The sequence below is a fragment of the Procambarus clarkii genome, chromosome 38 (genome assembly GCF_040958095.1).
Source record: "Procambarus clarkii isolate CNS0578487 chromosome 38, FALCON_Pclarkii_2.0, whole genome shotgun sequence".
Lineage (NCBI taxonomy): Eukaryota > Metazoa > Arthropoda > Malacostraca > Decapoda > Cambaridae > Procambarus > Procambarus clarkii.
Window position 1 is genome coordinate 38774206 of NC_091187.1, and position 142385 is coordinate 38916590.

Consider the following 142385-nt stretch of genomic DNA (forward strand, 5'->3'; position numbering starts at 1 on the left):
TCTTGGGGAGGGAGGGAGGCAGTGAATGTGGGCGGGACAGAGGAAGTGAGCAGCAGTGAGGGGTGACTCCCTCCCTTCCTGGTGGTGGTGTACAACAAGTATTAGGCCACTAATCCGGCCAAACACCCGTTGGTCCGACTCCCATGGACATTTGGGCCGGATGGTGAGATAACTTTATCCAACTTTAACTTTAACTTTATCCATTTATTCTAAATGTAGTTATTGTCCTTGTATATAAGTCACCGGAGGCAAACCCTCAGCAGTTTAAAGACCAACTAATGAAAATAGAACACTGCTTGGAAAACCTCACAAATCCAGCTCCGAACATCATCCTGCTTGGGGACTTCAACCTACGGCACCTGAAATGGAAGCACCTGGCTAATACAGTAATATCAGAAAGAATACCAGGAAGTAGCCTAAATGAACAGGCACATGTAAATGACCTGCTACGGATATGCGACAGGTTTGCCTTAAACCAGCAAATAGTAGAACCAACTAGGAAGGAGAACACGCTGGACCTCATTTTCACTAATAATGATGAATTGAACAGGAACATAATGATTACAAATACCTGTTACTCAGATCACAACTTAATTGAAGTTATGACAACCATGGGGAGTAGACCTTCAAAACCAGTCCAGATTCCCGGTGGAGGAGATTTCAGCAAATTCAACTTCAATAATAAACAGATAAACTGGGAGCGAATAAACCAGGACTTCACAGAAATAAACTGGGAAGAACAGCTAGGAAATGCAAACCTGAACCAGTGCCTGGAAAAAATAAGCTCAGTAGCACTAGAAATATGTTCAAACCGCATACCTCTAAGAAAAAAGAGGAAGAGATGCAGATTGGAACGGGAACGTCGTTCCCTATATAGGCGAAGAAAACGAATCGTGGAACAACTTGAGAGTCGCACCCTATCTCAAGAACGGCGAAGAAGGTTAGGTAGAGAAATAGAAACAATTGAACGGAAGCTACAAGAATCATACAGAACCCAGGAGAGGCAAAGAGAGCAAAAGGCCATCAGTGAAATAGAAAGAAATCCGAAATATTTTTTCTCCTATGCAAAATCAAGATCAAAAACCACATCTAGTATCGGGCCCCTGCGAAAGGGAGTTGGAACTTTCACCGATGACAACAAAGAAATGAGCGAGCTACTGAGGACGCAGTACGACTCTGTTTTCAGCGAGCCATTAAACACACTAAAGATTGATAACCCAAATGAATTTTTCATGGATACGATACCAACATCAAATCATATATCAGACGTCACCCTATCCCCACTGGATTTTGAAGAAGCCATAAACAGTATGCCTATGCACTCTGCACCAGGCCCGGATTCTTGGAACTCCATATTCATAAAGAACTGTAAAAAAACACTATCGCAGGCCCTCCACATTCTGTGGAGACAAAGCCTAGATACTGGCGTTATTCCTGATATACTAAAAACAGCAGAGATAGCACCACTTCATAAAGGAGGAAATAAGGCAGAGGCAAAAAATTACAGACCGATAGCACTAACATCGCACATCATAAAAATTTTTGAGAGAGTGCTAAGAAGTAAAATCACAAAATACATGGAATCACAGCCTCTCCATAACCCCGGACAACATGGTTTCAGAACAGGGCGCTCTTGCCTGTCGCAGTTGCTGGACCACTATGATATGGCATTAGATGCTATGGAAGACAAAAATAACGCGGATGTAATTTACACAGATTTCGCAAAAGCTTTTGATAAATGTGACCATGGTGTTATTGCACATAAAATGCGTTCAAAAGGAATTACCGGAAAAATAGGCAGATGGATCTACAATTTCCTGACCAACAGAACCCAATGTGTAATAGTCAACAAAATAAAATCCAGCCCATCAACCGTGAAGAGCTCAGTCCCCCAGGGTACTGTGCTTGCTCCAGTACTTTTTCTCATCCTCATTTCGGACATAGACAAGAACACAACCTATAGCACTCTATCATCCTTTGCAGATGACACTAGGATCTTCATGAGAGTAGGCAACATAGAGGACACGGCAAACCTCCAGTCAGATGTAGATCAGGTCTTTCTATGGGCTACAGAAAATAATATGGTGTTTAACGAAGATAAGTTCCAGCTCATGCGCTATGGAAAAAATGAAAATATAAAAACGGAAACCACGTACAAAACTCAGGCAAATCATAACATAGAACGAAAAGGCAATATAAAGGATCTGGGTGTACTCATGTCGGAAGACCTTACCTTTAAAGAACACAATAAAGTAGCCGTCACAACTGCAAGAAAAATGACAGGTTGGATAACAAGAACTTTTCACACTAGAGATGCTATACCGATGATGATACTTTTCAAAACGCTTGTGCTCTCTAGAGTGGAGTACTGCTGCACAATGACAGCACCTTTCAAAGCTGGAGAAATTACTGACCTGGAGAGCGTGCAGAGATCCTTTACTGCTAGAATCCACTCAGTAAAACATCTAAACTATTGGGACCGACTAAAGAGCCTAAAACTGTACTCTCTTGAGCGCAGGCGGGAGAGGTACATAATAATTTACACGTGGAAAATATTAGAGGGGCTGGTCCCAAACCTGCACACAGAAATAACATCACATGAGACCAGAAGACATGGCAGGATGTGCAGAATACCCCCGTTGAAAAACAGAGGTGCAATTGGTACTCTGAGAGAGAACTCTATCAACATCAGAGGTCCGAGACTGTTCAACACGCTTCCACTACACATAAGTGGTATAACTGGCCGACCCCTCACAGTGTTCAAGAGAGAACTGGATAAGCACCTCCAAAGGATACCTGATCAACCAGGCTGTGACTCATACGTCAGGCTGCTCGCAGCCGCGTCCAACAGCCTGGTTGATCATGCTGTTGGACGCCCTCCCTCCCTCCCTCCCTCCCTCTCTCCATCTCTCCCTCGCTCTCTCCATCCCTCCCTTCCTCCCTCCCTCTCTCTCCCTCCCTCCCTTTCTCTCTCCCTCCCTCTCTCTCTCTCCCTCCCTCCCTCCTTCTCTCCCTCCCTCCCTCCCTATCCCTCCTTCTCTCCCTCCCTCCCTCCCTCCCTCCCTCCCTCCCTCCCTCCCTCCCTCCCTCCCTCCCTCCCTCTCTCCCTCCCTCCCTCCCTCCCTCCCCTCTCTCTCTCTCTCTCTCTCTCTCTCTCTCTCTCTCGTCTCTCTCTCTCTCTCTCTCTCTCTCTCTCTCTCTCTCTCTCTCTCTCTCTCTCTCTCTCTCCTTCTCTCTCTCTCTCTCTCTCTCTCTCTCTCTCTCTCTCTCTCTCTCTCTCTCTCTCTCTCTCTCTCTCTCTCTCTCTCTCTCTCTCTCTCTCTCTCTCTCCTTCTCTCTCTCTCTCTCTCTCTCTCTCTCTCTCTCTCTCTCTCTCTATCTCTCTCTCTCTCTCTCTCTCTCTCTCTCTCTCTCTCTCTCTCTCTCTCTCTCTCTCTCCCCTTCTCTCTCTCTCTCTCTCTCCTTCTCTCTCTCTCTCTCTCTCTCTCTCTCTCTCTCTCTCTCTCTCTCTCTCTCTCTCTCTCTCTCTCTCTCTCTCTCTCTCTCTCTCTCCTTCTCTCTCTCTCTCTCTCTCTCTCTCTCTCTCTCTCTCTCTCTCTCTCTCTCTCTCTCTCTCTCTCTCTCTCTCTCTCTCTCTCTCTCTCTCTCTCTCTCTCTCCTTCTCTCCCTCCCTCCCTCCCTCCATCCCTCCTTCTCTCCCTCCCTCCCTCCCTCGCTCTCTCCATCCCTCCCTTCCTCCCTTCCTCCCTCTCTCCATCCCTCCCTCTCTCCATCCATCCCTCCCTCTCTTCATCCATCCCTCCCTCTCTCCATCCATCCCTCTCTCTCTCCATCCATCCCTCCCTCCCTCTCTCCATCCCTCCCTCCCTCTCTCCATCCCTCCCTCCCTCTCTCCATCCCTCCCTCCCGCCCTCCCACTCTCCATCCCTCCCTCCCTCTCTCCAGCCCTCCCTCGCTCTCTCCATCCCTCCCTCTCTCCAGCCCTCCCTCCCTCTCTCCATCCCTCCCTCCCTCCCTCCATCCCTCCCTCTCCATCCCCCCTCCCTCCCTCTCTCCATCCTTCCCTCCCTCTTTCCAGCCCTCCCTCCCTCCCTCTCTCCAGCCCTCCCTCCCTCCAGCCCTCCCTCCCTCCCTCTCTCCATCCTTCCCTCCCTTCCTCCCTCTCTCTCCATCCCCCCCTCCCTCGCTCTCTCTCCATCCCTCCCTCTCCATTCCCCCCTGCCTCCCTCTCTCCATCCCCCCCCCTCTCTCTCCATCCCTCCCTCTCTCCATCCCTTCCTCCCTCCCTCCCTCTCTCCATCCCTCCCTCTCTCCATCCATCCCTCCCTCTCTCCACCCATCCCTCCCTCTCTCCATCCATCCCTCCCTCCCTCTCTCCATCCCTCCCTCCCTCTCTCCATCCCTCCCTCCCGCCCTCCCACTCTCCATCCCTCCCTCCTTTCCTCCCTTTCTCCAGCCCTCCCTCGCTCTCTCCATCCCTCCCTCTCTCCAGCCCTCCCTCCCTCTCTCCATCCCTCCCTCCCTCCCTCCATCCCTCCCTCTCCATCCCCCCTCCCTCCCTCTCTCCATCCTTCCCTCCCTCTTTCCAGCCCTCCCTCCCTCCCTCTCTCCAGCCCTCCCTCCCTCCAGCCCTCCCTCCCTTCCTCTCTCCATCCTTCCCTCCCTTCCTCCCTCTCTCTCCATCCCTCCCTCCCTCCCTCCATCCCTCCCTCTCCATCCCCCTCCCTCCCTTTCTCCATCCTTCCCTCCCTCTTTCCAGCCCTCCCTCCCTCCCTCTCTCCAGCCCTCCCTCCCTCCAGCCCTCCCTCCCTTCCTCTCTCCATCCCTCCCTCCCTCCCTCCCTCTCTCCATCCATCCCCTTTCTCCCTACATCCATCCAGAATTGAAGAAACAAATCAAGTTAAAAAAAAAAGTTAACTGGGTCAGAGTTAGGGTTATTACCGAGTCGGTCCCATCACCACCACCGACACACCTCCCCACCACCCACCCCCACCCCCCACCCCTACAGCCCATACACACCCTCAAATCATCCATCCTTCCATCCCTCCCTCCATCCTTCCATCAATCCATCTCCTTCCCTGTCTCCCTCCATGCCTGCTTCCCTACCTGCCTCCCTCCCTCCCTGCCTGCCTGCCTGCCTGCCTGCCTGCCTGCCTGCCTGTCTCCCTGCCTGCCTGCCTGCCTGCCTCCCTCCCTGCCTGCCTGCCTCCCTCCCTGCCTGCCTGCTTCCCTCCCTCCCTGCCTGCCTGCCTGCCTGTCTCCCTGCATGCCTGCCTGCCTCCCTGCCTGCCTGCCTCCCTGCCTGCCTGCCTGCCTGCCTGCCTCCCTGCCTGTCTGTCTCCCTCCCTCCCTGCCTGCCTGCCTCCCTCCCTCCCTCCCTGCCTGCCTCCCTCCCTCCCTGCCTGCCTCCCTCCCTGCCTGCCTGCCTGCCTCCCCTCCCTGCCTGCCTGTCTCCCTCCCTGCCTGCCTGCCTCCCTCCCTCCCTGCCTTCCTCCCTCCCTGCCTGCCTACCTGCCTGCCTGCCTGCCTGCCTACCTGCCTGCCTCCCCTCCCTGCCTGCCTGTCTCCCTCCCTGCCTGCCTGCCTGCCTGCTTGCCTCCCTGCCTGCCTGCCCATCCACCCACCAGTCAGCCATCAATGACACAATGAGTGCATTTGGAGCTGACATGGTGCACGGATGTTCCTTGATTGTGCCGATATGTCCAACAAAGTCACGGAATGAACACTCCAGCCTCTTGACAAATCAAAATATAGTGTTAAAATTAAAGTTGCAGTAATTTTAGTGTACAATAGTTTTCATAAACTTTATTGTAGTACTCAACATATAACAGAACTACTCAACACAGTGTTAATGGCATAATACACTACAGTATGTATTTACTGTACAGCATTCACAACTCCATGAGACTTCAAGATGGACTTAACTCCAACAATAAGGTAAATAACAAATGTAACAATATTTGTTAGTAGAGTAATAATATATAGGTACAGTATATAATATGATAATGCATTTTTATTGTCTACAAGAAAAATAAAGACACTGATGCAAACGCCTCCTGAAGGTCACCTCTTGCAACGAATCCAACGCTCCAACGAACTGGGGTCGGTCCCATATAGTACGTTGAATCGAGGTTGTACTGTATATATATATATATATATATATATATATATATATATATATATATATATATATATATATATATATATATATATGTCGTACCTAGTAGCCAGAACGCACTTCTCAGCCTACTATGCAAGGCCCAATTTGCCTAATAAGCAAAGTTTTCATGAAATAATGTTTTTTCGACTACCTAACCTACCTAACCTAACCTAACCTAACTTTTTCGGCTACCTAACCCAACCTAACCTATAAAGATAGGTTAGGTTAGGTTAGGTAGGGTTGGTTAGGTTCGGTCATATATCTACGTCAATTTTAACTCCAATAAAAAAAATTGACCTCATACATAATGAAATGGGTAGCTTTATCATTTCATAAGAAAAAAATTACAGAAAATATATTAATTCATGAAAACTTGGCTTATTAGGCAAATCAAGCCTTGCATAGTAGGCTGAGAAGTGCGTTCTGGCTACTAGGTACTAGGTACGACATATATATATATATATATATATATATATATATATATATATATATATGTCGTACCTAGTAGCCAGAACTCACTTCTCAGCCTACTATTCAAGGCCCGATTTGCCTAATAAGCCAAGTTTTCCTGAATTAATATATTTACTATAATTTTTTTCTTATGAAATGATAAAGCAACCCTTTTCTCTATGTATGAGGTCAATTTTTTTTTATTGGAGTTAAAATTAACGTAGATATATGACCGAACCTAACCAACCCTACCTAACCTAACCTAACCTATATTTATAGGTAAGGTTAGGTTAGGTAGCCAAAAAAAGCTAGGTTAGGTTAGGTTAGGTAGGTTAGGTAGACGAAAAAACATTAATTCATGAAAACTTGGCTTATTAGGCAAATCGGGCCTTGAATAGTAGGCTGAGAAGTGCGTTCTGGCTATTAGGTACGACATATATATATATATATATATATATATATATATATATATATATATATATATATATATATATATATATATATATATATATATATATATATATATATGTCGTACCTAGTAGCCAGAACGCACTTCTCAGCCTACTATGCAAGGCCCGATTTGCCTAATAAGCCAAGTTTTCATGAATTAATTGTTTTTCGACTACCTAACCTACCTAACCTAACCTAACTTTTTCGGCTACCTAACCAAACCTAACCTATAAAGATAGGTTAGGTTAGGTTAGGTAGGGTTGGTTAGGTTCGGTCATATATCTACGTTAATTTTAACTCCAATAAAAAAAAATTGACCTCATACATAATGAAATGGGTAGCTTTATCATTTCATAAGAAAACAAAATAGAAAAAATATATTAATTCAGGAAAACTTGGCTTATTAGGCAAATCGGGCCTTGAATAGTAGGCCAAAAAGTGAGTTCTGGCTACTAGGTACGACATATATATATATATAATATATATATATATATATATATATATATATATATATATATTATTAAATATGACCGAAAAAGTAAGATTAATAATTCTAACACGAATTTTCTCAATCTTTCGTACATTACGCTTCACTGTTGGAGGTAAATCAAAAATCACTTCTCCAAAATTCATTTTTATTTCTAGTCTGACGCAACACGGGCGCGTTTCGTAAAACTTATTACATTTTCAAAGACTTCACAAATACACAACTGATTAGAACTTGCGTTTCCCTGATTTTATATCTACATTTGAGTGAGGTGGGAAGGGTGATGTGGCATTACATTTGAGTGAGGTGGGAAGGGTGATGTGGCATTAACACAAGACAGAACACTAGGGGATATTAATAGGGTATTAAAAGTATCAACACAAGACAGAACAGAAACAATGGGTATTGAATAGAAGTGTTTGTAGAAAGCCTATTGGTCCATATTTCTTGATGCTTCTATATTGGAGCGGAGTCTTGAGGTGGGTAGAATATAGTTGTGCAATAATTGGCTGTTGATTGCTGGTGTTGACTTCTTGATGTGTAGTGCCTCGCAAACGTCAAGCCGCCTGCTATCGCTGTATCTATCGATAGATACAGCGATAGCAGGCGGCTTGACGTTTGCGAGGCACTACACATCAAGAAGTCAACACCAGCAATCAACAGCCAATTATTGCACAACTATATTCTACCCACCTCAAGACTCCGCTCCAATATAGAAGCATCAAGAAATATGGACCAATAGGCTTTCTACAAACACTTCTATTCAATACCCATTGTTTCTGTTCTGTCTTGTGTTGATACTTTTAATACCCTATTAATATCCCCTAGTGTTCTGTCTTGTGTTAATGCCACATCACCCTTCCCACCTCACTCAAATGTAATGCCACATCACCCTTCCCACCTCACTCAAATGTAGATATAAAATCAGGGAAACGCAAGTTCTAATCAGTTGTGTATTTGTGAAGTCTTTGAAAATGTAATAAGTTTTACGAAACGCGCCCGTGTCGCGTCAGACTAGAAATAAAAATGAATTTTGGAGAAGTGATTTTTGATTTACCTCCAACAGTGAAGCGTAATGTACGAAAGATTGAGAAAATTCGTGTTAGAATTATTAATCTTACTTTTTCGGTCATATTTAATAATATATGTCTACAGGAAAGACTGCTACCAAAATATACTAATATATATATATATATATATATATATATATATATATATATATATATATATATATATATATATATATATATATATATATATATATATATATATATGTCGTACCTAGTAGCCAGAACGCACTTATCAGCCTACAATGCAAGGCCCGATTTGCCTAATAAGCCAAGTTTTCATGAATTAATATGTTTTCTCTAGTTTTTTTCTTACGAAATGATAAAGCTACCCATTTCATTATGTATGAGGTCAATTTTATTTTAATGGAGTTAAAATTAACGTAGATATATGACCGAACCTAACCAACCCTACCTAACCTAACCTAACCTATCTTCATAGGTTTGGTTCGGTTAGGTAGCAGAAAAAGTTAGGTTAGGTTAGGTTAGGTAGGTTAGGTAGTCGAAAAAACATTAATTCATGAAAACTTGGCTTATTAGGCAAATCGGGCCTTGAATAGTAGGCTGATAAGTACGTTCTGGCTATTAGGTACGACATATATATATATATATATATATATATATATATATATACATATATATATATATGTCGTACCTAGTAGCCAGAACGCACTTCTCAGCCTACTATGCAAAGCCCGATTTGCCTAATAAGCCAAGTTTTCCTTAATTAATATATTTTCTATAATTGTTTTCTTATCAAAGGATAAAGCTACCCATTTCATTACGTATGAGGTCAATTTTTTTTATTGGAGTTAAAATTAATGTAGATATAGGACCGAACCTAACCAACCCTACCTAACTTAACCTAACCTATCTTTATAGGTTAGGTTAGGTTAGGTAGCCAAAAAAGTTAGGTTAGGTTAGGTTAGGTAGTCGAAAAACAATTAATTCATGAAAACTTGGCTTATTAGGCAAATCGGGCCTTGCATAGTAGGCTGAGAAGTGAGTTCTGGCTACTAGGTACGACATATATATATATATATATATATATATATATATATATATATATATATATATATATATATGTCGTACCTAATAGCCAGAACGCACTTCTCAGCCTACTATTCAAGGCCCGATTTGCCTAATAAGCCAAGTTTTCATGAATTAATATTTTTTCGTCTACCTAACCTACCTAACCTAATCTAACCTAGCTTTTTTTGGCTACCTAACCTAACCTTACCTATAAATATAGGTTAGGTTAGGTTAGGTAGGGTTGGTTAGGTTCGGTCATATATCTACGTTAATTTTAACTCCAATAAAAAAAAATTGACCTCATACATAGAGAAAAGGGTTGCTTTATCATTTCATAAGAAAAAAATTATAGTAAATATATTAATTCAGGAAAACTAGGCTTATTAGGCAAATCGGGCCTTGAATAGTAGGCTGAGAAGTGAGTTCTGGCTACTAGGTACGACATATATATATATATATATATATATATATATATATATATATATATATATATATATATATATATATATATATATATATATATATATATATATATATATATATATGTCGTACCTAGTAGCCAGAACGCACTTCTATGCCTACTATTCAAGGCCCGATTTGCCTAATAAGCCAAGTTTTCATGAATTAGTATATTTTCTCTAATTTTTTTCTTATGAAATTATAAAGCTACCCATTTCATTACGTATGAGGTAAATTTTTTTTTATTGGAGTTAAAATTAATTTAGATATATGACCGAACCTAACCAACCCTACCTAACCTAACCTAACCTATCTTTATAGGTTAGGTTAGGTTAGGTAGCCGAAAACGTTAGGTTAGGTTAGGTTAGGTTAGGTTAGGTTAGGTTAGGTTAGGTAGGTTAGGTAGTCGAAAAATAAATAATTCATGAAAACTTGGCTTATTAGGCAAATCGGGCCTTGAATAGTAGGCTGAGAAGTGCGTTCTGGCTACTAGGTACGACATATATATATATATATATATATATATATATATATATATATATATATATATATATATATATATATATACATATATATATATATATATATATATATATATATATATATATATATATATATATATATATATATATATATATATATATATATATATATATATATATATATACAAAGAGCATAGTGGTCACCCATACACAGCATGACTAGTCAGGAAGATGATGCCACCTCCCTTACTAAAATGACTTCTCCCAACACTCCTTTTGCTGTTATTACAATATATGTACACGTTATATATAAGTATCTACATTTGTGATCACCGTAACGAACCACTAATCTTGTGTGGTGACGGCAGACAGTAACAGGTGGCCACACACAACTAATATTCCCTCCCACCCTTCCTCACTGGTTCAAGGCATATTATAGAACAAGAACCCGGCAATGTGATGTTATAGTGGCCAGAATATGCCTGGGATATAGACGTATCTGGCAGCTTTCTCAAAACCCAAATGTCGAGTACACAATGTGTCAACTTTGTGAAAGAGAAAACAGGCACTCTCTTGAACATTATATTGTAGAATGTCCCATACTGACTGACTTTCGCCCTCCTGGACTAAGGTATGCTGAACTCTGTAATTACTATATGAGTACTGGAACACTTGATGATATATTGGACTTGTATCCAAGATTGACCATGCAATATATCAATTATACAATGTATATATATTATGTAACTATATAACCTGAGCTTGTAAAAGCACCTTCATCACCTTCAGTGATTAAGTGCTTAATTACACACTAGTTTCTTTATCAGCTATCTCACCCTGTCAGAGTAAATGAGACAAATGTATGTGAATGCATGTGTGTGTATATATGTATGTATATGTGTGTGTGTGTATGTATATGTATGGGTATAAAGTATATATGGAAGCTGATCAGAATTACATTTCACCTTTGTGAATGTACATTAATGACACTATGTAAAAGACACACCAAACACTTTATGTAGGGCATACGTAAATCTGTGTATCTATGTATTTACGTATGTAGGTTAGCTTAGCATTTTAAAAGCACCGAACCACCTTCTGTGGTTGAGTGTTCAATAAACCCTTGAACTATATGTTTAACACTTCTCTAACCCTGTCCATGGAGGACAGAAGAAAATGTATTTATGCTGATTAGCATTGTAAATGTGTGGCCACGTCTGTGGTAAAAAAAAAAAAAACTGGTTCAAGGCCAGACACACTAACATTCCTCCTTCAAGTATACTGTTTGTCGTGTTATTACCCTATATATACACATTATATATAAGTACATGTTCTATTCACCATAACTGTTCAACTAAGCCGGTATAGTGCTCAAAGAGCATAGTGGCCACCCTTACCCAGCATGACAAGTCATGCAGATGTCGCCACCTCCTTCACCAAAATGGCTTCTCCCAACACTTCTTTTGCTGTTATTACACTATATATACATGTTATATAAAGGTATCTACATTTGTGTTCACCATAACAAACCATTAAGTTGGTATGCTGAGTGGCAGTGGTAGCCAGCGGCAGCCCGTCACTGGCTGCCACTCCGTCCCTCACCTCACCTGACTCGCCAACATTCTCCTCCTACAGTACTGTTTTCGCTTTTATTCACTATATATACAGACGTTATATATAAGTATCTGCATATTTTGTTCACCATAATGAACTACTAAGCTGGTATAGTGAGTCCAGACAGTAAAAGGTGATCACACAGAGTCAGCAGACAATGCTACCTTCCTCCCTACCAAGATTATTCCCCCCACTACAGCGCTAATTATCACAACAATCCTGCTATTATCAGAATCCTGGTCGTTTTTATCACAGTTAGTGGTCTTCTGTAATACTATCATTGCTAAATAATAGCATGCACATATATATTTGGACATTTTTAGGCGATGTTGTGGTCACAAGCTGAACAGCAGTGCTGTGAGCTCATGCTGCGTGTGCCAGCCTTGGTGGCTCACTCAGTAATGAGGCCCCTCACACCCAGGAATGTTGCCCAAGATTTTTTTTTTAAATGATGTCTGTTTACAAGAGCCCTGATGAAGGTGAGTTGAATCCCGTGTATCTGCAGGCCGTTTAAATCTTGCATAGTACTCCAACACATCATACGACATGGTGCACACTTGGGTAAGTTACCCAACACATCATATGAAGTGTTGCTCAGTTTAAGGGTTAACCCCATTTATGCTAACTCTTTGTTTCCTTTGGTATAGCCATGCCCTACCATCCCTATAGCCCTACCATCCCTATAGCCCTACCATGCCCTATAGCCATGTATAGTCATCATGAGCCAGTATGTTGCATTATACAGATTCTGAGGATTCAGTGGTGTTCAATTCCTCATTGGTGGTTACATCCAGGTCCTCTTTCACAAACAGCATTACCCATCTGCTCTTGTTCTGTCCTTTTTGAATGGTGGATGGTATCTTGGGAGAAGAAATTCCCATTCTATTATGTCCTCTCATCCCCATGTTTCACTGATTTATTTATTTATTAATATATACAAGAAGGTACATTTGCGAACAAGCCTGAATGGTCTCCAGGACTATATGCGACTGAAAACTCACATTGTGGACATGAAAAGGTACATTGTGTTTATGAGAGTACATAGCATTGATGTTTTTGTATTCTTGTAAAGCCACTAACACGCATAGCATTTCGAGCAGGTCCTTAATCTAACAAATAATTTTAAGTAATAATTTCTAGCAAAATTGAAAAAAAAAAATGTTAACAGGGACATTGTAAGAAACTTTGACAAAGATTAGTAGGTATATTAAAGTAAGATTTGAGGGTTATCAATAAGTACATTGTAGCATAACTTGAGGATTAGTTCAAGGTATTATACAGTAAAATATGCATTCAATATAACAAGCATGATACAAGATGATATACTGTATTGGTGAATGATTACAATGGTGAAGTTGTATGGCTTAGGTACAGTTATTGGGGGATTGGGTATCACTAGATCCAGTGTGAGTTTAAAGCACTAAGTAGGAAACTATGGAGATGAAATTAGGTACTTTTATTTTTATTTTTGAATAATGCAAAAGTTTGACAAATTTTCAATTTGTTGGGGAGTGAGTTTCATAGACTGGGTCCCTTTATTTGCATAGTGTTAACACATATTAAGTTTGACTCTGGGATATCAAAATAGATATTAATTTCTGGTGTGGTGATTATGGGTTCTATTTCATCTGCCCAGGAAAAGTTTCAAAACAGGGGTTTGTACATGGCACAAGAGAATGTGTGGAATTAGTCTATGTTTAGAGATTTAAACAAGGGGCTGATTGTTGTCTGAAAGCAGAGTTTGTTATTGTTCTGATAGCAGATTTTTGCTTGGTGATGATGGGCTTAAGGTAGTTTGCAGTGGTTGAACCCCATGCACAAATACCATATGTATGATAGGGATAGATATCGCATAGTATAGTGAGAGAGAGTAGCATTTGGAACATGTCTGATTTTAGTGAATATATCAAGCGTTTTTTAGACTTTCTTGGTTATGTGTTGTATGTGGGTGCTGAAGATGAGTCTCGTGTCTAAGTATAGGCCAAGGAACTTTCCGTCATTTTTATTGCTGATGTTAACATTGTCAATCGGAAGCTGTATTGCATTTGATGATTTGCTTCCAAATAAGATGAAGTAGGTCTTTCTATTCTTAGTGTGAGTTTTGTTGGTTGACATCCATAAGTGGTCTTTTTTTTAATTCATTATTTACAATATTAATGTGTGTGGGTTGGGGTCTGAGTAGATGAAGGTAGTATCGTCCGCAAATAATATAGGTTTAAGAATGTTAGACACATTAGGCAGATCATTGATGTATATAAGAAATAGAAGAGGTCCTAGGATGCTGCCTTGTGGCACTCCAACTGTTATTGGTAGAGTGGGAGAGGTTATATCATTGATGGCTACATATTGGTGTCTGTCACTAAGATAGGATCGGATATAATACAGTGCAAGGCCTCAGATTCCAAAATAATGGAAATTAGGTAAGAAGTAGTTTTGATTAACAGTATCAAAGGCCTTTCTCAGGTCAATGAGTCCAATTGGAAACTCATTTTTGTCGAGGGCTGAATAGATTATATCAAGCAGACTAATAATTGCATCATTGGTACTCTTTTTTTTTTGGGGTGGGGGGGTGGAAATCTATAGATAGCTCCAACAGTCAGGGGAGGATTTAAGGGATTTAATTGAGAACTGAGCATCTGAATTCATCTATCCTTATCTCAACTATGGTATTTGTGCTTGGGGTTCTACTACCCAAAATCATTTACATCCTCTAATTACTCAACACAATGCTGCTATTAGGACAATATCCAACTGTGGCCCCAGACATCACTCGGTACCCCTACTCAAATCTCTGAATATGTTAGATATTAAGTCACTACACATCCTTTCATGTGTATTATATATACTGTAACCCCGCAATTATCCAAGATTCGAACATCCGGAAAACGCCCTTATATAGCCAAAATCGTGATCGGATAAAATTATCACAATATCTAGCCAAAATGGCCACTGGAACTGGATAAAAGCTGGTTTGGCTGGATGAAAATTCGGCCATACTGTATTAATCCCTTCTGTGGCTCTAGACGCATGGTGGAGGAGGGGGTGGGGTGGGTGGGTGGTGTAGGGAGGGTGGGAGGGGAGCGTCGGGAGGGACCACCTGGGTACAGGAATTACCATTAATTTTAGAACAATTAATCATAGCCAAAAACAAATGAAATAAGAACTAGTAATTATGTAATAACAAATAAATAAGTTTCCTAAAAGCAATGTGCACAGGCTGAAGTTTCCTTAAAAAATATTGTGAGTTTTTTCCCTCCTGGCAGCCTACGTAAACGTGCTATAGCTGCTCCAAGTGGACCCGTCCAACACTGGTCAAGCCATGTGCTCCCGACCCTCGTGTTATACCACAGTGCTGCGCCATTAGTGAAATATTTTTCAGTTTAAGAGTTTAATTGGTTCCTGGAGACGCCTCGTATTCCGAAGCTAATTTCCCCATAAGAAATAAAGGGAAATGAATTAATCCGTTCCTGACTACCCCCAAAACCCCACATCAAACTAAATTTTTATACCTAATTCATCTAAATAAACCTACAAAACTATGTTCAAGTTATTATTTACCTTGCTGTTGAATGCTGTAGGCGTATGGAAGATGGTGAGGAGGGGGGGGAGGAGGAGAGGAGTTACTGTTTGGAAGGGGAGTCCCCTTCCATTATAACATCAGGCAGTGAAGACCTTTCTGGTGTGCTCTCCCTGGGACGTTTTATCTGAGTGCCACTAGGTCCTGGTTGAGGCTCACTGCTCGATTTCCTCACCACAAATCTGTCCAAATCCTGGCATTCTCACAAATAATGGCCTCCGAAACACTGTCACCCCTTAACTCCTTGTCGTGTATCCAAATTAATAACAACTTTTCCACTTCTTCAAGTATTTGTGGTCTTTGTTTCGTTATTGTTCTGACTCCTTTTGCCACTTTAGCACTCATAATCTCACTTTTCTTCTTAAGTATAGTGCATATTGTTGATGTGGCTTTGTTGTACTGCCTACAAAGTTCAACAGCACGTGTACCGTTCTCATGCTTCCGAATGATCTCTTGTTTCTCCTCTATTGTCATCCTCATATGGGCTTTCTGGCCTTTATCCTTACCGCTGGCTTTCTTGGGACCCATGGTGAGATATATAATAACAAATTGTATAGTCAAATCACCAAAAATCCAACAAAACACTGAAAATCCGCGAGAAGAATGTATGTGGGGTAGTCACTGGGCGCGAGACAATGGTAAACTGAGGGGCGGAGGGGTGGAGGGGCGACGATCGCCGAACCACCATGCGCTGGGTCTGCCTGTATGCGTATCAACAAACTCGTGTCCCGAGGTATCCCTCGCGTTCCGAGACATATTTTTCGAGGAAATCCTGCTCGTATTCCGAAAAACTCGCATACAGGGACACTCGCATTCCGAGGTACCACTGTACTTTATAATTAATCTCAATTAGTATTAAGTTTTAGTCTTTAGTGTTTTTCCTGCCCGAAACGCTTTGCGTAATAGTGGCTTTAGGCATTGTATGTACTAGCTTTATCTATAAATTCATCAATATTTGTATCACCCCTTGTATGTATGTACTTTACCTGAATAAACATTTGAATTTTGAATTTTTTTTATATATGTTACATATATGAGCTCTATAATTTTAAACACATATGTACATGGGTATATACAATGTGTGCATATATTGTAATAACAGCAACAGGGAATGTTGGGAGGAGCCAATTTGGTGAGGGAGGTGGCGTTGTACTCGAAGCATTGTCGTCTGCTGTGTAACTTGTCATGCAGTGTATGGTGGCCACTGTGCTGTTTGGACACAATACCAGCTTAGTTGTATAGTTATGGTGAATAAAACATGTAGATATTTATACATAAAGTGTGTAAATAGTGCAATAAAAACAATAACAGTATGGTGGGAGGAGGAATGTTGGCGAGTAGTAGTAGTTGGAGGAGTGAGTGAGGGAGGGCTGGCTTGGTGTGGCAGCTCACACTCTCGGAGGTCTGAGTGTGTGGATGGTGAATGTATATAGTGTGTGATAAGTGTATACAGAGCACCACTTGGTTCCCGAACTTTAGTTATCTGAAACTTCCTGTTTCCCGATTGGTGTTGGGGAGTCACGTTACATGAACTAAGTTCGGGTAGGAAGTAGTCCGCCAAGCTTCACGCCGGCCGGGGTTGGGGTTACCCTACACGAACCAAGTTCGGGTGAGAAGGCGGTCAGCCAAGCGTCGTGCCGGCCCGTGGTGGTGGGTGGGTGGGTGATGGTTTAGTTTGCTCACTGACCGTGTCGGGCGCCGCCTGCTACCCTGTGACGTCACAGACTCACGGCCTATTGTTCCCATTGTTTGAATTTGTCACGAGACTGGAGTGTTCATTCCGTGACTTTGTTTTACATATCAGCACAATCAAGGAACATCCGTGCACCATGTCGGCTCCAAATGCACGCATTGTGTCAGTGAAAGCATCTACAAGCGAGTTACGTAAAAGAAAGAGGTCAGTAATGACATTTGAAAAGAAAGTTGAAATAATTAAGAAGGTGGAGAGCGGTGTCCCGAGAAGTGTCGTGTGCGCTGAATATGGCATTAGTAAAAGTACTGTTTTTGATCTTCTTAAGGCTAAACCTATCATTTTTTACTATTTCTCTAGAAGTGAAAGTGATAAAGCAATACGAAATAGAAAGGTAGTAAGTAAAGCAAAAGTGGAGAGTGTTGATAACGCAGTGTGGGAGTAGTATAAACAGAGACGTGAAGTGACGAAGAAGCCAGTGGCAGGGTGGCTGCTCGTGGAAAAGGCGCGTGAATTTCACCAAGCAATGAAAATTACTCAAAAGTGTGTATACAGTGATGGTTGGCTCAGAAGTTTTAAAACCCGTCATGGCATTAGGTTCATTAAAGTACATGGTGAAAGACAATCTGCTGATATTGTTGGTGCTGATGAGTATGTGAGTAAATTTGCGGAGATGGTGCAGGAACAAAATTTATCTCCAGAGCAAATTTATAATGCTGATGAGACAGGTTTGTACTGCCGTATGCTTCCCACAGACACGATGGCTCATAGTGGTGAGGACGATCCTTCAGGTGGTTATAAACAGAACAAACAGAGAATTTTTTTGTTGTGCTGTGCAAATGCAGCTGGCACGCACAAATTAAAGTTACTTGTGATTGGAATTAGTAAAAACCCCAGGGCTTTAAAGTCAGCCAGGTGCCTCCCTGTGATTTATAAGGACCAGCCAAGTGCGTGGATGTCTCGAGTAATATTTGTCGAGTGGTTTAATAAGAACTTTGTACCCGAGGTGAAGGAGCACCTGAAAAGTGTTGGTCTCCCGCTAAACAGCAAAGTTGTGCTGCTGCTAGATAACAGTTCAACGCATCCACGAGGTGATGAGCTTATAAATGGCAATATTATTGGAACGTTCTTGCCACCCAATACAACCTCAGTGATCCATCCCATGGATCAAGGAATAATTAAGAACCTTAAACACCACTACAAGAGGATGTTTGCCAGACGTCTTAACAATCAGCTTGGAACACTTAAGGACTTTTATAAAGTCTTCACAATAAAGTCAGCTATCTGGACTATTGCTAGTGCGTGGGATGAGGTAAAGCAGGCAACACTAAGAAATGGTTGGAAAAAACATTGGCCCGCGTCAAGTCTGTTTCCTGAGGAAGATGACGAGGCAGATTTTGAAGGATTTGCGGTGAAGAAAGTTAGCGAGAAGAAAAAATTAAGAGAGGAACTCCTAGCCTATGTCAAGGGGATTAAGTCCCCTGAGATTAGAGCAGAACTGGTGACTGAAACAATAGAAGATGACATAGATAGATGGATAGATTTTGATGAAGAAGCCCCAAACAATCGAAACATGACTAATGATGAAATTATAGAATTAGTATGTACAGCAAAAAAGCCAGACGAGTGCAATGAAGAAGATGGAGAGGAAGAGGATGAAGAAACGTTAAAGGAAAAATGTTATATGGAAAAAGTTCAGCAAAATTTTGAATACATTCTGGCATTTATGGACACGAGTTACAGCGAGTTTGAAACTAAGGACATGATGACTCTGTACAATATGTATATGAAGTTTTTAAAAACAAGAGCCAAGGGAATGAAACAAATGTCAATTACAGAGTCTTTTGCAATGGCTTCCAAGAAAGCTCGCATTGCATCACCTGCACCTGACTCATCGCATGTTGACCCAGTCAACCCAACAACTTCAGTCAACCCAACAACTTCAGTCAATCCAACACCATCAACATCCACCACTACCTCTTCCATGTAAATAACTATGCTTCATCAACATCGATCATCAACATAAGCGGATCAGGACTTCAATTATTGGTGAGAACAAACAAAATACGGTCACGCATTTACGCTATGAACCGGTCGATTTTTTCACCATTTTTTTTTTTCATTTCTCGTATACGAACTTACATGTTAACCGACGGGTCTCGTCCCCAAGGGGTTCGGAAACCAAGTGGTGCTCTGTACATGCACATCCGGTACATCGTCCACCTTCTTCTACAGAGCCGTCGGTATAGCACTGATAAACATCGTTACCCATACTCTGAGTACTTTCAGTGATGCTTTTCAGTGTTAACTGTTTTAATAATGTAGTGTGCACACTATCTTTCTTGGGCGCATTTACAACATCAACTGATAGATCCCAGTTATCCCATGGAGTAATTGGCTGATTAATCATTAGTTGAGTTGGGTACATATTTAATATTTTGATGGAGTTGGCTACCTTGTAGAACCAATATACATAATCAGATTTCGTTCTTCTTCTATAGACCTCGGGTGAGTGCTGCATATTAGAAAGTTTAGCTTGAAACTTCATGTGTTGTCTAGATCTACTCAATGCCTTCACGCCGAAAACTGTGCTAATAGACAAAATTCTCTCACTTATGGTAGGTAATTTTAACTCTGCTCTCATGTTAACTATTCTCGTGGACTTTGGAGCCCCAAGGATGAGACGCATAGCTTCATTTTGCAAGGTTTCAAGAGATTTCAGCTCTTTGTCAGTATACAGTGTGAGATGTAGAGCATTGTAGTCAATCACAGAGCGTATAAATGATACATAAAACATTCTAGCAAGTCTCACGTTAAGTCCATGATTGACACCAACAAGGACCCGCAAGGGCTTTAATCTCTCCCAAAGTCTCCTCTTGAGAGAAGAAAGGTACCCAGGGTCGTTAATGGGGACACCAAGGTATCTGTAAGACTCGCAGTTCTCAAGTGCTCGCCCATCTATATGATAATTGGCTGGTGGAATACCACATGGAATGAGGGCACGAGTTTTCTGTACAGAGATAAGGAGGCTACATTCCTTAGCTCTAGTAGCAAAAGCGTCGAGCAGAACTTGCATTCTAGGCTCGGTGGCAGCCTGTAAACATCAGCATAACAAATGACAGTGTCTTCATTATTAGTTAGAAGATCTTTAATAAGTTTATGCATCAGAACGTTGAACAACAAGGGACTGAGGACTCTTCCTTGTGGAGTTCCCAGTTCAAAGTGTTTGCTCTCTGTGCTTTTAACACCATTAAACAAAACATATGCTGTTCGATTAGACAAACAGCCCTTTATCCATTTCAGTAATTTTCCTTGAATTCCCAGCTCGGCAAGCTGTTCCAGTATGATTTCTCTGTTTGCTGTATCAAAAGCTGCTGCTAGGTCGATGAAGACTGTTTGAGGGGAAGCTTCAATATGTGCGAAGTACTCAGCAAAACGGTGTTGTGTACTGAGCCCCGGCATAAATCCAAACAGTTGAGGTGACAGGTGCCCCTGTATACGATACATGAGTTGGTTAAGAACAATACGTTCAAGCACTTTACAAGCACACGATGTTAGAGATATGGGTCTATAATTATCTGAGTGTGGTTTGGGGATGGGAACAATGACACTTTGTCCAAGCATCAGGTAATACTCCTTCACGTAAACTCATTCTGTACAACACTAATAGTGGATTACCTGGTACGTGTGAGACTAATCTCAGTAGACTGTAAGTAATACCATCCTCTCCAGGAGCAGTTGATTTTCCCATCTTTAGTGCATGATTTAATTCCCATTCAGTTACATCATTAAGGTCCGACACGTCGATAGCTGTACAGGCAAGATTGATGGTTCGTTGTCTGTTGGGGCGTGTTTCATCAAGTTTGTGCTGTATGTTAATTGGGAGTGAGTCGTAGCTCGATGTTAGTGCCCATTGATCAAGGAGGATGTTTGCTTGTTCTAGTGGGCTGTGGTGCAGCGGTTTGGTTGGGCTGCTTCTAGAGATTTTTCATATCTTTTCCCAAACTTCAACAAGTGTTGTTTGTTCATTTATACTTTGTAGGAACTCTTCCCAATGTTTATTACGTATAACGTTGCTCATGTCTCTCACCTCTCTATTTGCAACTAGAAATGCATGCAAGTCACCTTGTGCTTTGGTTCGTTTGTACGTATCTCCAAGTTGCTTTACTCGTTCATGTTCTTTAACAAATACGGGGTCAAGGACCCACTTGGGTGGTGGTAGGTGTTGCCCACTTCTGCTAGGCTTACGACCTGTTTCCCAACACACCCATGTGTCATAGTAGGTAGTAATCGTATCAACGAGATCTCTGGAGAAGGCTTGTACATTCGTTATTGTGTAATCTTGATACCATTTTGATATACAATTAATAAAGTGGTCATGCAAGCCATATGGAATATTCATTTTCCGTCTCTGATGTCTATTAGGTACATCACACTGTACCTCATAGAAAGCAGAAACTGCATAGTGATCACTAACTAAGTGATTTACCAACGAACATTCCATCCTATCTTGCACAAGGTTTCTACCCATTACATAATCAAGTCTGCCTCCCAATAAATGAGTTTGGGTATCTGTAGTATACACGGTTAATCTGTTGTCATAAACATATTTGATAAATTTGCATCCATTATCGTTGTTAGTACTGTCTCCCAGCGTAACATGTCTAGCATTAAAATCTCCCATGTATATTGTCCCATGATTGTCTAGATCTGGGAACAATGTTACATTGAGTTTAAGGCTTCTGGCATATACGTTGAGGAATGAAAAGTGGCCTGCTGTAGTTTGTACATGAAAGTGATGGTACTGTGTGTGTACATTGTGTGACGTGCTCACAAGAATGTGCGGTAAATTACTTCTGACGTATGTTAATAGGCCTGTGGCGTTACTGTTACTATAGGATGCATACCCTCTGATCTTTGGTGGGGTTTTGTTTATCATATTGGACGTGTAGGGCTCCTGTAAAGCAATTATATCTATGTTGTTACTGGTAACATATGCAATTAGGTCATTCAGTCTTTTGTTGATGCTACAAATGTTCCAACTGAGAAACCTAATGGTTCTTGTGTCAACAGCAGCCATCGTCTTGGTGTTGTTCCTCCCTGGGACTGATGGTCCCTTTGTTGTCCTTGTCCCACTTACACATGTGTCAATAAGTGACTCTACGACGTAAAAAGCCACACCAACCTGGCGTTTGGTATCGTCAGGAACATCTGGTGACATCATCAGTTTCTCGATCACTGTGCAACTCGGGATGGTCCGCGAGTGAATGCTCTCTGTAAGTCGTAGGGCATAATTACTGTCACTCAGAGTATTATCTTTTTCATTCTCGTACTTGGCTTGAACGCGTTCCTTAAGGTCATGAATCATTTTAAAATATGTTGATGCAGGTCGACTTCCTTTTCCAGTTAATGTTTCTGTGTCATTAACACTGCTGTCATCAATGAGTTGTCTGACGACGTTGCTGCCACCGCCTCCGTTGTCGCAGCTGCTGTCGCCGCTGCCGCCGCCGCTGCCGTCGCCGCTGCTGTCGCCGCTGCCGCCGCCGCTGCCGCCGCCGCTGCTGCTGCTGCTGCTGCTGCTGCCGCCGTCGCTGCTGCTGCTGCTGCCGCCGCCGCCACTGCTGCTGCTGCTGTTACCGCCGCCGTCACCACCACCACAGGAACCTTTACCAGCGTGGGCCACGGCTGTGACACAGCTGCATGGAGGCTGCTGTATCTCTTGTAAAGGAGCCTGACGTAGCGCCTGTATAATTTCAGTCAGTTCTGCTACCTGTGCTTGCAAGGTTGCCAACTGTCCATTAACTGTTTTATCAGGCTGTTGTGTGTTGTCAGGGGCGTTGCTGGTACTGTCACCACTATGGGATGGGTCAACAGTACTAGAGCCGGCATCAGTAGACACTTGTTGTGTCTCGGGCACTTGCCTCCTTGTGCCAAGGGAGGCTGGCCGGTTGGTACAGTCTGAGTGCCAGATGGTGACTCCCTCCATACCACATCTGAAACACCTCAGCGGCGGTTTAGACGGAGCCACAGATTCAGGATGATGCCTTGCTTCTGTTGTAGTGTTCTGTTGCTCCTGTTCCTGCTTTCCTTTGGTCTCTGGTGTTCTTATACTGACAGTCCTTCAGTGCATGAGGACCGGAACAGAGAGCACACTTGGATGTGGGGCACCAGCAGTACTTAGCTATGTGGCCACTGCCACAGCACTCGTAACACTCCACAGGGCTCGGCTCCCACACCCTGAACGTGCCGGGGCGCGCATACGACCCACCAAACCAATGCTGGGCAGGTGGCGGATCAGGCTTTTTCCAGACTATGAATATTTGATCAGGAGGCTTACCATTCATGGTCAATCTTCGTGCTCTGTGTACCCCGTCTAATTCATAGGCCCACTCTAGTGGATACCTGTGACTGTACCTGTAGACTAGGTATTCATCCATCTTCTTGTTCCGTGTTGGATTATCTAGAGGGGAGAGCTTTACATCACCTATTTTCCCTTGTAGAAGAGCCTCCACAACCTGCTGCTTCTCTCTTGAAACATACACATATAGAGAGTTGACATGTGGACGTAGCACGCCTGCAGAGCCAGGTGGGTACACCTCGCTCAGTTTCTTACCCCACACAATCCTGTCAGCCACACTCGTGCCTTTAGGGAAGGTCAGACGTGTGTACTCGCTCCTTGGTGCTATCGGACGTCTTCCACCCTGTTGTTCACCAGGCTTGTTTCCCTTGTTTCCTTCTCTGACTCTTACTTACCACCGCCACAAACCCATCATTGGGTGGTGGGGTGACAGTGTCACTGGTCACGGTATGGGAGAGCCCTGAGGGTCCAGCAGCTACCTCCTCCATACCTGCTTCTTCAGGCAGCATTAATCGTTGCTCTAACCTCTTCCGATACCTGGTTAGCATTAATAATCATATGATGATGATTAACACGACAGATGACAGAGCAGGCAGCATGTCCTACCAATCATCAGCGCCAACAGTCATAAACCTGCTCTGAGGGGAAGAGCACTCTCAGTGGGTTTGAGTGTGCTCAGACCACTTGGAAAACACTTGGATATTCCACTTGGTTGGTTGGGACTCGCAGAGGGTAGCCCTCAGTGACTTATTCTCCTATGTGTGGACAGAAGGTCCCCCTAAGACAGCCTAACCCTGCTACAAGGGTGAACAGATGCCCAAGTCAAGTGGCCCCCCAGATTTTACAGGTAACCGCATGGGCCACTGGACCGTTCCACTTGACCTGTTGAAATGGCGAAATGAGAAGAATAAGAGAAAGTGGGAAAGATAAGTCTTATAACTAGGAATGTACAGTTGCTCTGTACAAAGCTGGCATCATTGTAGTGTTGGCGGCTGTCAACCTCCCGCCAGGGAAGGGATAGGGGGGACCGTTGGGTCAGCGCTCTAACCGCAAGGGTCAGAGGTCCGTGGGGGACAGATTACGATCCCACAACTCTCCTTGCTGTTTGTTGCCTGAAGCTGTAGATGCCCTGTGGTTCTTGCTAGAGTCTTACAGTGAGTCCCAGGTACACTGTACAGGTGATGCTGTGTTATTAGCACCAACAATGCTGCATCAAACTAATGTTTGGAAGGCTTCCCCTAAGGAAGCGGAGGGGGCAGGCTGGCCTGCCTTCGACCTCAGGCGCCACTCCCTAGTTCACTCTAGGGTTCCTTTGATACTAGTGACTTATGCAACAGTGTTGGAACACTCAGCAGCACAGTAGTATTGTGACGATACAACCCCGGCGATCACAGCACAAGGTTGGGGACGAGGGACTGAACTCAAAGAGGGAGACGAGGCGCACACATCCTCTCAGCTCAAGGCCTGGCCAGCGAGTGTCCCCTCTACTGGACGTAGGTTGGTGCTGGACCTGTAGCTCCAGCCCCCCCCTACTGGCAGGGTGTTGGTGCTGGACCTGTAGCTCCAGCCCCACCCCCCTACTGGCAGGGTGTTGGTGCTAGACCTGTAGCTCCAGCCCCCCTCTACTGGCAGGGGGGTTGGTGCTGGACCTGTAGCTCCACCCCCCCTACTGGCAGGGTGTTGGTGCTAGACCTGTAGCTCCAGCCCCCCCTCTACTGGCAAGGGGGTTGGTGCTGGACCTGTAGCTCCAGCCCCCCCCCCTACTGGCAGGGTGTTGGTGCTAGACCTGTAGCTCCAGCCCCCCCTCTACTGGCAGGGGGGTTGGTGCTGGACCTGTGGCTCCAGCCCCCCCTCTACTGGCAGGGGATTGGTGCTGGACCTGTAGCTCCACCCCCCCCCTACTGGCAGGGGGTTGGTGCTAGACCAGTAGCTCCAGCCCCCTTCTACTGGCAGGGAAGGTTGGTGCTGGACCAGTAGCTCCAGCCCCCCCCCTCTACTGGCAGCGGGTTGGTACTGGACCTGTAGCTCCAGCCCCCCCCCCCCTCTACTGGCAGGGGGTTGGTGCTGGACCTGTAGCTCCAGCCCCCTCTACTGGCAGGGAGGTTGGTGCTGGACCTGTAGTTCCAGCCCCCCTCTACTGGCAGGGGGTTGGTACTGGACCTGTAGCTCCAGCCCCCCTCTACTGGCAGGGTAGTTGATGGTGGACCTGTAGCTGCAGCCCCCCCTCTACTGGCAAGGGGTTGGCTCTGGCATTGTTTGGGAGTTTGTTGGCAGTTTCAAGGCTTCAGTCTCTTCGAACCCAGCAGTGGTCTTTTTTTGGTTCACTGTCTTCCTGGATGCTTTCTGGGTAAGATGGAGAGTGGTGACAATCCACCACTCTACTTGGTGGAGTGTCACCCGCTCTCTGTGCCTCTGTGAGGGGGCAAGGATCCCGGGTTCAATAGTGGATCACGGGTTCAATCACCATGCAGGCCAGAAATGGATCCCATGTTTCCTTTCACCTGATGTCTCTGTTCACCTACCAGAATATATTTATCCAGGAGTTAGACAACTATTTTAGATTGTATGTTAAGGAAAGTCAGTAGTTAACCTTGGGGAACCCCGATAAACCTAAGAACAGGCTTCCTCTCCTCAAAACGCAACTCAATATCTTGTGATATGATCTATGAGAAAAAATAACAAAACTTACTGTTACGTGCTTCTGGGGGATCTGTCCAGTGATTTCCTGAACTTTATCCATGATGTTGGAGGCTGAGTCTCCCAGGTGTACGGGGTCAGCTGTGGCACCTGTCTCTGTGGTCGTCATCTCCAGGGCCTCCCTGATGGTCTCCTGCACCTGTCATTACCAACACAAACATTAATGGTGGAGGCTGAGTCTCCCAGGTGTACGGGGTCAGCTGTGGCACCTGTCTCTGTGGTCATCATCTCCAGGGCCTCCCTGATGGTCTCCTGCACCTGTCATTACCAACACAAACATTAATGTGGAACCTGGACTATAATGAAGCATCAGGCGCTGAGTAAAGTAACTGGACTATAATAAAGCATCAGAATGAGTAAGTAATTTGACAACATAAGTAATTTTGTTTCTCTACACTGACCACAGTGTAGAGAAACACCAAGATGACAGTTGACTTTATTAATAAAAATGTTTCAGGTGTTAGAACAAAATGTTTCCTATATATAAAGTCAACTCTCATCATGATGTGTGTCCATGTCAAAAGTGTTTATATAGAGGCAATACTACACTCAGTTGGGTGAGAACAATGTTACCTTCAGCAGCGTACCTTCACTGAGGTGTGGACAGTCATGATATCTGGGAAGAGTTCCTGGCACTTCTGGAGCCAATCTTCTATCTTCATGCTGCACTCATCAGCTGTGCCTATGGTTGTGTAAACTTCCTGTGGAATGTTAACTGTGTCGAGGCTCCCCAACATGGCCTGCAGCTGAGTCTTCCTTTCCTCTCCTTGTGTTGTCATATCCACCACACTGGTATCCTCCAGTTCCAAGAGCTTCATTGCTGACTTGTTCTGCTCTACCAGAGCATAGAGTCTGTCCTGGAGCTGGAGGTGGCAAGTCTTCCAGTCCCCCAACTGCCCCCGGTACTCCCCCAGCTGGGACAGTACTTCTTCACAGCTAGTAATGAGGCTGCTGATGCTGCTCTTCTGCTCCTGCACCAGGGAATGTAACTTCTTTTTTACTGGTACAGTTTTCTTTTGTGTTAGCTGGATATCTTTCAGTTTCCTAACAAATGCCTCCACAGCATAGCTAATTGGGAACTGAGTAGCAGCTGTGGCAGCGTGCTGGGCACGGCAGTTGGGGCAGGTCAGTTGACCATTCTCGATAGCATTGTCAATACACTGGGAGCAGAATGTGTGGCCGCACAGCAGTGTGCGAGGCCGTAGCTGATTGTCATCATAATTGTTATAACACACTGAACATTCCTCTGGCTTGTTCACCTGTGGAAAGAATATTTGGTTAAGCTATACGTATTATTACAGTACAGTGTCACATCGAAAAAAAGTAATATTACAGTACAGGTACTTTATTTACTAATAGTAATTATATAATATTTACATACATTTTTTGTATTAGCTATTCTAGAGCAGAGTTAATATTACTGACAGATTAACATATCCACAGAAGGGCCAATATTCTTTATAAATATATCCCGGAGTATAGGATAATATTTTTAGGTAACATATTGCAGCAGTACGGCTGCTTGTAAGCCGTACCAGAGATTACAGACTAACAAAACCCGTCCTTACTTTCTTACGAATAATGGAAGGAAATGTATGTATCGTATGTGATAATGGAGGAAAGATTAAGTATTCTTAGTTTAAGTTGGTCTTAGTCCTTCGAAAGGGAAGGCAACGAAGGGAGCGCAAGTCCCTCAAGATGCTCACAAAGTAATGGGAGTACTTAAGCGATTTTTTTTTTGTGGGAGATTCCCAGGTGAGGTATTTGGCTAGAACGTTTTGTGCCAGGGATAGGGGGAACAAGTTAAGGGTTTGCTATTCGGGAGCAGGAGTTGGTGATTCATTCATTCATTGTTAACAACATGAATGATATTATGGCTGGAAATGGGAACAATCAGTGTATCAGTGCCGGTGAAAATGTGGTAGGACGAGTTAGGAGAGAGACACTAATATAGAGGTCTAAGACAGCCATAGAATTAGTTAGGAGCAAGGGAGGAATCCCGGTCATATGTGGCATTCTTCCAAGAAAGGGAGTTGGAGATGATTAGTTGATGAGAGCACTTGGTGTCAATTGCTGACTGGACAAATATCACAAATTAAATGCAATATCATTCATAGATAACTGGGAACACTTCAATGGAAGAAGTGACATGTATGCTCAGGACGGAGTGCATCTATCTAGGGCTGGGGTGGTTGCTGTTGCCAACTCATTGGAACCTGTGGTTGGAGGGGTTTGTTTGGGTTTAAACTGTAACTGGATAGTGATATAGAAATTGATATGGAGAAAGGAGGAAGTAAAAGAATGTGTTAGTAGAGAAAGCAAATTGGCTAAATAAACAGGGAAAGAGAAACGCCTCAAAATAACAATACACTTAAGGTATATTACACGAATTGTAGGAGTCTAAGAAACAAAATAAACAATTCAAAAGCTCGTCTGCACAGAAAAAAATTCTATTATTGCACTTACCGAAACATTGATGAAAGTAGAAAATAGAGAACTATTAGCTGAATATCAAATAAACAGATTTAAACTATTTCACACAGATAGATATATTAGACGAGGAAGGGGGAGTAGCCATATATGTTGGGGAAAATTTGAAACGTAGTCTCAAAGAGGGAATCAAGACTGAGCTACACACAGAAACTATTTGGTTAGAATTAAATGAAAAAGCTAAAATCTTACAATAGGAGTTATATAAAGGCCACCAAATTTAGACAGGATGGAAGCAAAGCATCTATGGGATGAAATATCTAGAGCATCTAGGTCAAGCAGTATTTGTGTCATGGGTGACTTTAATTTTAGTTCAATAAACTGGATTAACAGAACTGGGGAATAATGAAGCAGAAGATTTTCTAAAATTAATTGATGATTGCTTTCTTAATCATCACATTAACCCTTGTGTGGCACCAGGCTATTTAGAATTTGTCACCCACAGGCGCATACTAAAAAAATAAAAAAAATAAAATTTCTTCTAAACCTGTTAATTTGTGTTCACTGATCATAGGAAAAATAATAAAAAAAAATCGTAAGTGGCATATATTAATGCCACTATAGCATATATACCTTCCATATATACCTTCATAATATATAGCATATATACCATATATATAATATATACCATATATATAATATATACCATATATATAATATATACCATATATAATATATAGCATATATACCTTCCCCGCTATAGGGCGGGGAAGTCTGGCAAAAACAGGCGCTGACTCAGCGTGCATCCCAGACGGTCTGCTGCTCGCCAGCTGTCAGGCCGGAGTTGCCACAAAGAGATAATTACCTAATTATTTCGATGTCTCTGATTGATTTTTCGTAGTTTTTTCGCTGTAATATTATTCAATAGTGTGTAGTGCGATATATTTACATAATAAAATGAGTGAACCATCGCTGTACTCAAAAATATGGTGTGCATATTGTTGATTCAATTATTATGTTCATCAAACAGTGAACAAATACTTTGTCGGTTATTACACTATATATACAGGTTATATATAAGTATTTACATGTTTTGTTCACCATAACGAACCACCAAGTTGCTATTATGAGTCAAAAAGTAACGAGGAGTGACCGCCACACCAGGCTTCCACTCCCTCCCTCCCTCACCTCACCTGACTCGCCACCATTCTCCACCCACCATACTGTTTTTGCTTTTATATACAGACATTACATAAGTGTTTACATGTTTTGTTCACCATAACTGTACATCTAAGCTTGTATGGTGAGTAAAAACATGAAGACGTAGCTACTCACACAGTCAGCTGGTGGCGGCCGCCCTCAAGGCCAGACGCACTAATATTTCTCCTCCAACAATACTGTTTGTGGTGTTATTACGCTATATACACACATTATATACAAGTATCTACCTGTTTTATTCACCATACTTATACAAGTAAGCTGGTATGGTGCCCAAAGACTATAGTGGTCACCAGTAAACAACATGATAAGTCGTGCAGACGACGCACCTCCCTCACCAAAATGGCGGCTCCCAACCTACTCCTCTTGCTGTTATTACACTCTATACACACGTTATATATAAGTATCTACATTTGTGTTCACCATAGCGAACCACTAAGCTGGTATGGTGAGTACAGTCAATAAAAGGTGGCCACACACAGTCAGAAGACAACGCCACCACCCTCCTTCCTCACAGCATTACTCCTCCCTCCATGGAGCACAGCGCTAAATATCACCACAATCCTACTATTATCAGAATCCTGGTCAGTTTTATCATAGTCAGGGGTTTTCTGTAATAATATCATCGCTAAATAGCAGCAAGAATATGTATATTATGGCATTTTTAGGCGATGCTGTGGTCATAAGCTGAACAGCAGTGCTGTGAGCTCATGCTGCGTGCGTCAGGCTTGGTTGCTTACTCAATACTGAGGCCCCTCACACCCGGGAATTTGCCCTATGATTTTTTTTAAATGGCGTCTGTTTACAAGAGCCCTGATGAAGGTGTGGTGAACCCCGTGTATCCGTTGGCCGTTTAAATCTTGCGTAGTACTCCAATACATCATATATTGTGGAGCGCAAGTTACTGCAAGTCACTGAACACATCATATGATGTGTTGCGCAGTTAAAGGGTTAAGGAACCAACGTGGGAAAATAATATTTTAAACTTAGTGCTAACAGGGAAACACAAATTAATGAAATTGAAATAGGGAGTGAGCTAGGGAACAGAGATCATAAAAAAAATCAGATTTAGCGTAGAATGGAATAGATTTATATGAAAACATTCTGTTAAGGTGCCAGATTTTCAAAAAGCTGATTTTAATGGACAAAGAATTTTTTTGGGGGTGGAATAGATTGGAAAGTCCTGGGAATGGGGGGTGGGCTGGTCTTGGTGCGAGACGTGAACCCAGCAATTGGTGATGTAATGAGGGATTTCAATGTGTATTCAAAATTTAACTTATCTAAAAATATTTTAAGCAAAGCACAGGAACGTAGTATGCCATACAAATTGAATAAATCGAATTCTAATGACCCAAAATGGATAACAAAGGGTCTGAAGAACCTTATTGGGGCTGTCCAAGGCACAGCGCCGCAAAAGACCGGAGCCAGAGCACACAACCAAGCCAATAGCATCAGCCTCAAGAACTGGGGTGTGGATCACTGATGCGGGGGGGGGGAGGGGGTCTGGGGATTCCCCTCCCCCTCCTGGGGAGGGGGGACTGCGCAGACAGCGGCACGACGGCGAATGACGTCATACTAGTTTGCTTGTTTTTGTTTGGGGAGTTCTATTTACTCGTTCGGCTTTTGGTAGCAATTTTTACCAGAATAGGGGTTTGTTTTGGGACGCCTACCTTTCTGGGTGCCAAACCCGGTCGATGGCAGACATAGAATGCTTCCAACCACACGGGGGTTTCTATAGGCCATTGCTCCCCTTGCCTCTCTGAGGGGGCCAGGTTCTGGCTCGTGGTCCCCGGTAGGCCCATAAGAACTCCGTACACATGACTGATGCCAAAGTCTGACATTAGCATATCAGCCTGGTAAGCTCCTGGGAGCCGTAGGGGCTCCCCCCAAAAAACCAGCATTGAATATAATAAAACACCATTTTCTGGGTGAGTCCCTTCGGCTCCCCGGAGCTATCCAGGCTGATAAAGACATCCCTAACCTTTGGCATCAGTCAGTGTGGATGGAGTTCTACCGGGGACCACAAGCCAGAACCTGGCCCTCTCAGAGATGCACGAGGAGTAATAGCCTATAAAAATACACATGTGATATGGAGCATTCTATATCTGCCATCGACAGGGACAGGCACCCTGAAAGGCAAGCGTCTCAAAACAAACCCCTATTCTGGTTAAAACAACAAAAATAGCCAAACAAGTGGACAGAACTCCCCAAATGAAAACGAGCAATCAAGCATGATGTCACACGAGCTGTGCAGCATGTCTGCGCAGCTCCACCCTCCCCGGGAGATGGAGCCCCAAGCCCACCATGTCGGTGATCCAACCACTAGTTCTTAGGCTGGCTGTCAAAACATGCGAAAAAACGCCAACCAAGGGGAGGGGGGTTTGACGGGGAGCCCCTGGGAGCTAACCCAGAAAATGGCGTTTCATTTCATTCAATGCTGGTTTTCTGGGGGGAGCCCCTTCGGCTCCCCAGAACTACTTAACCAAAGACAAAAACTAGAGGGACTTACCCGGGAGCTGATCAGTGCTCAAATCTCAACATGAAATCGAGACAGTAGGCTGCAACCACTGACCCAAAGCGACACAGCCCCAACTAGGCCCAGGAACATTCATGAGGTAGCGTGCAGCCAGGACCCCTGTTTGACTGCCAAAAACCCCGTGCCCGATTGTCAGCCCAAAAAATGTTACCGAAGATGGCAGCAAGAGCAGCAAAGTTACGAACGTCATGGGCACGGGGATAGACCACACGCTGGGTAGAGCGAATAACCCTGCGGACAACCTGGGAGACCCAAACCCGGGAACAGGGAAGAATGGAAACCGGAGCAATTCAAAGCACGTCCCTGGCCACCGAGGCTGTAGCACGCAAATAACGGCAGAGCGCTGCAAACGGACACAACACATGATGTACCCCAGCCTGACCAAAATTAATTGATAATCTCTGTCAGAAAAGAAGGAGACTGCTGCAAGCAAACAACCTAACACGAAGGACCAAAGGAGTAGAAACCCCTGCGCCGGAGGAGAGCATTAAGCTCCCCCGTCCTGACCCCCAGAGGCCAATGCTAACAAGAAAAGAGCCTCGGAAAAACAATCCAGAACCAAAGGGGTCACAAGAAACCGAGGAGAAGACAGGAGAAAGCCCCAAATTGAAGGTCCAGGACGGCTCAAGTTGGCACATGAGCAGGCCGGAGGTAAACCACACCAGAGACAGCTCGCGAATTGGTGCAGAGGGAACACCAAAATCAAAGCTAACCGGAGCAGCTCCGCCAGTGCTGCACAAGACAAGGTGACAGTATGTGGTAAGATGACAGTCCTGAACCTCCACAAAAGGAGGATAAGAATATACCAACAAAATCGCAACCTACCTACGAAGGGACAAAGAGAAAAGGGAAAGACCGCCAAAAAAAACATACCGCCAAAAAAAAACATACCGCCTCCGAGACGAAGCACGCAGGTGGGACACCATCAACAAAGCCACCTGAACACCAACAGATGGTGAGAGACTCGAGACAGAAATACCAGACTGGAAGACTCGAGGCGGAAATCGAACCAGTCCCATCACAGATTGGACCGAGCATGGGAAGAGGCGGAGCTGCAGGAAAACCCCGGATGCAAACACTAAGCAAGCAGCACCGGAAATCAAGGCAAGCAAGCAGCTAGATGGAACGTCTGCCATACAGAAAACTCCCCAATGCTAGCAAGCTCCTCAGGAGATCGGAGACGCCGTGGTCCCATCGTGAAACTCGTGAGAAGTGTCATCATGAGATGAGGAAAGTGTCAATTGGTGGGTAAAACCAGGAAACCAGGAACCCAAACCCGGCGAACCGGAAAAGAACCAATCCGGGCGAGCAGACATGCCCCATCCAGGAGGAACCCCCCAGGACTCCTGAAGGACCAACAAGTTCGACAATGGATAACAACATGAAGTCACTAGCAGAAAAACGCCGAACCACAGATGCCGCAAACAGCAAGGACAAAATTGCGACGAAAACCTAAGAGTCAGGGCCCAGGCCGAGGTTAACGCGGAAGTAAGCACCACGAGCCGAAATGCAAGAAGCGATGGGAAAAACAGGGACACCGAATCCCGCAGGAGCGTCGCAACCAGCCCCGGCAAGGCAGAACGACGCATGCGAAGCCATGTATGAGGAGAACTAACCAGGATATGAACAGCACAAAAACAAAAACATGCCGTCCAGATAAAACACAAAGGAAAGGCAGGAGCCAGGGCTGTAAACCTAGCACCTCCTGACCCAACGAAAAGACACTGTAGGGGCAGAAGAGGTCGAACGGAATCTACATCCACCTGCATACAGGGCAACCCAGAAGCTGGTAATGATATACAAGGAGAAGATGAAAGAACGCAGGACCATAGCTGAGCAAACGAGCTGTGCAAAATCAGGGAACTGAACATGGACATAGTCCAACCTAGCACGTACATTTAGTATAGCCAATATGCACATACTAAAAAACACAATGTGTAGTATAGAGATAGGAAATGACCTTAAAGACAGTCCAAGCACCTACAGCTAGGGACAAGAGAGTAGAAGCAATATGAGGAACAAAGAAGACTGAGGCAGCAAATGGGAATGTCAAGAACTGGACCTACTACTACTACACACACACAAAGAATCCAATGGATATGGAGGGCTCACCCCAGGAACTGCACGACGGTCAATGAACGAGTGTCCAGAGAGCATGGAAGGAGTCAAAGAAGGAGCGCCCAGAGGCAAGAAAAGACCCAGGCACTGAAAGACTAAAGAAATAACTCGAAAGACGGAGCTGTGCCCCACCGTGTAATGAATAACAATACAGATTGACAAAGAAAGGACACGGTAAGAAGCACGCAATGGCCCATTCAAAATGCCACAAACAATACCCAACACTCATCCAAAAACCACGAACCAGCGCCTGGTCAAAAGTGTTGCCAGATCGTATAAGCTCACCTGTAGAGCAAATGCACTATCATGTCACGACACAGCATAGCCGTATAATATTCCAGGAGCATCGCTAGTGGAATACACCCAGAGTTGCATGTGCAGGAGGAGAAGACGAGGAGTAGAGGTGAATGCGGCGTCATACACCCATATGCAGAGAAAAGAACTAAATGTCCTCCCCATGTACATAATCTAGAACACCCCCCAATATCTATTGGGCTCTGACTGGAGAGATAAGAGGAGTGAGAGCGGCGAAGTACCCGAGAGAAAATGATGCGGAACACCAACACTTGTGTACACTGTCCATAAACAAAACAAACACCTGCGGCACATGCGCAGGACACATGAGGTCTGAACCACACAGTTTCCTGGCTACCCACCTGGTAGGGGAGGGTGCCAACTAGGTACATTTAACGATTATTATCAATGCCGAGACAGAGCACGGAGAGAAGATGTAAGTATAAATAATTAGAGTATCAAAAACCAAGAAGGAGCACTGAAGAGGACCAACGAGTCCTATAAAGAACTGGAGATAAGCCTCACCGGAAGCTGCCAGACGTTCCAATAATATGGGAAGTATCGAAGACCTTCCTGAACCTTCGAAATCCTAGAGAAGCAAAGAAAATCATGAAGGCTCATATGGGCCTAGCAATATCCGAGACCAATGGTCATGCAGGATCCCGATACGAGGAGAACAAGACTGTGACATGATGGAGAATACATGTCCAAGATAAGAAGGGTGAGAAAGTGGCGAAAAGTACCCACCGGCAGGACGGAACCGACTGACACGAAGGGACATGGAACCGAACTCGGGGAGGGGCTGACACCCAAAAAACTCGTACGCAGAGGGGGAAAAGGAAAACCCTACTCTCCGTAATGGCAAGCCCCTGCTCAGAAGGTTGGAAAACCCCAGCAGGGTCCATTGAGGCCCAAAACTCCCAAGGCAACTCCTCCCCAACCCTAGGAACCTTCACATCAGGCCCCGGGAGCGAGTCATTCCCCAAAGCCCCGTCCTCACAAGAAAATGCCGGAAAAGCAGGATGAGAGGGGGCCCATTGGTCAGACCCCGGTGCTATAGCTGGAGGAACTGACTCGAATACCTCCATCGACTCCCTGGAAGGGGCAACCCCCGACACTGCCCGAGTATCAGAAACCTCTAAACCCTGCCCCAACTACGAAGCCCTCAGACGCTTCGGAGCAGGAAGCAATTGCAGGATGAACCACGGCAGGGGCTGAACAAGGGGGTGCGGACTGAATCAAGGTCGAAGCGACCAACAACCCCCAAATCCGGGTCACTATAAGCAAAACGGGGCAACATTGGGGGCATCCGGGGAAGCAACTAAGGAAGCATGCAACACCTGACCCCCCTGTGCCCGAAGAAAATCATCAGAGTGGGTGAATTGAGTCACAAACAAGCAACAGTGCTCGCAGGACTCAGGGTCGAAGGTGTCACTAACCCAGCAGACAGCATGACAGAGACAAACACAATGAGCGTTGCCCTGAGACAAAGGGACAGAACAACCCTCAAATGCACACAAAGTGAGAGGAGACCCAGGGTCGCATCCATCGGACCCGTGCACCTCCTCGGGGATTCCCGGGGCCTTTAAACTGGTATCGCTAAGGGTAAGCCCAGGCGGAGTACTGCTAACCGGCCCCTAACAAGTCTACCAAACAAACTGCAAAAGCTGAATAACCGGGACGTATCCACGCACGGGGGCGAAGCAGGGGGTACCACCAGACACAAGAGGTCAACACCCTAACTAACATCAAGGGACACAAAAGGCAGACCCCCCTACCAGGCTAAAACAAAAAAAGAAAAACCCCACAAAAGGATAACATACCCTAAAGGAACAGAGCCGGCTGCTGTAATAGGTGAAAATTAGCTGCGCAGTACCCCACCCACCAGTTCAAAAAAATTACCCTTATCCCAAGGTAAACAAGGGAGGAAAACCCTCAACACTCGGGGGTGGTCAATTACTAAGCAGCAAAAAATCATAGAGGTAGACCCTAACCCTTTAGTTGCGCATTGATTCATATGATGCTTTGACCAACTTGCAGTAAATTGCGCATCGCATCATATGATGCTTTGGAGTACCGCGCAAGATTTGAAAGGCCTGCGGGGTATAGGGGGTCCCCATACGCTACCCAGGGGCTATAGTAAACAATCGCCATTTTGAAAAAAATCCAGCTCACGCTACTATCGCGTGGGAGGCCTCAGTTACCCAGCAGCCACCATGTTGAGCGCACAGCCCAACGCTTCCCGGGCACGCCCCACGCAATCACTCACCCAAGAGCAAATAACCAGTGAATTATTTTCCGATGGTGAGGAAAGTGACTTTGATAACTCTGATATTGATAAAGACTACACACAATTGACCGATGATGATAGCATGGACATTGAAAATGAGATACAGCCGCCTCCCATGGCGAGGCCAATACGCTAACCAATGCCACCTCGCCCAGTGTCTACTCCAATTCACCCTCGACCACACAGTTCCTGTGCTTATTTAGAGTCTGAGGATATTTTTGGTGACGAGTCAGAGGAAGGTGACTCTTTTTCTGGTTTAAGTGAAGTGGAATCAGAACATAGTGTTACAGAACCTGGTGCCAGTACCAGTGTTACTGGGCGAGATTTTGTCGCGTCAGCAGCGTCTCGCCCAGCCAAGCGCCACCGCATGGAACAACATGAGGCACCAAGAGCCTCATGTTTACATGCTTCTACCTCACGTGCTTGTAGCGGCCGTACTGTGCATAGACGGGCTTCAGCTCCTGGTCCACGGGGTGCATCGCTTCCTCGCCGTAGTGCCCCTGTTGCGTCCCCTGCGTCTCCCAGGACACCAGGTATACTAGTGTGGAGTGATGGTGCTGGATTTATTCCCCGAATTCCTGCCTTTGACAATAAAGACGTTGGGATTACAGAGCTTTTCCCTGATAATGGAGAGGATATGAGTGAATGTGATTATTTTACAGCATTCTATGATGAGCCGCTCATGGAATATATTGTACACCAAACGAACCTTCATGCGGCTCATCTCATTAGAAGAGAGATAGCAGAATTTTCACGATTGCAACGTTGGAAAACCACCAATGTAGGTGAAATGTATGTGTTTTTAGCGATATGTATGTTGATGAAACACTGTGTCAAACACGCTATCAAAGATTACTTTAGCAAAGATCTACTATTCCAACACCTTTCTTCGGGAAATATATGTCCAGAGACAGATTTCAGATACTCCTCAGGTGTCTGCATTTTGCAAGTAATGAGGACCGGACAGAGGATGATAGACTTTGGCGAGTGATGCACTATATGAACGAAGTGATTGATAAGTTCAGAGATTTTTACGTACCAGCACAGAAGCTGGTGATTGACGAATCCCTTGTACTTTTCGAAGGACGTGTTTCATTCAAGCAGTATATTCCCTCCAAACGAAACAGATTTGGATTGAAATTCTTTGTACTGTGTGACTGTGAATTAGGATACGTGTTACACATGATTCTGTATTCAGCTAGCGATGTAGACATTCCCGGTAACGACGAACATGGTTTCTCTGGTAGTGCAGTGAAGTCACTGATGGCACCATGGATGAACAAGGGCCACATCCTATACACAGATAACTACTATACAAGTCCATTGCTAGCTAGGTTCTTGATTGAAAAATGGAACCGGATTGGTTGGCACAGTAAAGGCACGAAGGAGGGAAATGCCAGTGTTTGACGGTAGACTTGCAGTTGGTGAGTGCCAGCTACAGAAATGTGATCAAATACTCTCGGTACGGTGGAAAGACAAGAGAGAAGTGAACCTGCTGACAACCATTCACGAGGGTACAATGGTAAACAGTGGCAAGGTGAACTGTGTAACGAGAGAACCAGTATATAAGCCAGATTGTGTTCTTGACTATAATATCAACATGCGTTTGATTGATAAGGCTGACATGATGATTGGTACTATTGAGTGTGTGCGGAAAAAACTGAAATGGACGAAAAAATTGTTTTTCCATCTTGCTGACATGAGCATGTTGAACTGCTATAATTTGTACCTGGTGAAAACTGGACGTAAACCTATTTTCCGTGCATTTGCTTTTACACTTGCAACACAGTTATTAGCAAAGTTTGGTCAAGAAGTCCCTGGCATACGAAGACCAATCATGAACCCAGTGTTGCAGCATGATGCAACACCCAGGCTTGCTCACATGGAGGCCTTTCAGCAACACAGACTAAAACATTTGCCACCAGCTGGAAAGCGTGCAATAGGCCAACGTAAATGCCAAGTATGTAAAACAACAAAAAGGAGAGTACAGAAACGTAAAGTGGTGCAAACATGGTGTGAAGTGTGTGCAGTTCTATTGTGTGCTGTCGACTGCTTCAACGACTACCACTCTCTCCAAGAATTCTAAATGTGCAATAATAGTGCGAAAACCTGTACATAGTGCGTGCTTGTGTGTACATATAATAATGAACATTGTGATTACATAATATAATGGCGTAATGGAAAACATTTGTGTGCACATGTGTATACTCGATGTATGTAACATTTATTGACAATGACTGTGATGTAACATTATGTGAAACACAATTAGTGACTAATATTGCTAATAAAATAGGCCTAGACACTGTAAATAATGACTCGAAAATAAATTCGTGGCAACTCTGGCTGCTTGAAGACCGTGTGCGACGCCTCTGGGACACACCGTGCATGAGCGATCATGCAGGGTGTGATGTCATCGCTCATCTTGTCGCTCAATTACGTCGTCGGTAAGTTCAATTGAATTTTTTCCTCGTGGTCAGGGAACACGACTTAACAGGTTAGGAAAAAAAAAATATATATGTATATATATTTTTTTTTTTTGGTATGCGCCTGTGGGTGACAAATGCTAAATAGCCCGAAGCCACACAAGGGTTAATCTTGGTGTTTTCATTACCCAGTGATGGTGAGTGTATTCATCATATTGGCATTACCCAGTGATGTGGATTGTATTAGTCATAGTATTATTAACCAGTTTTGTTGAGTGTATTAACCCTCTGAAATGCATTAGCGCCTAATTTCGATCAATCAAGGGGTGCGCATAACACCTTTACCACTGCACTGTGCCAAACGACAAATGCTTTTCGCCAATAACTGTCCCCCACCGACAATAGTTTTTTTTCGTACACGGTCAAAACACACTCGCGGTAGGTTGGATACAAAATGAACTCTTGGGAGGGGAGGACCAGTGAGAGGCAGCTTTCTTTGAAAAAAATTCCCAGAATGTCCTAGGGCTGCTGGCTGGGTTAGTATTGAGTAACCATGGGGTGGTGCACACGCCTCTGGCTCCCAAACACCTGTCCGACGCAGTGTTGAAAGATCGCTCTCTGTCGGTGAAATTCAGACCTTATAGCTTGAAGAACATAAGGGTCATGATATTGATGAAGCTAGGCGCAATACGGACCTAACACAAAGGTCAGAAGCAAGTGATACCGCACCTATTAGGACGATACAGCGAGCGTATCCAGTTGTAGCTGTGAACGCCACCCATGCCCACCTATGCCATTGCCAATTTATATAGGTGATACATAGATGAATCGTTTTCTGGGTTCAGTGATGATGCATCTGATACAAGTAGCATAGATGAACAGTGTTAGCGGTTTCCATGGTGGTGTTTTCCATAGATATTTTCAAGATTAGCTGAATCTCTTCCAGAATGGCTGAATCTCTTCCAGATTGACTGACTATTTCCGAGGGTGACTGAATCTTTTCCAGAATGGCTGAATCTCTTCTAGATTGACTGACACTTGCCATAAATGACTGAATCTTCCAGTCAGGAACCTTACAAAGCGATATTTTCAAGACTACCTTACGCATTACAAGCTTGGCTACATACCACTTACAAGTACTAAAGCCAAGGGTGTACGTGAGTGCGTTATTTGCAAGCACACAGAACAAAGAAACAGCGAAAATGTATCTGTACCTGGTGCACCGAGAGCGAAGTCGTGCTATGTACCATGGACTACTTCATTGATTATTACTCACTTCCGAAGTACTGATTGTGTAATACAGTGTGTTAGTGTGTAAATAGTGTGTGAAACTATACATATTGTATTCTTAGTGAATTTTTAGCAAGTAATATTGCAACAATAAACATTGTGGATACATTACTGACACACAGTATCACAGTTCCATGGAACATTATGAACGTTCTGTTGTATACATATTGTAAATAACAAAAATATGCATCATATACAATAAAAAAACTAATAAAACTGCATTGGAAATACATAGAACAAATAATTGAAAATATATTTGTGGCAACTCGCAATGCTTGAATGGCCTGCACGCTTGTTTCTGGGAGTTTCTGGTACGGGCGACCAGCCGTGATGACGTCACAGCGCACCTTGTCCACGTCCCCACAGCCAAAGTAAGTGGAATTTTGTATTTATTTTTACATAGAAATGTTCAGGGAAGGGAATTTATAATTTTACAAACAAAAAGATTTTTTGGGAACACTTGATTTCATGCGCACGGGGAATGTCACAATAAACATGGCGCATCACAGTGTTTAAGGCTCTCGTATGTATATTGTAGGGTTCAAAACTTGGGTACAAGATGGATTCCTGAGGTGTTTGCCAGCTTGAAAAAAATTCCCAGCATTCCCCACGGTTGTGGGCAGGCTCATATTCAAGGTAGCAACCATTTTGTATGTATCCATATTGAGCTCCCAGTCTCTAGTTGGCCATGTTTTTGAGAAAACACTCTTTGATGTTGAAATACAGGGCATATTCCTTGAAGATGAGCATGCCAGGGATTTTGATAACTCAAATCTGGAAAAAGACCTAAGACAAGTGTCTGATACTACTGATACGGATATTGAAGTGAACGATGTGGAGAGTGTGTACAGTACACAGCTCTCACAGCCCTGCCATGCCGGCCTAGGTCATCACCATCAGTGGAACAACACAAATGATTTTTTGTATGTTCCACTGAACATTTAGCGCCAAATGCAATTTGTTCGGACTATCCGGGAATTCTTTAGAGTAGGGTTCGTTAGAGTGAGGATGCACTGTAATTGAATCACTAATATGCTCACAATACTTTTTGAGTATAGCGATGGGTCACACATTTTATTATATAAATATATCACACTATTGAATAATATTACTTGAAAAAAAAAAAAAACAGAAAAAAAATCAAAGACATTGAAATAATTAAGTACTGTAATAATATTTTTGTGGCAACTCCCGCCTGACAGCTCGGGTGGAGCTGACCGCCTCCGATGATTACTCTGTCAACGCCTCACTTTTGCCAGACTTCCTCGCCCTATTGTGGTCAAAATATGTCACAAATTATTTTCTATTTTTCCCATGATCAGGGAACACAAATGAACACTTTTATAAGACGTGTTGCAGGCTATAATCGCAAGAGAGCAGCCCAAGGGTTAACAAAAACCAACTAATAATATCAGGGGTTTCGCGGCCTGATGAGGGTATCTACATCATAAAACCAAAACACGCAGAGTCCCTGATGAAGGTAATGCCATCATCAAATAATGCATTTTTAAAAATCCCATTTATTGTCTGAATATTATGGGACTGGTTTTAAATGTGCCCCTTTATATTGTGAACAGTTTGATAGCAAAATGAATGACGTAGCATGAAAATTGAGGTTAGAAAGCTGAAAAGAGTACAGTTCATCCTCACTAACGAACCCCATTCTAGCGAATTCCCAGAAGATCCGAACAAAATGAATTAGGTACTAAATGTTCAGTGGAACATACAAATGTTTGATTAAGCGAGGATTGTTCATCCAAGCAGTCACCGAGACCGAGCGTCGGAGGTGGCTGTCATCATCTATGATTCGCCAAAGTGTAAACAGTTATACAGTGTTTTATTATGCTTACCCATTGTTTCTAGGGATAAATGGTTGAAGGATGATAAAATGGTATCAAGGGTCATTGGTGAGAGTTGTTGTCAGGGGGGTCAAGTGGTGTCAGTAGTTAGGGTTTATTGTTAGGGGGGGTAGGTGGTGTAAGTTATTCTCATGGAAGGCAGGTTGTCAGTGGTGTAAGTTGTCAGGGAAGCTGGAGTAATAGTGGTGTCAGGGGAGGCTGGTTGTGTCAGTTTTTTTTTTTTTTTTTTTTTTTTTATTTTTAAAACAGAGCAAGTACAGCGTATAGTAACCATATAAACAGGAAAGCACAGAATAACGAAGAACATAGAATAACAACAACACAGATAACAAGTAACACAGACCAACACAAAAGTGTAAACAAAGAATAACATAAAACACATAAGAACACACACACACAAAAACAAAAGCAGCACTACCCAGACGGGGCGTGCCAAAAGCGTCAGTAATTACAAAAGCGCTCTAGGAGCACAATAAAACCAAGGGTAAATTATAAACAAGAATACACATACAAGAAACACACACAAAAATAACACAAACGCAAAACACACGCACCATGCGCCACACCACACAACAGCCGACAACACACCATAACAAACATGTCAATAAACACAATAACAAACATGTCAATATAACACTGTAAATACAACACAGTAAGGAAATGCAGGAAAATAACAATGGAATACAACAAAGCAAACACAGCACAGTACATAAAATAAAGGAAACAGAACACAGTAGCATTACATAGTAAAATAACATAGTAAAAAAGAAAGTAATCGGTATAGTACAAACCGACATTGGAACATATAACACGGTAAAATGACACAGATAACAGAAAAAAGTGTAAAAAAAAACATAAACACACAAACAAACAACACATGCCACCCATACGGGGTGTGCCAACAGGAACCATAATGAAAAGCACATAACACATGGCAACAAGACAAAATGACAAACACAAGCATACAAAAACACACAACAATGGAACACACACGAAACAAACACAGCCACCCAGCACACAACCCCGACCCCCACAGACAGAGGACGGCCAGCCACCAAGCAGAAAGAAAAAACACCCACACACCGGACACATCAGGAGAGAGACAGACATGCCACACAACACCACAACACACCCATACCCACCCACACACAAACAAAATCCTGCCACACAAGGTAACCAAGCAAACCCCAGTACACACAAACCCCAAAGACAAACAAACACAGACCCCCCAAACCCCCACCCACCAGAGGGAACCGAACCAAAGGAACACGCACACACACACACACAACCACACCCACAGGAACCCACCACCTACACCAACGCAGCACCCCGGACATACTCGACCGTGAACCAAGCATCAAAAACCCTAGGAAAGGAGCGACGCAACCACCACATAGTATAAGACAGACGGCCTTTCAAAAAGCCCAAAATCCTCCCCACCCCATACCCCTCCATCCTACCAACCCATAAACAAAAAATATAGTCCGCTAACAACACCCCGAGCGTGTTACGCACCCGCCTGGAGCCCCGAGGAAACGAAAAAAACAAAAACCGCAATAGGTCGACCTGCACCCCTGGACCACAAAAGGCTGCAATGACATCCCGCAACCACCCAACCAAACCCTGAACCCGCGCACAAAAATAAAAGACGTGCAACTGAGTCTCACGTCTCCCACAATGAACACAACCATCAGAGGCGACCAAACCCAACATAAAGAGCCTTGCATTCGTAGCCAAAGACTCATGCAAATATCGAAAAACCAACTCACGCGTCCGTGGCGCAATACACGGCCCACTCAACGCCTCCCACACATTCCCCCAGTCGAAACAAGGGTACAAACTTTCAACCCTGGGAGGCACCCGAGAGGCAAGCGCCCCATACACCTCCCGACAACCAAAAGAGACAAACCCATGAAAGCGACAAAGCGCCCGAAGGATCAAAACCGCCCACGAATACACTGGAGGCGTATACATGGCCACCTCCTGGCAACGATCCAGATCAAGCAAAAAACTAAACCTCATAGAGCAGTAAAACAACCCCAAGGAGTTTAACCCACCCCCTAACACCAAACTCCTCCGCACCGACCCCCAAAACAAAGCCAACGCCTTCACATAGACATCAGGAATACCAATTCCACCTTCTGACACCTTAAGACATAACGTAGATCGACGAACCGGATGATACCGGCCACACCACACATAACGATACACCAAACCCTCCAGAGCGCGAGCCTTCCGCCGATCCAACGGAAAACACTGCGCAACAAACCAGACCCGCGACAAAACCTTACAAGACACGACAATCGCCCGCTGGTAAATAGTCAGGGCCCGTTGCGACAACATCCCCACAGCTACGCCCACCCCCCGCGAAACTGCCTCCCAATTAAACTCCAAAGACTGCACATACGACCTAAACCACGTAATCCCCAGAACCCGAATGGACTGAACCACCGGAAACCACGAACCAGACCACACCAAACGAGAGGCCCAACCCCCCAACCCCAGAAGACAAGACTTTCCACGATTGACCAAAGCCCCTGTAGCCGATTCAAATTGAAAAACCAAATCCTGAACAGCAGGCACAGAACCCTCAGAGGCAACAAACAAGACTGTGTCGTCCGCATAACCACAAATCTTGAGGGACAAGCCATTCGGCAAACACGGCGAGACAACTGAACGACAAGCACGCACTGCGCGAACAAAGGGCTCCTGAAACAGAATATATAGAAGCATCGACAGAGGACACCCCTGTCGAACCGAACGCCGAAGAGCGAAGGGAGCACTAAGGAACCCATTGACACACACCCTACTACTACAACCAGCATACAACATCCGTATCCAGCCCACAAACTGGGGCGGGAAACCAAACCTCTCCAGGACCCGCAAAACAAACCCAATCGGCACGCGATCAAAAGCCTTGGACCAATCCAGGCTGATCATGGCCGCGGGAACACTAGACTCCTCCACATAGAGGAGCAAATCCCGAAAAAGGGAATTACATTGCACCAACGACCTACCCGGAACGCCACAAAACTGACCCCAAGAGATCACCGACCCCACAACCGAGCGCAAACGTCCAGCCAACAACTTAGAAATAATCTTGTAATCCACATTTAGCAATGTAATAGGCCGCCAATTTGCAAAAAAACGTAAATCCCCCGGCTTCGGAAGAAGCCGCACAAGACCATCATTTTGCGAAACAGACAGAGACAAACTCCGAAGACAAAACCGAACCACCTCCAAAAAATCGGCACCAAGTACATCCCAAAACTCAACATAGAACTCCATCGGAAACCCATCCGACCCTGGAACCTTACCACGACGAAAGGACCGCACAACCCCCCAGAGCTCCGAAGGGCTTACCTCCCGCACAAGACCCACACAATCCAAACCCGACAACCCCGGTGCACAGTGTTGGAGGAAGGACTCCATCAACCCCTCATCCCCCGCAACCACCCCATACAAAGACTCTAATTCACCACGCACATAATGCAAAATCGCCCCCGTGTCCGACACAACCGAACCGTCCGGCCGATGAAGACCTGCCAACAAAACAGAGGCACGCCCCACCCGTTCCCTCCGCAGTAAAAACTGCGAGAGCTTCTCACCACACAACCGTTCCTCCACCCCAGCCCGCACACGTACCCCCTCAGCCATCTCCTCCCTCAGCCCACAAATGAGATCCTTACACACCGAGATCTCCCGAAACCTATCTAAGCCTTGATTCAGCAACCCATACAGGCGAAATAACCGTGCCTGCAAGACCCTCAACAGACCAAACCTTCCCGACGCCTCCCGCTTCGCCACCACCCGAAAAAACGACCGACATTCCACCTTAGCCCACTCCCACCACTCCAGGACCGAGGGAAAAGTCCCCTTCCGAGCGGCCAAAACAGCCCACCGGGCTCGGAACTGGGCACACACAACAGGGCATTTCAGCAACCCACAATTCAGTTTCCACCAGCCACGGCCAACCCGCACCTGGCTGCGAATCCCCACCTGCAACACCACCATGCAATGGTCCGAGAACCCCACGGGAACCGTCTGCAACGAAAAAACCGAACCACCCCCAGTAGGCACGTAAAAACGATCGAGGCGAGAGCAAGCCCCACGCGAGAGAAAAGTATACTCCAAAGGACCCCCTTGCAACACTGCCGCATCCCGAAACCCGCAACTCTTCAAGGTAGCAGTCAAAGCCGGCGAGATATTCGCTGGACGAAGACTATTGCTATCCCGCGGCGATGTAATACAATTAAAATCCCCCCCCAAAATCATCCCCCTCGTATCGTGCCGCAAAAAATGCAGCACATCACGGGAAAAGAAAACCTCCCGGTTCTGCCTCTGCGCCGCCCCAGATGGCGCGTACACATTCAAGAGAGAGACCTCAGACCCCAAAAAGGAGACCCGAACTAACAGCACCCGACCACTTTCGTCCATCTCCGTGTGAAGCACGGAAATCGGGGCCCGCTTAGAAAGCAGGATCAACGTACCTCCACGCAAGCCACGCGAAGGGTTTAACACCACCGTAAACCCCTCAGCCAACACATGTAACAACCCCACGTCCTGCACATTGTGCTCCTGCACAAAAGCCACATCCACCCTCCACTCACGCAGCATCGACACCAGGCCCAATTGCACAGCCATAGAACGCAACCCATTCACATTCAGCGAAGCACACGTTAATGTAGGATCCATCGGGAAAAGAGATAAACCCTATCTAACCACAAAACCGTCATACCGGTCTGGCCGACACCCCGCGTACGGAAGCAGTAGCAGCCGCCACCGGGTTCCCAGGCGACGGAGACGCACTCCCCACAGGGGGGGGGAGGCCAGAGTCCTTCCGGAGCTTCACCACAAGGCCGCGATCAGCACTGCCACAGTCCCCCGGATCCACTACCGCCCACTCCGGGCCCCGTACCCCAGGGGACCCACATACGAGATCACCAGGAGGGTCCACAACACACCCTCCACCACCCGGCACCGACGGGTCTACTACAGACACCGTCACACCCTCACCATCACCGACACTCGCATCAGGCTCTAACCTCCGCACCGAAGGCCCTCGGTCCCCGGAGCGACCACTCCTGTTCGTCTTCCGGCGCTTCGTCAGAGAGCCAGGTTGACCCTGGACAGCAGTGGTGGAAGGACGACGAGAGGGGCGACCCCCTTCCAAGAACTCATCTGCTTCCAAGGGTTCCACACCAAGTGCACCAGAATCTGGCGCGACATCCTCCACCGGTGACAAAACAGGGCCACGCCCCACCGAAGCGCCAACATCGACGGCTATGGCAACTGGAGGCGGATGCACCTCCACATGCGTGACCACCGCACTACCACCCACACCAGGGGGGTCCACAGACATCGGACCCGACACGTCAGCACCAGTGGGGCACACCGCACCCACAACGCCATCACCGGTAGGTGCAGGAGGAGGGTTCAACCCGGCAGGAGCATCCCCCAGGTCCACAAGGCCATGTAGAGGTGGAAAATCCTCCTCTCGGAAGACATTGACCAACCGGACGGTGCCACTACGGCAACCAGCAGCCAGGTGTCCAGCCATACCGCACCGAAAACATGTGCGCTCTTGTCCCGCATAAAAGCACTGCACCTTGAACCCCAGCAGCACCATCGACGACGGGATCGCCTTCCTCAGCTTCATGGTAACCGTGCGGATACCCATCAGGACGCCACGAAGACGGCCAGACTTCAGCACATTTGCCCGACAGGCGAGAACACTCCCATATCCTCCTAAGAACCGGCGGAGCAGGCTCTCTGGGAACTCAAACGGCAGCCCCCGCACCACCACAAAAGTCACTGGAACACACAAGTCCGTTACAGTAACCGTACCCGCCGCGCCAGGCAAGGGTACAGTACGCCCATCATACTTGTCGACCACATCCCGGTACACCACAGCGTCAGTCAGCTTAACCAAGGCCCGATGTTCCCCAGCCAGCTGCACACCACACACATCTGCAGGGTTGACACCCAGCACATCCAGGAGAGCAACCTCCAACAACGAGTAGTTCACCTGACCAGAGAAGGCCAGCTCAACCGTATCCACACGCCTTATAGGCGGCATGGGCAACGCCATCCCGCCGGCCCACCAGGCCAGAGGCCCACAAAAAACGCCACCAGCTGTGTGCACGCCAAACGTCCAGGCAAGACTGAGGAGCGAATGTAAACAGAACCGCTCCGCACGGCTGCCAAACAGCCCCCATACAAATGTTTGATTAAGCGAGGATTGTTCATCCAAGCAGTCACCGAGACCGAGCGTCGGAGGTGGCTGTCATCATCTATGATTCGCCAAAGTGTAAACAGTTATACAGTGTTTTATTATGCTTACCCATTGTTTCTAGGGATAAATGGTTGAAGGATGATAAAATGGTATCAAGGGTCATTGGTGAGAGTTGTTGTCAGGGGGGTCAAGTGGTGTCAGTAGTTAGGGTTTATTGTTAGGGGGGGTAGGTGGTGTAAGTTATTCTCATGGAAGGCAGGTTGTCAGTGGTGTAAGTTGTCAGGGAAGCTGGAGTAATAGTGGTGTCAGGGGAGGCTGGTTGTGTCAGTGGTGGAAGTTGTCAGGGAAGCTGGAGTAACAGTGGTGTCAGGGGAGGCAGGTTGTGTCAGTGGTGGAAGTTGTCAGGGAAGCTGGAGTAATAGTGGTGTCAGTGGAGGCTGGTTGTGTCAGTGGTGGAAGTTGTCAGGGAAGCTGGAGTAATAGTGGTGTCAGTGGAGGCAGGTTGTGTCAGTGGTGGAAGTTGTCAGGGAAGCTGGAGTAATAGTGGTGTCAGGGGAGGCTGGTTGTGTCAGTGGTGGAAGTTGTCAGGGAAGCTGGAGTAATAGTGGTGTCAGGGGAGGCAGGTTGTGTCAGTGGTGGAAGTTGTCAGGGAAGATGGAGTAATAGTGGTGTCAGGGGAGGCAGGTTGTGTCAGTGGAGAGCTCTGGCCAGAGTTATCATGTAAATGGCAACACGTGGCTGGCGCCTCCATGCTCCACCTCGATAGTTCACTCACTGTCTGCTTTTCACCAAATTAGCTGAGAAAATGTTACCATTTCAGTTGTTTGCAACACAAAGCTCTATCATATTCCATAGTCAAAATGAACAATTTATAATAAATTGTGGTGTCAGTGGTGAGAGGATGTATTAGGGGGTGGAAAGGCGTCAGAGAAGGAGGGCGAGTAGAGACGCCAGCTGACTGCTACAGCACTTGCCTGCCTCGATACTAAGCTCACTTGCTGCTTTTGACAAAATTAGGAGAGAAAATTTTACCATTTCAGTGGCTTGTAATGCATCACTCTACCATATTCCGTAGTCAAAATGAAGAATTCATAATAAAGTGTGGGGTCAGTGGTGAGAGGATGTATTGGGGAGGGAGGGAGGGGTAAGGAGGCGGCTAGCCTCTATGCAGTCAACATTGGGTCGAGTTTCGTCGAGGTCTGGGTTCAAGGCCTGGTTTGAGGTCTGGCCTGAGGCCTGGTTTGAGGCCTGGCCTGGCCCAAGGCCTGTCAGTCTGGCTGCCACCCTCCCCCCCTCACTCCTATACTGCCAACATGCTACAACCCCCCCCCCCCCCCTCCCGCACCTGACTACCAGCGGCCGGCCCTGACCCTCCTTCCCCTACCACCGGCGGCCCGCCAACCACCCCTCCTCTTCAGTTTGTTGAGAAAATTATGTGATTTTGCTTTTTTGGAATCAATAATGCTCATATATGTAGAATTTTTAATCCAAATTGTTTGTAAGTGATTGTTCTATCAAATGCCATAGTGAAAATGAAGACTTCATAATAAATGAATTGTTTATGAATATTTATGTAGACTGATACAGTTGGCTTATGGAAATCCTGGCCATTACATCATATTTGCAGCCACCAATAACAGTCACATAGTTTTGATTTTAATATGGAATTGTTTACAATTGATTGTTCTATCATGTGCCATGTTCAAAATGATAAATACATAATAAATAGATTTTCTGTGATTTTTTCTTTTGTTGATAGTGGATGTAGGACCTTTGTTATTTTCACATGAAGGGGAGGGACAGCCTGGGGTTGACGGGTAGAACAAATTCCGCAGTGAAACGAATCGGCCTCGCCTCATATAACACCTACGCCTCGTTCGAGTGAGGTCACACTGTATAAACATTTGAGTGTGGTTTGTGCGCTCACGGCCAATGCTCAGCCTTCGTTGCAGTGTGTGCCAGGTCGCATGCCAGGCCAGCAAAAGAGTTAATCTTCCTTGAAGATTTCAATTTACCGAGTCTAAGATGGATAATGGCAAACACAAATGTCATGGCAGGGAATGACCCGGGAAATAACCAACCACAGGTCAGAGAACTTTTGAGATTCTGTGACAAATTCTCGCTCAATCAACAGATTACAGAACCAACTAGGAACGAAAACACACTAGACTTGTTTTCTAGTGTGTTTTTGTTGTTTTCTAGTTTTCTAGACTTGTTTTCTAGTTCATCATTAGTTCACAAACAATGATGAACTAATCAGAGACATCACAATCTCAGATACTTCATACTCAGACCATAAGCTCATTGAAGTGCGAACTAGCATAAATAATGGTAGTAGGTCTAAGAGACCCAACAAGCGAGAAGGAATATTCAATCAATTCAATTTTAACAATAAGAGGATCGACTGGGAAAAAATAAATGTAGACCTTGCAACCATTCAATGGGAGACGGTCTTAAGCGACAAAACTCCCACACAGGGAATAGCTCAACTGACAGCTGAAGCTTACAAGGTCTGCTTGAAGCACGTGCCTGTGAGGAGGGGCAGAAAGAGGACCACTCTAGAAAGAGAACGCAGACGACTGTACAGGAGAAGGAAAAAAATAACGGAAATGCTTCGGCAGACACAACTATCACAAGCAAAAAAAATAAGCCTAAGCAGGGAGATCGAAGAAATAGAACAAACGTTGAAGCGATCATATGAGTCTGAGGAAATGGAATTGGAACAGAAAGCTATACAAGAGATAAAGAAAAATCCGAAATATTTTTTCACATACGCAAAATCAAAATCAAAAACCTCTACCAGTATTGGACCGTTAATTACAAATGAAGGTACGTACACAGAGGACAACAAAGAGATTAGTGAAATTCTAAGACGCCAGTATGAGGCTATGTTTAGCACACCAATAAACAACATGAAAGTTGATGACCCAGACAGCTTCTTTATGAATGACATTCAAGCTGCAGATAATATAACGGATATTACCACAAACTCGGAAAACTTTGAAAGAGAAATTGACAATATGCCTATGCACTCAGCTCCTGGGCCTGACTCATGGAATTCAATATTCATAAAGAAATGTAAAGTACCAGTAGCGAGAGCACTCAGCGTAATTTGGAGAAAGAGCCTGGATACAGGGGAGATACCAGCAGCACTTAAATCTGCAGATATAGCTCCGTTGCACAAGGGGGGGAGTAAAGCCTTGGCAAAAAATTATAGGCCAGTTGCACTAACATCACACATAATAAAAGTGTTTAAAACGCCTGTATATAGGGTAATAACACCACAAACAGTATTGTTGGGGTTGAAACTTTAGTGCGTCTGACCTTGAATGTGTGAAGGAAGCAGCCACCACCTGACTGTGTGTAGTGACGTCTCTTAGTGCCTGAACTAACTATGTCAACTTAGTTGTACAGTTGTGGTGAACAAAACATGTAGATACTTACATATAACATCTGTATATAGTGAATAAAAGCAAAAACAGTATTGTGGGAGGAGAATGTGGGTGAGGGAGGGAGGAAGTAGCAGCCAGAGGCGGGCTGCCACTGGTTGCCACTGCCACTCAGCATGCCAACTTAGTGGTTCGTTATGGTGAACACGAATGTAGATACTTATATGTAACGTCTGCATATAGTGAATAAAAGCAAAAACAGTATGGTGGGAGGAGAATGTGGGCGAGTGAGTGGCTGGCTGGTGTGTGGCGGTCACTCCTCGTTGCTTTTTGACTCATATTAGCGACTTAATGGTACGTTATGGTGAACAAAACATGCAGATATTTATATATAACCTGTGTATATAGTGTAATAATCGACAAAGTATTTGTTCACTGTTTGATGAACATAATAATTGAATCAACAATATGCACACTATATTTTTGAGTACAGCGATGATTCACTCATTTTGATTCACTCATTTTATTATATAAATATATCACACTACACACTATTGAATAATATTACAGCAAAAATACTACAAAAAATCAATCAGAGACATTGAAATAATTAGGTAATTATCTCTTTGTGGCCACTCCTGCCTGACAGCTGGCGAGCAACAGACCGCTTAGGACGCACGCTGAGTCAGCGCCTGTTTTTTGCCAGAGTTCCCCGCCCTATAGCGGGCAATATATGCCACTTACGATATTTTTTATTATTTTTCCCGTGATCAGAGAACACAAATTAACAGGTTTAAAAGAAAAAATAATTTTTTTTTGTATGCGCCTGTGGGTGACAAATGCTAAATAGCCTGGAGCCACACAAGGGGTTAAACATAATACAGGGTACATAACACAATCAAATTTGCCCACAGTAGGTAAGCACCATGTAAAGAATTTGGGAATAATGATGTCTAAGGACCTAATGTTTAAGGAGCATAACCAAGCAAATATTGCGTCAGCCAGAAAAATGATGGATTACGAGAACTTTCAAATCCAGGGATCCCATCACAATGGTTGTGCTCTTCAAATCACTTGTGTTGTCGCATCATGAGTACTGCTCAGTATTCACTTTACCCTTCAGAGCAGGAGAGATTGCAGAAATAGAGGGAATACAGAGAACATATACGGCATACATAGACCCGATAAAGCACCTAAATTATTGGGATCGTCTCAAAGCCCTCCAAATGTACTCACTAGAAAGACAACGAGAGAGATATCAAATAATATACATATGGAAAATACTAGAGGGCCAGGTTCCAAATCTACACTGTAAAATAACAACATACTGGAGTGAATGATACGAAAGAAAATGCACAATAAAACCAGTGAAGAGCAGGGGTGCCGTAGGCACAGAGAACACTGTATAAACATCAGTGGTCCGCGGTTGTTCAACATTCTCCCGGCAAGCATAAGAAATATTGCTGGGACAACCATGGACATCTTCAAGAGAAAACTAGATAGGTTTCTCCAAGGAGTGCTGGACCAACCTGGCTGTGGTGGGTATGTGGGCCGCTCCAAGCAACAGCCTGGTGGACCAAACTCTCACAAGTCAAGAGTTTGAGGAGTAGAGAGTACTCCTCAAGTACTTCCAGTAGAGTAGAAGTAGGAGTAGAACAACTCCCAGAACCCCATCAAGCAGGTAAACCGCCTCTAGATACAATGAAGATAAGCCTTAGCCTACACAATGAAACTTGTAAAAGCAACTGTATTGCTGCTGCCTCTAATATCAACTGGGAGTTTGAAATAGGTGACATAGTGAATATCAACCTTGCAGTGCAAACATTTCTTCACAAAACTTTTAGCCTTGCCTTAAGGCTACCTTGAGGTGTTTTCTGGGCTTAGTGTCCCCGCTGCCCGGTCGTCGACCAGGCCTCCTCGTTGCTGGATTGGTCAACCAGGCTGTTGAATACGGCTACTCGCAGCCTGACGTATAAATCACAGCCTGGTTAATCAGGTATCATTTGGAGGTGCTTATTGAGTTCTCTCTTGAACATTGTGAGGGGTCAGCCAGTTATGCCTCTTATATTTAGTGGAAGCGTGTTGAACAGTATCAGGCCTCTGATGTTGACAGAGTTCTCTCAGAGTACCTATTGCACCTCTACTCTTCAACGGGGGTATTCTGCACATGCTGCCATACCTTCCGGTCTCAAATTATATTATTTCTGTGTGAAGATTTGGGACCAGCCCCTCTACTATTTTCCACGAGTAAATTACAGTAGTTGCATGTCTCTGCACCTTTTCCAGTTTGTTGATGTGCTGCTTAAGATATGGGCACCATACAACCACTGCATATTCCAGTTTTGGTCTGACAATAGTTGTGAATAATTTCTTTAATATTTTGCCATCCATGTATTTAAAAGCAATTCTGAAGTTAGAAAGTGTAGCATTGGCTCTTCACACAATGTTCTTTATGTGGTCCTCAGGTGATAGCTTTTTATCTAGAACCACTTCTAGATCTCTTTCTTTATCCGAATTCTTTAAAGATTTCTCACATTTCATAGAGGTGTCTGAATATAAAGTGAAAAAAATGCCAAAGGAGCTAAGTAAGAACAAAGCATTTGGTCCAGATGGAGTTTCACCATGGGTTTTGAGAGAATGTGCACTTGAGCTCAGCATTCCACTTAACAGATTTTTTCAGGTATCCCCGTGAACAGGAGTCCTAGCAGATGTGTGGAAAAAGGCTAACACAGAACAAATGTTTGCACTACAAGGTTGATATTCACTGTACTACCTATTTCAGATTCCCTGTTGATATTAGAGGCAGCAGCAATCTACAACAGTGGCAGCAGGGAAGATCCCATCAAATATAGATCTGTATCATTGACAAGTGTTATAGTCAAAATATTGGAAAAAACCAGCGTTGAATGTAATGAAACGCCATTTTCTGGGTGAGACCCGGAGGCTCCCCGGAGCTTTACCAGGCTGATATGCTAATGTCAGACTTTGGCATCAGTCATGTGTATGGAGTTCTAGGGCCTACCGGGGACCACGGCCAGAACCTGGCCCCCTCAGAGAGGCAAGGGGAGCGATGGCCTATAGAATGGCTTATCCATCGTTAACGATGCATAAGCAACAGGGCTCCATTAAGGAACATATAATCTCTTCCCACAACCAGACCATCACCAGAGAATCTTATCAAAAAACACGGAAATCATCGATAGATACAGCGATAGCAGGCGGCCTGATATCTGCGAGGCACTACACACTAAGAAGTCGATACCAGCAATCAACAGCCAATTAATGCACAACTATATTCTACCCACTTCAAGACTCCGCACCAATATAGAAGCATCAAGAAATATGGGCCAATAGGCCCATTGCAGTTACTTACATTCTTCCTTTTAACTTACAAAATATTATACCCATTGTTTCGTGTTCTGTCTTGTGTTGAAATTTTGTTTTCACCTCATCCAAAACTGTTGTAACATATCACCTCACCCAAATGCAGGTATAAAATCAAAGCTGTTTAACCCTTACACTGCTCAGGGGTCCTGGGGACATTTACACCGCTGTGCGCAAGAAAAAAAGAATTCAAAATTTTTTTTTCGTCTTCTAGACATGTTAATTTGTGTCCCCTGAGCACGGGGAAAAAAAAAATCGTAGGTGACATATTTTGGGCGCAATTGACCGAGGAAGTCTGGCAAAAAGTGGGCGTTGACAGCGCGGTCGTCAGACGCGGTCAGCGTCACCCGCGCTGACAGGTGGGAGTTGCCACAAAGATATTATTACCTAATTGTTTCAATGTCTTCGATTTATTTTTTCTTAGTTTTTTTGCAGTAATATTATTCAATAGTGTGTATTGTAATATATTTATATAATAAAAGTGATGAATAATCGCTATACTCAAAAGTATGATGTGCATACTAGTGATTCAATTATGTTTATAAAACAATAAACAAATAGTTTTGCTGCTATTACACTCTATACACAGGTTATATATAAGTATCTGCATGTTTTGGTCACCATAACGAATCACTAAGTTGGTATTGAGAGTCGAAAAGCAACGAAGAGTTACCACCACACACCAGCCAGCCACTCGCTGCCACTCCCTCAACACACGCACTATACTTTCTTCCCCCAACAATACCATTTGTGGTGTTATTACACTATATACAGACGTTATATATAAGTATGCATATATTTTGTTCACAACTGTAAAGCTAAGCTGATATAGTTAGTTCAGGCACTAAGAGTCGTCGCTATACACAGATGGCGGCTGGCGGCTCCCTCACTCATTCAAGGTCACACGCACTAAACTTTCTCCCCCAACAATACTGTTTGCAGTGTTATTACCCTATATACACATATTATATATAAGTATCTACATGTTTTATGCACCGTAACTGTACACCTAAGCTTGTAGTGCGCCCAAAGAGCATAGTGGCCACCCTCTAAACAGCTAGACAAATCGTGCAGACGACGTCACCTCCGTCACCCAAATGGCTCCTCCCAGCATAATCCTTTTGCTGTTATTACACTAATACACACATTATATATAAGTATCTACATTTGTGTTCACCATAGAGAACCACTGACCTGGTATGGTGAATGCAAACAATAACAGGTGGCCACACAGTCAGTAAACGATGCTGTCTCCCTCCGTCTCTCAGCATCACTCCTCCCACAGCGCTAATTATTACAACAATCCTGCTATTATCACAACCCTGGTTATTTATATCACAGTCATTGGTCATCTGTAATATTGTCATCGCTAAATAATAACAATTATATATTTTGACATTTTTCAGCGATGCTGTGGACACAAGCTGAACAGCAATACTGTTCGCTCATGCTGCGTGCGCCAGCCTTGGTTGCTCCAACAGTACTGTGCCTCTTACACCTGAGAATATTGCCCACGATTTTTAAAAAAAATGGCGTCTGTTTACAAGAGCCCTGAGGAAGTTGCTGTGAACCCCGTGTAGCCGCGGGCCATTTGAATCGGGCCTGGCACCCTATGGCGTATATATACGCCATGCGCAGTGTGGGACATGTTACTCAGGGCGTATATATACACCATGAGCAGTTTAAGGGTTAAACTCTGTTTAGTGTTTGCAAGTTATAGTTGTGTGTGTGTGTAAACTAAAGTCTTTGAAAATGTAATAATTTATTACGAAACGCGTTCACATGTCAAGCCGCCTGCTATCGCTGTATCTATCGATGATTTCTGTGTTGTTAGATAGATAGTTGTTTGATAATCATCGATAGATACAGGGATAGCAGGCGGCTTGACGTCTGCGAAGCACTACACATCAAGAAGTCAACACCAACAATCAACAGCCAATTGATGCACAACTATATTCTACTCACTTCAAGACTCCGCTCCAATATAGAAGCATCAAGAAATATGGATCAATAGGCTTTCTACAATTACTTCCATTCAATACCCATTGTTTCGTGTTCTGTCTTGTGTTTGAATTTAATACCCATTCAATACCCATTGTTTCGTGTTCTGTCTTGTGTTGGAATTTAATACCCATTGTTGAAAGTTCATTTTTTCACCTCATCCACCTCACCCAAATGTAGATATAAACCTCGAAGATGTGTAAGCTCTATTCAGTTTCAGTTGTGTGTTTGTAAACTAAAGTCTTTGAAAATGTAATAAGTTTTACGAAACGCGCTCAAGTGTCGCGTCAGACTAGAAATAAAAATGAATTTTGGAGAATTGATCTTTGAATTACCATCAACAGTGAAAAAGAAATGTAAGAAAGATAGAGAAAATTCGTGTTAGAATTATTAATCTTACTTTTTCGGTCATATTTAATAATACATGTCTACAGGAAAGACTGCTACCAAAATATACTAATATATATATATATATATATATATATATATATATATATATATATATATATATATATATATATATATATATATATATATATATATATATATATATATATATTAGTATATTTTGGTAGCAGTCTTTCCTGTAGACATATATTATTAAATATGACCGAAAAAGTAAGATTAATAATTCTAACACGAATTTTCTCAATCTTTCGTACATTACGCTTCACTGTTGGAGGTAAATTAAAAATCAATTCTCCAAAATTCATTTTTATTTCTAGTCTGACGCGACACGGGCGCGTTTCGTAAAACTTATTACATTTTCAAAGACTTTAGTTCACAAATACACAACTGAACATACGTATCTCCGATTTTATATCTACATTTGAGTGAAGTGGGAGGGGTGATGTGGCATTAACACAAGACAGAACAAGAGGGGATATTAATAGGGTATTAAAAGTATCAACACAAGACAGAACACAAACAATGGGTATTGAATAGAAGTGTTTGTAGAAAGCCTATTGGTCCATATTTCTTGATGCTTCTATATTGGAGCGGAGTCTTGAGGTGGGTAGAATATAGTTGTGCAATAATTGGCTGTTGATTGCTGGTGTTGACTTCTTGATGTGTAGTGCCTCGCAAACGTCAAGCCGCCTGCTATCGCTGTATCTATCGATGATTTCTGTGTTGTTTACTAGGATTTCTCTGGCGATGGTTTGGTTGTGGGAAGAGATTATATGTTCCTTAATGGAGCCCTGTTGCTTATGCATCGTTAAACGCCTTGAAAGAGATGTTGTTGTCTTGCCTATATACTGGGTTTTTTGGAGCTTACTGTCCCCAAGTGGGCATTTGAAGGCATAGACGACGTTAGTCTCTTTTAAAGCGTTCTGTTTTGTGTCTGGAGAGTTTCTCATGAGAAGGCTGGCCGTTTTTCTGGTTTTATAGTAAATCGTCAGTTGTATCCTCTGATTTTTGTCTGTAGGGATAACGTTTCTATTAACAATATCTTTCAGGACCCTTTCCTCCGTTTTATGAGCTGTGGAAAAGAAGTTCCTGTAAAATAGTCTAATAGGGGGTATAGGTGTTGTGTTAGTTTAATAGGTTGTGTTAACTAACACAACACCTATACCCCCTATTAGACTATTTTACAGGAACTTCTTTTCCACAGCTCATAAAACAGAGGAAAGGGTCCTGAAAGATATTGTTAATAGAAACGTTATCCCTACAGACAAAAATCAGAGGATACAACTGACGATTTACTATAAAACCAGAAAAACGGCCAGCCTTCTCATGAGAAACTCTCCAGACACAAAACAGAACGCTTTAAAAGAGACTAACGTCGTCTATGCCTTCAAATGCCCACTTGGGGACTGTAAGCTCCAAAAAACCCAGTATATAGGCAAGACAACAACATCTCTTTCAAGGCGTTTAACGATGCATAAGCAACAGGGCTCCATTAAGGAACATATAATCTCTTCCCACAACCAAACCATCGCCAGAGAAATCCTAGTAAACAACACAGAAATCATCGATAGATACAGCGATAGCAGGCGGCTTGACGTTTGCGAGGCACTACACATCAAGAAGTCAACACCAGCAATCAACAGCCAATTATTGCACAACTATATTCTACCCACCTCAAGACTCCGCTCCAATATAGAAGCATCAAGAAATATGGACCAATAGGCTTTCTACAAACACTTTTATTCAATACCCATTGTTTGTGTTCTGTCTTGTATTGATACTTTTAATACCCTATTAATATCCCCTCTTGTTCTGTCTTGTGTTAATGCCACATCACCCCTCCCACCTCACTCAAATGTAGATATAAAATCGGAGATACGTATGTTCAGTTGTGTATTTGTGAACTAAAGTCTTTGAAAATGTAATAAGTTTTACGAAACGCGCCCGTGTCGCGTCAGACTAGAAATAAAAATGAATTTTGGAGAATTGATTTTTAATTTACCTCCAACAGTGAAGCGTAATGTACGAAAGATTGAGAATATTCGTGTTAGAATTATTAATCTTACTTTTTCGGTCATATTTAATAATATATATATATATATATATATATATATATATATATATATATATATATATATATATATATATATATATATATATATATATATATATATATATATGACAATGTCAGACCACGGAGGAAAAATGAAACAGGAAATTTCCTTAAGTACTTTCGTATATTAAATACATCTTCAGAAGGTCAATATAATATACGAAAGTACTTAAGGAAATTTCCTGTTTCATTTTTCCTCCGTGGTCTGACATTGTCACATTCTTAATCACGTGTTTATTTTCGTGATATACACACACATATATATATATATATATATATATATATATATATATATATATATATATATATATATATATATATATATATATATATATATATATATATATATATATATATTTGTATATTTTGGTAGCATTCTTTCCTGTAGACATATATTATTAAATATGACCGAAAAAGTAAGATTAATAATTCTAACACAAATTTTCTCAATATTTCTTATGTTTCTTTTCACTGTCGATGGTAATTGAAAAATCAGTTCTCCAAAATTCATTTTTATTTCTAGTCTGACGCCACACTTGAACGCATTTCGTAATAACTTATTACATTTTCAAAGACTTTAGTTTACACACACACAACTATAACCTGCAAACACTAAACAGATTTCTTACTATGCTATAATTCAAATGGCTTTTCATTTTATATACCTGCATTTGGGTGAGGTGATATGTTACAACAGTTTTGGATGAGGTGAAAACAAACTTAAAACACAAGATAGAACACGAAATATTGGGTAAAGTTAAAGGGGAAGAATGGAAGTAAATGCAAATGGCCTATTGGCCCATATTTCTTGATGCTTCTGTATTGGTGCGGAGTCTTGAAGTGGGTAGAATATAGTTGTGCATTAATTGGCTGTTGATTGCTGGTGTTGACTTCTTAATGTGTAGTGCCTCGCAGATATCAAGCTGCCTGCTATCGGTGTATCTATCGATGATTTCCGTGTTTTTTGTTAAGACTCATCTGGTGATGGTATGGTTGTGGGAAGAGATTATATGTTCCTTAATGGAGCCCTGTTGCTTATGTATCGTTAATCGCCTGGAAAGAGATGTTGTTGTCTTGCCTATATACTGAGTTCTTTGAGGCTTACAGTCCCTAAGTGGGCATTTGAAGGCATAGACGACATTGGTCTCTTTCAAAGCGTTCTGCTTTGTGTCTGGAGAGTTTCTCATGAGTAGGTTGGCAGTTTTCTTGGTTTTATAGTAAATCGTCAATTGTATCTTCTGATTTTTGTCTGTAGGGGTAACGTTTCTATTAACAATATCTTTCAGGACCCTTTCCTGCGTTTTATGAGCTGTGGAAAAGAAGTTCCTGTAAAATAGTCTAATAGGGGGTACAGGTGTTGTGTTAGTTGTCTCTTCAGAGGTTGCATGGCATTTCACCTTCCTTCTTATGATGTCTTCAATGAAACCATTGGAGAAGCCGTTGTTGACTAGGACCTGCCTTACCCTACAAAGTTCTTCATCGACTTGCTTCCATCCTGAGCTGTGGCTGAGAGCACGGTCGACATAAGCGTTAACAACACTCCTCTTGTACCTGTCTGGGCAGTCACTATTGGCATTGAGGCACATTCCTATGTTTGTTTCTCTAGTGTAGACTACAGTGTGGAAACCTCCGCTCCTTTCCATGACTGTTACATCTAGAAAGGGCAGCTTCCCATCCTTCTCCATCTCGTAGGTGAAATGCAACACAGAATTCCGCTCAAATGCCTCCTTCAGCTCCTGCAGATGTCTGACCTCAGGTACCTGAGTAAAAATGTCGTCAACATACCTGCAGTATATGGCCGGTTTCAAGTTCATGTCGACGAAGACCTTTTGTTCGATGGTACCCATGTAGAAGTTCGCAAACAGAACACCTAGGGGAGAACCCATGGCGACCCCATCTACTTGCTTATACATGTGCCCATCCAGGCTCAAGAAGGATGCCTCTTTAGTACAAGCTTGGAGTAGTTTCCTTAGAATGTTTTTTGGTATGTCAAGAGGAGTACAGGCCAGATCACGATACACTCTGCCCGCTATCTATCTATATATATATATATATATATATATATATATATATATATATATATATATATATATATATATATATATATATATATATATATATATGTCGTACCTAGTAGCCAGAACGCACTTCTCTGCCTACTATGCAAGGCCCGATTTGCCTAATAAGCCAAGTTTTCATGAATTAATTGTTTTTCGACTACCTAACCTAACCTAACCTAACTTTTTCGGCTACCTAACCTAACCTAACCTATAAAGATAGGTTAGGTTAGGTTAGGTAGGGTTGGTTAGGTTCGGTCATATATCTACGTTCATTTTAACTCCAATAAAAAAAAATTGACCTCATACATAATGAAATGGTTAGCTTTATCATTTCATAAGCAAAAAATTAGAGAAAATATATTACTTCAGTAAAACTTGGCTTATTAGGCAAATCGGGCCTTGCATAGTAGGCTGAGAAGTGCGTTCTGGCTACTAGGTACGACATATATATATATATATATATATATATATATATATATATATATATATATATATATATATATATATATATAATATACAGTGGCACCTCAACACACGATTGCCCCTATTTGCGATAATTTCGAGTTACGATGTAAATTTCATTGAAAAATGCAACTCGACATCCGATGGTGTCGTCGACTTATGATATTTGTTGGTACACATTCTGGTCGACCGAGCGATTGGTTCCTAGTCACGCAGCCGACCTGCCTCAGTTTACTACAGCTGCCCGCTTAGTGGCGATCGCGCCTATAAGAAATTCCGCTTTTGTGGTGATTTTTTGCATTTTGAACATTAAAGTAATTATTATATACCTTGCCATGAGTCCCAGGAAAGTCAGTGGTAAGGCTCAACATATGAAAACCCATGTAAGGATGAGCATATAGCAGATACAAGAGTACAGAATGTCTCTTCCTCAACAATTAAGAAAATGTGTGCAGCATGGGAAGAATTGCAAACCTTTGCTGAAACGACTCGCCCAAATCAAGCTGCAGTAGGTCGTTGCCTTAACCTATTCAATGACACTGATGCATCATTACAGACAAATGTTAAAATTAAGGGAACAACAAATGCCTCTTGACAAATTTGTAGTGAGACAAACAAGCACTGAATCATAACCAGGTCCTAGTGGTATTCAGACAAAACGTAGGAAAGAGAGTACCCCAGAGAAAACATCACTGCCTGATGTGATAATGGAAGGGGACTCCCCTTCCAAACAGGAACAACTCTCTTCCTCCCCCCCTCATCACCATCTTCCATACGCCATCAAGAGCCCTCCATAAAGGTAAGAGACACTTTGGTACTGTATTGTAGTTAGAAAAAAACATTGTATTCAGTATAAAATGTATTTGTATGTTAATATTTTGGAGGGTGGGGAATGGATTAATTCAATTCCCTTTATTTCTTATGGGAAAAATCGCTTCGACTTACCATCCGTCTCTGGGAACGGATTAGCATCGGAAGTCGAGGCCCCATTGTGTGTGTGTATATATATATATATATATATATATATATATATATATATATATATATATATATACACACACACACACACACAATGGGGCCTCGACTTCCGATGCTAATCCGTTCCCAGAGACGGATCGTAATATATTTATTTCAAATATATATATATTTCAATATATATATATATATATATATATATATATATATATATATATATATATATATATATATAATATATAAATATATATATAATATATAAATATATGTATATATATAATATATATATATATATATATATATATATATATATATATATATATATATATATATATATATATATATATATATATATATATACTGTACTTAGTTTATAAATCAAATAGATAAGATTTGGTGGTCTTATCACCACCAAATCAACTAAGCCCAGATTTGTGAGAGACCAATAGTCAATTTATCCATCATGGTTATGTTTGGGGAAGTGTATCACTCAATCTCAACAATCCTGTAATGTAATTGTGTGTTCCCATAGTAAGTGTAAAATAATCCAGAGTTGTTCAATAAAACCCATGTGTTAAGATGTAACCCATTTTATTGTCTTTTATTTTTTATATGTATTATTGTTTATTGTCCAACTTAGACTAAGAATACTTGATCCTTCCCCCATTATCACATACGATACATACATTTCCTTCCATTATTCATAATAAAGTAAGGATGGGTTTTGTTAGTCTGTACTCTGAGGTATGGCTTACAAACAGCCCTGCTGCTGCAATATGTTACCTAAATATATTATCCCATGTTGACCAGACCACACACTAGAAATTGAAGGGAAGACGACGTTTCAGTCCGTCCTGGACCATTCTCAAGTCGATTGTGATGAGGACAGGTAGGGACAGGCATCATAATCCCACTGTAATCTTGAGACTGTGCCCACTCTCAAGCTAAACGAAATTTCTTTCATCCTAAACCTGCTTCCAACACTAGTAGCACTGTACTATGCCTTCCCTTCATATCTGAACTCAAAACTTTTACCAATACCTTTCGTCCTCTTGACATTAAACTCGCCTTTCGACAAACTAACACACTTCGTAGCAATCTAGTTCACACTGCTCCTCCTGCTTCTAATGCTGCTGGTGTCTACTCTATTTCCTGTTCATCTTGTCCTCTCCAATACTTTGGGGAAACTGGCCGTACACTGAATGACAGACTTAAAGAACACAAGAGAAGTGTTATGTCTGCAGACACTAACAATGCTCTCTTCTGCCATGTGAGGGATTCTAATCATCCCATTGATTGGTCTTCCTCCAAAATAATCTTTCCTGCCTCTACTCTACACAGATGCCGTCTTGTAGAATCGGCTCTTATTAACAATGTACCCAACATGAACTAGAGTCCTGGCTTTGTTGCTGTGGACTCTTCCCTTTCACAGTATATACTCAAATGCTCTAATCTTTCTAACAAACGTGACTTAACATAAGCTTTCCCCCTTCTATTTCTTTCTTTCTCTTTCCCTTTCTTTCTCTCTTCTCCCTTTTTCTGTTCATTGTCTTCTACGCTTCCTTGCTATCCTCTTCTTATTCCTATTACTCTCTCCTTCGGTGGTTATAATAGGAGCTGCCTCGTATGGGCCAATAGGCCTGCTGCAGTTCTCATTACTACTATCCCCTACACCTGACTTTCCTCCTCAGCTCTCTCTTGCCTATTTAATGCCTGTTCCTACCTGTCCTCATCACAATCGACTTGAGAATGGTCCAGGACGGACCGAAACGTCGTCGTCCCTTCAATTTCTAGTGTGTAGTCTGGTCAACATACTTCAGCCACGTTATTGTGACTCATCGCCTGCATATTATCCCATACTCCGAGATATGTTTATAAAAAATATTGGCCTTGCTGTGAATGTGTTAATCTGTCAGTAATATTAACCCTGCTTTGAAATAGCTAATGCAAAGAATGTATAAAAATATTATGTAATTTGTATTAGTAAATAAAGTACTGTAATATTAGTTTTAAATGTAAATACATATCGCAAACTAAATATTCTTTTCCACAGGATAACAAGCCAGAGGAATGTTCAGTGTGTTTTAACGATTATGATGACAATCAGCTACGACCACGCACACTGCCATGTGGCCACACATTCTGCTCCCAGTGTATTGACAATGCTATCAAGAATGGTCAGCTGACCTGCCCCAGCTGCCGTGCCGAGCACGCTGCCACAGCCTCTACTCAGTTCCCAATTAGCTATGCTGTGGAGGCTTTTGTTAGGAAACTCAAAAATATTCAGCTAACAACTGAGGAAGTAGTGCCAGCAAAACCTTATGAAGGTCCCGCCAGAGGCATCAGTAAGACATTACGTTCCCTGGTGCAGGAGCAGAAGAGCATCATCAGCAGCCTCATTACTAGCTGTGAAGAGGTACTGTCCCAGCTGGGGGAGTACCGGGGAGAGCTGGGGGACTGGAAGACTCACCACCTCCAGCTCCAGGACAGACTCTATGCTCTGGTAGAGCAGAACAAGTCAGCAATGAAGCTCTTGGAACTGGAGGATACCAGTGTGGTAGATATGACAACACAAGGAGAGGAAGGGAAGACTCAGCTGCAGGCCATGTTGGGGAGCCTCGACACAGTCAACACTCCACAGGAGGTTGGCACAACCATAGACACAGCTGATGGGTGCAAGATGAAGGTAGAAGATTGGCTCCGGAAGTGCCAGGAACTCTTCCCAGATGTCAACACTGTCCACACCTCGGTGAAGGTACACTACCGAAGGTCACATTGTTCTCACCCAACTGAGTGTAGTATGGCCTCTATATAAACACTTTTGACATGGAGACACATCAAGATGAGAGTTGACTTTATAGATAGGAAACATTTTTATTAATAAAGTCAACTGTCATCTTGGTGTTTCTCTACACTGTGGTCAGTGTAGAGAAACACCATTACTTATATTGTGAAATTATTTTACTCAGAGCCTAATGCTTCATTATAGTCCAGTTACTTTACTAAGAGCCTGATGCTTCATTATAGTCCAGTTACTTTACTCAGAGCCTGATACTTCATTATAGTCCAGTTACTTTACTCAGTGCCTGATGCTTCATTATAGTCCAGTTACTTTACTCAGAGCCTGATGCTTCATTATAGTCCAGATACTTTACTCAGAGCCTGATGCTTCATTATAGTCCAGATACTTTACTCAGAGCTTTTTTTCATTATAGTCCAGGTTCCGCCATTAATGTTTGTGTTGGTAATGACAGGTGCAGGAGACCATCAGGGAGGCCCTGGAGATGACGACCACAGATACAGGTGCCACAGCTGACCCCGTACACCTGGGAGACTCAGCCTCCACCATTAATGTTTGTGTTGGTAATGACAGGTGCAGGAGACCATCAGGGAGGCCCTGGAGATGACGACCACGGAGACAGGTGCCACAGCTGACCCCGTACACCTGGGAGACTCAGCCTCCACCATTAATGTTTGTGTTGGTAATGACAGGTGCAGGAGACCATCAGGGAGGCCCTGGAGATGATGACCACAGAGACAGGTGCCACAGCTGACCCCGTACACCTGGGAGACTCAGCCTCCACCATTAATGTTTGTGTTGGTAATGACAGGTGCAGGAGACCATCAGGGAGGCCCTGGAGATGACGACCACAGAGACAGGTGCCACAGCTGACCCCGTACACCTGGGAGACTCAGCCTCCACCATTAATGTTTGTGTTGGTAATGACAGGTGCAGGAGACCATCAGGGAGGCCCTGGAGATAACGACCACAGAGACAGGTGCCACAGCTGACCCCGTACACTTGGGAGACTCAGCCTCCAGCATCATGGATAAAGTTCAGGAAATCACTTTAGAGATCCCCCAGAAGCAATTAACAGTAAGTTTTTTTATTTTCTCATAGGTCATACCACAAGATATTGAGTTGATTTTTGAGGAGAGGAAGCCTGTTCTTAGGTTTATTGGGGTTCCCCAAGGTCAACTACTGACTTTCCTTAACATACAATCCACAATAGTTGCCTAACTCCTGGATAAATATTTACTGGTTGGTGAACAGAGGCAACAGGTGAAAGGCAACAGGAAACATGTTAACCATTTCTGGCCTGCATGGTGATTGAACCCGTGATCCTCTATTGAACCCGCGATCCTCTATTGAACCCGCGATCCTCTATTGAACCCGGGATCCTGGCCCCCCTCACAGAGGCGCAGAGAGCGGGAGACACTCCACCAACCTTTCCAAAAAAGTGTACCTGGTTGATACCTGGTTGATGGGGTTCTGGGAGTTGTTCTACTCCCCAAGCCCGGCCCGAAGCCAGGCTTGACTTGAGAGAGTTTGGTCCACTAGGCCGTTGCTTGGAGCGGCCCGCAGGCCCACATATCTACCACAGCCCGGTTGATCTAGCACTCCTTAGGGGAAACAATCTAGTTTCCACTTGAAGATGTGTACGGTTGTTCCGGCAATATTTCTTATGCTCGCTGGGAGGACGTTGAATCCAGTAAGACAGCGAACCAAATCAGACCACTGCTGGGTACGAAGAAACTGAAGCCTTAAAATTGCCAACGAACTCCACAACAATGCCAGCACCAACCTCATGCCAATAGAGGGTTGGGGGGGGGGGGCTGGAGCTACAGGTCCAGCACCAACCCCCTGCCAGTAGAGGGTTGGGGGGGGGGGCTGGAGCTACAGGTCCAGCACCAACCCCATGCCAGTAGAGGGATGGGGGGGGGGGGGAAGGGCTGGAGCTACAGGTCCAGCACCAACCCCCTGCCAGTAGAGGGGGGGGGGGGCTGGAGATACAGGTGCTGCACCAACCCCGGCCAGTAGAGGAGGGCTGGAGCTATAGGGCCAGAACCAACCCCCTGCCAGTAGAGGGGGGCTGGAGCTACAGGTCCAGCACCAACCCCCTGCCAGTAGAGGGAGGGCTGGAGCTACAGGTCCAGCACCAACCCCCTGCCAGTAGAGGGTTGGGGGGGGGGGCTGGAGCTACAGGTCCAGCACCAACCCCATGCCAGTAGAGGGATGGGGGGGGGGAAGGGCTGGAGCTACAGGTCCAGCACCAACCCCCTGCCAGTAGAGGGGGGGGGGCTGGAGATACAGGTGCTGCACCAACCCCGGCCAGTAGAGGAGGGCTGGAGCTATAGGGCCAGAACCAACCCCCTGCCAGTAGAAGGGGGCTGGAGCTACAGGTCCAGCACCAACCCCCTGCCAGTAGAGGGAGGGCTGGAGCTACAGGTCCAGCACCAACCCCCTGCCAGTAGAGGGGGGGGGGCTGGAGATACAGGTGCAGCACCTACCCCCTGCCAGTAGAGGGGGGCTGGAGCTGCAGGTCCAGCACCTACCCCCTGCCAGTAAAGGGGGGGCTGGAGCTACAGGTCCAGCACCAACCCACTGTCAGTAAAGGGGGGCTGGAGCTACAGGTCCAGCACCAACCCCCTGCCAGTAGAGGGGGGCTGGAGCTACTGGTCCAGCACCAACTCCCCCTGCCAGTAGGGGGGGGGGCTACCTACCTTGAGGCTACCTTGAGGTGCTTCCGGGGCTTAGTGTCCCCGCGGCCCGGTCGTCGACCAGGCCTCCTGGTTGCTGGACTGATCAACCAGGCTGTTAGACGCGGCTGCTCGCAGCCTGACGTATGGTTGATCAGGTATCCTTTGGAGGTGCTTATCCAGTTCTCTCTTGAACACTGTGAGGGGTTTGCCAGTTATGCCCCTTATGTGTAGTGGAAGCGTGTTGAACAGTCTCGGGCCTCTGATGTTGATAGAGTTCTCTCTCAGAGTACCTGTTGCACCTCTGCTTTTCAACGGGGGTATTCTGCACATCCTGCCATGTCTTCTGGTCTCATGTGGTGTTATTTCTGTGTGCAGGTTTGGGACCAGCCCCTCAATTATTTTCCACGTGTAAATTATTATGTATCTCTCCCGCCTGCGCTCAAGGGAGTACAGATTTAGGCTCTTTAGTCGGCCCCAGTAATTTAGATGTTTTACTGAGTGGATTCTAGCAGTAAAGGATCTCTGCACGCTCTCTAGGTCAGCAATTTCTCCAGCTTTGAAAGGGGCTGTCATTGTGCAGCAGTACTCCACTCTAGATAGCACAAGCGTTTTGAAAAGTATCATCATCGGTATAGCATCTCTAGTGTGAAAAGTTCTTGTTATCCAACCTGTCATTTTTCTTGCAGTTGTGACGGCTACTTTATTGTGTTCTTTAAAGGTAAGGTCTTCCGACATGAGTACACCCAGGTCCTTTACATTGCCTTTTCGTTCTATGTTATGATTTGCCTGCGTTTTGTACGTGGTTTCTGTTTTTATATTTTCAATTTTTCCGTAGCGCATGAGCTGAAACTTATCCTCGTTGAATACCATATTATTTTCTGTAGCCCATAGAAAGACCTGATCTACATCTGATTGGAGGTTTGCCGCGTCCTCTATGTTGCCAACTCTCATGAAAATCCTAGTGTCATCTGCAAAGGATGATACAGTGCTATAGGTTGTGTTCTGGTCTATGTCCGATATGAGGATGAGAAAAAGTACTGGAGCAAGCACAGTACCCTGGGGGACTGAGCTCTTCACGGTTGATGGGCTGGATTTTATTTTGTTGACTATTACACATTGGGTTCTGTCAGTCAGGAAATTGTAGATCCATCTGCCTATTTTCCCGGTAATTCCTTTTGAACGCATTTTATGTGCAATAACACCATGGTCACATTTATCAAAAGCTTTTGCGAAATCTGTGTAAATTACATCAGCGTTTTGTTTGTCTTCCATAGCATCTATGCCATATCATAGTGGTCCAGCAACTGCGACAGGCAAGAGCGCCCTGTTCTGAAACCATGTTGTCCGGGGTTATGGAGATGCTGTGATTCCATGTATTTTGTGATCTTACTTCTTAGCACTCTCTCAAAAATTTTTATGATGTGCGATGTTAATGCTATCGGTCTGTAATTTTTTGCCTCTGCCTTATTTCCTCCTTTATGGAGTGGTGCTATCTCTGCTGTTTTTAGTATGTCAGGGATAACGCCAGTATCTAGACTTTGTCTCCACAGAATGTGAAGGGCCTGCGATAGTGGTTTTTTACAGTTCTTGATGAATATGGAGTTCCAAGAATCCGGGCCTGGTGCAGAGTGCATAGGCATACTGTTTATGGCTTCTTCAAAATCTAGTGGGGATAGGGCGACGTCTGATATGTGATTTGATGTTGGTATCATATCCATGAAAAATTCATTTGGGTTATCAATCTTTAGTGCATTTAATGGCTCACTGAAAACAGAGTTGTACTGCTTCCTCAGTAACTCGCTCATTTCTTTGTTGTCATCTGTGAAAGTTCCATCTCCCTTTTGCAGGGGCCCGATACTAGATGTGGTTTTTGATCTTGATTTTGCATAGGAGAAAAAATATTTCGGATTTCTCTCTATTTCACTGATGGCCTTTTGCTCTCTTTGCCTCTCCTGGGTTTTGTATGATTCTTGTAGCTTGAGTTCAATTGTTTCTATTTCTCTACCTAACCTTCTTCTCCGTTCTTGAGATAGGGTGCGACTCTCAAGTTGTTCCGCGATTCGTTTTCTTCGCCTATATAGGGAACGACGTTCCCGTTCCAATCTGCATCTCTTTCTCTTTTTTCTTAGGGGTATGCGGTTTGAACATATTTCTAGTGCTACTGAGCTTATTTTTTCCAGGCACTGGTTCAGGTTTGCATTTCCTAGCTGTTCTTCCCAGTTTATTTCTGTGAAGTCCTGGTTTATTTGCTCCCAGTTTATCCGTTTATTATTGAAGTTGAATTTGCTGAAATCTCCTCCACCGGGAATCTGGACTGGTTTTGAAGGTCCATTTCCCATGGTTGTCAGAACTTCAATTAAGTTGTGATCTGAGTAACAGGTATTTGTAATCATTATGTTCCCGATCAACTCATCATTATTAGTGAAAATGAGGTCCAGCGTGTTCTCCTTCCTAGTTGGTTCTACTATTTGCTGGTTTAAGGCAAACCTATCGCACATCCGTAGCAGGTCATTTGCATGTGCCTGTTCATTTAGGCTACTTCCTGGTATTCTTTCTGATATTACTGTATTAGCCAGGTGCTTCCATTTCAGGTGCCGTAGGTTGAAGTCCCCAAGCAGGATGATGTTCGGAGCTGGATTTGTGAGGTTTTCCAAGCAGTGCTCTATTTTCATTAGTTGGTCTTTAAACTGCTGAGGGTTTGCCTCCGGTGACTTATATACAAGGACAACAACTACATTTAGGATCTCTATTTTGACTATCAGCACTTCCACCATATCATTTGAGGTGTTTAGCAGCTCAGTACAGATGAGTGTGTCTTTGATGTAGAGGCTGACCCCACCCTGAAGCCGGTGTTTCCTATCACATCTGAAGAGATTGTATTCTGGGATCCATATTTCACCATCAAGGTAGTCCTTTGTGTGAGTTTCCGTTAGGGCTGCAAACACTGCATTTGCCTCATGAAGGAGACCATCTATAAAATGAACTTTGTTGGATTTGCGTGTTTTTATACCCTGGATGTTGGCAAATATAAATGATGTTATCGTGTTAGTGGAAGTGCTGGATGCTTTAATTGGTGTTAATATCTGAGGCTCTGGTAAGGAGGCCACTGTGTTTGCGTCCTCTCTAGCATTTGACCGAGTTGGTGGTAGAGTCTGGTCATTTTTAGCCATTCTTCTCCTCCTCCTCTTGCTAAAAAATTATCCCGGTTGATGGAGTAGTGGCTGTTTTCATAGTGGTAGTCTGTCGGTTTTATTCGCCTGGTACCTCTTATATGAAAAGCTGGGCATTCAGCATTGAAGCACTCTTTCCTGTCCAAAGAGTTCTTGCAAATTTCTGGGTGAAAGAATTCACAGCTTTTGGTACATTTACCTGTATTGAGGAGGTTTCTGCACTGCAGGGGGGGCTGCAGCTGCTGGTCCTGCACCAACCCCCAGCCAGTAGAGGGGGGCTGGAGCTACAAGTCCAGAACTAACGCCCTGCCAGTAGAGGAGGACATGGAGCTACAGGTCCAGTACCAACCCCCTGCCAGAGGAGGGTCCTGGAGCTACAGGTCTAGCACCAACCCCTTGCCAGTAGAGGGGGGGGGGCTGGAGCTACAGGTCCAGCACCAACCCCCTGCCAGTAGAGGGGGGGGGGGGCTGGAGCTACAGGTCCAGCACCATCCCCCTGTCAGTAGAGTGGGGCTGGAGCTACAGGTCCAGCACCAATCCCCTGCCAGTAGAGGGGGGGGGGCTGGAGCTACAGGTCCAGCACCATCCCCCTGTCAGCAGAGGGGGGCTGGAGCTACAGGTCCAGCACCAACCCTCTGCCAGTAGAGGGGGGGCTGGAGCTACTGGTCCTGCACCGACCCCCTGCCAGTAGAGGGGGCCTAAAGCTACAGGTGCAGCACCAACCCCCTGCCAGTAGAGGGGGGCTGGAACTACAGGTCCAACACCAACCCCCTGCCAGTAGAGGGGGCTAGAGCTACAGGTCCAGCACCAACCCCCTGCCAGTAGAGGGGGGGGGGCTGGAGCTACAGATCCTGCACCAACCCCCCTGCCAGTAGAGGGGTGGGGGCACGAGATACAGGTGCAGGATCTACCCCCTGCCAGTAAAGGGGGGCTGGAGCTACAGGTCCAGCACCTACCCCCTGTCAGTAGAGGGGGGCTGGAGCTACAGATCCAGCACCAACCCCCTGCCAGTAGAGGGGGGGGGGGGGGGCTGGAGCTACTGGTCCAGCACCAACCCCCTGCCAGTAGAGGGAGGCTGGAGCTACAGGTCCAGCACGAACCCCCTGCCAGTAGAGGGGGGCTGGAGCTACTGGTCCAGCACTAACCCCCTGCCAGTAGAGGGGGGCTGGAGCTACAGGTCCACCACCAACCCTCTTCCAGTAGAGGGGGGCTGGAGCTACAGGTCAAGCAGCTACCCCTTGACAGTAGAGGGGGGTCCAGTACCAACCCCCTGCCAGTAGAGGGGGGGGGGCTGGAGCTACAGGTCCAGCACCATCCCCCAGTCAGTAGAGTGGGGCTGGAGCTACAGGTCCAGCACCAATCCCATGCCAGTAGAGGGGGGGGGGCTGGAGCTACAGGTCCAGCACCTACCCCCTGCCAGTAGAGGGGGGCTGGAGCTACAGGTGCAGCACCAACCCCCTGCCAGTAGAGAGGGGGCTGGAACTACAGGTCCAGCACCCACCCCTTGCCAGTAGTGTGGGGCTGGAGCTACAGGTCCAGCACCAACCCCCTGCCAATAGAGCAGGGCTGGAGCTACAAGTCCAACACCAACCCCCTGCCAGTAGAGGGGGCTAGAGCTACAGGTCCAGCACCAACCCCCCTGCCAGTAGAGGGGGGCTGAAGCTACAAGTCCAACACCAACCCCCTGCCAGTAGAGGGGGCTAGAGCTACAGGTCCAGCACGAACCCCTTGCCAGTAGAGGGGGGCTGGAGCTACTGGTCCAGCACTAACCCCCTGCCAGTAGAGGGGGCTAGAGCTACAGGTCCAGCACCAACCCCCTCCCAGTAGAGGGGGGGGGGCTGGAGTTACAGGTGCAGCACCTACCCCCTGCAAATAGAGGGTGGCTGGAGCTACAGGTCCAGCACCTACCTCCTTCCAGTAGAGGGGGGCTGGAGCTATAGATCCAGCACCAACCCTCTTCCAGTAGAGGGGGGCTCGAGCTACAGGTCCAGCACCAACCCTCTTCCAGTAGAGGGGGGCTGGAGCTACAGGTCCAGCACCTACCCCCTGTCAGTAGAGGGGGGTTGGAACTACTAGTCCTGCACCAACCCCTGCCAGTAGAGGGGACTGGAGCTACAGGTCCAGCACCAACCCCCTGCCAGTAGAGGGGGGCTGGAGCTACAGGTCCAGCACCAACCCCCTGCCAGTAGAGGGGACTGGAGCTACAGGTCCAGCACCAACCCCCTGCCAGTAGAGGGGGGCTGGAGCTACAGGTCCAGCACCTACCCCCTGCCAGTAGAGGGGTGGCTGGAGCTACAGGTCCAGCACCAACCCCCTGCCAGTAGAGGGGTGGCTGGAGCTACAGGTCCAGCACCAACCCCCTGCCAGTAGAAGGGGACTAGAGCTACAGGTCCAGAACCAACCCCATTCCAGTAGAGGAGGGGCTGGAGCTACAGGTCCAGCACCAACCCCCTTCCAGTAGAGGGGGTCTGGAGCTTCAGGTCCAGCACCAACCCCCTGCCAGTAGAGGGGGGCTGGGTCAACACATCCAACACCAACCCCCTGCCAGTAGAGGGGGGGGGCTGGAGCTGCAGGTCCAGCACCAATCCCCTGCCAGTAGAGGGGGGCTGGAGCTACAGGTCAAGCACCAACCCCCTGCCAGTAGAAGGGGACTGGATCTACAGGTCCAGAACCAACCCCACCCTGCCCGTAGAGGGGGCTGCAGCTACAGGTCCAGCACCAACCCCCTGCCAGTAGAGGGGGGGGGGCTAGAGCTACAGGTCCAGCACCAACCCCCTGCCAGTAGAGGGGGGGCTGGAGCTACAGGTCCAGGACCAACCCTATGCCAATAGAGGGGGGGCTGGAGCCACAGGTCCAGCACCATCCCTCCTGCCAGTAGAGGGGGGCTGGAGCTACAGGTCCAGCACCAACCTCCTGCCAGTAGCGGGGGGCTGGAGCTATAGGTCCAGCATCAACCCCCTGCCAGTAGAGGGGGGCTGGAGCTACAGGTCCAGCACCAACCCCCTGCTAGTAGAGGAGGGCTGGAGCTACAGGTCCAGCACCAACCCGCTGCCAGTAGAGGAGGGCTGGAGCTACAGGTCCAGGACCAACCCCCTGCCAGTAGAGGGGGGGGGGGGCTGGAGCTACAGGTCCAGAACCAACCCCCTGCCAGTAGAGGGGGGGGCTGGAGCTACAGGTCAAGCACCAACCCCCAGCCAGTAGAGGGGGGCTTGAGCTATAGGTCTAGCAACAACCCCCTGCCAGTAGAGGAGGGCTACATCTACAGGTCCAGAACCAACCCCCTGCCAGTAGAGGGGGAGGTGCTGGAGTTTACAGATCCAGCACCAACTCCCTTCTAGTAGAGGGGGGCTGGAGCTACAGGTCCAGCACCAACCCCCTGCCAGTAGAGGGGGAGGGGCTGGAGTTTACAGATCCAGCACCAACTCCCTTCTAGTAGAGGGGGCTGGAGCTACAGGTCCAGCAACAACCTCCTGTCAGTAGAGGGGCTGGAGCTACAGGTCCAGAACCAACCCCCTGCCAGTAGAGGAGGGCTGGAGCTACAGGTCCAGAACCAACCCCCTGCCAGTAGAGGGGGGGCTGGAGCTACAGGTCCAGCAACAACCTCCTGTCAGTAGAGGGGCTGGAGCTACAGATCCAACACTAACCCCTTGCCAGTAGAGGGGGGCTGGAGCTACAGGTACAGCACCAATCCCCTGCCAATAGAGGGGGGCTGGAGCTACAGATCCAGCACCATCCCCCTGCCAGTAGAGGGGGGCTGGAGCTACAGGTACAGCACCAATCCCCTGCCAATAGAGGGGGGCTGGAGCTACAGGTCCAGCATCAACCCCTCCCCCTGCTAGTAGAGGGGGCTGGAACTTCAGGTCCAGCACCAACCCCCTGCTAGTAGAAAGGGGCTGGAGCTACAGGTCCAGCACCAACCCCCGGCCAATAGAGGGGGGCTGAAGCTACAGGTCCAGCACGAAACCCCTGCCAGTAGAGGGGGACCCGGAGCTACAGGTCCAGCACCAATCCCCCCCCCCCCATCCTGCCAGTAGAGGGGGCTGGAGCTACAGATCCCACACCAACCCCCTGCCAGTAGAGGGGTCTGAGCTACAAGTCCAACACCAACCCCCTGCCAGTAGAGGGGGCTGGAGCTACAGGTGCAGCACCAACCCCCTGCCAGTAGAGGGGGGCTGGAGCTACTGGTCCAGCACTAACCCCCTGCCAGTAGAGGGGGGCTGGAGCTACAGGTCCACCACCAACACCCTGCCAGTAGAGGGGGGCTGGAGCTACACGTCAAGCACCTACCCCCTGCCAGTAGAGGGGGGCTGGAACTACAGGTCCAGCACCTACCCCCTGTCAGTAGAGGGGGGGTTGGAACTACTAGTCCTGCACCAACCCCTGCCAGTAGAGGGGACTGGAGCTACAGGTCCAGCACCAACCCCCTGCCAGTAGAGGGGGGCTGGAGCTACAGGTACAGCACCAATCCCCTGCCAATAGAGGGGGGCTGGAGCTACAGATCCAGCACCATCCCCCTGCCAGTAGAGGGGGGCTGGAGCTACAGGTACAGCACCAATCCCCTGCCAATAGAGGGGGGCTGGAGCTACAGGTCCAGCAGCATCCCCTGCCAGTAGAGGGGGGCTGGGTCAACACTTCCAACACCAACCCCCTGCCAGTAGAGGGGGGGGGGGCTGGAGCTACAGGTCCAGCAGCATCCCCTGCCAGTAGAGGGGGGCTGGGTCAACACTTCCAACACCAACCCCCTGCCAGTAGAGGGGGGGGGGGGGCTGGAGTTTCAGGTCCAGCACCAACCCCCTGCCAGTAGAGTGTGGCTGGAGCTACAGGTCTAGCACCAACCCCCTGCCAATAGAGGGGGGGGCTGGAGTTACAGGTTCAGGACCAACCCCACCCTGCCCGTAGAGGGGGCTGCAGCTACAGGTCCATCACCAACACCCTGCCAGTAGAGGGGGGCCTAGAGCTACAGGTCCAGCATCAACCCCCTGCCAGTAGAGAGGGCTGGAGCTACAGATTCAGGGCCAACCCCCTGCCAGTAGAGGGGGGGCTAGAGCTACAGGTCCAGCACCAACCCCCTGCTAGTAGACGGGGGCTGGAGTTCCAGGTCCAGGATCAACCCCATGCCAATAGAGTGGGGGCTGGAGCTACAGGTCCAGCACCATCCCCCCTGCCAGTAGAGGGGGAGCTGGAGCTATAGGTCCAGCATCAACCCCCTGCCAGTAGAGGAGGTCTGGAGCTACAGGTCCAGCACCAACCTCCTGCCAGTAGAGGAGGCTGGAGCTGTAGGTCAAGCACCAACCCCCTGCCAGTAGAGGGGGGGAAGGAACTTCAGGTTCAGCACCAACCTCCTGCCAGTAGAGGGGGGCTGGAGCTATAGATCCAGCACCAACCCTCTTCCAGTAGAGGGGGGCTCGAGCTACAGGTCCAGCACCAACCCTCTTCCAGTAGAGGGGGGCTGGAGCTACAGGTCCAGCACCTACCCCCTGTCAGTAGAGGGGGGTTGGAACTACTAGTCCTGCACCAACCCCTGCCAGTAGAGGGGACTGGAGCTACAGGTCCAGCACCAACCCCCTGCCAGTAGAGGGGGGCTGGAGCTACAGGTCCAGCACCAACCCCCTGCCAGTAGAGGGGACTGGAGCTACAGGTCCAGCACCAACCCCCTGCCAGTAGAGGGGGGCTGGAGCTACAGGTCCAGCACCTACCCCCTGCCAGTAGAGGGGTGGCTGGAGCTACAGGTCCAGCACCAACCCCCTGCCAGTAGAGGGGTGGCTGGAGCTACAGGTCCAGCACCAACCCCCTGCCAGTAGAAGGGGACTAGAGCTACAGGTCCAGAACCAACCCCATTCCAGTAGAGGAGGGGCTGGAGCTACAGGTCCAGCACCAACCCCCTTCCAGTAGAGGGGGTCTGGAGCTTCAGGTCCAGCACCAACCCCCTGCCAGTAGAGGGGGGCTGGGTCAACACATCCAACACCAACCCCCTGCCAGTAGAGGGGGGGGGGCTGGAGCTGCAGGTCCAGCACCAATCCCCTGCCAGTAGAGGGGGGCTGGAGCTACAGGTCAAGCACCAACCCCCTGCCAGTAGAAGGGGACTGGATCTACAGGTCCAGAACCAACCCCACCCTGCCCGTAGAGGGGGCTGCAGCTACAGGTCCAGCACCAACCCCCTGCCAGTAGAGGGGGGGGGGCTAGAGCTACAGGTCCAGCACCAACCCCCTGCCAGTAGAGGGGGGGCTGGAGCTACAGGTCCAGGACCAACCCTATGCCAATAGAGGGGGGGCTGGAGCCACAGGTCCAGCACCATCCCTCCTGCCAGTAGAGGGGGGCTGGAGCTACAGGTCCAGCACCAACCTCCTGCCAGTAGCGGGGGGCTGGAGCTATAGGTCCAGCATCAACCCCCTGCCAGTAGAGGGGGGCTGGAGCTACAGGTCCAGCACCAACCCCCTGCTAGTAGAGGAGGGCTGGAGCTACAGGTCCAGCACCAACCCGCTGCCAGTAGAGGAGGGCTGGAGCTACAGGTCCAGGACCAACCCCCTGCCAGTAGAGGGGGGGGGGCTGGAGCTACAGGTCCAGAACCAACCCCCTGCCAGTAGAGGGGGGGGCTGGAGCTACAGGTCAAGCACCAACCCCCAGCCAGTAGAGAGGGGCTTGAGCTATAGGTCTAGCAACAACCCCCTGCCAGTAGAGGAGGGCTACATCTACAGGTCCAGAACCAACCCCCTGCCAGTAGAGGGGGAGGTGCTGGAGTTTACAGATCCAGCACCAACTCCCTTCTAGTAGAGGGGGGCTGGAGCTACAGGTCCAGCACCAACCCCCTGCCAGTAGAGGGGGGCTGGAGCTACAGGTACAGCACCAATCCCCTGCCAATAGAGGGGGGCTGGAGCTACAGATCCAGCACCATCCCCCTGCCAGTAGAGGGGGGCTGGAGCTACAGGTCCACCACCAACACCCTGCCAGTAGAGGGGGGCTGGAGCTACACGTCAAGCACCTACCCCCTGCCAGTAGAGGGGGGCTGGAACTACAGGTCCAGCACCTACCCCCTGTCAGTAGAGGGGGGGTTGGAACTACTAGTCCTGCACCAACCCCTGCCAGTAGAGGGGACTGGAGCTACAGGTCCAGCACCAACCCCCTGCCAGTAGAGGGGGGCTGGAGCTACAGGTACAGCACCAATCCCCTGCCAATAGAGGGGGGCTGGAGCTACAGATCCAGCACCATCCCCCTGCCAGTAGAGGGGGGCTGGAGCTACAGGTACAGCACCAATCCCCTGCCAATAGAGGGGGGCTGGAGCTACAGGTCCAGCAGCATCCCCTGCCAGTAGAGGGGGGCTGGGTCAACACTTCCAACACCAACCCCCTGCCAGTAGAGGGGGGGTGGCTGGAGCTACAGGTCCAGCAGCATCCCCTGCCAGTAGAGGGGGGCTGGGTCAACACTTCCAACACCAACCCCCTGCCAGTAGAGGGGGGGGGGGGGCTGGAGTTTCAGGTCCAGCACCAACCCCCTGCCAGTAGAGTGTGGCTGGAGCTACAGGTCTAGCACCAACCCCCTGCCAATAGAGGGGGGGGCTGGAGTTACAGGTTCAGGACCAACCCCACCCTGCCCGTAGAGGGGGCTGCAGCTACAGGTCCATCACCAACACCCTGCCAGTAGAGGGGGGCCTAGAGCTACAGGTCCAGCATCAACCCCCTGCCAGTAGAGAGGGCTGGAGCTACAGATTCAGGGCCAACCCCCTGCCAGTAGAGGGGGGGCTAGAGCTACAGGTCCAGCACCAACCCCCTGCTAGTAGACGGGGGCTGGAGTTCCAGGTCCAGGATCAACCCCATGCCAATAGAGTGGGGGCTGGAGCTACAGGTCCAGCACCATCCCCCCTGCCAGTAGAGGGGGAGCTGGAGCTATAGGTCCAGCATCAACCCCCTGCCAGTAGAGGAGGTCTGGAGCTACAGGTCCAGCACCAACCTCCTGCCAGTAGAGGAGGCTGGAGCTGTAGGTCAAGCACCAACCCCCTGCCAGTAGAGGGGGGGAAGGAACTTCAGGTTCAGCACCAACCTCCTGCCAGTAGAGAGGGCTGGAGCTACAGATCCAGCGCCAACTCCCTGCCAGTAGAGGGGAGCTGGAGCTACAGGTCCAGCACCAACACCCTGCCAGTAGAGGGGGGCTGGATCTAGAGGTCCAGCACCAACCTCCTGCCAGTAGAGGGGGGCATTTCTCAAATATTTTCCCAAATAATTTCCCAAGCACGGTCTATGGGGCTGGGCTTTTCTCAAATATTTTCCCGCGCACGGTCTATGGCCCCAGGGTTTTCTCGAATTTTCTTTCATGGCCTGACCCATGCACAGGCATCGTCAATGGTCAATGACGTCACCAGCTAGCCGCTCAGCGTTCCTGCACAGGCACGATCAAGGAGATTAAAAAGCCGGTCTATGAGTCGTGTGTTTTGCGATACAACAGTAACCTTGAACATAATGTAAAATACCATCATCCCTAGACTATTTTAAATTTCCTATTTACTTCCAACCATCGCCCATTGCATGAAACAAAAGGGGAGCAGCACTGCAAGAAGTTATTTGTGTATTTTTCGAGTTCGTCCCCTGTTACCTGTATTTACGCAGGTCTTTTCCTAAATCTAAAAAACCAATCCAATTCATTCCTGTTCTGTTTCATGTTGATATGTTTAATAGGTTATTAATATCCCCCTTTACTATGTCCATTCAGTCACACCTCTATCATGTCACCCCCATTTCTTCTTCTTCGTCTTTCTTGAAGGATCGTTTATTATGCATAGGGCAAAAATAAAATGAAAAAACTGCTATCAGTCGTTTATATGAAAAAACAGAGCCCTGGGCATTGGCGATTTCAATGCGAGTTCGGTAGTGACCCTATCCTTATACACGTCTCACATTCGCTCAAAACATACCTCCCACACCTTACTGTAGCATTTAACAAATAAAAAAAACTCATTCAGTAAAAGCAAGCCTCTCATGTTTTGAAATAAGGCCTTCTGCAGTTACCTTCTTTGTGACGTCATCATCCCTAATACGGCGCGAGGCGGCAACGCGCTAAATGCGGATCCCAGGAGGTTCACACATAAGTGTGAACTCTTAATCTGGCTTAATACCTGAACTGTACTCTGTGCTTCACCAAAGTTGATATACAGCTACAATAGCTCGTATTTTCTCTCATTTCTTATATTTTCTGTTATTCATAAACCCGATCAAACCATCCTAACCTAACCTAACTTATTATATATAACAAACAAATACATTCTACAGACCAGTTATTGTTGTTGTTTAGTGACATCATGAAAAGCGACCTCAGGTATAGGGATAAGGTATTGCTGGCCATTAGCACATAGGTGTCAAGGTATTACAACACCAGACTGGTCAACTATGCGTGACGTCACCAGACAACCAATGTGACCTTTGGCGTCCTACTGGCATGTGTATTTGATGTTATTATTCAAAAATGACTAGACTATCCATCCCCACCTAACCTAATCAGAGGTTTAAGAATATACATTGTATAGGTTTCTATTACTTTATTGGTAATAAAAGTTTACATTCTAGTCTTAACAGTAAAATTGTAATGGGGTTCAAGCATGATATTTAAGACGTTGGTCATAGCAAACCTAGATCCTGGTAATTTTTTGTGAGACCAGTTCCTCTGCCACATCAAATCTGGAAGAATAAATAGAAACCATATTAGCAACACAGAATAATAATAATAATAATAATAATAATAATAATAAATCAGCAATAATATGAAAGACGATATATAGCAAACATCTAGAAATATACTTACAGCTCAGTAATATGAGGATTCATCACACAGCGATAGACATTTATCCTGTCCATCTATGCAAAATGTCTTTTTGCAGTTGGGCATTGCAAAATTAGAATATGCAAATTGAATTATCTTACTATCGTTCATATTATATTCCCCATATTCAAATAAAGTTTCAAATTTATGTAGTGCAGCTCTCAAGTTAAGGTTACATAATTGATAGACGAAAAACATGGCATAGGCTCCACAATAATAGGAGTCCATACTCTGAATGCGTTTTGTGAACATGTATACTCTATAATCTTCAAAATAAGAGAGGAATTCCAGTAAATAACGTGAATGGAATTCCATCTTCACCCCAAAACTGTCCAACAGGGCGATAATGGCTCCTGAAGGTTTATTGTGTACATATACAGTCCTCCAATGACCCATCATCGTTGCAGGGGATTTCTCATCTAAAGTATTTAAAATAAATACCACTGGCTCTTTATTTAATTTCTTGAAGATTCTTTGTACATCGTTCGCTAAATAACATCCGATATATATGGCTTCTTCCCCTAAATATATATTTTTCAACCCATTGTTTATTTCTAAACAATTCATGTTTCTTAGGCTCTCGTTTCACAAATACTGTAATACGTCGGTCAGCATTAATTTTCATAACCCCAGTAGTAGGACCAAACAGCAGTATAACTTTATTTCCCACTATTGCTGTATTAAATTCCAATGTAATTCTTAAATTCCCTGTCGCTTCCAAGGAAACTGTATCCTTTATTTCTTCTGGTAATAAATTAAAGACTAGCAGAGTTTGTCCTTTAACAAACGATTCGTAGGACAAAATATTATCATCATTAAATCCTACGGCATTCAGGACCGTATAATATAATTTTGAACATTTATGGGGGAAATCACACGCGATATTAAATAAACTCGTGCCGTTCACTGAGATATACGTTGCTCAAGGCGGAATTGTTGAAATATAATGGGTTTAAGGTGTAATCACCAGAAATGGCTTCCATATCAATAATGGCCATGTATAACTTCTCAGGGATCACTCCACCCCAGGGTTGGTCCATAGTTAATGATTTTTGGCCCTGACCTAGAATATAGGTTTTAAATAGGGTTTTATCAAATATATACGTTACTCCGTTATATATACGTTATATATACGTTATGGCAGTGGATAGAACTCTTTAACAGAAAACAAGGAAACTAGTATGACGTCATACGTCACCGCGCCGCTGTCTGCGCAGCTCCCCCCTCCCCAGGAGGGGGAAGGGGGAGCCCCAGACCTCCCACGCCGGCTATCCACCCATCAGTTCTGAGGCTGGATGTCAAAACACGCGAAAAAGGCCGACCGGAGGGAGGGAGGATTGCCGGGGAGCCTCCGGGTCTCACCCAGAAAATGGCGTTTCATTACATTCAACGCTGGTTTTCTGGGGGGAGCCCCGTCGGCTCCCCGGAGCTAACTACCCACAGAGGAAGGTCAAAGGGACAAAACCGGGAGGCGGACACCACGCACCCCCCAAGGAGGCGAGACAACTGGCAGCAAATGCCAACCCAAGGCGCCACAGCCCTGAAAATCCCGGGAACAACACGAGAACCACGAGCAGCAAGGCCCCTGCACGAACACCAAAAATCCATGCCCGAAAGACTGCAAGGCCACGTCGCCCAGACGGCAACGAGAGCAGCGAAGCCACGAATGCCACAGGCATGAGGGAAGAACACAGGCAGCTTAGCCGCAAGAACACGGCTGACCACCTGGGACACCATCACCCGCGAACCGGGAAGAACAGAACCGGATCAACGCAAAACGCGCTCCGGACCCAAACGCCGTGGCACGCAAACAACAGCGGAGGGCCGCCACTGAACACACAAACGACACCCCCGGCCCGACCAACGAAGCACCAACAAACCCTGGACCCCTCCAGAATGCAGCAGCCCCACCCCGCGCCAGAAAAGATGGAGACTGCTGCCATCAAACAACCAAAACGCTAAAACCGAAGGAGCAAGAAAACTCAGCGAACCGACCCCCAGAGGCAAAGGCCCAAAGGAAAGAGCCGGCGAAAAAACACACCGGAACCGAAGGGGCACTACCAACCGAGGAGAAGACAGAGCACGCTGACCAGAGACCAGGATGGTGCAAGCGGCGCACGAACAGGCCGGAGGTGAAACGACGCACAAGACAGCTGACTAACGGTGCAGAAGCAACACCAAGACCGAAAGCAAGCTGAAGCGGCTCCGCCTGCGCCGCACGAAAAGAGGCGACAGTATGTGGCAAGACGACGGCCCCCAACCCCCACTAGAAAACCAAGCCGAGAGTAAACCAAGCCAACAAGAGTAACCACCGAAGAAGGGACAGGAAAAGGAAGGACCGCCAAAATACCCCATACTGCCGCCAAGAGAAGCACGCAGGTGGGACACCTACCACGAAGCCACCCGACCACCAACCGGAGGCAAGACCACAAGGCAGAACATAAGCAGCCCTGACAAGGCCCCCCCGAGCCCAGGAAAAAGGCGGAGCCGCGAGAAGATATCGGGCGCGACCACCGAAACCCAGGCGGCACAAGGAGATGGAACGTCTGCCGAACAGAAAAACTCCCCAAAGCATGCAAGCCCGCCAGGAGTTCAGAAACGACGGGTCCGACGCGAGACATCGCAAGAACCCCCCCCCCCCCCAAAAAAAAAAAAAAAAAAAACAACCGGCAGGGCAGGAAAACCAAAGAAGGCGGAAGGGTCGCCGCCAGAACAGGACCTGAACCAAGGGGCACGAACAACTGCAATAGACCGAGACGAAGAAGCACATCACAGGACACAGGCTGACCAACGCCTAAGAATACACGCAGAACATCCCTGCTGCAGAGGAGGCAGGAAGAAAGAGCAGAAGCACAAAAAAAAACCAGGAGAACAACCAGGGGTGGACAATCAGGCAGGGACAAAAAACGCACGCAATCCCCAGGCACAAAACGGCAGCAAAGTGCCACTCCACAACTGGACACAGGAACAAGGACACGCCACCGTGAAACACGGTACCAATGCACACGTGCAGCAGCAGCAGCAACTTGTAAATAGCAACTCCCCTCTGCAAAGGCAGAGAACGGAGCAGGCAGACCCCAGACAGGGCCAACGGAGACACTACAAAAACCTTGCAGGCCCAGAAACCTGCACCAGGCGACCGACGGCGGAGAAACCCCGCTCGATACCTGCTGGATGAGGTACTGGGAGCTCTTTTACACCTGAAGCCCGGTCCAAGGCTAGGCCAGACCGGCCAGAGGATGGCCCACCAGGCAGCTGCTAGGAGCAGTCCACCGGCCCACATACCCCCACAACCAGGACGGGCCGGAACTGCCATACGAAAACAGGCCAGTGCGCCCTGGAAGTCCACGGACGAACCAGCAAGAAGGCTTATGCTCGCAAGTAGGTCGTGTAACAAGCACAGACCACTGATGGTAATACAGTGTCCCCCAAAAGTGCCAATAGCACCACTGCACTCCACTGGTACTATCCCGCAAGTTCTACCAGATAGGCGGGACCCAAGAGCCAGAGCTCAAATCCTGCAAGCACAGCCAGGAGCCTCACCAGGTGAGTACAGAACCAACCCTACAACCCCCACACCTCACAACATTAAAAAGGGAGGGTCCCCTGAATGACACCAGCATGGGTTGGACATGCACATGAGGGGGGACAGGAAGGGGTGATAAGGGACAGTCACTGGTGTGCGAACGGTCTCAGTCGTACAAAATATACCTAAATAAAGACAGGTATAGAAACACCGCCGCATCCAGCGCCCGGCCAAAAGACGCCAGACTGCAGAAACTCACCTGGCGAATGGCGGCACGAACTTGACACGACTCAACCGTGCCCAGAAGAACTTGAGAGCACCGCCAGGTGAAGACGCCAGAGCCGGACCCTGCCGGACCCGCAGGAGAACAGGGAGAGGCGAAGGAGGCGGTCCACACCCATGACACAGGGAAAACCGCGGTGTCCTCCCCACAACAGGGAACCAGGACACCCCCGGCGCGAAGGGGCACATACCGCAGCCAGGGAGAAGAACGAGAGGCGAAGCACTGTACCAAAAAAGGGCGCAAAACCCCAGCACTGAAACACCGCCCAGACCAAAACAAACTCCACGGCGCATGCGCATAACACGCTGGCCGAACCGCACACCCTCCCTGCGGGAAGGCGCCAGCCAGGACTACTGCACGAGAAAAGGAGCCAAAAGAGGAAGCAGGACAAGAAAACCGGCCAAAGAAGCAAAGAGCCCAAAAAGGAATCCAACCGGGCGACAAGTAGCCCAACCGGGCGACAAGTAGCCCAACCGGGCGACAAGTAGCCCAACCGGGCGACAAGTAGCCCAACCGGGAGACAAGTAGCCCAACCGGGCGACAAGTAGCCCAACCGGGCGACAAGTAGCCCAACCGGGCGACAAGTAGCCCAACCGGGCGACAAGTAGCCCAACCGGGCGACAAGTAGCCCAACCGGGCGACAAGTAGCCCAACCGGGCGACAAGTAGCCCAACCGGGCGACAAGTAGCCCAACAGGGCGACAAGTACGAGGAGCCGACAGACGTTCCAATAATGCGGGAAGTAGCGAAAAACCTTCCCGTACCCTCGAGAACACAGAAGCCAACACTAGCCCCGAAGGCACACGAAGGCGCAGGCGCACCCGAGATCAGAAGTCACGCAGAACCCCATCGAACGGGGAAACATGACAAAAACACCGTCCCAAAAAGGGGGGGAGAGGAAACATCCACCCATAGGACGGAACCAACCGACTCAAAGGCCAAGGAACCAAGCCCGGGGAGGGGCCGACGTCCAACAGCACGTACGGCGAGTGGGGAGGAAAGACCCCACTCCGCGTAACCACAAGCCCCGCCTAGAGGGGGATAAAAACCCCCACGGGGTCTAACGGGGCCAAGGCCCCCCCAAGTCAGCCCATCCCCAGCCCCGGGAACCTACACGACAGGCCCCGGGGCCGAGCCGTTCCCCCAAAGCCCCGGCCGTACCAGAAAACCGGGGCAGCCGTGAAAACACTAAGGAAGGGAGCCCACTGGCAGACTCATACAACACGGCTGGAGGAACAGGCCCAAATGCCCCCGTCACTACCCCGGAAGGGGAATTCCCCGAGACTGCCCGAGTCTCAACACCACCAAAAACCCCGCCCCGAACCTACAGACCGTAAGGAACCGGATGCAGGCAGGGTGAACCAGGGGAAAAGACAAGGGGGCTTGGATGGAACCGAAGCAACCAACACCCCCAAGTCCCAAAACGAACTACAACGGGGCAGCCCCGGGGCTCCCGGGGAGGAAACCACGAGAACGTTGCCACCACCAAGGCTCAAGTGCAACGCCCCTGCTGCCCGCACCCGCTGTGTTAGCACAACTGGGTAACCGAGCCACAACGAGCAACCAAACTCGCAGGACTCCGGGTCGAAGGTGTCACCGACCCCACAGGCAGCAGACGGAGGCAAAACAGAGAGTCACCCAGAGACAAAAGGTGAGAGCAACCCTCAAACTCGCTGGAAGCGAGGGGGGGGCTCTGGGGTCACATCCATCGGACCCACGCGCCCCCAGGGGTTTCCCAGGGTCCCGAGCGTTTACTTTAAGAGGACTCGCGCTCAGGTAGTCCCAGGCAGGGTACTGCTAACCGGCACCCAAAGCTACCAAACAACTTTCTAAGAGCTGAACCCCCGGGACGTGTACACTCACGGGGACCTAGCAGGGGGCACCACCAGAAAATACTCAGAACACAAGGGACACAAGGGGCAAGAACGAAGGCAGACCCCCCACCAGGTAGATAAACAAAAAGAAAAAGAAAACCCCGCAAGAGGACAGCGTACCCAAGCGGAACAGAGCCGGCCGCTATGATTGGTAAAGACAAGCTGCACAGTACCCCGCGCCCCACCAGTGCAAACACTGCCCCTTACTCTAAGGCGAACAAGGGAGACAGAACCCCCGAGCACACAAAGAGCGGCCGAAAACCAAGCAGTAAACGGCCAAGCAGGGGCAGGACCCAAGGAACTTGTGGAAGGTGGCCCCAAGCCCCAAGGGCAGTACTTACAGGGCACCTAGGGAAGGGAACCCTAGGCGCATGCAGCCCGAGTACTGAAGAATCACTCCCGGCTCACGCACCACCTAGAAAACAGACACCACACTCTAGGTACAGTGCTGAAACAACCACTGGAGCCGGAGCACATAACCATTGCCTATAGCATCAGCCTTAGAACTGATGGGTGGATAGCCGGCGTGGGAGGTCTGGGGCTCCCCCTTCCCCCTCCTGGGGAGGGGGGAGCTGCGCAGACAGCGGCGCGGTGACGTATGACGTCATACTAGTTTCCTTGTTTTCTGTTGAAGAGTTCTATCCACTAGTTCGGCTTAGGTAGCAATTTTCACCAGAATAGGGGTTTGTTTTGGAATGCTTACCTTTCTGGATGCTTGACCCGGTCGATGGCAGACATAGAATGCTTCCAACCACACGGGGGTTTCTATAGGCCATTGCTCCCCTTGCCTCTCTGAGGGGGCCAGGTTCTGGCTCGTGGTCCCCGGTAGGCCCTAGAACTCCATACACATGACTGATGCCAAAGTCTGACATTAGCATATCAGCCGGTAAAGCTCCGGGGAGCCTCCGGGTCTCACCCAGAAAATGGCGTTTCATTACATTCAACGCTGGTTTTTTGTACGAGTTTAGTGCACAAATGAGATTTTCCGCCATTGGAAAATCCTGCAATGATTATTCTGCTAGGTTCATTGAAAATATCGAGTTGTTCTTCAGTGATAGGTGAACTATCCATGACCCGTGTTGGGTTTGTACTGACATAAGTATGATAAGGTTATTATATATAAACATGGAAGGTTTCATAAAAACATCAAAGTATACATTTCATATTTTTATATTTTTGCATAGAACATTTTCAAAACATAGGTTAGGGGGGCACGGTTTTATGAAAACATCAAAGTATACATTTCACAATTTTTATTTTTTATATACAACAGAACATTTTCAACATAGATATACAACAGAACATTTTCAACATAGGTTAGGGGAGACTGCATTTTCAGAACATCAGTAATGAGTCAGGGGCCCCGCAATTTTTCAAACATCAATGACAGGTTAGGGGAGGTAGCAATTTTCAAACATCAATGACAGGTTAGGGGAGGCAGCAATTTTCAAACATCAATGATAGGTTAGGGGAGGTAGCAATTTTTCAAACATCAATGACAGGTTAGGGGAGGCAGCAATTTTCAAACATCAATGATAGGTTAGGGGAGGTAGCAATTTTTCAAACATCAATGACAGGTTAGGGGAGGCAGCAATTTTCAAACATCAATGACAGGTTAGGGGAGGTTGCAAATTTTCTATCACCAATTTCTTCAGTCACTAATTGTGAGGATACGTCTTGTTAACCAGTGCATCGCGTTTTCCCCACATATTGAATATGGGATGGAATCCACGTCTCACAGGACGTGCAGCAGCAGCAGCAGCAGGTGCAGGTACATCCTCCTCCTCCTCCTCATTCTCTTCTTCATTAATTTCTGCTCGAGGTATATCGGGGTGTCCATACGCCAAAGACTGTGTAGGACTCAGTACATAACGTTTATCGTCAAAGGTGGGCAATCCACGTTTTGTAGTGAGACAGGTACACATACGGCCTTTAACATTGCTAATAGATCTGGATTGGAACCTTTGCCCAATATTTAACTCTAAAGCACTTTGGAAAGCAGCATGAGTGAGTTTAGACTGATGATAAGTGGGAATTCCTTTACAACGACAGATCTGAACCTGATCTTGAGTGAGAATTGAGTACATTTTAGGCTTCAATGCAATGAGTTCCTTGATAATTTTGGCTCCAACTTCCGATTTTAACAAACCTAGTTGACCTTTGCGAGAGTCATCGAAATAGGGATTTTCAGGAGGGAAATTACTGAAATCCATATGCTGAGTTAAAGGCAGTTTATTTAATTCCTCAAAAGCATTTGGACAGCTTAATTCAATCAAATACGAATCTGTATCCGTACACAGCAATCTAGCTTTGTCTCCATAATGAGCTTTGACGGTATTGTACCAAAAATCATATAGGATCCTCTTAGCTATTTGCAAGATCTGGAACCCCAGATAGGTTGGTGTATTGACTGTGATTGTTTCTTAACTGTGCAAATGACTCTTCACTTAATAAAATGCTCCGTTTGAAGAACAGATTGCGTGCATGCTTTTGGAATTTGTCTCGTGATGTAACTAAATAATGCTGATCGCCATATTTACTCACATTTGTCAAACTCTTGCCGTAAATTGCATTTGATACCAGCTTGAAAGCTTTACCCTTAATAGCGCAAGGTGTATTTGCACGTTCACGAGCATTTGTTTCGACAAATTCCTTAAGGTACTTGCACTGTTGGAATTCATAAACTGCATTTACCTTAGCCACTTCCAATCCCAATTTCATCAGCATCTGAAGCAAATCTAAACTCACCAAGTAATCTTTTTGAGGGAGATGTGAAGCAATTAATTTATTGTTTTTCTTGGGGAGTTTATGATCTTCGGTATTTAAAATATGTTTGCTATAATCGGAGAGAAGATCAGTTGAAATATTAGCATGCGACAGGGTTAATGGCAAGTCATCGGTGTATCGAGCCACCTCAGGTGCGACATGCTTGGTATCACACATGACCCAATACCCCTTATCCCCATCACATGCAATATTTTCCAATCCCTGTTGGAGCCAATCATTGCATTCGGCAGCAGATAATTTACGGATCCCACCTTGAGGAAGCAGTTCTGTCATACAGGTGGCGTATAAGCCATTAAAATCTAAATAAAGAATATATTTATCGGTACTAGAAGGATCAGCACCCGTATGCTCATTTTGTACACTTGTGTGTTGTCGCACAACAGAGGTAAATCCGCCTCTTAGATTTCTACGCAATACATCGTACAAATGGGGATCAGAAATAGAGTCCAAGACAACTTGACTCTAAACAAGAAAGCGTCCCATGCAAAACTAGATAACGAGACGTAGTGTGTAATGTCTAACTTGTACAGCTCAAGCATGGTCTTGCGCCATACAGTGAACACATCACACAATAGTCCAGTATCTACTTTCAAATAGACCTTCAAGTAATCCCCAATGGTCTTGCATTCCGCTAATCTGAAGACTTCTTTAGCCTGTGTATAATCGGTCTCGCTTATGGCCTCGTGTTTTAAACTATTGAAAAAGGCTTCGGGAGGAGGAAGATCCGGTTCATTTAATTTCTCCAAAGATGAAATATAATCATAACAGAATACCTGTTTGCCTGTCTTTAATAAATGGTGGGCGGCTGCAGGGACATCATCTAGCATAACTGAGGTGTAAGTGGTGGGTTTACCTTCCTTGATATGTTCTTTAGCTAGTTTTTCAAGCCCACCATTTAGTAAAGCCAGACTATCCATAAACCGAAGTTTACCGATATCTACTTTCATGAACTTAAATCCATCTTTGGAGGCAATGTCAATTTTGCGGTTAGGGACGTTAGACAATTCATTTAAAATTACTCCGAGGTCATAAGCAGCATTGTGAGAGAATGTATACAGATATTTATAAGAATTTCTGCATAACATGTTACATCTGCGACAATAGGCAGCTAGATAGTTATTAAATTCAATAGCATGATCATGATGACGGTGCTTGTCTTTATCTGATTTAAATGGCCTATAACACATTTCACATGTGGTTTGCCGTCTATAGGCTTGCCAATGTTCACGTGTCATAGATATTTTGTATTTAGGCATGGTAGATTTGATTCTCTTCCATGCTTTCTCCAAAGTATCTATGAAATGATTCACAGGGTCATCCCCCATATATGTTAATTTCTCTACCACCTCCAATTCCCTGTTGATGATAATAAAAGCATATGCCACGGCTTTGTGACGCTTCTTGATCATACCTTGGGGATTGGAGGGGTCCAACAAGCACTCGAAATCATAATATGCTGTGTGAGAGGGTCCACAGGCACGACCGTAATTTTTGAACTTGATTTTATGACCTTCAGGGTAAAATTCCAATGTTTGTTTAACTTCACATGACTCTTCATGATCCCGCATATCGTCAGGCGTTAAATGAATTAAACACGAATGACAAAAAATATGATTGTTGGGTATTTTACTTGCATGGTTACGCATGTTACGGACATATTGATTGAAATCTTTAATGAGCACAAGATGCTGATCCTCTAGCATGAGCAAAGGTACTTTAGGTGCAGAATGTTCTCTCCCTTTTCTAGCTAAGCTAATGTAGTACCTATTGTCTTCACGCGTGAGCACATAGATAAATATACTTAATTTATTTATACTTTCTATTTTATTGATATTGTCATACGTTATGGGAATTTCAATATCCTCACTCCAACAGACGAATCTAAGACACCACCTGGCTGACTTGGAACGTGCTCTGATATTGTCTAAATGCATCCCCCGAGCTAGAGATATGTATGCCGCTAAACATTGGATCAAGCATATATTTTGCTCGCCTTTAGGATTGAAAACATGTCTTGAACCACGCAATTTATCTGGATAAGGCACGAATCCCCCCAGACGGATGGGATGCTGAACAGCTATGGAATTGATATAAAAACCAGAAATGCTCTGTATACCTAGACTTGAACCTTCTGTCTCGGCAAAGAACTCTTCTAACTTATTATCCAATTCAGCAATCCATTGATCTACGACGACAATAGCCTCATGCCTAGATACAGTGCGCTGCTCGGCCCTTATAGGTAATTCTCCCTCAAAATCAGGTTCATTTTCTTGATTAAGCCGTTGTAAATTGAATGTAAAATCGGGGTATATCAAGAGGGCAGGAGGGAAATTGGGATGAACGGCATCAAATAAGGATTCTATTTGCCGGATAAAATAATCACGATATATAGTTAAATAATGGGCAGGATCTCCTTGGGCATGATCTGGGATGCTATATGAATGGCGTATGTAACCCCCATTGAAATTATTAATCACTTCAAGCACTTCGGGTTGAGGAGGAAGCAAAACATCTACCTGCTGCTGCTGTTCCTGTTCCTGAGGAGGTGGTGGAGAATGAGCGATAGGCTGGCTGGCTTCCATATCCGAATCTGCTTCCCAAACCAAATGCAGGGAGTCTTCTTCATCCTCCAGTTGAGAACCTATAAGTAACAAGAATAATGATTTCAATAAATAAAATTATATATAGGGAGTTTAATAATAATAATGGGATTATTGAAATATGAAAATAATAATTAATGTGGATGTTACTTACAATTAGAACTTTCCCTGTTGTCATTATCTTCTGGTGTTGGTGAGCGAGCTCGGCTCATGCTAGGCTTGTCACCACCACCTCCACGAGGATATTCTTCCTCTACCTCCACTACCTGCTGAGTTGGCGAGCCTAAAATCATATAAATGATCATGTGAATAATAATTGAAGATGATAAGTGAGGTATTTATATAAATATATCCAACAAGAATTGGGAATGGTTTAACATTACAGAAGAACTATATTTAACTTACTTTCGTACTGGACGCTTTGGTGCGATGACGCTTCTGAGTGCTCTGAATCAGAACTAGTATCAGACTCGGAATCATCTAGATACATGCAGAATGGACATGCATCAGGGTTGCGACCTGTAGATTTTAATTATTCTATATAGTTATGCGTATTTTTTTTTGTAAGGAATGCTGTATAGCTCTACAACTAATTGTAAATAATAATTCATATATAAATTCAGCTGCTGCAATTTATTAAATTATGTATTTTTGTTCAGAATATTAATACAAATAATATCTGATGCTGCTGTTAAGTCATTTTTTTCAATAGTAACTATAAATATGCTATAACTTACAACATATCTATGGGAAATTTCTACAGTTGTCATAACCACACTGATACTTACGGATAGAACAAATCACTTTGGAGCACGATGGACAAATCTTATCAAAATGTCCACGAGGTATTTTAAAGCACTGCTCACCGTAAATAACGCACTGATGCCGAGGATTGGCGGTGAAGGTTATCCTACATTCAGCACACCCCCTCGCCATCCGGCCCGTTGGCGTCGTGAGGGGGCTTGGTGGACGGCTGCCGGAGTGTGATGCTCCGTTGGGCAGTCCTCTGTCCTTTTCTGGCCTTGCACTCCTGCTGCTGTCTTCTCCAATTGTGCCGGATCGCTTTTCTTTTTCCTTATGTTTCGTTTTTCTCCCCCCTCTTCTCCTATCTGCTTGTCGTTTCCTGCCGATCTTTTGCTTGTTTTGGATTCTTTCTTTGGAATTCTATTTTAACGCCCGGGTGCTTGAGGAGGCATACTCTTGCACCCGTAGAATTGTAGTACCCAACGTCTCGAGCGAGGGGAACCTTTTATTGTCAATCCCCCTTTCGTCGCTGAACCCGATCTCGACGGACTGACGGTTCTTAAGGTGGCGTTTGTGGGGCGTATACTCACGACGCACCCCTAGGGGGCCCCGGCATGATCGGCGATAGCTTCCTGTTGGGTGTCCTGCCTCTAATTGTGGCTCCATGGTGGGTATGGGGGCACATTCATGGATGAATTTGTCATTTTTCGTCTCTATGTCGTTGAATGTTTCCGTTGTACCCTCTCAGGCTCGTGGGGTGGGCGACCAAGCCCCCGAGTCGGCCTGTATTGGAAGACCAGGCTCTGTATCTCCCGCTGCGTTGGGCTGCGTTACCTTGCTCCTCCTTTGACCGTCCTGACTTCTTCCCCCAGCTCCCCTCCCTCCTCTGTGGTTGGGTCGAGCCTCCAGCCCCCGGTGGTGACCACTTCGTCCCCTGGTGTGGCTAAGTCTTTTGTTGTGACTACTGCGCCTTTTGACCCCTCTCTCTCTAGGGGTTCTCAACGCCGTTCGCGCCCCAACCGCACTCGCTCGATTCCTTCCCATGCTGATGCGTATCAGGCCTTGTTTGGTCCTGCTTCATGGGCCAAATACTTTGATCTCCTCCCTCTTGATTCTGCACCTCCTGACGATTTCTCCCTCCATCGGCATCTTGTAGATTCCGTGGATGCATCTGTTACTTTCAACCCCACTCGTCTCGGTACACGTGTCGTTGCTGCTCCTTCTCAGGATGCAGTTTCCCGCTTTGCTGCCTTATCTTGCCTTGGCGAGATCCCTGTTCGGGTCTCCAAGAACGTTCAGATGAATGCCAGTGTTGGCACTATTCTCCTCCCACCCCATGTTGCAACCGGTGTTCGGAATCTGCAGGATTGCCACGATGATCTTCGGCATATCCTTGATGCCCAAGGCCATTCTGTCCTCCAGGTTGACTCGTTTACTCGTCCCCCTCGTGGTCGTCGCCGTCGACCCCTTCGCGTTGTGAAGATCACCTTTGATGGTAGGACCCTTCCATCCTCTGTCATTCTTGCTGGTGCTAGGTGCTCTGTCCAGGAGTATATTCCTTCTCCTCGACTTTGTAACAAGTGCTGGAGGTTTGGGCATGGTGCCCTCCGCTGCTCTGGGACTGTCTCTCTCTGTCTTTTGTGTGGGAGTGAAGGTCACTCTAAGTCGGAGTGCACTTCTCCCCAGGCTCGTTGCCTCAACTGCGGTGAGGCCCATCCTACCTTCTCCCGTGCGTGTGTCCATTACAAGCTTGAGGCAGCCGTCCTCAACTTGAAGCACCGGGAGCGTTTATCTTTTCCTGAGGCGAGGCGCCAGGTTCGCTGGCTCCCGCCTTTTGCTAATATCTCTTATGCTCGCGTGTTGCGCTCTTCCTCTCCTCGTCCTTCCCGCCTTCCTCAGACTCACAACCGTTTCCGGGCCTTGGACCCTGATGCGCCCACTGCCCCCTCCTTTGTTCCTTTGGGTTCTCTCCCGAAGGATCCTCCTCCTGGTCCTCTGTCTGGGGTTCCCCTTCCGGTCTGTCGTGTCTCCTGTGTCTTCTTCCTCGTCCCCCTCCGATCCTCCTTCCCTTCCTCTTCCTCCATCTATCGGCTCTCCCCACCGCCTGTCGGTGCGGGCGGATGTCCATCACTCTCCTAACGGCCGTCGTGTGTGCTCTCGTTCGGCTTCTCCTGTTGAGACACTGGAATCCGTTGCCCGGTACGTAGTTGCTGGGACACCGGTCTCTTTAAGTCAGAAGCGAAAGCCTGGCTCCTCTCCTTCCTCTTCCCCGGCGGGTAAGAAGGCTTCGCTTTCTTCCTCAGCTCCTACTTCTGGCTCTGTTGCTCCTTCCCCTCCCGTTTCAGTGATTGCGCCCCCTGTTCCTGCTATGGAGGTTTCTTTGGCCCCTGCTTCCCTTTCAGTTGCTGCTCTTGCTGGGGTGCGCTCCCCTCTTTCTACTTCCCTTCTTCCTGCTGCTGTCCTTGACTGCTCCTCTCCGTTGTCTCCTCTTCCTCCTCCTCCTCCTCCTCCGGACCCCGCCCGCCCACCTCTTATCTGTTCTCCCGTTTCCTTCCCTCCGTCTTTGCTCAGTTTACCCATGCCCCCTAACCCTGACTTTGCTGACCCTGATCCCGACCCTGATATTCTTTAACGTGCTCTGTTGCTCTTTCGCCTTTGTTTCTTCCTTGTTCTCTGTTTTTGTCCTTTCTCTTCTCGTCGTTGTCCATTCTTCAATGGAACGTTCGAGGTTATTACGCCAATTTCCTCGAACTACAACTTCTGATTTCGCAGTTTTCGCCCCTTTGTGTCTGTCTCCAGGAGCCAATGCTTGGTGCTCATCCTGGTCGTTTTCGTGGCTATTCCTTTCTCTCCCCCCCCCCCAGCCATTGCTGGGGCTTCTAATTCTTCTGCTCTCTTGATTCGTGCTGATGTTCCCTTTGTTCCTTTGCTTTTTCCTTCGCCTCTCCATTGTTCTGCTGCTCGTATCTTTGTGGGGAAATGGTACACACTTTGTTCCATTTATCTCCCCCCGAGTGTCCCGCTCTCTCTTCCTGATTTGAAACACCTCCTAGACTCCTTGCCGGAGCCTGTGCTCCTGCTGGGTGACTTCAATTGTCGTCATTCTCTTTGGGGTGACGTTCTGACGAATACCCGGGGTCGCCTCCTTGAGCCGTTTCTCCTCTTTTCTTCCCTGTCTCTTCTGAATTCTGGTGAGCCCACTCATTTGGACTCTCGGACTCGCGCCCTTTCTTGTCTTGATCTTTCTCTCTGCTCTTCTTCTCTTTACTTACATTTCACGTGGCAGGTTCTTGATGACCTCCATGGAAGTGATCATTTCCCCATCCTTGTTTCCTTTTTCTCTTTTCGCCCTTCCCTCTCTTTCCCTAGGTGGCAGTTTGCTAAGGCAGACTGGACCCTATTTACCCTCAGTGCTGCTCTCTCTGACCTCTCCCTTCTGCCTCTCTCTCGCGCTCTCCTCCTTTTTCATGACACTGTCTTCAACGCTGCCCTCCGCTCTATTCCTCCCTCTTCCTCTCGGGGTCCACGGAAGTGCGTTTCCTGGTGGAATGCGGACTGTGCTCGGGCTGTCCGCTGTAAGCGTGCAGCCTGGAAGAGGCACCGCCGTAGGCAGACGACCGATTCTTTTCTTTTCTTTCGGAAAGCGAGTGCGGTGGCCCGTAGGGCCATCTGTACGGCTAAACGTGAATGTTGGGCATCTTATGTCTCAACAATTACGTCCGAAACCCCTCTGGCCCAGATCTGGAAGCGTATCCGCAAGATAGCGGGTAAGTTCGTTCCCGATGTTTCACCGGTCCTTCACCTCCATGATACTCTTGTGGCGGACCCGTTGCAGGTCGCTTCCGAACTGGGTTCCCACTTTTCTTCTGTTAGCTCTGGTCTTCATCTTCCCCAATCTTTCCTTCTTCGTAAACCTGTCCTTGAGTCTCGTCCTTTAGATTTCTGCACTCATCTTCAGCTTCCATATAATGATCCCTTCTCTCTCTCTGAACTTCGTTCTGCCCTGGCCCTCTGCGGTTCTACGGCGGCGGGCTCCGATGGTATCCATTATGAGATGCTTCGCCATCTCCCTCCGAGCACGTCTCAGTATTTACTGAGTCTGTATAATCGGATCTGGGAGTCGTCGTCAGTCCCTGAGGACTGGCTCGATGCCGTTGTCCTCCCTGTTCGCAAACCGGGGTCTCTGGGTACTTCCCCTAAGGACTTTCGCCCTATTGCTCTCACAAGTTGTGTCTGCAAACTCTTTGAACGTATGGTTAACGTTCGTCTGATGTGGTTCCTGGAACACCATCACCTCCTCTTCCCTTCTCAATTTGGTTTTCGCAAGTGCCGCAGCACGACAGATGTCCTGGTGAACTTGGAGGTCTATATTCGTACTGCTTTTGCTGCGAAGACCTCCGTTGTTGCCGTCCTTTTTGACCTGGAAAAGGCTTACGACACCACTTGGCGTTATCATATCCTATCTCAACTTCATTCTTTTGGCCTTCGTGGTCATCTCCCTCTCTTTCTCCGCAGCTTCCTCTCTCGTCGTTCCTTTCGGGTGCGCCTTGGTACCGCTCTCTCTCCCTCTTTTCAGCAATAATAAGGTGTGCCCCAGGGTAGTGTTCTGAGCACTACTCTTTTTCTGGTTGCCCTCAATGGTCTTCTTTCCTCTCTTCCTTCTGGTGTCTTCTCCGCTCTCTATGTCGATGATCTTACCCTTTGTTGTCAGGGTGATGATTCGCCTCTCCTTCAACGCCGGCTTCAACTTGCAATTGATGCCGTGTCGTCTTGGGGCCACTGATCATGGCTTCAAGTTCTCTACTTCTAAGACTTGTGCCATGACTTTTACGCGGAAACGGGTTGTTCTTCGTCCCTCTTTGTCACTTTATGGTCATCCCCTTGAATACAAAGATTCCGCGAAGCTTTTGGGGTTATTCCTTGACACTCGTTTCTCTTGGTCTCCCCATATCTCTTACCTCCGTGTTGAGTGCTCTAAGGCCCTTACCCTCCTTCGGGTCTTGTCCCATACTTCTTAGGGGGCAGATCGGCGCACTCTCCTTGCTTTACATTCCTCTCTCGTCCTGTCTAAGCTCGATTATGGTTGCCCTGCTTACTCGTCTGCTTCTCCTTCTACTCTTCGCCGTCTTGATGCTTTGCACCATACTGGGTTGCGCCTCAGTTCTGGTGCCTTTCGTTCGACTCCCGTCCTTAGCTTGTATGTTGACACTGGCTTCCTGTCTCTCCAGGACCGCCATGATCACTACTGTCTTTGCTATCTTGCGCGGTCCTTGCAACATCCTTCCTCTCGCCTCTGTCGTGCTTTAACTTTTACCCCTCCTGCGGTTCCTGTCCCTCTTCACCACCTCCCTCTTTCTGTCCGGTTATCTCGCCTGCAGGATTCTCTTTCCGTTCGTATTTCTGATGTTTCTCCTCGTGTTGTTCCTTCTTTGCCCCCGTGGAGGGTCCCTCTTCCGCGGTTTTGTACATCCTTGACCCGTATCACTAAAGCTTTTACCCCTCCTACGGTTCTAAAACGCCTTTTCCTCGAGCACTTTTCTTCTCACTCCCGCTCCGTTTCTGTCTTCACCGATGGGTCTAAGTCAGCGGACGGTGTTGGCTACTCTGTTGTTTTTCCTGATCGCACTTATATGTGTCGCTTGCCTCCGGAGACTAGCATCTTTACAGCGGAACTTTATGCTATTCGCTATGCTCTTCGTCTCCTGCTTTCTCGTTGTCAGTCTTCCTTTGAAGTTGTTGTTGACTCTCGTAGTGCCCTCATGGCTCTCGGGTCCTTTAATCCGGTTCATCCAGTGGTTGTCGAGATCCAGCATTGGCTGTTTCTCGTTCACAGTAAATTTAAGTCGGTTGAGTTTTGTTGGGTTCCCAGCCATATTGGTGTGTCTTTAAATGAGCGTGCGGATGCTGCCGCCAAGGAAGCTGTCCGCTCTTGTCCCATCTCTCGTAAGGGCATTCCGTATTCCGACTTTTACCCGGTTATCCATTCCTCAGTCCTTACCCGTTGGCAGGCTTCTTGGTTGTCTGTTACTGGTAACAAGCTACGTACTCTTAAATGTTGTGTTTCCTCGTGGCAGTCCTCCTTCCACCGTAACTGGCGGTGGGAAACAGCTCTGGCGAGGTTGCGTATTGGCCATACTTGCTTAACCCATGGTCACTTGATGGAGCGCCACCCTGCTCCTTATTGTCCTAGTTGCATTGTCCCTCTTACAGTCGTGCATGTCCTGCTTGAATGTCCTGACTTCCAGGACAAGCGTGTGTCTTGCTTTCCGACCGCCCCTCGCGGTCACCTGTCCCTCGATAGAATTCTTGGTGACTCGGATACTTTTGATATCGTTCGCCTTATGCGTTTTTGTTCTCGTATAGGCATCCTTGGTGATATTTAGCGCCCTCTGATTATTTTGCGTATTTGATGGTGCTACATAGCCTTCCCGGTTTGGTGCCTTCTTTTGATAATTACTTACTTACATTCAGCACATTTCACCTGGCACAGGTGGAATGGTCCTAGTTTAGGTGCCTTGCAAAGTTCACAAATATACATGGTTGAGTTGATAGATACGAGACAGCGAAGTTCGTTAATGAACAAGTACTGGAGCTAGTTCAGAGTGTTAGCACAGGAAGCCTGAGTTTGACTGTCCTTTGGGCTGGGGGGAGGTCCTTATAAGGTCAGCTCGCTTGCTGCCAGATGTACGATTCTGCTTAAATTGCTGTACGACATTTGGGCATCTATATTAATTTTGAACTTATCAATGTATAATGATTACAGTTTTGGTTGACTAAAATGTATATTCTTAAACCTCTGATTAGGTTAGGTAGGGGATGGATAGTCTAGCCATTTTTTTTTAATAATAATAACATCAAATTCACATGCCAGTAGAACGCCAAAGGTCGCATTGGTTGTCTGGTGACGTCACGCATAGTTGACCAGTCTGGTGCTGTAATACCTTGACACCTATATGCTAATGGCCAGCAATACCTTATCCCTATACCTGAGGTCGCTTTTCATGATGTCACTAAACAACAACAATAACTGGTCTGTAGAATGTATTTGTTTGTTATATATAATAAGTTAGGTTAGGTTAGGTTAGGATGGTTTGATTGGGTTTATGAATAACAGAAAATATAAGAAATGAGAGAAAATACGAGCTATTGTAGCTGTATATCAACTTTGATGAAGCACAGAGTACAGTTCAGGTATTAAGCCAGATTAAGAGTTCACACTTATGTGTGAACCTCCTGGGATCCGCATTTAGCGCGTTGCCGCCTCGCGCCGTATTAGGGATGATGACGTCACAAAGAAGGTAACTGCAGAAGGCCTTATTTCAAAACATGAGAGGCTTGCTTTTACTGAATGAGTTTTTTTTATTTGTTAAATGCTACAGTAAGGTGTGGGAGGTATGTTTTGAGCGAATGTGAGACGTGTATAAGGATAGGGTCACTACTGAACTCGCATTGAAATCGCCAATGCCCAGGGCTCTGTTTTTTCATATAAACGACTGATAGCAGTTTTTTCATTTTATTTTTGCCCTATGCATAATAAACGATCCTTCAAGAAAGATTGTCAAAGCTCAAATTACATTCTCTAGAAAGACGAAGAAGAAGAAATGGGGTGACATGATAGAGGTGTGACTGAATGGACATAGTAAAGGGGGATATTAATAACCTATAAACATATCAACATGAAACAGAACAGGAATGAATTGGATTGGTTTTTTAAATTTAGGAAAAGACCTGGGTAAATACAGGTAACGGGACGAACTCGAAAAATACACAAATAACTTCTTGCAGTGCTGCTCCCCTTTTGTTTCATGCAATGGGCGATGGTTGGAAGTAAATAGGAAATTTAAAATAGTCTAGGGATGATGGTATTTTACATTATGTTCAGGGTTACTGTTGTATCGCAAAACACACGACTCATAGACCGGCTTTTTAATCTCCTTGATCGTGCCTGTGCAGGAATGCTGAGCGGCTAGCTGGTGACGTCATTGACCATTGACGATGCCTGTGCATGGGTCAGGCCATGAAAGAAAATTCGAGAAAACCCTGGGGCCATAGACCGTGCGTGGGAAAATATTTGAGAAAAGCCCAGCCCCATAGACCGTGCTTGGGAAAATATTTGAGAAAAGCCCGGCCCCATAGACCGTGCTTGGGAAAATATTTGAGAAAAGCCCGGCCCCATAGACCGTGCTTGGGAAAATATTTGAGAAAAGCCCGGCCGAATAGACCGTGCTTGGGAAAATATTTGAGAAAAGCCTGGCCCCATAGACCGTGCGTGGGAAAATATTCCAGAAAAGCCCGGCCCCATAGACCGTGCATGGGAAAATATTCCAGAAAAGCCCGGCCCCATAGACCGTGCGTGGGAAAATATTCCAGAAAAGCCCGGCCCCATAGACCGTGCGTGGGAAAATATTCCAGAAAAGTCCGGCCCCATAGACCGTGCGTGGGAAAAACCAAAACGCACGGTCTATGGGGCCATTTACACTACTCATGACCACCCCCCTGCCAGTAGAGGGGCTGGAGCTACAGGTCCAGCACCCCCTCCCCTTCCGGCCCGTTGGCGTCGTGAGGGGGCTTGGTGGACGGCTGCCAGAGTGTGATGCTCCGTTGGGCAGTCCTCTGTCCTTTTCTGGCCTTGCACTCCTGCTGCTGTCTTCTCCAATTGTGCCGGATCGCTTTTCCTTTTCCTTATGTTTCGTTTTTCTCCCCCCTCTTCTCCTATCTGCTTGTCGTTTCCTGCCGACCTTTTGCTTGTTTTGGATTATTTCTTTGGACTTCTTCTATTTTGACGCCCGGGTTCTTGAGGAGGCATACTCTTGCACCCGTAGAACTGTAGTACCCGACGTCTCGAGCGAGGGGAACCTTTTATTGTCAATCCCCCTTTCGTCGCTGAACCCGATCTCGACGGACTGACGGTTCTTAAGGTGGCGTTTGTGGGGCGTATACTCACGACGCACCCCTAGGGGGCCCCGGCATGATCGGCGATAGCTTCCTGTTGGGTGTCCTGCCTCTAATTGTGGCTCCGTGGTGGGTATGGGGGCACATTCGTGGATGAATTTGTCACTTTTCGTCTCTATGTCGTTGAATGTTTCCGTTGTACCCTCTCAGGCTCGTGGGGTGGGCGACCAAGCCCCCGAGTCGGCCTGTATTGGAAGACCAGGCTCTGTAGCTCCCGCTGCGTTGGGCCCCGACCTTGCTCCTCCTTTGACCGTCCTGACTTCTTCCCCCAGCTCCCCTCCCTCCTCTGAGGTTGGGTCGAGCCTCCAGCCCCCGGTGGTGACCACTTCGTCCCCTGGTGTGGCTAAGTCTTTTGTTGTGACTACTGCGCCTTTTGACCCCTCTCTCTCTAGGGGTTCTCAACGCCGTTCGCGCCCCAACCGCACTCGCTCGATTCCTTCCCGTGCTGATGCGTATCAGGCCTTGTTTGGTCCTGCTTCATGGGCCAAATACTTTGATCTCCTCCCTCTTGATTCTGCGCCTCCTGACGATTTCTCCCTCCATCGGCATCTTGTAGATTCCGTGGATGCGTGTGTTACTTTCAACCCCACTCGTCTCGGTACACGTGTCGTTGCTGCTCCTTCTCAGGATGCGGCTTCACGCTTGGCTGCCTTATCTTGCCTTGGCGAGATCCCTGTTCGGGTTTCCAAGAACGTTCAGATGAATTCCAGTGTTGGCACTATTCTCCTCCCACCCCATGTTGCAACCGGTGTTCGGAATCTGCAGGATTGCCACGATGATATTCGGCATATCCTTGATGCCCAAGGTCATTCTGTCCTCCAGGTTGACTCGTTTACTCGTCCCCCTCGTGGTCGTCGCCGTCAACCCCTTCGCGTTGTGAAGATCACCTTTGATGGTAGGACCCTTCCATCCTCTGTCATTCTTGCTGGTGCTCGGTGCTCTGTCCAGGAGTATATTCCTTCTCCTCGACTTTGTAATAAGTGCTGGAGGTTTGGGCATGGTGCCCTCCGCTGCTCTGGGACTGTCTCTCTCTGTCCTTTGTGTGGGAGTGAAGGTCACTCTAAGTCGGAGTGCACTTCTCCCCAAGCTCGCTGCCTCAACTGCGGTGAGGCCCATCCTACGTTCTCCCGTGCCTGTGTCCATTACAAGCTTGAGGCGGCCGTCCTTAACCTGAAGCACCGGGAGCGTTTGTCTTTTCCTGAGGCGAGGCGCCAGGTTCGCCGGCTCCCGCCTTATACTAACATCTCTTATGCTCGCGTGTTGCGCTCTTCCTCTCCTCGTCCTTCCCCCCTTCCTCAGACTCTCAACCGTTTCCGGGCCTTGGACCCTGATACGCCCACTGCCCCCTCCTCTGTTCCTTTGAGTTCTTTCCCGAGGGGTCCCCCTCCTGGTCCTCTGTCTGGGGTTCCCCTTCTTTCAGCCCGGTCTGTCATGTCTCCTGTGTCTTCTTCCTCATCTCCCTCCGATCCTCCTTCCCATCCTCTTCCTCCATCTATCGGCTCTCCCCGCCGCCTGTCGGTGCAGGCGGATGTCCATCGCTCTCCTAACGGCCGTCGTGTGTGCTCTCGTTCGGCTTCTCCTGTTGAGACACTGGAATCTGTTGCCCGGTACGTAGTTGCTGGGACACCAGTCTCTTTAAATCAGAAGCGTAAGCCTGGCTCCTCTCCTTCCTCTTCTCCAGCGGGTAAGAAGGCTTCGCTTTCTTCCTTAGCTCCTACTTCTGGCTCTGTTGCTCCTTCCCCTCCCGTTTCAGTGGTTGCGCCCCCTGTTCCTGCTATGGAGGTTTCTTTGGCTCCTGCTTCCCTTTCGGTTGCTGCTCTTGCTGGGGTGCGCTCCCCTCTTTCTACTCCCCCTCTTCCTACTGCTGTCCTTGACTGCTCCTCTCCGTTGTCTCCTCCTCTTCCTCCTCCTCCTCCTCCGGACCCCGCCCGCCCACCTCTGATCTGTTCTCCCGTTTCCTTCCCTCCGTCTTTGCTCAGTTTACCCATGCCCCCTAACCCTGACTTTGCTGACCCTGATCCTGACCCTGATATTCTTTAACGTGCTCTGTTGCTCTTTCGCCTTTGTTTCTTCCTTGTTCTCTGTTTTTGTCCTTTCTCTTCTCGTCGTTGTCCATTCTTCAATGGAACGTTCGAGGTTATTACGCCAATTTCCTCGAACTCCAACTTCTGATTTCGCGGTTTTCGCCCCTTTGTGTCTGTCTCCAGGAGCCAATGCTTGGTGCTCGTCCTGGTCGTTTTCGTGGCTATTCCTTTCTCTCCCCCCCCCCCCCAGCCATTGCTGGGGCTTCTAATTCTTCTGCTCTCTTGATTCGTGCAGATGTTCCCTTTGTTCCTTTACTTTTTCCTTCGCCTCTCCATTGTTCTGCTGCTCGTATCTTTGTGGGCAAATGGTACACAGTTTGTTCCATTTATCTCCCCCTGAGTGTCCCGCTCTCTCTTCCTGATTTGAAACACCTCCTAGACTCCTTGCCGGAGCCTGTGCTCCTGCTGGGTGACTTCAATTGTAGTCATTCTCTTTGTGGTGACGTTCTGACGAATACCCGGGGTCGCCTCCTTGAGCCGTTTCTCCTATCTTCTTCCCTGTCTCTTCTGAATTCTGGTGAGCCCACTCATTTGGACTCTCGGACTCGCACCCTTTCTTGTCTTGATCTTTCTCTCTGCTCTTCTTCCCTTTACTTAGATTTCACGTGGCAGGTTCTTGATGACTTCCATGGAAGTGATCATTTCCCCATCCTTGTTTCCTTTTTCTCTTTTCGCCCTTCCCTCTCTTTCCCTAGGTGGCAGTTTGCTAAGGCAGACTGGACCCTATTTACCCTCAGTGCTGCTCTCTCTGACCTCTCCCTTCTGCCTCTCTCTCGCGCTCTCCTCCTTTTTCATGACACTGTCTTCAACGCTGCCCTCCGCTCTATTCCTCGGTCTTCCTCTCGGGGTCCACGGAAGTGCGTTCCCTGGTGGATTGCGGACTGTGCTCGGGCTGTCCGCTGTAAGCGTGCAGCCTGGAAGAGGCACCGCCGTAGGCAGACGACCGATTCTTTTCTTTTCTTTCGGAAAGCGAGTGCGGTGGCCCGTAGGGCCATCCGTACGGCTAAACGTGAATGTTGGGCATCTTATGTCTCAACAATTACGTCCGAAACCCCTCTGGCCCGGATCTGGAAGCGTATCCGCAAGATAGCGGGTAAGTTCGTTCCCGATGTTTCACCGGTCCTTCACCTCCATGATACTCTTGTGGCGGACCCGTTGCAGGTTGCTTCCGAACTGGGTTCCCACTTTTCTTCTGTTAGCTCTGTTCTTCATCTTCCCCAATTTTTCCTTCTTCGTAAACCTGTCCTTGAGTCTCGTCCTTTAGATTTCTGCACTCATCTTCAGCTTCCCTATAATGATCCCTTCTCTCTCTCTGAACTTCGTTCTGCCCTGGCCCTCTGCGGTTCTACGGCGGCGGGCTCCGATGGTATTCATTATGAGATTCTTCGCCATCTTCCTCCGAGCGCGTCTCAGTATTTACTGAGTCTGTATAATCGGATCTGGGAGTCGTCGTCAGTCCCTGAGGACTGGCTCGATGCCGTTGTCCTCCCTGTTCGCAAACCGGGGTCTCTGGGTACTTACCCTAAGGACTTTCGCCTATTGCTCTCACAAGTTGTGTCTGCAAACTCTTTGAACGTATGGTTAACGTTCGTCTGATGTGGTTCCTGGAACACCATCACCTCCTCTCCCCTTCTCAATTTGGTTTCCGCAAGTGCTGCAGCATGACAGATGTCCTGGTGAACTTGGAGGTCTATATTCGTACTGCTTTTGCTGCGAAGACCTCCGTTGTTGCCGTCCTTTTTGACCTGGAAAAAGCTTATGACACCACTTGGCGTTATCATATCCTATCTCAACTTCATTCTTTTGGCCTTCGTGGTCATCTCCCTCTCTTTCTCCGCAGCTTCCTCTCTCGTCGTTCCTTTCGGGTGCGCCTTGGTACCGCTCTCTCTCCCTCTTTTCAGCAATACGAAGGTGTGCCCCAGGGTAGTGTTCTGAGCACTACTCTTTTTCTGGTTGCCCTCAATGGTCTTCTTTCCTCTCTTCCTTCTGGTGTCTTCTCCGCTCTCTATGTCGATGATCTTACCCTTTGTTGTCAGGGTGATGATTCGCCTCTCCTTCAACGCCGGCTTCAACTTGCAATTGATGCCGTGTCGTCTTGGGCCACTGATCATGGCTTCAAGTTCTCTACTTCTAAGACTTGTGCCATGACATTTACGCGGAAACGGGTTGTTCTTCGTCCCTCTTTGTCACTTTATGGTCATCCCCTTGAATACAAAGATTCCACGAAGCTTTTGGGGTTATTCCTTGACACTCGTTTGTCTTGGTCTCCCCATATCTCTTACCTCCGTGTTGAGTGCTCTAAGGCCCTTACCCTCCTTCGGGTCTTGTCCCATACTTCTTGGGGGGCAGATAGGCGCACTCTCCTTGCTTTACATTCCTCTCTCGTCCTGCCTAAGCTCGATTATGGTTGCCCTGCTTACTCGTCTGCTTCTCCTTCTACTCTTCGCCGTCTTGATGCTTTGCACCATACTGGGTTGCGCCTCAGTTCTGGTGCCTTTCGTTCGACTCCCGTCCTTAGCTTGTATGTTGACACTGGCTTCCTGTCTCTCCAGGACCGCCGTGATCGCTACTGTCTTCGCTATCTTGCGCGGTCCTTGCAACATCCTTCCTCTCGCCTCTGTCGTGCTTTAACTTTTACCCCTCCTGCGGTTCCTGTTCCTCTTCACCACCTCCCTCTTTCTGTCCGGTTATCTCGCCTGCAGGATTCTCTTTCCGTTCGTATTTCTGATGTTTCTCCTCGTGTTGTTCCTTCTTTGCCCCCGTGGAGGGTCCCTCTTCCGCGGTTTTGTACATCCTTGACCCGTATCACTAAAGCTTTTACCCCTCCTATGGTTCTAAAACGCCTTTTCCTCGAGCACTTTTCTTCTCACTCCCGCTCCGTTTCTGTCTACACCGATGGGTCTAAGTCTGCGGACGGTGTTGGCTACTCTGTTGTTTTTCCTGATCGCACTTATATGTGTCGCTTGCCTCCGGAGACTAGCATCTTTACAGCGGAACTTTATGCTATTCTCTATGCTCTTCGTCTCCTACTTTCTCGTTGTCAGTCTTCCTTTGTAGTTGTTGTTGACTCTCGTAGTGCCCTCATGGCTCTCGGGTCCTTTAATCCGGTTCATCCAGTGGTTGTCGAGATCCAGCATTGGCTGTTTCTCGTTCACAGTAAATTTAAGTCGGTTGAGTTTTGTTGGGTTCCCAGCCATATTGGTGTGTCTTTAAATGAGCGTGCGGATGCTGCCGCCAAGGAAGCTGTCCGCTCTTGTCCCATCTCTCGTAAGGGCATTCCGTATTCCGACTTTTACCCGGTTATCCATTCCTCAGTCCTTACCCGTTGGCAGGCTTCTTGGTTGTCTGTTACTGGTAACAAGCTACGTACTCTTAAATGTTGTGTTTCCTCGTGGCAGTCCTCCTTCCACCGTAACCGGCGGTGGGAAACAGCTCTGGCGAGGTTGCGTATTGGCCATACTCGCTTAACCCATGGTCACTTGATGGAGCGCCGCCCTGCTCCTTATTGTCCTAGTTGCATTGTCCCTCTTACGGTCGTGCATGTCCTTCTTGAATGTCCTGACTTCCAGGACGAGCGTATGTCTTGCTTTCCGACCACCCCTCGCGGTCACCTGTCCCTCGATAGAATTCTTGGTGACTCGGATACTTTTGATATCGTTCGCCTTATGCGTTTTTGTTCTCGTATTGGCATCCTTGGTGATATTTAGCGCCCTCTGATTATTTTGCGTCTTTGATGGTGCTACATAGCCTTCCCGGTTTGGTGCCTTCTTTTGATAATTACTTACTTACTTACAGGTCCAGCAGGAATCCCCTGCCAGGAGAGGGGGCTGGAGCTACAGATTCAGGGCCAACCCCCTGCCAGTAGAGGGGAGCTAGAGCTACAGGTCCAGCACCAACCCCCTGCTAGTAGAGGGGGGCTGGATCTACAGGTCCAGCACCAACCTCCTGCCAGTAGAGGGGGGCTGGAGCTACAGGTCCAGCATCAACCCCCTGCCAGTAGAGGGGGCTGGAGCTACAGATTCAGGGCCAACCTCCTGCCAGTAGAGGGGAGCTAGAGCTACAGGTCCAGCACCAACCCCCTGCCAGTAGAGGAGGGCTGGATCTACAGGTCCAGCACCATTCCCCTGCCAGTAGAGGGGGCTGGAGCTACAAGTCCAGCACCATTCCCCTGCCAGTAGAGGGGGCTGGAGCTACAGGTCCAGCACCAACCCCCTGCCAGTAGAGGGGGGGGCTGGAGCTACAGGTCCAGCTCCAACCCCCTGCCAGTAGAGGGGGGAGGCTGGAGCTACAGGTCCACCACCAACCCCCTGCCAGTAGAGGGGGGGCTGGAGCTACAGGTCCAGCTCCAACCCCCTGCCAGTAGAGGGGGGGGCTGGAGCTACGGGTCCAGCTCCAACCCCCTGCCAGTAGAGGGGGAAGGCTGGAGCTACGGGTCCAGCTCCAACCCCCTTCCCCCCTGCCGGTAGAGGTGGGCTGGAGGTACTGGTTCAGCACCAATTCCCTGCCAGTAGAGGGGGAGGCTGGAGCTACAGGTTCAGCACCAACCCCCTGCCTGTAGAGGGGGGGGGGCCTGGAGCTACAGGTCCAGGACCAGCCCCATGCCAGTAGAGGGGGCTGGAGCTACAGGTCCAGCTTCAACCCCCTGCCAGTAGAGGGGGCTGGAGCTACAGATTCAGGGCCAACCCCCTGCCAATAGAGGGGAGCTAGAGCTACAGGTCCAGCACCAACCCCCTGCTAGTAGAGGGGTGGGTGGAGCTACAGGTCCAGCACCAACCCCCTGCCAGTAGAGGAGTGCTTTAGCAACAGATGCAGGACCACCCTCCCCCCCTGCCAGTAGAGGAGGGCTGGAGCTACAGGTCCAGCACCAACCCCCTGCCAGTAGAGGGGGGCTGGAGCTACAGGTCCAGCACCAACCCCCTGCCAGTAGAGGGGGGCTGGAGCTACAGGTCCAACACCAACTCCCTGCCAGTAGAGGGGGGGGGGGCTGGAGCTACAGGTCCAGCACCAACCCCCAGCCAGTAGAGGGGGGGCTTGAGCTATAGGTCTAGCAACAACCCCCCTTCCCAGTAGAGGGGGGGGCTTGAGCTATACGTCTAGCAACAACCCCCTGCCAGTAGAGGGGGGCTGGAGCTACAGGTCCAGCACAACCCCCCTTCCAGTTGAGGGGGGCTGGAGCTACAGGTCCAGCACCAACCCCCTGCCAGTAGAGGGGGGGGGGGCTGGAGCTACAGGTCCAGCATAATGGGGCTGTCACTGACCACAGGTGATAATGGGGCTGACACTGACCACAGGTGATAATGGGGCTGACAGTAACCACAGGTGATAATGGGGCTGACTGCCCACTGGTGATAATGGGGCTGACGCTGACTACAGGTGATAATGGGGCTGACGCTGATCACAGGTGATAATGGGGCTGACACTGCCCACATGTGATAATGGGGCTGACTCTGCCCACTGGTGATAATGGGGCTGACACTGACCACAGGTGATAATGGGGCTGACACTGTCCACAGGTGATAATGGAGCTGACACTGTCCACAAGTGATAATGGGGCTGACACTGCCCACTGGTGATAATGGGGCTGACACTGACCACAGGTGATAATGGGGCTGACACTGACCACAGGTGATAATGGGGCTGACGCTGTCCACAGGTGATAATGGGGCTGACACTGACCACAAGTGATAATAGGGCTGACTCTGTCCACAGGTAATAATGGGGCTTACACTGACCACAGGTGATAATGGGGCTGTCACTGACCACAGGTGATAATGGGGCTGACACTGTCCACAGGTGATAATGGGGCTGACACTGACCACAGGTGATAATGGGGCTGACACTGACTACAGGTGATAATGGGGCTGACACTGACCACAGGTGATAATGGGGCTGACACTGTCCACAGGTAATAATGGGGCTGACACTGACCACAGGTGATAATGGGGCTGACACTGACCACAGGTGATAATCGGGCTGACACTGACCACAGGTGATAATGGGGCTGACACTGTCCACAGGTAATAATGGAGCTTACACTGACCACAGGTGATAATGGGGCTGACACTGACCACAGGTGATAATGGGGCTGACACTGACCACAGGTGATAATGGGGCTGACACTGACCACAGGTGATAATGGGGCTGACACTGACCACAGGTGATAATGGGGCTGACACTGTCCACAGGTCATAATGGGGCTGACACTGTCCACAGGTTGAGGACCTCCGCAGGATGAGGGAGCCCGTCAAGAGGCTGGTGGAGGCTGGCCGGGTGGTGGCCGTCCAGGAAGACCAAGATGGCCGCCGCTCCGCCAGGATAACTCTACAAGACGGACAGCTGTACCTCCACCCACTCCTGCGTCAGCCCACGCCCGCCCACGCCCACACCCTCCAGGTGACTTTATTACAGCCACTAGTCTTACTGACATTACTGATTTACTGAGTTATCATAACTAATATGATAACATTTTGTTGTACAGTTATCAGCATGATTTATTTCATTTTCTGCAGGAGAGTGAGGTTGTGGGCGTGCAGGAGCCCTCCTGCACTCTGGCGTTCCTTGACCTCGGGTGGGCGTGGTCAACAAGAGGGCGGGTCACCATCCAGCTGACCCCTGACACTCCGCTGGCCAGACAGTTTGTGTTGTTGTGTACGGGCCAGCGGGGCCACACCTACCGCAACACTAAACTGTTGCAGGTGTGGCACAAGGGTCAGCCTGATGAGTATGTGGTGGGTGGAGACTACGAGAGTAATGATGGTAAGGGAGGAGCCCCATTGCTGCCTGACCTCCAGGGGAAGTACCGGAAGTCAGACCGGGCAGGAGCTGTGTTGTGCTGCGATGATCTGGAGAGTACCAGAGGTGCCCTGTTCATCATCACCACCAGGGACCTCCAGGGTGGTCACCGGTGGCCACGTGTCTTCGGTGATGTGGTGAGCGGCCTGGATGTGGTGAGGGCAGCAGTCAACCACAGTGACATTACGGAGGTGACTGTGGTGGACTGTGGTGTTGTGCTGCCACTCTAGTTCACTGTACCACCACTACTGTGGTGCTGTACTGCCACTCTAGTTCACTGTACCATCACCATCACTACTGTGGTGTTGTGCTGCCACTCTAGTTCACTGTACTGCCACTCTAGTTCACTGTACCATCACCATCACTACTGTGGTGTTGTGCTGCCACTCTAGTTCACTGTACCACCACCATCACTACTGTGGTGTTGTGCTGCCACTCTAGTTCACTGTACCATCACCATCACTACTGTGGTGTTGTGCTGCCACTCTAGTTCACTGTACCATCACCATCACTACTGTGATGTTGTGCTGCCACTCTAGTTCACTGTACCACCACCATCACTACTGTGGTGTTGTGCTGCCACTCTAGTTCACTGTACCACCACCATCACTACTGTGGTGTTGTGCTGCCACTCTAGTTTACTGTACCATCACCATCACTACTGTGATGTTGTGCTGCCACTCTAGTTCACTGTACCACCACCATCACTACTGTGGTGTTGTGCTGCCACTCTAGTTCACTGTACCACCACCATCACTACTGTGGTGTTGTGCTGCCACTCTAGTTCACTGTACCATCACCATCACTACTGTGGTGTTGTGCTGCCACTCTAGTTCACTATCACCACTACTGTGGTGTTGTGCTGCCACTCTAGTTCACTGTACCACCACTACTGTGGTGCTGTACTGCCACTCTAGTTCACTGTACCATCACCATCACTACTGTGGTGTTGTGCTGCCACTCTAGTTCACTGTACCATCACCATCACTACTGTGATGTTGTGCTGCCACTCTAGTTCACTCTACCACCACCATCACTACTGTGGTGTTGTGCTGCCACTCTAGTTTACTGTACCATCACTATCACTACTGTGGTGTTGTGCTGCCACTCTAGTTCACTGTACCACCACCATCACTACTGTGGTGTTGTGCTGCCACTCTAGTTCACTGTACCATCACCATCACTACTGTGGTGTTGTGCTGCCACTCTAGTTCACTGTACCATCACCATCACTACTGTGATGTTGTGCTGCCAGTCTAGTTCACTGTACCACCACCATCACTACTGTGGTGTTGTGCTGCCACTCTAGTTCACTGTACCACCACCATCACTACTGTGGTGTTGTGCTGCCACTCTAGTTCACTGTACCATCACCACCACTACTGTGGTGTTGTGCTGCCACTCTAGTTCACTGTACCACCACCATCACTACTGTGGTGTTGTGCGGCCACTCTAGTTCACTGTACCACCACTATCACTACTGTGGTGTTGTACTGCCACTCTAGTTCACTGTACCATCACTACTGTGGTGTTGTGCAGCCACTCTAGTTCACTGTACCATCACTACTGTGGTGTTGTGCTGCCACTCTAGTTCACTGTACCATCACTACTGTGGTGTTGTGCTGCCTCTCTAGTTCACTGTACCATCACTACTGTGGTGTTGTGCTGCCACTCTAGTTCACTATCACCACTACTGTGGTGTTGTGCTGCCTCTCTAGTTCACTGTACCATCACTACTGTGGTGTTGTGCTGCCACTCTAGTTCACTATCACCACTACTGTGGTGTTGTGCTGCCTCTCTAGTTCACTGTACCATCACTACTGTGGTGTTGTGCTGCCACTCTAGTTCACTGTACCACCACCATCACTACTGTGGTGTTGTGCTGCCACTCTAGTTCACTGTACCATCACCATCACTACTGTGGTGTTGTGCTGCCACTCTAGTTCACTGTACCACCACCATCACTACTGTGGTGTTGTGCTGCCACTCTAGTTCACTGTACCATCACCATCACTACTGTGGTGTTGTGCTGCCACTCTAGTTCACTGTACCACCACCATCACTTCTGTGGTGTTGTGCTGCCACTCTAGTTCACTGTACCATCACTATCACTACTGTGGTGTTGTGCTGCCACTCTAGTTCACTGTACCACCTCCATCACTACTGTGGTGTTGTGCTGCCACTCTAGTTCACTGTACCATCACTATCACTACTGTGGTGTTGTGCTGCCACTCTAGTTCACTGTACCACCACCATCACTACTGTGGTGTTGTGCTGCCACTCTAGTTCACTGTACCATCACTATCACTACTGTGGTGTTGTGCTGCCACTCTAGTTCACTGTACCACCACCATCACTACTGTGGTGTTGTGCTGCCACTCTAGTTCACTGTACCACCACCATCACTACAGTGGTGTTGTGCTGCCACTCTAGTTCACTGTACCATCACTATCACTACTGTGGTGTTGTGCTGCCACTCTAGTTCACTGTACCTTCACTATCACTACTGTGGTGTTGTGCTGCCACTCTAGTTCACTGTACCATCACCATCACAACTGTGGTGTTGTGCTGCCACTCTAGTTCACTGTACCACCACCATCACTACTGTGGTGTTGTGCTGCCACTCTAGTTCACTGTACCACCACCATCACTACTGTGGTGTTGTGCTGCCACTCTAGTTCACTGTACCACCTCCATCACTACTGTGGTGTTGTGCTGCCACTCTAGTTCACTGTACCACCACCATCACTACTGTGGTGTTGTACTGCCACTCTAGTTCACTGTACTATCACTACTGTGGTGTTGTGCTGCCACTCTAGTTCACTGTACCATCACTATCACCATCACTACTGTGGTGTTGTGCTGCCACTCTAGTTCACTGTACCATCACTATCACCATCACTACTGTGGTGTTGTGCTGCCACTATAGTTCACTCTACCATTACTACTGTGGTGTTGTGTTGCCACTCTACTTCACTGTACCTCCACCACCATCACTACTGTGGTGTTGTGCTGCCACTCTAGTTCACTGTACCACCACCATCACTACTGTGGTGTTGTACTGCCACTCTAGTTCACTGTACTATCACCATCACTACTGTGGTGTTGTGCTGCCACTCTAGTTCACTGTACTATCACCATCACTACTGTGGTGTTGTGCTGCCACTCTAGTTCACTGTACTATCACCATCACTACTGTGGTGTTGTGCTGCCACTCTAGTTCACTGTACTATCACCATCACTACTGTGGTGTTGTGCTGCCACTCTAGTTCACTGTACCATCACCATCACTACTGTGGTGTTGTGCTGCCACTCTAGTTCACTGTAGCACCACCATCACTACTGTGGTGTTGTGCTGCCACTCTAGTTCACTGTACCACCACCATCACTACTGTGGTGTTGTGCTGCCACTCTAGTTCACTGTAGCACCACCATCACTACTGTGGTGTTGTGCTGCCAGTCTAGTTCACTGTACCACCACCATCACTACTGTGGTGTTGTACTGCCACTCTAGTTCACTGTAGCACCACCATCACTACTGTGGTGTTGTGCTGCCACTCTAGTTCACTGTACCACCACCATCACTACTGTGGTGTTGTGCTGCCACTCTAGTTCACTGTAGCACCACCATCACTACTGTGGTGTTGTGCTGCCACTCTAGTTCACTGTACCATCACCATCACTACTGTGGTGTTGTACTGCCACTCTAGTTCACTGTACCATCACTACTGTGGTGTTGTGCTGCCACTCTAGTTCACTGTACCACCACCATCACTACTGTGGTGTTGTACTGCCACTCTAGTTCACTGTACCATCACCATCACTACAGTGGTGTTGTGCTGCCACTCTAGTTCACTGTACCACCACCATCACTACTGTGGTGTTGTACTGCCACTCTAGTTCACTGTACCATCACCATCACTACAGTGGTGTTGTGCTGCCACTCTAGTTCACTACACCACCACCATCACTACTGTGGTGTTGTACTGCCACTCTAGTTCACTGTACCACCACCATCACTACTGTGGTGTTGTACTGCCACTCTAGTTCACTGTACCATCACCATCACTACAGTGGTGTTGTGCTGCCACTCTAGTTCACTGTACTATCACTACTGTGGTGTTGTGCTGCCACTCTAGTTCACTGTACCATTACCATCACTATCACTCCTGCATCACCATGGACTGCGTGTTTTGATGACAATGTAATATAAGGACACGCCTTTATCACTATATCATCATAACTTCACTATCTTTGGTATTTAACACTTTGGTATTTATACTTTGGTATCACATACCTGACAATCACGGCTGTATCACCATCAGTGCTTTATCTTCCCAGTACTGTAACCTATCATTGCTGTATCACTATAGCTTCACTATCACCTCTATATATCACCATCACCTCAGGCCCCACACTTGGGGTCATATACTGACCCTGTTGAGTAACAAATTGTTGGTGTCACTATATGACAGCTGTGGTCACTGTTATATCACCAATAGCTCACTATCACATAACACTCTCACTGCTACACCAACATCATTTCACTTTCTCTGCATTATCACCTCACTGATAGATTTCCTCCTTACATTTACTAATATATCACTATCACTGCTACAGCACCACTGCTGCACCATCACTGCTATATCACCATCACCTCACCATCACTGTCATATCACTATCACCTCAGTATCACTGCTGTATCACCACTATACTATCACAGCTATATTACCATCACCTCACTATCGCTGTCATATAACCACCTCAGTATCACTATCACGCTATCTTTATTAAATTACTATCACTGCTATATCACCATCACCTCACAATCACTCAGGTGTGTTGTCATATTACCATACAGGTCCATGGTGTGTTGTGATATTACCATACTGGACCATGGTGTGTTGTGATATTACCATACAGGTCCATGGTGTGTTGTGATATTACCATACTGGACCATGGTGTGTTGCGATATTACCATACTGGTCCATGGTGTGTTGTGATATTACCATACTGGTCCATGGTGTGTTGTGATATTACCATACTGGACCATGGTGTGTTGTGATATTACTATACTGGACCATGGTGTGTTGTGATATTACCATACTGGTCCATGGTGTGTTGTGGTATTACCATACTGGTCCATGGTGTGTTGTGATATTACCATACTGGTCCATGGTGTGTTGTGATATTACCATACTGGACCATGGTGTGTTGTAATATTACCATACTGGACTATGGTGTGTTGTGATATTACCATACTGGACCATGGTGTGTTGTGGTATTACCATACTGGTCCATGGTGTGTTGTGATATTACCATATGGGTGTGAGGTGGTGTTATGACCACACATACACCAGTATGATCATACTGTAGCTGGTGTATGATGTGCTCAAACTGTATAGTGATGTCTTGGCTGATTAGCCTAGTATCACGAATATTAATTTATGTAGTTATTCTTTTTTTGACAACACACTAGTATTAAATGTGTATTGCCAATGTATTCCACATATATCTATGTATATTACATATCTGTACCATAAGTCCTTGCCATGTATTTGTGGATATATATGTGAAGTGTAGTGATTAACAGTAGCCTAATATCATGTAGCTTGAAACTTATATTATGGAATGCTACATAATGCTGTATAGGAAATATTATGTGAACTATGATGGAGAATGTATAAATTTATGTCTCGGATGTATTACTGTCATGTATACTGTGTAATTTCCCTTTCATTATTGTTCATTACATTGTCCTCTAACATTAAATTAGATTTTGGCACTGTGAGATGTATACCACATAGACATGGTTTTGATACACATGTTTTATATATATATACTTTGTATTGTATTCATGTATACTTATGTATAATGGCTGGCGGACAGATGTCTTGAAATCCTCCCTTAACCCCTTCCCTCTCCCGCCAGTGTTACCATGTCTTGCCAATATGAATTCTTTGTTCACATGTTTTTATATCATGATATAATCTTTAATGTACTGAATTATTGATATGTATTATTATGTAAGGTTGTGTGTTATAGTCTTTATTTTGTTGATATATGAATTAGAAGTTCTTGATGGAGATATGTCTGTATATGAGCTTGAGATATTTGAAAGAGAGGAGTCAGCTGACTCATAGAGGTGGATACAGTGTCGCTCCCGGCCAGCATGGCTCTGGGCGGTCACTCTTTGATTTTCTCAGTCGAGCGCATGTGTTGCCGCTACGGTCCGGGTTTTGTGACCTTATTTGTGTCATTTGACTGCTGGGATATTTGTCATGTTGCAGTAATGTATACCATGGATCAATTCTACCATTGTGCATCCTTTATACCAGGTGATAGGTGCTGTTATATATCTTAGTGAGGTGGGTACCTGAGGATCTTAAGTGATGCCATTGTGCTGTATATGATATTGATTCCTCATACCTCATTTGTTAATGGTTGTGACACCACCACCACCACCCTGTATTGGTATTAGCAGCATAATAGGCGCTAGTGTCCCACTGCGCCACGATAGAGCCTGGTGTCAGCTAGTGCTGATAGTATGCAGTTTTGAGACCTGTTGATGATCATGCCCAGCTTTGAGAAGCTGGATAAATCATTGAGTGTGAGTTTATAGATTGTATTCTTTTTCATGTTATGTTCATTTATGTTAATGCCCAGTAAACTGGAATATTTTTTGTTAGCCTTTCACACTTATTGATATTTGGCCAGGCTATGTTTTCCATTGATGCTGTAGGTTACTCCTTAAAAAAAAAATATATATATATATATATATATATATATATATATATATATATATATATATATATATATATATATATATATATATATATATATATTTATATATATATATATATATATAATTTATAATATTAGTATATTTTGGTAGCAGTCTTTCTTGTAAACATATGTTGTTGAATATGACCGAAAAGGTAAGATTAATAATTCTAAAACGAATTTTCTCAATATTTCTTATGTTTTTCTTCACTGTCGGTGGTAATAAAAATATCAATTCTCCAAAATTCATTTTTTAATTGTCTGACGCCTGTCTGAAGCATTACGCGTTTCGTAATGCTTATTACATTTTCAAAGACTTAATTTACACACAGATTCATCGAACTTATACTCATTTTGGGTGAGGTGATATGGTACAAACTTTCGAGTGAGGTGAGCAAACTTATGACAAACACAAGACAGAACACGAAACAATGGGTATAAATTGGTAATGAGAATTGCAGAAGGCCTATTGGCCCATACTTCCTCTTGCTGCTTCCATATTGGTTCGGGGCCTTGAAGTGGGTAGAATATAGTTGTGCATTAATTGGCTGTTCAATTGGTAGTGTTGACTTTTTGATGTGTATTGCCTCACTGATGTCGAGCCGCCTGCTATCACTGTATCTATCAATGATTTCTGTGTTGTTAAGATTTCTCTGGTGATGGTCTGGTTGTGAGAAGAGATTATATGTTCCTTGATGAGGCCCTGTTGCTTATGCATTGTTAATCGCCTGCAAAGAGACGTTGTTGTCTTGCCTATATACTGAGTTCTTTGGGGCTTACAGTCCCCAAGTGGGCATTTAAAGGTATAGACGACGTTGGTTTCCTTTAAGGCATTCTGCTTGGTATCTGGAGAGTTTTTCATGAGTAGATTGGCCGGTTTTTTGTTTTGTTTTATAATAAATTGTCAATTGAATTTTCTGATTTTTGTCTGTAGGGATAACGTTCCTATCGACAATATCTCTCAGGACCCTTTCCTCCATTTTATGAGCCGTTGAAAAGAAGTTCCTGTAAAATAGTCTAATAGGGGGTACAAGCATTGTGTTGGTTGACTCTTAAGAGGTTGCATGGTGTTTCACCTTTCTATTTATGATGTCTTCAACGAAACCGTTAGAGAAGCCGTTGTTTACTAGGACCTGCCTTACCCTACAGAGTTTTTCATCGACTTGCTTCCAATCTGAGCTGTGGCTGAGAGCACGGTCGACATAAACATTGACAACACTCCTCTTGTGCCTGTCTGTGCAGTCACTCTTGGCATTGAGGCACATTCCTATGTTGGTTTCCTTTGTGTAGACTGCAGTGTGGAAGCCTCTGCTCTTTTCTGTGACTTACATCCAGAAAGGGCAGCTTCCCATTATTCTCTATCTCGTAAGTGAAGCTCAACACAGAATTCTGCTCAAATGCCTCCTTCAGCTGCTGCAGACATCTGGCATCAGGTACCTGCGTAAAAATGTCATCAACATACCTGCTGTATATGGCGGGTTTCAAACCCATGTCAACTAAGAGGCACCCGTCTTGAGCCCAGATGGGCACATGTATAAGCAAGTAGATGGGGTCGCCATGGGTTCCCTCCTAGGTGTCCTGTTTGCGAACTTCTACATGGGCACCATCGAGCAGAGGGTCTTAGTTGACATGGGCTTGAAACCAGCCATATACTGCAGGTATGTTGACGACATTTTTACGCAGGTACCTGATGGCAGATGTCTGCAGCAGCTGAAGGAGGATGAAACAGCTGGATGCTGTTTCCTCTTCCTCAGGTTTTGTTTTTGCCTTCTCCCCTCTTCTCCTTTTGACCTTTTGCCATTCTTGATTATTATTTCGAACATCTTCTGTTTTGACGTCCGGATGTTTGGGAGGCACACTCTCACTCAAAGAACTGTGGCACCCGACGTTGCGAGGGAGGGGACGGTTTTGATGTCAATCCTCGCCTTTGTTGGTAAACCCGATCTCGATGGACTGACTGGTTCTTAAGGTGATTGCGGGGTGTATACTCATGATGCACCCCTGGGGGGGGTCCCATCTTGTCGGGTATCCTATCCTCTAATTGTGGCTCCATGGTGGGTATGGGCGCTTATTCGTGAATGAAATTATTACCTGCTCATTTCTATGCCTCTGAATGATCCTTTTATAACTTCCCAGGCTCGTCGGGTGGGTGTCCAAGCCCCCGAATCAGACTGGGCTCTGTAGCCCTTGCTACATTAGGCCCAGACTAAGCTACTCCTTTGACCCTCCTGACTAACCCCCCCCCCCCCACCGGTAACCTCCTACCTCAGTGAGAGGGTTGAGCCCCAAGACCCCAGTGATGACCACTCATCACCTGGAGTGGCTCCTTCTCTCATTTTGACAACTGGGCCTCTTACCCCCCCCCCCCCTCCCTCACAACCACACTCGCACGATTCCTTCCAGTGCTAATATGTTCCACACCTTGTTTGGTTCTGCAACATAGACTAAATACTTTGATTTCAACCATCTGGATTCTACACGGCCTGATGATTTCTCCTCCATAAACACCCCGTTGATTCAGTGGATACCTCTGTTACTTTTAACCCCACCCATACTGGTACATGTGTCGAGGTGTTGGGAGGCATTTGGAAGGTCATTAATGTAGATGAGAAAGAGGAGAGGGCCAAGTATGCTGCCCTGAAGAACACCAGTGTTGATGGGTAGGGTGGGAGAAATGGAATTATTCACAGAAACATACTGGAGCCTGTCAGTAAGGTAAGACTGAAGGTATTGCAGGGAGTGACCTCTGACTCCATATTGATGTAATTTAAGAAGAAGATTTTGGTGGTTGACGGTGAATAAAGCCTTACGTAGGTCCACAAATAACCCTACAGAGAACTCATTTATATTAAGAGCTGCATGTATCAAGTTAATCATACTAATCAGTGCATCGTTAGTGCTTTTTTTGGGTCTGAAGCCATATTGGCAAGAGCTAAGTATATTGGATATGGTTAGATAAGAGTAAAGCTGCTTGTAGATTAGTTTTTCAAATATTTTTGACAAGGTTGGCAGAATTGATATAGGTCTGTAATTGTTGACATCAGTGAGATCACCACATTTATTGACTGGGGTTACTCTGGCTTTTTTTTTAGAATATCCAGAAAGGTTTGGAGTTCAAGGGATTTTTTGATGAGCAATGCAATGGGAGGAACTAGAAATCTGAAGGCTGTTTTGTTAATTAGAGATGGTATCTCATCAAGGGTACTTGACTTAGTTTTAAGGGAAAGGATTATCTCATTAACATCAGTCGAATTAGAAAAATTGAAATTAGAATTAACATCAGTGGAATTGAAAAAAATACTGAATTAAATAAAGTCCATCTTTGGGTAACTGCTGAGAAACTCAACCTTAACATTGACAAAACTTTCTATATTTTGTTAGGTAATAAATCCTCAAATCAAATTAATTTAAGAATAAACAAAATCCATATTAGTAGCAAAGTAGATGGTAAATTCCTTGGTATCTTTATCGATAACAAGCTGAATTTCCAGGGGACACATAGTAAATATAGCAAAAAAAAGTTCCTAAAACTGTTGGCATTCTTTCTAAGAGCAGATATTATGTACCTCGCCCTGCCCTGGTGATGCTCTATTACTCTCTCGTCTATCCTTATCTCAATTATGGTATTTGTTCAACCTTGTCAATATGGCTTCAGACCCCCAAAAAGCACTAACGATGCACTTATTAGTATGATTAACTTGATACATGCAGCTCTTGATAAAAATGAGTTCCCTGTTGGGTTATTTGTGGACCTGCGTAAGGCTTTTGACACTGTCAACCACCAAAATCTGCTTCTTAGATTACAACATTATGGAGTCAGAGGACACTCCCGGCAATACCTTAAGTCTTACCTTACTTACTGGCTCCAGTATGTTTCTGTGAATAATTCAATTTCTCCCACCCTACCCATCAACATTGGTGTTCCTCAGGGCAGCATACTTGGCCCTCTCCTCCTCATCTACAGTAATGACCTTCCAAATGCCTCCCAACATCTCAAACCAATTCTATTTGCTGACGACACAACCTTCATTTACTCCAGTCCGCAGGCCCACATACCCACCACAGCCCGGTTGGTCCGGCACTCCTTGAAGGAAACAATCTAGTTTCCTCTTGAAGATGTCCACGGTTGTTCCTGTAATATTTCTGATGCTCACTGGTAGGACGTTGAACCACCGTGAACCTCTGATGTTCATAAAGTGTTCTGATAGTGCCCATGGCATCTCTGCTCTTCACTGGTTTTATTCTGCGTTTTCTTCCATGTCGTTCACTCCAGTACGTTGTTATTTTACTGTGTAGATTTGGGACCTGGCCCTCCAGTATTTTCCATGTGTATATTATTTGGTGTCTCTCTCGTCTCCTTTCTAGTGAGTACATTTGGAGAGCTTTGAGACGATCCCAATAATTTAGGTGCTTTATCTCGTCTATGCGTGCCGTATATGTTCTCTGTATTCCCTCAATTTCAGCAATCTCTCCTGCTCTGAAGGGGAAAGTGAGTACTGAGCAGTACTCAAGACGGGACAACACAAGTGATTTGAAGAGTACAACCATTGTGATGGGATCTCTGGACTTGAAGGTTCTCGTAATCCATCCTATCATTTTTTCTGGCTGACGCAATACTTGCTTGGTTATGCTCCCTAAACGTTAGGTCGTCGGACATCATTATTCCCAAATCCTTGACATGCTGTTTTCCTACCATAGGCAGATTCGATTGTGTTTTGTACCCTGTATTATGTTTCAGATCCTCATTTTTGCCGTATCTGAGTACCTGGAATTTATCACTGTTAAACATCATGTTATTTTCTGCTGCCCAATCGAAAACTTTGTTAATATCTGTTTGTAGTTTATCAATGTCTTCAGCAAAGGTAATTTTCATGCTGATTTTTGTATCATCTGCAAAGGATGACACGAAGCGGTGACTTGTGTTTTTGTCTATATCAGATATGAGAATAAGGAACAGCAGTGGTGAAAGGACTGTACCTTGAGGTACAGAGCTTTTAACTGAGCTCGGACTCGATTTTACTTGATTGACTGTTACTCTTTGTGTTCTGTTCGACAGGAAATTGAGTATCCAGCGTCCTACTTTTCCAGTTATTCCCACTGACCTCATTTTGTGTGCAATCACTCCATGGTCACATTTGTGGAATGCCTTTGCATATAATAAATACAAATAATTAAATAAATAATATATAAAAAAAAAATACAACAGTAAGTGAGGGCTGGTGCAACAGTTAGTGAGGGCTGGTGCAACAGTAAGTAAGGGCTGGTACAACAGTAAGTAAGGGCTGGTACAACAGTAAGTAAGGGCTGGTGCAACAGTAAGGGCTGGTACAACAGTAAGTAAGGGCTGGTGCAACAGTAAGTGAGGGCTGGTACAACAGTAAGTAAGGGCTGGTGCAACAGTAAGTGAGGGCTGGTGCAACAGTGAGGGCTGGTGCAACAGTAAGTAAGGGCTGGTGCAACAGTAAGTGAGGGCTGGTGCAACAGTAAGTGAGGGCTGGTGCAACAGTAAGTGAGGGCTGGTGCAACAGTGAGGCCTGGTGCAACAGTAAGTGAGGGCTGGTGCAACAGTAAGTGAGGGCTGGTGCAACAGTAAGTGAGGGCTGGTGCAACAGTAAGTGAGGGCTGGTGCAACAGTTAGTGAAGGCTGGTGCAACAGTAAGTAAGGGCTGGTACAACAGTAAGTAAGGGCTGGTGCAACAGTAAGTGAGGGCTGGTGCAACAGTGAGGGCTGGTGCAACAGTAAGTAAGGGCTGGTGCAACAGTGAGGGCTGGTGCAACAGTAAGTGAGGGCTGGTGCAACAGTAAGTGAGGGCTGGTGCAACAGTGAGGCCTGGTGCAACAGTAAGTGAGGGCTGGTGCAACAGTGGGTGAGGGCTGGTGCAACAGTAAGTGAGGACTGGGGCAACAGTAAGTGAGGGCTGGTGCAACAGTAAGTGAGGGCTGGTGCAACAGTAAGTGAGGGCTGGTGCAACAGTAAGTAAGGGCTGGTGCAACAGTAAGTGAGGGCTGGAGCAACAGTGAGGGCTGGGGCAACAGTAAGTAAGGGCTGGTACAACAGTAAGTGAGGGCTGGTGCAACAGTGAGGCCTGGTGCAACAGTGAGGGCTGGTGCAACAGTAAGTAAGGGCTATTGCAACAGTAAGTGAGGGCTGGAGCAACAGTGAGGGCTGGTGCAACAGTAAGTGAGGGCTGGTGCAACAGTGAAGGCTGGTGCAACAGTAAGTAAGGGCTGGTACAACAGTAAGTAAGGGCTGGTGCAACAGTAAGTGAGGGCTGGTGCAACAGTAAGTGAGGGCTGGTGCAACAGTAAGTGAGGGCTGGTGCAACAGTAAGTGAGGGCTGGTGCAACAGTAAGTGAGGGCTGGTGCAACAGTAAGTGAGGGCTGGTGCAACAGTAAGTGAGGGCTGGTGCAACAGTAAGTGAGGGCTGGTGCAACAGTAAGTGAGGACTGGGGCAACAGTAAGTGAGGGCTGGTGCAACAGTAAGTGAGGGCTGGTGCAACAGTAAGTGAGGGCTGGTGCAACAGTAAGTAAGGGCTGGTGCAACAGTAAGTGAGGGCTGGAGCAACAGTGAGGGCTGGGGCAACAGTAAGTAAGGGCTGGTACAACAGTAAGTGAGGGCTGGTGCAACAGTGAGGCCTGGTGCAACAGTGAGGGCTGGTGCAACAGTAAGTAAGGGCTATTGCAACAGTAAGTGAGGGCTGGAGCAACAGTGAGGGCTGGTGCAACAGTAAGTGAGGGCTGGTGCAACAGTTAGTGAAGGCTGGTGCAACAGTAAGTAAGGGCTGGTACAACAGTAAGTAAGGGCTGGTGCAACAGTAAGTGAGGGCTGGTGCAACAGTGAGGGCTGGTGCAACAGTAAGTAAGGGCTGGTGCAACAGTGAGGGCTGGTGCAACAGTAAGTGAGGGCTGGTGCAACAGTAAGTGAGGGCTTGTCGGAAAATCCGACACCATTTAATAATATCATACAGACAGATAATATTGCTGTGTTGTATAAACAAGGTACCCATAGAAAATGTAACTGTAGTGGAATTTCCGTCTATAGAAAACGGAATATCATTACCACATACTATTATAAATTCACCACCTATTATGGTGGGAATTATTCTTAAATACATTAGTCTTTGGACTTTACCATCATAAAAACATCTCATATAAATTAACTTAATTATCAGAATTAAAATAGAGTAAATGTGACCCTTCCATCACTTACTGTCTTCTGGACAATGTAGGCCAGTAGCGTCAGTTGTGAGGGAGGGGTCAGCCATTGTTATTGTTTATATTGAGACCAGAGGCTCACACGGGAGCAAATTCGGCTCCTGTTAAATTTACTTGGACGTAGTGTTATGGAAACCAAAGGTGTACCATTGTCAACACGCTGTCTACAAATTCAAGTTAAGTGTCTATCCGAAACCCGTTTATCATTCATTTATGGCCATTAATGTCAGGATATAGGGTGACCCGGTTAGATCACGTGGAAGCCTCAAACTAAAGGTAATTAAGCCAGGTCTTTAATGTTCCATGTACTGTATAGTGTTTTCTCTGATATAGCTTGTCATATATAGGATTCTGGCTTCACAGCTAGCGCACTTTTGACAGGTCAAGACGAGGATGCAAGATTTTGTGCACCAGTTACTGGGTGATGGAAGCTGCCTCAAAGAGGATAATTTGGTGTCTACACCCTAGTTATACCTGGTGGACTAACCTGCTGTACTATAAGATAAGGAACCTCTTTAATGTATGTAGTTATTTCTGTAGTTTGATTGGCTGCATATATATATACTAATAAACCCCCCCTAATGTGTAGAGGATCGATTTGTGAGATTGAGATTATTGCAGAAATACAGTCCACTTATCATTATACAAATTGCTATCGAAGTATATAAATTAACGTAAATATAAATTCATATAAATTAAATAAATATAAATCTCACAGGTCGGTTCCCACATTATTTGGACCTTCGGAACCGGAATATTCGGTCCTTTGAACCCACATTTGGTCATCTTAGTACCGGATGAACCAGTTAACCAGTGGATTCATTAAATATACTAGTGCAGTGTTATTTAAACAAAGGCCAGCCAGTCAAAGACGGAAGCGTAGCCTCGAGGGAGCTCAGGAGCCTCCCTCAGTTCAGTTCAGCCTCATCAGCGGTTTCATGCACACCCACAGACATTTGGTGGCGTGTTATTCTGTGAAATGACAGCGCTAATATAGAAGCCAGCCAAATTAGTGGCTGGGGTCTTCGTGAGATTGTTCACGGATTTCGTGGTGTTACATTTCGCGAGAGATTATCTACGAATTTTGTGGACTTTATTTCGCGAGGTCACTAATAATATTTAATACTTCTTGATAATATTAGAAGTTTCATAGAGGCTAATTAAGAGGCTATTATCAATAATTGTGTATATTATTTCTCCAAAATAGAGAATTATTTAATATATATTGCACTAGTGATCACAGTATAATATTTACTAATTGCCAACCCACAACAGGGTAGGATAAAACCATTGACTAGTTGAACTATTATCGTTCATCCTAGTCCCATTATTACCATAGTCAGTTGTACTATATTGATCAACCTAACACCATTAATGAATGGTCCAGACCCTATTTTGGGTGTAATTTTTATCAACTCGAGTTGAGTTGTGTATATATAATAATTTACTTATGATCATTACACCTTTGAGTGATTAATTAGTGTCTCTTCCATCCTAGGGTGATATAGAGGAGCTAACCTAAAGGTACTTCCAGTGACACTGGTTTATCACTCAAATCATTAGTGTGGATGATTGTATATATATAATGTGTATTAATTTTAAGTGCTAACCTCTAGTAGAGGTAGGATTATTGCCTAGTGAGTGCATTTTACCCTAGGCTACCATTAGAGCTTGTTCAGTATTATGAGCAGCCCAAGTACAAGCCCCACAAGGCTTCACCAACTAGCCAGTATGGATAATGCAGGGAGAATGAAAAGAACCCTTGCAGGTCTTAAAGGCCACTTAACAAGACAGATCAAGAAATGTGAAGATTTGTCACAACAATCTCAAGTTGATTATGCTGACCTGGAAAGCTATTATCAAGCAGCTGCAGGTAAATTTGAGCAAATCAAATGTCAAATAGCAACATATGTGGCTGAACTTGCCAACGCCAATTTATCAGAAACAGAAATAGACGACATTATGGTTGATCTTGCGAATTATGAAGATCACACTCAGGCCACGTTACAGCCTTATGTCAAATTAATTGCCCAGAACAAGACAACAGCAACAACAGCAACAGTTGCATCTAATACGAGTCAAGCAGAAGCTCGACTCCCTCCAATTAATTTACCCACTTTCTCAGGAAAAGATGAGGAAGATTGGGATGAATTTTGGAACAAATTCGTTGACCTTGTAGACTCAAAACAATCTTTACCAAAGAGTAGTAAATTCTCTTATTTGCAAGGTCAATTATCAGGTGAGGCTAAAACAGTAGTATCCCATCTGAGATTAACTAATGACGGCTATGATCTGGCAGTAAAACTCCTCAAGGATAATTATGCTGATCCAGAAGTAAGAACATCACATTTAGTTCATGAGCTGTTGCATTTACCCCCACCGGAGGCTTCAGCTGATTCACTCCAAGTCTTCAAGCTGGAGATAGAATCATTGATCAATGCCCTCAGCCTGACAGCAGATACAAACGGGGCTGAGTGGGTCTTGAAAATAATTGTCCAGGAGAAAATACCTAGGGACATATTGAGACAAATGAGTGCTCATTACAATAAAAGCATCTTATCCATGAATGAAATATCTGAAGGTTTAAAGTCAGTAGTTCATCAATTACGAACACATGACAAATTAAAACCACCAAGTAAACCCTCAGAAACCAATAATAGTAAACCACAGAGTACCAAAGGTACTCCAAATCAATCTAGACAATATAATTCAACACCAAAGTGGAACAGTGGCAGTGTGGGCGTATATGCAGTGGGACCCTCCAAGCCTATAGTTACTGTGTCATCCAAGAACGTGACACCAAAGGGTACTGGAAGCTATGGAACATGTTTGTTCTGCAATGAAAAACATTCAATGTACCACTGCTCTAATTTTCCTGATAGTGACGCCCGTGTTGAGCGACTCAAAGATTTGCAACATTGCACGAGGTGCCTCAGGAAACATAACATCAACGACTGTGATACCCAATTACATACCTGTAATAGGTGTAACAAAGGTCAACACCATGCAGCATTGTGCAGAGACACCAAAACAACGTCTCCAAACCCCAAGGTGGAAGATAGCATTCCCACCACAGTACAGTACTGCAAGGTGCAACCAACAAAGAGTGTCCAATCGGCAAAGTCTAAAGGTAATACGACTTTGCCTACTGCCCAAATTACCATCCTGAATAAGAGGGCCAAGGTCCATACCCGTGGGTTGTTTGACCAAGGATCCCAGAGAACATACATCACTAAAAGGTTGGCAGATGAACTACAATTAAGGCCTGTAGCCCAGACGTCATTCAACATCTCAGGGTTTGTAACAGATGCAGGACCTCAAGTCTACCAGGTGGTACAACCATCAGTACGCTTAGGCAGGTACGTCTGTCGAGTACAAGCCATTGTGGTGGACAAAATACCAGTAGACCTACAAGTTCAAGGTCTGAGAGCAACAGCCAAATTCCTGAGAAATAGAGGAATAAAATTGGCAGATAATATTAAGTCTGATCACCTCACCGACTTCGGTCTCCTTGTAGGGACAGACTATTGCCATCGATTCATCGGTAGCCCTACTAAATATCAGGGCATAACCATGTTAAACTCTGCAGGAGGTAAATTACTCTCAGGCCCAGTATCAAGCCTGAGGAGACCTATGCCTGCAGATAAACAATACTAGTAGAAATCTAAATTTGTCAGCTGATTATATTTCTCCAGTAGCATTATACTAAGGAGATTACAGCTGACTATACCAACAGAGGTTGATGTTAGTATCATCATTTAAAGCTGAAGATGAGTTCATGAGGCCTCAGTGGCAAATCAGTGAACAGTAGCCTAAACAGCTACAAGTCACTGCGACCAATGTCACTGAACCCACTGCAGTCTCAGAACCATACTTTACTTTAATGATGAGCTATTCAATCTTCTGAATCAATTAACTAAATTAAACCCCAATAAATCTGATGACTGATTTGATACATTTATTATTTAATCAAGATGTATTCCATGGGCCTCAGTGTTTATATATCAGTGACCAGTTACCTGAACAAACTTCAAGTTATATCTAATGTCACTGATCTCACTGCAGTCCCTGAATCATACTTGACTGTAGTACTTGATCACATTCAGTCTTCTGGGTTAAATAATATGTAATTAGGCTTGAATTTTAGCCTATCAAGAGTTGACAGGGAAATGAAATCGCATTAGACTTCTAACCCCTGCAACTCTAGTACGAGACATCCGTCCTGTACGAACAGACGCACAAATGTGTGATTACTAACTACTGACATCAAATTAATCTAATAATTCGAAGGAGGAGTATCGGTGTTCGTCTGTTCTAAATAGGACTTCGACCCGTGAGCAGCCCCTGGGGAATTATGTCGGAAAATCCGACACCATTTAATAATATCATACAGACAGATAATATTGCTGTGTTGTATAAACAAGGTACCCATAGAAAATGTAACTGTAGTGGAATTTCCGTCTATAGAAAACGGAATATCATTACCACATACTATTATAAATTCACCACCTATTATGGTGGGAATTATTCTTAAATACATTAGTCTTTGGACTTTACCATCATAAAAACATCTCATATAAATTAACTTAATTATCAGAATTAAAATAGAGTAAATGTGACCCTTCCATCACTTACTGTCTTCTGGACAATGTAGGCCAGTAGCATCAGTTGTGAGGGAGGGGTCAGCCATTGTTATTGTTTATATTGAGACCAGAGGCTCACACGGGAGCAAATTCGGCTCCTGTTAAATTTACTTGGACGTAGTGTTATGGAAACCAAAGGTGTACCATTGTCAACACGCTGTCTACAAATTCAAGTTAAGTGTCTATCCGAAACCCGTTTATCATTCATTTATGGCCATTAATGTCAGGATATAGGGTGACCCGGTTAGATCACGTGGAAGCCTCAAACTAAAGGTAATTAAGCCAGGTCTTTAATGTTCCATGTACTGTATAGTGTTTTCTCTGATATAGCTTGTCATATATAGGATTCTGGCTTCACAGCTAGCGCACTTTTGACAGGTCAAGACGAGGATGCAAGATTTTGTGCACCAGTTACTGGGTGATGGAAGCTGCCTCAAAGAGGATAATATGGTGTCTACACCCTAGTTATACCTGGTGGACTAACCTGCTGTACTATAAGATAAGGAACCTCTTTAATGTATGTAGTTATTTCTGTAGTTTGATTGGCTGCATATATATATACTAATAAACCCCCCCTAATGTGTAGAGGATCGATTTGTGAGATTGAGATTATTGCAGAAATACAGTCCACTTATCATTATACAAATTGCTATCGAAGTATATAAATTAACGTAAATATAAATTCATATAAATTAAATAAATATAAATCTCACAGGTCGGTTCCCACAGGGCTGGTGCAACAGTAAGTGAGGGCTGGTGCAACAGTAAGTGAGGGCTGGTGCAACAGTAAGTGAGGGCTGGTGCAACAGTAAGTGAGGGCTGGTGCAACAGTAAGTGAGGGCTGGTGCAACAGTAAGTGAGGGCTGGTGCAACAGTAAGTGAGGGCTGGTGCAACAGTAAGTGAGGACTGGGGCAACAGTAAGTGAGGGCTGGTGCAACAGTAAGTGAGGGCTGGTGCAACAGTAAGTGAGGGCTGGTGCAACAGTAAGTAAGGGCTGGTGCAACAGTAAGTGAGGGCTGGAGCAACAGTGAGGGCTGGGGCAACAGTAAGTAAGGGCTGGTACAACAGTAAGTGAGGGCTGGTGCAACAGTGAGGCCTGGTGCAACAGTGAGGGCTGGTGCAACAGTAAGTAAGGGCTATTGCAACAGTAAGTGAGGGCTGGAGCAACAGTGAGGGCTGGTGCAACAGTAAGTAAGGGCTGGTGCAACAGTAAGTGAGGGCTGGGGCAACAGTAACTGAGGGCTGGTGCAACAGTAAGTGAGGGCTGGGGCAACAGTAAGTGAGGGCTGGTGCAACAGTAAGTGAGGGCTGGTGCAACAGTGAGGTCTGGTGCAACAGTAAGTGAGGGCTGGTGCAACAGTAAGTGAGGGCTGGTGCAACAGTGAAGGCTGGTGCAACAGTGAGTGAGGGCTGGTGCAACAGTAAGTGAGGGCTGGTGCAACAGTAAGTGAGGGCTGGTGCAACAGTAAGTGAGGGCTGGTGCAACAGTGAGGGCTGGTGCAACAGTAAGTGAGGGCTGGTGCAACAGTAAGTGAGGGCTGGTGCAACAGTGAGGGCTGGTGCAACAGTAAGTGAGGGCTGGTGCAACAGTAAGTGAGGGCAGGGGCAACAGTAAGTGAGGGCTGGTGCAACAGTGAAGGCTGGTGCAACAGTAAGTGAGGGCTGGTGCAACAGTAAGTGAGGGCTGGTGCAACAGTGAGTGAGGGCTGGTGCAACAGTAAGTGAAGGCTGGTGCAACAGTAAGTGAGGGCTGGTGCAACAGTAAGTGAGGGCTGGTGCAACAGTGAGGGCTGGTGCAACAGTAAGTGAGGGCTGGTGCAACAGTAAGTGAGGGCAGGGGCAACAGTAAGAGAGGGCTGGTGCAACAGTGAAGGCTGGTGCAACAGTAAGTGAGGGATGGTGCAACAGTAAGTGAGGGCTGGTGCAACAGTAAGTGAGGGCTGGTGCAACAGTAAGTTAGGGCTGGTGCAACAGTAAGTGAGGGCTGGTGCAATAGTAAGTGAGGGCTGGTGCAACAGTAAGTGAGGGCTGGGCAACAGTAAGTGAGGGCTGGTGCAAGAGTAAGTAAGGGCTGGTGCAACAGTAAGTGAGGGCTGGTGCAACAGTAAGTGAGGGCTGGTGCAACAGTAAGTGAGGGCTGGGGCAACAGTAAGTGAGAGCTGGTGCAACAGTAAGTGAGGGCTGGTGCAACAGTAAGTGAGGGCTGGTGCAACAGTGAGGGCTGGTACAACAGTAAGTGAGGGCTGGTGCAACAGTAAGTGAGGGCTGGAGCAACAGTAAATGAGGGCTGGTACAACAGTAAGTGAGGGCTGGGGCAACAGTGAGGGCTGGTGCAACAGTAAGTGAGGGCTGGTGCAACAGTAAGTGAGGGCTGGTGCAACAGTAAGTGAGGGCTGGTGCAACAGTTAGTGAGGGCTGGTGCAACAGTGAGGGCTTGTGCAATAGTAAGTGAGGGCTGGAGCAACAGTGAGTGAGGGCTGGTGCAACAGTGAGTGAGGGCTGGTGCAACAGTAAGTGAGGGCTGGGGCAACAGTGAGGGCTGGTGCAACAGTAAGTGAAGGCTGGGGCAACAGTGAGGGCTGGTGCAACAGTAAGTGAGGGCTGGTACAACAGTAAGTGAGGGCTGGTGCAACAGTAAGTGAGGGCAGGTGCAACAGTAAGTGAGGGCTAGAGCAACAGTGAGGGCTGGTGCAACAGTGAGGGCTGGTGCAACTGTGAGGGCTGGTGCAACAGTGAGGGCTGGTGCAACAGTGAGGGCTGGTGCAACAGTAAGTGAGGGCTGGTGCAACAGTGAGGGCTGGTGCAACAGTGAGGGCTGGTGCAACAGTGAGGGCTGGTGCAACAGTAAGTGAGGGCTGGGGCAACAGTGAGGGCTGGTGCAACAGTGAGGGCTGGTGCAACAGTGAGGGCTGGTGCAACAGTTAGTGAGGGCTGGGGCAACAGTGAGGGCTGGTGCAACAGTGAGGGCTGGTGCAACAGTAAGTGAGGGCTGGTGCAACAGTGAGGGCTGGTGCAACAGTGAGGGCTGGTGCAACAGTGAGAGCTGGTTCAACAGTGAGGGCTGGGGCAACAGTGAGGGCTGGTGCAACAGTGAGGGCTGGTGCAACAGTGAGGGCTGGGAAAACAGTAAGTGAGGGCTGGTGCAACAGTTAGTGAGGGCTGGTGCAACAGTGAGGGCTGGTGCAACAGTAAGTGAGGGCTGGGGCAACAGTAAGTGAGGGCTGGTGCAATAGTAAGTGAGGGCTGGAGCAACAGTGAGGGCTGGTGCAACAGTGAGTGAGGGCTGGTGCAACAGTGAGGGCTGGGGCAACAGTGAGGGCTGGTGCAACAGTGAGGGCTGGTGCAACAGTAAGTGAGGGCTGGTGCAACAGTGAGGGCTGGTGCAACAGTGAGGGCTGGTGCAACAGTGAGGGCTGGTGCAACAGTAAGTGAGGGCTGGTGCAACAGTAAGTGAGGGCTGGTGCAACAGTGAGGGCTGGTGCAACAGTGAGGGCTGGTGCAACAGTGAGGGCTGGTGCAACAGTAAGTGAGGGCTGGTGCAACAGTAAGTGAGGGATGGTGCAACAGTGAGGGCTGGTGCAACAGTAAGTGAGGGCAGGGGCAACAGTAAGTGAGGGCTGGTGCAACAGTAAGTGAGGGCATGGTGCAACAGTAAGTGAGGGCTGGTGCAACAGTAAGTGAGGGCTGGTGCAACAGTAAGTGAGGGCTGGTGCAACAGTGAGGGCTAGTGCAACAGTGAGGGCTGGGGCAACAGTAAGTGAGGGCTGGTGCAACAGTGAAGGCTGGTGCAACAGTAAGTGAGGGCTGGTGCAACAGTAAGTGAAGGCTGGTGCAACAGTAAGTGAGGGCTGGTGCAACAGTAAGTGAGGGCTGGTGCAACAGTTAGTGAAGGCTGGTGCAACAGTAAGTAAGGGCTGGTACAACAGTAAGTAAGGGCTGGTGCAACAGTAAGTGAGGGCTGGTGCAACAGTGAGGGCTGGTGCAACAGTAAGTAAGGGATGGTGCAACAGTGAGGGCTGGTGCAACAGTAAGTGAGGGCTGGTGCAACAGTAAGTGAGGGCTGGTGCAACAGTAAGTGAGGGCTGGTGCAACAGTAAGTGAGGGCTGGTGCAACAGTAAGTGAGGGCTGGTGCAACAGTAAGTGAGGGCTGGTGCAACAGTAAGTGAGGGCTGGTGCAACAGTAAGTGAGGACTGGGGCAACAGTAAGTGAGGGCTGGTGCAACAGTAAGTGAGGGCTGGTGCAACAGTAAGTGAGGGCTGGTGCAACAGTAAGTAAGGGCTGGTGCAACAGTAAGTGAGGGCTGGAGCAACAGTGAGGGCTGGGGCAACAGTAAGTAAGGGCTGGTACAACAGTAAGTGAGGGCTGGTGCAACAGTGAGGCCTGGTGCAACAGTGAGGGCTGGTGCAACAGTAAGTAAGGGCTATTGCAACAGTAAGTGAGGGCTGGAGCAACAGTGAGGGCTGGTGCAACAGTAAGTAAGGGCTGGTGCAACAGTAAGTGAGGGCTGGGGCAACAGTAACTGAGGGCTGGTGCAACAGTAAATGAGGGCTGGGGCAACAGTAAGTGAGGGCTGGTGCAACAGTAAGTGAGGGCTGGTGCAACAGTGAGGTCTGGTGCAACAGTAAGTGAGGGCTGGTGCAACAGTAAGTGAGGGCTGGTGCAACAGTGAAGGCTGGTGCAACAGTGAGTGAGGTCTGGTGCAACAGTAAGTGAGGGCTGGTGCAACAGTAAGTGAGGGCTGGTGCAACAGTAAGTGAGGGCTGGTGCAACAGTGAGGGCTGGTGCAACAGTGAAGGCTGGTGCAACAGTAAGTGAGGGCTGGTGCAACAGTAAGTGAGGGCTGGTGCAACAGTGAGTGAGGGCTGGTGCAACAGTAAGTGAAGGCTGGTGCAACAGTAAGTGAGGGCTGGTGCAACAGTAAGTGAGGGCTGGTGCAACAGTGAGGGCTGGTGCAACAGTAAGTGAGGGCTGGTGCAACAGTAAGTGAGGGCAGGGGCAACAGTAAGAGAGGGCTGGTGCAACAGTGAAGGCTGGTGCAACAGTAAGTGAGGGCTGGTGCAACAGTAAGTGAGGGCTGGTGCAACAGTAAGTGAGGGCTGGTGCAACAGTAAGTTAGGGCTGGTGCAACAGTAAGTGAGGGCTGGTGCAATAGTAAGTGAGGGCTGGTGCAACAGTAAGTGAGGGCTGGTGCAACAGTAAGTGAGGGCTGGGTCAACAGTAAGTGAGAGCTGGTGCAACAGTAAGTGAGGGCTGGTGCAACAGTAAGTGAGGGCTGGTGCAACAGTGAGGGCTGGTACAACAGTAAGTGAGGGCTGGTGCAACAGTAAGTGAGGGCTGGAGCAACAGTAAATGAGGGCTGGTGCAACAGTAAGTGAGGGCTGGGGCAACAGTGAGGGCTGGTGCAACAGTAAGTGAGGGCTGGTGCAACAGTAAGTGAGGGCTGGTGCAACAGTAAGTGAGGGCTGGTGCAACAGTTAGTGAGGGCTGGTGCAACAGTGAGGGCTGGTGCAATAGTAAGTGAGGGCTGGAGCAACAGTGAGTGAGGGCTGGTGCAACAGTGAGGGAGGGCTGGTGCAACAGTAAGTGAGGGCTGGGGCAACAGTGAGGGCTGGTGGAACAGTAAGTGAAGGCTGGGGCAACAGTGAGGGCTGGTGCAACAGTAAGTGAGGGCTGGTACAACAGTAAGTGAGGGCTGGTGCAACAGTAAGTGAGGGCAGGTGCAACAGTAAGTGAGGGCTAGAGCAACAGTGAGGGCTGGTGCAAAAGTGAGGGCTGGTGCAACAGTGAGGGCTGGTGCAACAGTGAGGGCTGGTGCAACAGTAAGTGAGGGCTGGGGCAACAGTGAGGGCTGGTGCAACAGTGAGGGCTGGTGCAACAGTGAGGACTGGTGCAACAGTAAGTGAGGGCTGGGGCAACAGTGAGGGCTGGTGCAACAGTGAGGGCTGGTGCAACAGTTAGTGAGGGCTGGGGCAACAGTGAGGGCTGGTGCAACAGTGAGGGCTGGTGCAACAGTAAGTGAGGGCTGGTGCAACAGTGAGGGCTGGTGCAACAGTGAGAGCTGGTTCAACAGTGAGGGCTGGGGCAATAGTGAGGGCTGGTGCAACAGTGAGGGCTGGTGCAACAGTGAGGGCTGGGGAAACAGTAAGTGAGGGCTGGTGCAACAGTTAGTGAGGGCTGGTGCAACAGTAAGTGAGGGCTGGTGCAACAGTAAGTGAGGACTGGGGCAACAGTAAGTGAGGGCTGGTGCAACAGTAAGTGAGGGCTGGTGCAACAGTAAGTGAGGGCTGGTGCAACAGTAAGTGAGGGCTGGTGCAACAGTAAGTGAGGGCTGGTGCAACAGTAAGTGAGGGCTGGTGCAACAGTAAGTGAGGGCTGGTGCAACAGTAAGTGAGGACTGGGGCAACAGTAAGTGAGGGCTGGTGCAACAGTAAGTGAGGGCTGGTGCAACAGTAAGTGAGGGCTGGTGCAACAGTAAGTAAGGGCTGGTGCAACAGTAAGTGAGGGCTGGAGCAACAGTGAGGGCTGGGGCAACAGTAAGTAAGGGCTGGTACAACAGTAAGTGAGGGCTGGTGCAACAGTGAGGCCTGGTGCAACAGTGAGGGCTGGTGCAACAGTAAGTAAGGGCTATTGCAACAGAAAGTGAGGGCTGGAGCAACAGTGAGGGCTGGTGCAACAGTAAGTAAGGGCTGGTGCAACAGTAAGTGAGGGCTGAGGCAACAGTAACTGAGGGCTGGTGCAACAGTAAGTGAGGGCTGGGGCAACAGTAAGTGAGGGCTGGTGCAACAGTAAGTGAGGGCTGGTGCAACAGTGAGGTCTGGTGCAACAGTAAGTGAGGGCTGGTGCAACAGTAAGTGAGGGCTGGTGCAACAGTGAAGGCTGGTGCAACAGTGAGTGAGGGCTGGTGCAACAGTAAGTGAGGGCTGGTGCAACAGTAAGTGAGGGCTGGTGCAACAGTAAGTGAGGGCTGGTGCAACAGTGAGGGCTGATGCAACAGTAAGTGAGGGCTGGTGCAACAGTAAGTGAGGGCTGGTGCAACAGTGAGGGCTGGTGCAACAGTAAGTGAGGGCTGGTGCAACAGTAAGTGAGGGCAGGGGCAACAGTAAGTGAGGGCTGGTGCAACAGTGAAGGCTGGTGCAACAGTAAGTGAGGGCTGGTGCAACAGTAAGTGAGGGCTGGTGCAACAGTGAGTGAGGGCTGGTGCAACAGTAAGTGAAGGCTGGTGCAACAGTAAGTGAGGGCTGGTGCAACAGTAAGTGAGGGCTGGTGCAACAGTGAGGGCTGGTGCAACAGTAAGTGAGGGCTGGTGCAACAGTAAGTGAGGGCAGGGGCAACAGTAAGAGAGGGCTGGTGCAACAGTGAAGGCTGGTGCAACAGTAAGTGAGGGATGGTGCAACAGTAAGTGAGGGCTGGTGCAACAGTAAGTGAGGGCTGGTGCAACAGTAAGTTAGGGCTGGTGCAACAGTAAGTGAGGGCTGGTGCAATAGTAAGTGAGGGCTGGTGCAACAGTAAGTGAGGGCTGGGCAACAGTAAGTGAGGGCTGGTGCAAGAGTAAGTAAGGGCTGGTGCAACAGTAAGTGAGGGCTGGTGCAACAGTAAGTGAGGGCTGGTGCAACAGTAAGTGAGGGCTGGGGCAACAGTAAGTGAGAGCTGGTGCAACAGTAAGTGAGGGCTGGTGCAACAGTAAGTGAGGGCTGGTGCAACAGTGAGGGCTGGTACAACAGTAAGTGAGGGCTGGTGCAACAGTAAGTGAGGGCTGGAGCAACAGTAAATGAGGGCTGGTACAACAGTAAGTGAGGGCTGGGGCAACAGTGAGGGCTGGTGCAACAGTAAGTGAGGGCTGGTGCAACAGTAAGTGAGGGCTGGTGCAACAGTAAGTGAGGGCTGGTGCAACAGTTAGTGAGGGCTGGTGCAACAGTGAGGGCTTGTGCAATAGTAAGTGAGGGCTGGAGCAACAGTGAGTGAGGGCTGGTGCAACAGTGAGTGAGGGCTGGTGCAACAGTAAGTGAGGGCTGGGGCAACAGTGAGGGCTGGTGCAACAGTAAGTGAAGGCTGGGGCAACAGTGAGGGCTGGTGCAACAGTAAGTGAGGGCTGGTACAACAGTAAGTGAGGGCTGGTGCAACAGTAAGTGAGGGCAGGTGCAACAGTAAGTGAGGGCTAGAGCAACAGTGAGGGCTGGTGCAACAGTGAGGGCTGGTGCAACTGTGAGGGCTGGTGCAACAGTGAGGGCTGGTGCAACAGTGAGGGCTGGTGCAACAGTAAGTGAGGGCTGGTGCAACAGTGAGGGCTGGTGCAACAGTGAGGGCTGGTGCAACAGTGAGGGCTGGTGCAACAGTAAGTGAGGGCTGGGGCAACAGTGAGGGCTGGTGCAACAGTGAGGGCTGGTGCAACAGTTAGTGAGGGCTGGGGCAACAGTGAGGGCTGGTGCAACAGTGAGGGCTGGTGCAACAGTAAGTGAGGGCTGGTGCAACAGTGAGGGCTGGTGCAACAGTGAGGGCTGGTGCAACAGTGAGAGCTGGTTCAACAGTGAGGGCTGGGGCAACAGTGAGGGCTGGTGCAACAGTGAGGGCTGGTGCAACAGTGAGGGCTGGGGAAACAGTAAGTGAGGGCTGGTGCAACAGTTAGTGAGGGCTGGTGCAACAGTGAGGGCTGGTGCAACAGTAAGTGAGGGCTGGGGCAACAGTAAGTGAGGGCTGGTGCAACAGTAAGTGAGGGCTGGAGCAACAGTGAGGGCTGGTGCAACAGTGAGTGAGGGCTGGTGCAACAGTGAGGGCTGGGGCAACAGTGAGGGCTGGTGCAACAGTGAGGGCTGGTGCAACAGTAAGTGAGGGCTGGTGCAACAGTGAGGGCTGGTGCAACAGTGAGGGCTGGTGCAACAGTGAGGGCTGGTGCAACAGTGAGGGCTGGGGCAACAGTAAGTGAGGGCTGGTGCAACAGTGAGGGCTGGTGCAACAGTAAGTGAGGGCTGGTGCAACAGTAAGTGAGGGCTGGTGCAACAGTAAGTGAGGGCTGGTGCAACAGTGAGGGCTGGTGCAACAGTGAGGGCTGGTGCAACAGTGAGGGCTGGTGCAACAGTAAGTGAGGGCTGGTGCAACAGTAAGTGAGGGATGGTGCAACAGTGAGGGCTGGTGCAACAGTAAGTGAGGGCAGGGGCAACAGTAAGTGAGGGCTGGTGCAACAGTAAGTGAGGGCATGGTGCAACAGTAAGTGAGGGCTGGTGCAACAGTAAGTGAGGGCTGGTGCAACAGTAAGTGAGGGCTGGTGCAACAGTGAGGGCTAGTGCAACAGTGAGGGCTGGGGCAACAGTAAGTGAGGGCTGGTGCAACAGTGAAGGCTGGTGCAACAGTAAGTGAGGGCTGGTGCAACAGTAAGTGAAGGCTGGTGCAACAGTAAGTGAGGGCTGGTGCAACAGTAAGTGAGGGCTGGTGCAACAGTTAGTGAAGGCTGGTGCAACAGTAAGTAAGGGCTGGTGCAACAGTAAGTGAGGGCTGGTGCAACAGTGAGGGCTGGTGCAACAGTAAGTAAGGGATGGTGCAACAGTGAGGGCTGGTGCAACAGTAAGTGAGGGCTGGTGCAACAGTAAGTGAGGGCTGGTGCAACAGTAAGTGAGGGCTGGTGCAACAGTAAGTGAGGGCTGGTGCAACAGTAAGTGAGGGCTGGTGCAACAGTAAGTGAGGGCTGGTGCAACAGTAAGTGAGGGCTGGTGCAACAGTAAGTGAGGACTGGGGCAACAGTAAGTGAGGGCTGGTGCAACAGTAAGTGAGGGCTGGTGCAACAGTAAGTGAGGGCTGGTGCAACAGTAAGTAAGGGCTGGTGCAACAGTAAGTGAGGGCTGGAGCAACAGTGAGGGATGGGGCAACAGTAAGTAAGGGCTGGTACAACAGTAAGTGAGGGCTGGTGCAACAGTGAGGCCTGGTGCAACAGTGAGGGCTGGTGCAACAGTAAGTAAGGGCTATTGCAACAGTAAGTGAGGGCTGGAGCAACAGTGAGGGCTGGTGCAACAGTAAGTAAGGGCTGGTGCAACAGTAAGTGAGGGCTGGGGCAACAGTAACTGAGGGCTGGTGCAACAGTAAGTGAGGGCTGGGGCAACAGTAAGTGAGGGCTGGTGCAACAGTAAGTGAGGGCTGGTGCAACAGTGAGGTCTGGTGCAACAGTAAGTGAGGGCTGGTGCAACAGTAAGTGAGGGCTGGTGCAACAGTGAAGGCTGGTGCAACAGTGAGTGAGGTCTGGTGCAACAGTAAGTGAGGGCTGGTGCAACAGTAAGTGAGGGCTGGTGCAACAGTAAGTGAGGGCTGGTGCAACAGTGAGGGCTGGTGCAACAGTGAAGGCTGGTGCAACAGTAAGTGAGGGCTGGTGCAACAGTAAGTGAGGGCTGGTGCAACAGTGAGTGAGGGCTGGTGCAACAGTAAGTGAAGGCTGGTGCAACAGTAAGTGAGGGCTGGTGCAACAGTAAGTGAGGGCTGGTGCAACAGTGAGGGCTGGTGCAACAGTAAGTGAGGGCTGGTGCAACAGTAAGTGAGGGCAGGGGCAACAGTAAGAGAGGGCTGGTGCAACAGTGAAGGCTGGTGCAACAGTAAGTGAGGGCTGGTGCAACAGTAAGTGAGGGCTGGTGCAACAGTAAGTGAGGGCTGGTGCAACAGTAAGTTAGGGCTGGTGCAACAGTAAGTGAGGGCTGGTGCAATAGTAAGTGAGGGCTGGTGCAACAGTAAGTGAGGGCTGGGCAACAGTAAGTGAGGGCTGGTGCAAGAGTAAGTAAGGGCTGGTGCAACAGTAAGTGAGGGCTGGTGCAACAGTAAGTGAGGGCTGGTGCAACAGTAAGTGAGGGCTGGGTCAACAGTAAGTGAGAGCTGGTGCAACAGTAAGTGAGGGCTGGTGCAACAGTAAGTGAGGGCTGGTGCAACAGTGAGGGCTGGTACAACAGTAAGTGAGGGCTGGTGCAACAGTAAGTGAGGGCTGGAGCAACAGTAAATGAGGGCTGGTGCAACAGTAAGTGAGGGCTGGGGCAACAGTGAGGGCTGGTGCAACAGTAAGTGAGGGCTGGTGCAACAGTAAGTGAGGGCTGGTGCAACAGTAAGTGAGGGCTGGTGCAACAGTTAGTGAGGGCTGGTGCAACAGTGAGGGCTGGTGCAATAGTAAGTGAGGGCTGGAGCAACAGTGAGTGAGGGCTGGTGCAACAGTGAGGGAGGGCTGGTGCAACAGTAAGTGAGGGCTGGGGCAACAGTGAGGGCTGGTGGAACAGTAAGTGAAGGCTGGGGCAACAGTGAGGGCTGGTGCAACAGTAAGTGAGGGCTGGTACAACAGTAAGTGAGGGCTGGTGCAACAGTAAGTGAGGGCAGGTGCAAAAGTAAGTGAGGGCTAGAGCAACAGTGAGGGCTGGTGCAAAAGTGAGGGCTGGTGCAACAGTGAGGGCTGGTGCAACAGTGAGGGCTGGTGCAACAGTAAGTGAGGGCTGGGGCAACAGTGAGGGCTGGTGCAACAGTGAGGGCTGGTGCAACAGTGAGGACTGGTGCAACAGTAAGTGAGGGCTGGGGCAACAGTGAGGGCTGGTGCAACAGTGAGGGCTGGTGCAACAGTTAGTGAGGGCTGGGGCAACAGTGAGGGCTGGTGCAACAGTGAGGGCTGGTGCAACAGTAA

At 47.1% G+C, this 142385-nt stretch overlaps 1 protein-coding gene across 1 annotated transcript; it reads left to right on the forward strand.

Moving 5' to 3' along the window:
* Nucleotides 1-37335: 37335 nt before the first annotated feature.
* Nucleotides 37336-121074, forward strand: LOC138372341 (uncharacterized). Its single transcript, XM_069337622.1, has 8 exons — nucleotides 37336-37527; nucleotides 41849-42045; nucleotides 66016-66763; nucleotides 67739-67885; nucleotides 111529-111708; nucleotides 111825-112262; nucleotides 120181-120255; nucleotides 121027-121074. Exons 1-8 carry the CDS (start codon nucleotides 37336-37338, stop codon nucleotides 121072-121074), a joined length of 2025 nt encoding a protein of 674 aa, XP_069193723.1.
* The last annotated feature ends 21311 nt before the right edge of the window (nucleotides 121075-142385 follow it).

Coding starts and splice junctions, on each gene's coding strand:
- LOC138372341 (XM_069337622.1), top strand. CDS start 37,336: ATGTTGAGCGCACAGCCCAACGCTTCCCGGGCACGCCCCACGCAATCA. Junction 37,528..41,848: donor AGATACAGCCGCCTCCCATG/GCGAGGCCAATA, acceptor GTTGAAATACAG/GGCATATTCCTTGAAGATGA. Junction 112,263..120,180: donor TGGTGAGCGGCCTGGATGTG/GTGAGGGCAGCA, acceptor TCCTTTGTGTAG/ACTGCAGTGTGGAAGCCTCT.